A 126,515-nucleotide genomic window follows, 5' to 3' on the forward strand; every position below is an offset into this window, starting at 1 on the left:
CGTCACAAGAGAGACAGACCCGCCCACAAGCATTGGCTCCGGGGAAAGAGTGGAAAGAGGCAGGAAGAGGGTTCAGGCATTTCCCAGGTAGCCTCCCTGCTCAGGGCTTATCCCACCTGAGGCTAAAACCAGAATCGGAGAGAACAGCTGGGGACGCTTCACTCTCTCCGGCGTCAGACTTTGCTCTGGGACCCCTTCCGCAGACAAAGGCATGCAGCTGGCTGGGAGACGGGGAACCGTGCTGGCAGCCCCCCACATGGCCTGGGCCCCGGGCTCGCACTTCCACACCCTCAGTCTCACGTCCTCACGCAATCCCATGCAGCCCTCAGCGCCGCCCTGGGAGATGGAGCGAGAGGCGAGCCCTTCACAGGTGGGCGCTGAGGGTCCACGCCCCCAGGGTCTCAGAACCCACGGGGCAAAGGCAGGAGAGGAGGCCGGACACAACTGTCTGCAAAGCCAGGTTTTCCCTGAAAAACTCTCATCGAATTACATCGGAGATCCCCTTGGTCCTCAAAGCCAGAAGGTTTGGGCGCGAGGACATCTGACAGATGTGAACTTGAGGGCTCTGTTGAACTTGGAATCCCGCAGGAGCTCCCGGGGGGCTGGCTGGAGGGGCCCTGGCCCAGGGGGGCCCCATCCCAGGGGCGTCTCCAGCCCTGGCCCTCTGCCACCCTCCCGAGGACGCAGCGGGCTGTGCAGGCCTGGGGGCCGAGGCGTCCGGTGCCCAAACCCGCCTGCGAGAAGGAAAGGCAGCTCTGCCCTCCCCCCTTGGGCATGTCCTGTTTGACTCCCACCAGGACAGGGGAGGCTGGCGTCTTGTTTTTGTGGAGCCCTGAGCCAGGCCCTCTGGTGGGGACCTTACTTTGTCTGAGACGCAATTCAGGCTCCTAGTTCACGAGATTCGCCTCAGACGGGGGCGGGGGGGGGGGGTGGCGCGGTGACCATGCACCGCCCTCAGGAGTCAGCCTGGGACCGCCTCCTGGGGCCCACTGTCCCCTACGGTGCCTGCACATGGGGCTCCAGCCCTCCGCCAGCTCTCCGCTGTGACATGCAATGTCTACTCCACGTGTGTATTCTTCATTCTGCAAACACTTGGTGGCGCCCTGTCCATGGCAAGAAGGGTCTTGGATGAAGAGATGCCTGACCGCTGGTCCCTGTCCTAAGGAATCCATGGCCACCAGGCAGATCGGAGGGAGGTGGTGTCGGGCCCAGAAGCCACACACATGTGGTCCTGAGCAGGACTCATCTGTCCACCCCGACCAGGCAGGGTGGCTGCCACATCCCGGTCACCCAGCTGTCCCTTCCCAGCTGTGGGATCATGGATGCGTGTCTGAATCTTTCTCAGGCTCTGTTTCCTCGCCCACACAATGGTAACAACTGCACAGAAACAAGCAGGGCTGGGTGTCAGCACGGGACAGGCCAGCCTCGCATCTTTCTGGGAGGGCGGAGACTTCCAAGGACACTGGCTTTGGCAGACAGAGGTCATTGAAGGTGAATGAGTCCCCTGGAGAGAACCAATGTCTGTGGCTGGTTTATCGCTCATCCCCTTTTGCGAAAAAAAGAGGCCTCCTTCATGCCCCCTCCCCAGTTTGCCTTCCTAGAGAAGGGTTCAAAGCAGCGACCTGTTTCTTGGACATGCCGATTGGGGGCACAGAGCAGACCAGGGGTGGCTGGGGACAGGGCCTGCGGGCAGCAGGAGCCAGCAGGAGAGAGGACCCCACGCCCACGTCTCACGGACACAAGCCCTGTGGGTTCCGGGCCCCGTCCACCCACCTTTTCCTCCAGTTCCTTCAGGTGCCGCCTCTGGATCTCCAGCTTGTCCTCCAGCTCCCGGATTCTCTGGGAACACACGGCGCTGTGTGTCAGAAGGAACCTTCCGGGTTCTGAACCGCGCGCTTCCTTGTCTACCACGGGGCATGTGGGAGCCACAGGGCGCATGGCCGCCCAGTGGGCAGCCCCGCTGGCTGGCCTACACATACACGCCAATGTTGCCACCCCCCGGACCAAGATCAAGAGCCCCTCCAGCACCCAGGAGGCTCCCTGGGGCCCCCAAAGGAACGGGGTTCTGACCTCATTCACTGAGACTGATTTTGCCTGTTCTGGAAGTGCATGAAATAGAATCACGCGGTGTGTACCCTTAAGACAGAGTCTCTTTAAAACGTAAACATCAAGACTGGACCAAGACCTGGAGGTGCCCTGGGCAGGCTGGTCAATTTGAAGCAGCACCAGGTTCCGCACTTTTATTTGGCCAGACCCTGGGAGGGGGTGGGAATGGAGGGAGCAAAGGGGGGAGGCATGGCTGCAGCGTCCACCCCAGACTCCCCCGTGTGCCGGGATGGGCCTGGTCTTACCTGTACGTCCAGGGTCCTGGGAGCCCCCCAGTCCTGGGCACACCGGGACAGGTGGGCACCCTACCTGGCACTGTGCCTGCTGACTGACCCTCGGGGTGCCCACTGTCCCTTGGTGGTTTATTAATCTGTTCCCTCCAGTTCCACGCAGTGCACCTCCCAGGGGGACTGGCAAGTACAGCCTTTTCCCCTTTGTCATATGCCCAATAGTATTCCGTCACCCCTCAAGTGCTGGCACCCCCAGACAATGGCCAGGTGGCCATGACCTTGCGGGGCCTGACTGTAGGCGGAAGCCTCACTCACTGGGAGCCTGTCAGGCTGACGCGGTGGTCCAGGCCCGTGGAGCGAGTGCGTGGCCCTGCGGACCCCCACCAGGCCTGAGGAGCCCTCCATGCGTTCTGCAGGGCGGGGGTTCTCGTCCTCAGCTCAGCAGATCAGCATCCCCGGAGGGCTTGCTATGATGCTGATTGCTGGGCACCCCGCCGGAGTTTCTGACCAGCCATTCTGGGGGCAGGGAGCCTGAGAACCTTGCTCCCCACAAGTCCTGGTTGGCCCGGGGACCCCACTTTGAGAAGCAGCACCCCTGTGGGCCTATCCACCCACTCAGCAAGTAGGGTTCAGTGTGCCTGGGGCCTGTTTCTGCCCTGGGAGAGAGACAGAGTCCCCGCTTCCCCAAGTCTGTGCTCTAGTCAGGGTCGGACAATGACCGCATGCAGACACAGAACGGCGCACAGGTGAATGCAGGCGTCACGGAGAGACCCAGTGGGGGGGGGGGTGGCAGGGTAGTTTTATATGGCGCTCGGGGAAGGTCACGGTCGCGCAGGGAGCTGAGGCGGGTGAGGCACTGAGCCGCGGGCTGCGTAGCCCAGAGCAGGCTCAGAACCCAGCAGCGCCCTGAGGGGATGCAGTGAGCAGGGGGTGGGCTCAGGGGCTCCGGAACGTCCCGATGAGGCGCTCACAGACTTGGGGGCGTCCGGGGAGCCCGTGATGGGTTCTAAGCAAGGAAATGACACTTTGTTGTTAGAAGTACTTCAATGCCAGCAAAGCAGGATGGATTGTGAAGGAAGAGACCGGAAAAACACGTATGTCTCCGAGGTGGGGCATGCCTCATGCAGGTTATTCGACCTCTCGGGCTCTGTGTTCTTCGTCTGTACATTGGGGGTGACAGGCTGGCCACATCTGAGAATGCGGTGAGTGAATCTATGTGAAATGCTTAGGGCACAGTGGCTTGGCATACATACTCCGATCAGGAACCCGGCAATTTCTAATTCTTTCCCACCTGAGGGAACCGTGTGTGGCCGTGAGGGTCCCCCGGGGTCCCCGGGCAAGGCCGGGAGGCAGAGAACCTCAGAGGAGGAGCACGGAGCTCAGGCAGATGCTGGCTCAGATCCTGGGCCTCACACTTAACCCCTGGTGACCCCGGGTGTCTTGTACTCTCTCTGCCTGAACCCCGCTTCTATGCTATCTGCCCAGTGACCCCATGGCCCTGAGGGACAAATGAGGACCACATGGAGGGGGGACAAGGTCTTACAGCTTTCAAAGGATTTCCACAAAGCCCCCAGAAAAAACTTCTGGGCTTTCAAATTCACCTGAGATGCTGGCTCTCCTAGTCTTTCCTGACACCTGCTCTCAGATAATGACAAGGGTCAGTCTGCCATCGGGGTGCGGGAGGCCAGAAGGAGCAGTGGTTAGGAGCTTCCTGACCTGATGACCTGGTTCACATGCCGGCTCGGCCGCTTCCTGGCTGTGTGACCTCGGGCAAGTTGCCTGCCCTCTCTGAGCCTCACTGTCCTCCCCTGGGAAACGGCATCGCTGTTCCCACTCACAGTGTTGGTGTGAGCTTCACAGAACCAGTGTTTCGGAGCCTCTTCTATAATATATACCAGCGCCGGCCTGCCTGCCCGCCCTGGACCGCAAGCTTTATGAGGACAAGCGCCGGGCACAGAGATTAGAAAGTTACAGACAAACACAGTGTCACGGGAGAAGCAGACGGTGCGTTTGTAGAGGCCAGCACAGGCGAAGCCACCCCGGCTTATCCTCTGGGCGGCGGGAGCCAAGGAGTGTCTTTGGGGAGGGTGGTGCCCTGCTGCGTGTTAGGAAGTGGGTGTGGGGGGCGGGCTGGCCAGGACAGGGACAGGGAGGGTCCCAGGAGGTACTGCAATGGCCCGTGGCACCAGCAGCTGTCTCTGCAGGCCCGCTGGCGCTAGGACACGGGACACTAAGGAGCCCGCGGGCCGCCGGGCCGTGCGGGCGGAGGACTGGAGCGGAGCGGCCGCGGGCGCCCTCACCTGCTGGGCCTGCTGCAGCAGCTCCATGCGCTCCCGCAGCACCTGGCTGTCGAACTCCCGGCTCTGCCTCAGGATCTGCCGCCGCACCTTCTCCACGGAGGCCTGCAGGGCCTCGCGCTGGCCCGCGCTCAGCGCCCCGTCCGCCCTCTGGCCTGGCTCCGGCTCCTGCTGCAGCGCGTCATACAGCGTGGCCTCCAGCTCCTGGATTTTCTGAGCGGCCCAATCACACAGACAGTGAGCAGTCACAAAGGGGTGACGGGAACAGGCAGCTCCCTGGCCGGGACCCCGCCACCCAGCGAGCCGAGCCGCGCCGAGGGTGGGCACGGGGTGGGGACGCGCGGGGACGAGCAGAGCAGCCAGCAGTCACGGAGCTGGGCAGAGGGAGCCCCGTGCACATTTCTGGGCGTCCGTCTTCCTCGGTCCAAGGGCCCTAAGAACAAATCATCGCACGCCTCCCCCCTTAAAACGTGTGGCTCAGCTGGTCCTTATTTTACCCGTGGCTTCCGACTTACTCCCCGACCTTGGGAACACATCGCCCCTTAAATCACGGGGGCTGAGGGGGATCCGTCTCGACCCACTCACGGTCGGTCTTCAGCTGGCTACTAAGGAACGCAATTTTAACCCAAAGCCAGTGGTGACTGTGTTCTAACCGACACCTGCGCCCTGAAAAAGGAGACACCCTTTGTGAGCAGGTGTCAGAGGTCAACAGCCAGCCGGAGGCCCGGAGGGAGCTCCGAGTTCAATCATTAGAGGTTATTTCCATTCAACTTCACAGCAAGACGCAGGTACAGTTACCTTGGGGAGAGGGTTCTCTCCTCCGCCTCCCTAAGGCCCACCCGCACCCCTTCCTAAGGGACAGCTCCTGGCGGCACAGGGCAGCCGTCAGCTGGGATGGAAACAGACAAGAGGAGGCCAGAGGAGGTTGAGGTGGGGGCTCCGTGCAGGTGACCGTCTGCTGCTGTGTGGCCAGCCGCCGCCCCAGCCGGCCCTGGCTTCAGCAGGCTGTGCCAACTCCCTGCAGGGGCTCCGGGCCCACCAGGCCAGGGCCAAGCCCCACCCGCAGGCACCCCTACCTTCCCCTCGCTCTACCCCAGTGGTCACCCCGGGGATGCTAGCAGGTGGCATGCAGAGCGACCCCGAGTGGGTGCCGGACAGAGCGGGGGTTTGCCTCTGCCTGCTGGCCCAGCCGCTCTCTGTCAGTGTCCCAGAGGCTCGGGGAGCCCCATGTTGCCAGCTTCCAGCCAGGACCCCAGCACCCAGTTCCAGAAGCCCCACTGGGGGCCTGCCCCACTCCACTCACTCAGCTCAGCAACCAAGGAGGGCAGGCCCCCACCTGCCGGGCTCACTCCCGCCCGGCTCATGGCACTGACACCCTCTTGGGACACTTGTTGTCCTCAAGTTGAAGTCAGGCCAGCGCTGCCTCCGGACGCCGGTCCCATCCTGGGCCTGACACGCGCCTCGGGCCGCGGCATTGTCTGTGGGTGGGCACCAGGAGGGCCTCCTGGGCAGGACCAGCCCTCGGAGGCCCCGGGGCCTTTCTGCACATGGTGCTCGGAGGACAGAGGGGCCCGCCCAGGTTTCCTGACGTGAGCTGGGGACGCCCATCTCAGAAGAAGTCCCTTGGTCCAGCGAACTCTTCAGCATAATTGCTTGCTAATGCTCCTCTCCAGCTCCGCCCACTCCTCAGCGTATTAAGGACCCAATCTGTCCTTCCGGGTTTTCCAAACTTACTGTACAGCCACGCACCCCCTTTATTTTGGCCTGAGGTTCCTGTAATACCTCCTGAAATCACATGGAGTGCAGGGTACGGGGGGGAGGGCATTTGTAAAAGGATCGGACTGCCCAGAATCCAGTAACAACGAAAACCGTGGGAGAAGGCAAGAGAAGGAGGACATGCTTCCCTTTTAAACCGCCGTAAACACGGTCTAACGCTGTGCGCCCAGAAGTGGAGCTGAGAGGGAAGGCGCCCGTCTTGGGGAGGCTCCACCCGCTCTGGCCTCTGAATCTCCCGCTACCACTCAAGCATCAGAGCCCGGACACCAGGGCCAAGGGTCACGCCTGGCAGGCCAGCCTCATGGCCCGAAGCTCCCATCAGCGCTCAGCCCCGGCGACCCCCTCTCTGCCCCTGGAGATGCTCCCAGAAACGGGGGTTTGAATGTTTCCAGTTTATTGACTGCGTTTCTTAGGTAGAAACCCATATCGTGAATGATTTTAACTACAAGTGATCTGGGCAGACTTTGTAGACAACACTGCTTCTCCCTGCAAGGAGTGGCGTTGAGTTCAAAATTCTTGCTGCTGTGGGGACACCCTCCACCTCCACCCCAAGAAAGAATTTCCCTCAGAGCCAGGAGCGCTCGGCTCTCAGGGGCCTCAAAGCTGTATGACTCGTACACTGAGCCTGACCATTTATGTCGGCCACCAGAACCAATCTTGTGGCAAAAAAAACAGTATTGCAGAAGGCCTTACCACAAGTAATTTCTGTCCTGACGGTCAGCCGGCCCCCACCCTTGCTTTAGCTCTGTGTGCTTTTACGACTGTCTCTCTTTCCTACCTGTAGGAACACTTGCTCTGAGGTCTTAAACATAAATAAATATTTAAGTATAAACAGAGATACAAAAGACAGGTTTTTTTCCATTCGGCTGAAACGATTACTGGAATGGAACAGGCAATTCCAAAGAAACCGTCAGGCTAACTATTTTTGAAAATCAGGGTTGATTCGGAACAATTGACAATTCATCTGTGTGGTCACTCCTGTCACAAGGAGGGGTGGCATTTCTATGGCTCCCACACGGCGCGGGCGAGGGCCCAAGACGCGGGCTCAGCCCCGAAGGACAAAGCAGCCTCCGCTGTGGAGTCTAAGAGGCGCGCGTGCCCAGCCCCCCTGGGGTCCTACCAGGTGAGCCTGGTCCAGGGCCTGCTTCCTGTAGTCCAGCTCCTCCTCCAGGTAGCCCTTCTGCCGGCTGAACAGGTCCTGAAAAAGGGGAGGCGCCCAAGGTCAGGTCAAGAGCGGCGCGGAACCGTCACAGCGTGGGAACCGTCACAGCGTGGGAACCATCACAGCGTGGCTCTTCAGAGCCACCTACCTGCCCCCCCTGGCCACAGCGACAGTCTCCCCGAGTTCGGGATGCGAGTTGGGGACCTTGGGTGAGAAGGGGTGGGTGGTCTGCCCTGCTGGCCCCCTGCGCCAATCCCCTCGCAGACCCGCGCAGGCTCAGGAACCCGGATCAAGCCTGTCCCAGCTCCCGGGGCTTCCTTCCTGGGGGGCTCTGGCTGCAGGGAAGGGTCCCCCCTCCAAGCCCGGACGGCGGGAATCCTCCGTTCCTCTCGCCACCTCTGGGTGGCTCCTGAAGACCATCTCCGCAGTTCCCAGATGCAGCCGTTCCTGCCTCCCCCCTTAACAACGTCACCGTGTCCTGATGAGGGTCACTGCCCTCGGCTCCCTCCCCGCCCCCTCCCAGGTCACACTCTCAGGCCCACAGGCACTGCCTCTCCAGACGGCAAATCTCTGTCTGTTGCGAACACTGAGGGTTTCAGGGTTAGAGCTCATACACTGCAGCCTCTTGACTTCCTGGACGAGGAAACAGAGGGTCCCAGAGGGCCCGCGCCTTGCCCTGGATGCCTGGTTGCCTGGCGGCAGGTAGGGCTAAGCACCGAGGCCCCTGCGTCATCCCAGCCCAGGGCTCTTCCAACCATACACCGCTCCAGGCCTGTGCTGTTCCTTCCACTGCTCCCTACCTCCCGTTTCTACTAAGAAAACTCAAACTGGCCTTTGAAGCCTCAACACCCCCACCTGGGTCGGCCGGCTCCCTACCCCTGGGTGCCCGCCCACAGCCCCCCCGGGGAATAACCACCCTCAGGCACCGCGGGGGCCCAGCGCCCTGCAAAGCAGGCTGCGTACCTGGGATCTCCCTGCCCTACAGCCCAGTGCGGCAGAGACTAGAACCCCACTTGTCACTAAAGAAACTAAGGTCCAATGTGTCTTTCCTGGGTTCTCGCGGCCCGTCAGGGAGACAGTGCAGACGGGAGCCCTGTCTCTGTGTCTCTGGAGCCACCGGGCCGAGCATCTCCGAGTCTCTGGATCGTCAAAGTGCCTCTCCTGATGTCACACTGCACGTGCCTGTCACTCATGAGCACACGGCCCCACGGGCTAGCAGCAGAGGCCCTGCTTACTTGGTACTGAACCCCTGAACCAGGCATGGGTGGCAGAGACTCCCAAAATACACAGAGTGAATAAGGAACGGTTGGTAATTAGTTACCCAGAAAGACCGCAGGGCAGAAGCCACAGAAACGCTCGCACAGAAAGCACGTGAAAGCTCACGCCGGGCCTGCCGGGGAGCGGGTCCCCCCAGCGCCTGCAGCCTCCTCCCTCCCGGGGGGTGAGGCTTTTACCTTCTCCTTCTCCAGGTCCAGCATCTTCTGGGTCAGGGCCGCCTCGGTCCCCTCTATTTGCTTCAGCCACTGGAAAAGAGCAGGGACAGAGGAGCAGCCATGAGACCCGGGGCCCGCTGGGGCGTCCCCGAGGCTGGCGCGCGTGGGACGCGGCCCAGGTGGGGCTTCTGGCTCCGGGAGGGCGGTCCTCGCCCCGTCCCGGGGGTCCTCGGAAGGGGTTTTCAGTCCGTACAGATGTTTCAGCCGTGATGGACGTTTGCTCAGGGGTCGGCTGGGTCACGGACACACGCGTGTGCACGTGCCTGTGGGTGGGTGTGGGTGCGTGTGCCCAGGCGAGCGTGTAGGTAGAGGAGGCGGCCGGCACCCGCGGTGCGGGACCCCGACCGGAGCACGGCGGCCGCGAGCGCGGAAGGCAGGCTGTGCTGGTGGCTTCCTGCCTGGGCCTCCACGGCCCTCGCTCAGCCGCCCTGCGGGGCAGGCGGCACCACCCCATTTTGCAGGGCAGGACGTGTCTAAGGTCACACAGGCGGGGAGCAGGGGTTCTGACCCCAGCCCTCGGCCCCGCCCCTCTGCGGCCCCCCGGGGCGTGTCTCAGCGGCCGGTGCACCCTGGGATGCGGACAGAGCGGAGGTCTGGCCGGGCAGGGGTGCTGGCTGCGAGGGCCTGAGGACCCCGCACGTGCTGAGTACCAGGGTGCACCTGCCGAGGGGTGACGGGGTGCAGGTCTGCCGGTGCGTCCCTGTGAGGAGCCCACCTAAGAGATGGGAGGGAGCCCACGTGACCGGTGCCCTGGCCTGCGGGGGACGTGCAGGGGTCCGGGCTAGACAACGGGCAGGCACGTGTGGGCTTGGCCTCCCTGTCCCCGCTGCCCGGGGACCCTGCCCCTTTCCTGAGGCCCAGCCCCTCTCAGCCGCCAGCTGCTGCTCCTCCTCCTCTTCCCGGGACCCTTGGTTTCCTAGGAGCCCTGGCCGTGGGGGCCCCCCTCCTCTCTCTGCCCGCTCTGAAATGTGTGCCCGCCCACGTCCCCACTTCACCCAAACCCAGACGCTGGGGGCAGCCCTGCCCCCCCCCACACCCCCTCCCCATGGCCACCGCCCGGCTCAGGCCCCCACTCAGCCACAGGCTCAGGCGGCATCTCCCTGCCAGCCCTCCAGCCTGTAGGTTCTCTCCGAAACATGCGTCTAGTCCTGGAACGTCCTGTCCCATGTCCCCGTCCCTCCTGACAGCCTCCGGCTCACACACAAGTCAGGCTGTCCCTCGCCTCGGCCTTCACCTGGGCCTTTGCACACGCTGGCTGTCCCCGCCTGGGCCCGTCCCCGCCTGGGCCCGTCCCCACCCCTCCCAGCCCCGCTCTCAACCCCAGGCCTGCAGTGAGCCTCAGGACGAGCTAACTGCTGCCTCCTCTGGGGGCCAGGTGACCTTGTGAATGCTGCCACAGCACTCAGCTGACAGACTTCCGGGGCCTGTCTCCCTCCCACACCAGCCCTCGGGAAGTGGGGCCCACGTGGGGTGCGTTCCGTTACATTTCCTTACCCAGAAGGGGTGCCTGACCGGCATTCACTGGACGCAGGAAGATGTGAGGGTGTGGAGCCCCGGGAGTAGGGGTGGGGGTGGTGCCAGCCCCACAGAGGAAACAAGACTCGATAAAGCTACGATCCCAGAGGCTCCCCACAAACGTCCAAGTTCACGGTCCCCAGAGCGGCCCGGGAGCCAGGCGCAGAGCAGGCGCCCTGTCCCCGGCACCCTGTTAGACCTGGCTGAGGGCGGCGGTGTCTCAGAAAAGGTAAGCGTATCATTGCCAGGGAAGGTGTTTCCTTTTCTATATCCGAACGTAGCAGTCACAAAGGGAACAAAATTAAAGTGCGAAAACCCAGTTTTCAGTTCCCGTGACAAGCTACTCTCAGGGCGGGTTTTGTAAAACTCAATGTAAGGTCCCCCCCGTTGTTTAAAAACAGACTCGACACGCGTGTTACACATCTAGTGAGAAGCCTGGACGAGCCCTTTTCAGCACCTGGGAGAAGAAACGAGAACAGAAAGGTGCCCACCTTGGGCGGACGAGGTCATGGACTTCATAGCCAAGAGTCTCCCAGGGCTGCTGGGCCTCATCCCAGGGCTCAGAACTGAATGCTCACTCCCGGCACCCTCCGTCCAGCAGGGAAGGGCGGAGACAGGGACCCCCGCCACCCCCAAGCCCCCGGGGCAGAGGTGAGCCAGCCCCACTGGCCCGGCAGGTGTACCCCACCCCCGCCAGCCCTCACAAGCCCCCAGAGCTGAGGACTGGGGCTCCCTCCTCTGAACCCAACTTCCCCGCAGAGAAGGGCCCCGAGGCCCCGAGGCCAGGCCGACTGTTAGAAACTCCGGCCGTGGCGCACACCGAAGCCGCCTTCTCCGGCCCGCTGTTACCCGCGGGGACGTGCGACTCACCATCGCCAGTGCGCCCTGCAGCGTCCTATGCTCAGGCCTCTGTGCTGAGGGGGCGGGGCTCGCAAGCTCGCCCGGGAGCACCAGGAACATTGGAGCTGGCGTGGGCTCCACGCCTGCCCACGCTACGGGGCAGCTTCGTGCCTCTGACCAGAGCACCGAGGTGGGCCTGCCGCTCAGACGCCAGTGAGTGACAGTTTCTAAACTGCGGAATACCTGGTGGACGGGGCTGACCGAGGAGCCGCGGGCAGGGCCTCTGATCCCTCCGTGACCTTTTCTTCAGTGCTCCCAGCTCCAGGGTGACCAACTCGTCCCTGTTTGTGGGGACTGTCCCATTTCACACTGAAATGCCTCAGGAAGACCCTGGGTCCTGAGCCAGCAGAGCGGGTGTTCACCCCAGCTGCCCTGTCATCGCTGTCGGCCAGACCCTAGGACCCACTTTTCTTCGGGGGGCTCCCTCTCGGCGCCACCATTCTAAGGGGGCGACAGACACAACTCCCACACACTCGGCCTTTACTCACAGACACGGGGCAAGGCTAGGAAACACAGATCTGAGTCTGGTCCCCAAAAACCACCCCAAATGGGGAGCTGGGCCCTGCCCTCCTGGCAGTCGGGCCCCCCGACACCACCCCTGCTCCCACCCACCCATGTGGGATTTCGGGGGGAGGAGCCGGCAGATGAGGGAGGCTGGCACAGAGCGTGGCGTCAGGCTGAGCCGCCGGGCAGGACTCAGGGGTCCAGGAGAGATGGGCAGCAGCTGGGAGGAGCTAGAGAGAGGGGGCAGGGGGTGGCAGGCACAGAGCGGACAGCAGCCACGTGCCAGACAGGCCCCCTTTCCTCAGTGGTGTGGGGGGCATGTGCGGCTAACCTCACACAGTCACTGAGAGGGGGAGGAGCCCCAAGGATCTAAGTGGGGGGCTCGAGGCTGTGACCCTGGGACACCTGCCATTTGTTGGGGTGAAGGGAGGTGCCTATCGGGAAGGACCCCAGTGGGAGAACGCTCAGCGAGGCTGTGAACTTCCCAAGGGGCAGCGCTCCCGGAGACTCTGGGGGTTGGAGAGAGGAAGACCCCCCACCATGCCCACCCACTGCCCAGCCCACCCCAAAGCAGCCACCCCGCCTCACCGGCAGCTCCGCCCTTTGTTCCCCGCCCACAAGCGTCGCTCAGACACCCTGGGTCCTGGGCTTCTTCCGACGCCTGGCAGCAAGGACGCTCTGCTCCAAGGCCGGTCCCCACCCTGACACTAATCCTGCGAGGCTCACGGCGCGCAGCCGAGGCTCGGGGACGTCCGGAGGCTGCCCTGCAGAAGCCCTGCCGCTGGCAAGGGCTGGGCTGAGAGCCAGTCCCAGAGGATGGCCGCTGAGGAGGAGGAGGGCCCTGTGGCCTGACAGGGCCACCTTCCCCAGGTGTGCAGGGCCGGGGGGGCGGGGTGCTGGGGAGGTGCTTTGTTGGCGAGTGTTCGACCAAATGCCAAATAAACTGAGTCCTCGGTGTTTGCTCGGCACTTTACGTGACGCTGCCTGGAGCCCTGATGCAGGGGCCGGGAGTCCAAGCAGGTTTGCTGGTGAGAGGAAGAGTCACTGAATGCACACCACACGCTTGACACCGCGGGGTCCCCTGCATCTCGTGAGCCCCCAGCCAGCCAGCCAGGGGAAGCCCTCCTCCTCCCCTGCTCACTGGAGGGCACAGACCCAGCCCGGTGAGTGACCTGGGAGTCCCCACTTGACCACCTGCGTGACGTTGGGCAGGCAGGTCTCCGCCGTAGGTCTGCTAGCGACCTCCCGTGCCCTTTCTGTGATGCGTGTGTGTGTGTGTGTGTGTGTGTGTGTGTGTGTGAAACACTATCTGAAATGCCACCCAAAGACTCCAGAGGAACCCCGGCTACGATGGCAAACACCTCGTCGCTATGAAAGTGGCATTTTGAAGCTGAACGCATGCTTTGAAAGGGAAAGGCCCACACAGGTAGGACCAGGTAAGAAGCCGTGCACCTGCCCCGAAGACGCCTTCACGTAACAGGTGAACGACCCGGGGCTGTGTGTTCCGCAAATGGAGCATAAAGTGATTATCTCTGAACATGTCAAGCATGCAGAGAAGTCAGAAAGGAAAACCCTAACGATGACAAACACGCATCGAGTGACTCGATGGGTAACAAGCAAACCCGGTGGAAAACTGTCAAAAGAAACGGAATTCCCGTTCCCAGGGAAGAGGACAGCAGATCACACCCAACCAGCGCTCCACAGCACCAGCAAGCAAAGCAATGGGGACGAACTCCGTGACAGCATCACGGGGCCTCGCCGGTGCCCTCGGCCGCCTCTCGACTGGCGACCCCGCACCGTGCTGAACCAGAAACCCGCACCGCGGTTCCGCTCGGGGAGCACGTCCGGAAGCCGGTCTGCCCGTTCTGAAGCGTTTAAAACTGCCTGACCCATCAGCCCGGTGAGTCACTTCCAGAGTCTGTCCTGTGGGAGTGTTTTAGCTCGTAGACAGAAACGTATGGGACATGCTGTTCACCACTGTATGATGACAGGATAAAAGAGTGGGCGCACCTCAGGATCTCAGAGCGGGTGAAGATGGGGGAGCTCAGGGGGTGCCGCGCGCACGGCGGGGCAGTGGGGGCGGCCCGGGGACGGGGGCGCTTGTGAGGCAGGATAAACGCTGGAAGTCAAGTGTGGTGAGTGCAAGGACATTTAGAAAACAGACACGGGAAAACCCGGAAGGACACCTTCAGACCAAATGTTGGGGCCGGTTTCCTGGATGGGGGTGTGTTTCGTCCTGCGGCCTCTGTGTTTTCCACACTCGGCCTGAGTGACTCGCCACCAGGAGACGGAAAGGCGTGCACGTGCGCATGCAGACGCAGACGGACAGATGCGCATGCCACCACGCAAAGCGGGACACCGGGGTACGGTTCCGGGTGGGGGGCCGGGCAGCCGGACGGGGGGACGCACAGAAACGCCGCGGGCTCTACCTTTTCACACAGGGCAAGCACAGTTCCGGCCTGGATGATTGCAACCTGCTCTTCATTCCTCAAATTCTACAACACAGAAACGGGCAAGGGTGTGTGACAACGGGGTCCGCGGACAGTCAGCGCCAGACCACGGACGGGTCCCCACTGCACAGGGCCCCAGAGGCAGGCCCCGCTGTCTCAAGGGCCAGCCTTCAAGGCGGAGACATCCTGTCTGATCTGAGGACCGGCCCTCTACTTGGGAGCGCGTCACCGAGGGACACCAAGCCAATCTTCCAGGACAGTAGAAACATCACTCTGTGACTGGAAATCTCGAGGGACCCCACTTTCTTTCTGGGTGTTCCCTTGAATGCTTCCCCCTCATCACGCATGGGCTACGAGGGGTACCTCACTAGAGAACCCCACTTCGGACAAAGGTGGGCCCAGACACCCCCACCGGGACACGGCCCTACAAAAGCCTTTACATTGCATGGATAGGTCTCTTAAATGAGGGAGAAACGGAAACAGAACAAAACCACACAGAGCACACCCAAAGCCAAACAAGAACACAGAACCAGGACCCGAGCGCGCATAGTTACCCCGTTATCGCCAAGGATATCTAACTTCTTCATAAGTTCAGAAACATTCACATCCTGGAAAAGATTGCCAACGTTCACGTGTGAGTGAGCCACGAAGGAACTGCACAGCCAGCTCCAGAGCCGCGGCGCACCCTCCTGACGCACCGCGCCCCACACTCCCTGCACAGCGGCAGTGGGGCCGAGGGTATCTGAGCTGCTCCTTCGGGCTAAGGGTGCTGCTTTGGGGCTGAGCTTATGTCCCCGCTTTCTTGAAAGGCCATGGCATCCCATGGGCCAGAAGGACTGTCACTGCGTCCGCCAGGCCCCAGGCACAGGGCGACGCTCGCGGTCAGAACCCCAGCTCCCCAGCCCAAGGCACCCCTAGGTGGCAGGTACTACACTGAGCGCATCTCTAGGTTAACTGACCACCCACTTCACGGTGTGGGTGCTGCCATCAGGTCCCCTAGACGAAGAGACTGAGGTTCAGCGAGGTTACGGGCAAAGTCAGGACGCGGTGGAGCTGGGGTCTGCACTCTAGGCCACACCCCAAGTCTCCGTTCCCTCATCATGGGTACAAACAGAGTAACAACTGGTGAGTCCCTAAAACATGGGGGGGCAGAGGGTCTCATTAACCTGAATTCTGTCCCCGGCACGAGGACGCCCCCTCCACAGCTGAGCCTGGCGTGGGAGCGGCCCTGGCCGGCAGCAGCAGAGCCACCCCCCAGGCGGGCACGCTACCTTCACTCCTTCCTGGTGACAGAACAGCTGGAGGGCGCTGCGGTTGTTCTCGGGGAAGGCAGTGATGTGGAGGTTATAGGCTGGCGACCTCCGCTCTCTCTCCTGGGGAAAAGATTTGCTTTAAAAACAGAACTTCATGGAATGATTCACCGCTTGCCATTTTTTTCCCCACGCTACTCAGCAAAACCAACCGACTCCGAGTTGGCAAAGACATTACTAACAGCTCACATTCAGGCTACAGTATTCACGTCCGTGGAACGGTGTGACGTGGGGCCTTTGCGCCCGGCAGGCCTCCTGCGCGCACCTGCTCACCTCTCACCGATTCAGCTGGGGAGGAGTGGGTAACAGAGGGGGCACCAGGGGCGAGACGGGAGCCCGGGAATTCACACACCACCAGGAAGCATCCGGTAATAATAACAAGCGCCCAAGGCCACCAGCTACGGTGTGGCCGGTCCCCCGTGCCCTGGGCGCACAGCTCCCTCGGTAATCCTTGCACAGCCCCACAAGGCAGCAGTGCTGCGCCCATCTTGCAGACAGAGAGGTGGAGGCCGGCAGCAGGCCAGGGCCCTGGCTTCGCATATTTTTAAATACTATTGTTCACACATCTGTTTTTCATTTTCTTGGGACCACGCTAACACCAACGAGCGTTCCATCCCTGCCTCAGATGGACAGCCGAGTCTGAAAGGCTAAGGAAGGGAAAGCAGGCATCTTCCCCGAAGAGGTGCTCATTAGTCGTCATGAAGTGACATGTTTGCAGAAGGGACACAGAAGCCCGATTACGTGCAGGAAGGAAACACACGACAGCCAACAAGGGCCCTGCCCAGCGCCGCCCAGGCACCCGGAGCCACACACAGGTCCGCCAGCAGACAAGAACATCTTCTTGTCTCAGAACCACAGGGAGACAGGCAGGCAGGCTTCGGTCGCCCCCGCAGGACCGGGCCACAGAACAGATCAGCTTCCTCCGTCACTAACGTGACAAGTGTAACACGGACAAGCGCTGGCACTAGCTCAGGGGGCAGGTCCGAAGCAGACGACCTTGGATGAGGCCAAAGGAGAGAGGAGGCCATCAGCTCAATTCCATTTCCACGAAGCCCCCACCTGGCTAACCTGGGCTCGAAACAGTTTAGAGAGAAAACCTTATTCCCCTTCCGAGCCGAGAACAGAATTCACAATGGCTCGGTCCTAGGGGGGCCTCTCTACATACTTCGAAGGAACCTCCACAGAAGAGATCGTAAGAGAATGCTCGGATTTGCTGGGAAGGAAGTTAGAAAATGGGCTTCTAAGGGCTCTGAGGGGTGGTGGAGACACTTCAGAGAACTCCATGTAAATGGAGCAATGCTTCTAGAGTTCTCACGAGCAAGACCAACGACAGAGTCCTGTGCCAGCCCTTCTGTCGGCAGCGGCAGGATCCCCCACGCCATGACCTCACGTGACTTCCGATTTCGGCTGCAGGGAGGGACACTCCACACCCACGCCAGCCCCACGCAGGGCGAGGAGCGCCATACGCAACACCCGGTTCCGAGACGCTGGGCTGCGGGCCACGCCAGGCCAGCAAGTACACGGCCGTAAACTCTAGCCGCTGAAGCCAGGAAAAGAAAACAAAACCGGAAGCACCATTCCGAGGGCGCCGCACATGCAAAGGGGCAGCAGAACCGCATCACTGCGGGGGCCGAGGGCAGCCAGGCACAAACTCGGGCGATGTTCACGGCGTCGATGATGGTTAAACGGAAACAGACAGAAAACAAGGGTTAGGAAGGGACAGAATGACCGCCGGGCAGGGCAGTGGCCCAGCCGAGGAGGACTTCCCGCTGGCAGCAGGGACGCCATCCACGTTGCCACATGAGGCCTAGCTCTGCGTGCTGAGGAGTTGCTGAAAAGCTAGCACCGCTTCCATCCAGGAAGAACCCTCGATCGCCCTGCGGGCTGAGCACCAGCTAAGTGCAGTCTGAGCTGCAGGCAGCAGTTCGTGAGCCCTGCACTGCGATGCTTGGATCTGCGCTCACTGGGGAACGGAGGGAGGCAACGCGTTGAGTTTTCCTAACTGCCTCCGCCAGCACCCCCTTCCCCGAGTCACTTACCTGTGTGCGCCCTGGCAGACAGAAAACGGGTCAGACTAGCAGTAAGCACGCGACAGAGGCCGCAGCGACCAGGTCAGACCCTGCAGGGAGTCTGCCCCGAGCTACACAGCGCTGCGGTCCGTGCTGGCGGAGGGCGCCCCATGTGACCAGGCATGCAGGCAAGAAGTAGTTATGGAAATGAAACACAAATAAAAAAGGCAAAATATTGCAAAAACAAATTATTTTATTAAGTGCAAAACAAGCTGTAGGCAATAAATATATCAGCTCTGGTACACGTCCAAAGACTTCAGTGAGCATTCTCTCCAGAACATTTAAGGCAGTGAAATTATTCTGAACATACAGATTAAAAAAATGAGAGAGAGAGAGAGAGAGAAACGACGACCACACGCCCCCTTTACACATGCTCAGAAACGTCTGGGAGCTTCACACGAATTGCAGTTTGGGCTCAAAGAGAATGTCGGTGCCGTTTGAGAGCTTACAACAGAGGGGGTCTCTTACTTCGAGCTCCAGCACCCTGAACTCTAGCAGCTCGTTCTGGTCCTTGGCATCTTGCATTTCGTTCTTCAGCTGGTTCTCTTCCATCTCTAGCCTGTAAATCTAGAGCAAACGTATCTGCGGGTTAACGGGCAGGAGAACCGCTGTCCCTCACCGGGGCCCCAAGAGACGTGTCCCTGAGAGACGTGTCCACGATCCAGCGCCAGCTGAGGAAAGGGCCCGCCCCCAGGGAGGGCCCCCTGCTGAGGAGTGGGGTGGGGGACGGGGTGTATTGCACAGGGGCCGTGCCCGGTTCGTCCTGCGTAAGAGTTTTCTGTGGCTCCCGGAATCCAGCCAGCAGGACCAGGGACAGAAAGTTCTCCCGACGCACAGGCCTGCTCACCCAAGAGCGTCCAGTCCTGTCCCAATGCCCCAAATGCTGCGAAGTAACGCAGGGTGTGAGCAGCCCCACGGCTGGGGCTGGACCGCGGCCCCTCCCCTGGAAGCCAGGGCCCACCAGGACACCTGGCATCTGGGACACTTAAAAGCCAGGCCCACCCAGGCCTGACTCCTCCAGCGTGAGCAGAAAAGGCAAATCTGCAGGGGCAGCAGGCGACGGCGGCTGCCCAGGGCGGGGGATGGGAGACGGAGAAGGACTGTGGGTGGCATGGGGGCTCTTTACGGAGGGAGGGCGGGAATGTCCTAAACCTGCACTGGGGTTTGGTTGCCCAACTCAGTATATTTATGGGGAAAAAACACACTGACTTGTAGGCAAATAAGAAAAAATTAAGCCGAGGTCCCATCCCAAAGAATTACATCTAGTCCATAAGCCAACTCTCTAAGAGGGTTCTGGAAAGTTCCATGAATGGAGAGGGAACGACAGGCTCAGCTCTGCCAGCACCATGGCCTCCCGTCCACGAACTGGACAAGGACGGCCCAAGGGTGGCCCATCAGCCAGTGCCGCAGGCCCCGCCCTGGGGGAGGGGAGGGCCTGGGAGCCCTGCGAGGACAGGGGTCCTGACCATGTCCGCAGGGCCAGATCTCCAGGCCCCTCCCTGAGGACAGGACCGGGACCGGCGACCAGGAGCCCCCAGGAACCAGGCTCTGAGCAGCACGAGGAGGACACCCCCCTCTAAGAGCCGGCCCCAGGGCGCCAACAGGAGAGGGGCTGGAGAGACTGAGCAGTCAGAGGGGCCCGTGGGGGCCCCCGACCGTGCAGGGTCAGGGTGCCGGTGCCACCTACCTTCTCCAGCAGCTCCTGGTTGGTTCTCAGGAGCAGCTGCTTCTCTTCGACCCACGTGGAATCCTAGGGAGAAGCACTCAATAGGTCCACACGCACGGAAGCAAACTGACGCTCAACGACAGATAACATGTCAGGGGAAAGGCCACTTAATAAGAAACTTTTAAACACGGAAAAGAGAAACAACTGGTGTGTCGGGCATCCCCTCTCCACGGCTCATGTCCCCCAAAGCCCAGGAATGTGGCTCTGCACCAGGGACAAGGAAAGGGTGCAGTGTGGCCTCTCTCTCCTGGCTGCTTCCCGCAGCCTGTGGGCCAGCGTGCAGGCCGCACCCCGAGGGTCACCCCACGCCCGTGGGCCACATCCCTGCAGCGAAGCTTCCGTTCAGTCCAGTCCGTCTGCCCGGGCCGCCCTAGCCACACACCTCTGCCTGGTCACGTCCCCCCGCCCCCGGGGCAGCCCCGTGAGCCCTCAGCACAAAGTCCACGCTGTCACCGCAGCACCCCCAGCGCCCAGCGTGGTGCCTGCCACTCCATCGGTGCTCGAGAAAGACCGGAGGGCGGGGGCGGGAACAAAGACCCCCCTCTGTCCTGTCCCTCCGGCCCAGGCCCTCTGGGGCCTCTGTCTACCTAACAGTGGGGACGCTCCCCACCTCAGGGGACAGGTCTGGGCCCGGCTTCGCCTCTCCTGCGTCCTGCTGTCTGGGCCCAGCCAAATGCAGAGGATGCACCGGGGGAGGTGACTCTGATCTGAGTCGCACAAGGGGCTGGACCTCCCTGTGACAGTCACAGCTCAGAGTCCTGAGGCGGGGCCTCTGCAGTGACTGACAGCTGGTGGCAGGCCCCTCTTCATTTTCACAATTAAATCTTGATCATCCATGGCAGTGTTTCTTTAGATTCATGTCAAAAAAGATTGTTACTGCCACTTTGCCTCTGGAATCCTGTCCTATTTCTGTGCAAAGCACCAGCCAGGCTGGAATGTCATGGCTCGCTTTGAGCTTGTAAAGGTCCACAGCAGGCCTGTTAGCTGGGACTGGCTCGCCTGCGTCCTGCTAGTGCTTTGTCCTCTTACGTCTCTGGAGCAAATGATACCGTCCACAGAGCGTCCCCCTGGCACCGAGGCCCGGGGACACCGCCAAGGGGACAGAAGTGCAGACAGCCACTGCTCACCTGTCCCTTCTCAACCAGCAGCTTCTCCAAATCTTCGATTTTGGCCTGACACCTCAGCAAGTCGGCTTGCAGCTGCTCCCGAGTCTAGAACGGGAAGGACCGGAAAGTGAGCGGGTTACCTCAGCCGCTGCAGCCCAGGCCTTAGGGACAAGCCGTTTCAGGAGCACGTGTTCAAACGTGGCCTACCTGGTGGCCTACAGGTTCTACCACCTACAGATGCAGAGGCTTTAAGGACTGAAAGGCCTTGAGAAGTTGTCCCCTCTGACCCCCTCGATTTCATAGACAAGGATGCTGACGCCTGGGTCACAGGGAGTGGTGGGGACTGTGACACAGGTCCCGTCTCGGGGGAATGCCACTCAGCTGAGTTGCCAGACGTTCTGAGCCTCCAAGAGAAGCCAGGAATCTGGATATCTATGTGAAATCTCGATTTTAAAGGTTCGCGACTAGGTGCAGTTTTTAATAAGAACCATGCGGTTCACTCAAACCAAGCACAGCCACTAACCTTCTCTGCCCTACAGACTCCAGGCTGGGCTCTATAGCGGCTCAGAGGTGCCCTCCCTGCAGCCTCACGGCTGTCACGGAATGAAATGGGGACGCCCCGGGGTGTGCTCTCTGCAGTCCCCTCGCTCTCAGGAGGAGGGCAAGCAGCCCCGGGCCTGTGTGGCTCCGGAAGGTAGGGTCAGGGCCAGGAAGTGGGAGCCACTGGAAGGCAGGCCTCAGCCCAGCCCGAGTGCAGCGTGGCCCAGACCTGGGCAGCAAGCAGGGGCCAGGGGCCTCGTGGGCGGGGAGCACCCTGACAGCCCCTCTCAAGGATCCACAGGGATGCTCGTCGGGGCCTCTCAGCCCAGTCAGTGGGGGGTCTGAAATCTGTAAGAGTTTCACTACTGATCTTAACATTGGAAACTTCTTGCAAACACACAGCACGCATGCCCCGTGTTGGACAGCTGCCTCATTTCCTCTGGCATCTCCTGCTGTCCCCTGAAGATGCAAAGCCATTCCCGTCAGGCCCACCCAATGTGGGACATTGCCACAGTGAAGAGTTTGTTCTGGGTCCCCATCGCCTCTCAGACCCCAAGCCACCGCCCCCAACAGGGCGACGTGACCAAATCCCAGCGCCGGCCCGCGGGCCGGGCACTCACCCGGGCCTCCCTCTCGGCATCCAGCGTGCCCCCGACCTGCTCCTGCAGGAGGGCGTAGGCTCGCTGCAGCGCCTGGTATTCCCGGGTCAGCTGGCAGAACCTCAGCTCGGCCTCCTCTCTGCTGGTCGTCTGCGAGGCAAGGGAGCATGTGACCGGACGTGGATTCCAGCGCCAGCGCCCGGACTCACAACTGCCGCCAACCATAACTTAATAAAGCAGCCACAGCCCCGGGTGCTGGGGCACCAAGTGAAGGGCTGCCGGACACGCTGTCCCTGGCCAGCTGCTCACCAACCCCCCAGGAACTGCCTGAGCCACGTGCACGAGACAGGGCAAGGGCGCCCGAGCCAGCCCGCCACCCCCGGTGACTGTGTGCCTTGTACCCTCCCGCCCAGCACTTCCCACGCTGGGACTTCCCCCGGGGAGGCGGCCGCCTGCGTGTGCAAAGATGCACGTGCTGGGAGGGCCTCGGGGCGCTGTTTGCGGACACCGTCCTCAAGGCCATCAAGCTAAATGCACGGCGTGCTCCCCCGTGACGCAGTCCCACGTGCTCAAGAGGACAATGTGGAAACGGGGTTTTGGTGCTGAAAGGTGCCTGTTACATACTGTCCGCGAAAAAAGCAAATCGGAACGCACGTGTCTGGCACGGTCACATTTCCCTAAAACATTTCACCCGGGGTTGGGGCGGGGCGAGGGGAAGCCGTCTTCACACCTGGCGCTGACTCCAGGCCCCTCGGGCGAGTAAGAGCATGGTGCCCGGGCTGGGGGGCCGAGGGGTCGCATGCCCCTCTCCACACGCCTCACCACTGATTGCACCCCTCCTACGTCACGTGTCAGCTTCCTAATGGAAGCGGCCACCGCGCTGCTTCCACTGAGTGGTGTGTTGTGTCTGCATGTGCATGTGTGTGTGTATGCGCGTACATGCACATGCATCTGTGTGTGTGTCCCTGTGTGCACGTGTGTGTGCACGTGTGTGCAGGGGAATGAGGGACAGACCATATGCAGCAATTTCAGTCACAAAGGGTAAGTAGCCCAAGGTGACCTCGCATCTCTGCAAAGCCGGTGCTGGGTAAGGGAAAACGACCCCACACGCTGCCGGTGCCCACGGCCATTCACGGAGCCTGTGAAGGGGACCGCCCCCTTGACAGTAAGGGCTGTGACGTCACAGATCCGCTGGGGGTCAGAGCGTTCCGTGGGGGCGCAGGTGCCGGCAGCGCCACGACGGCATCCCAGGGCGGAGGGTCACTCACATCGTCCAAGTCTTCCTCGGGCGTGGCGGGGGCCCTGTCCGTCCTGTCCGTGTTGCAGGACGTTTCTGACAACGTTTCCGAGTCCACAGACTCCTCGTCAAATCCAAAAAATGTCTCCACAACATGCTTCTGTAAAAGGCAACACGCGTGACATCAGGAACAAACTCAGAACTGCCAGGTCCCCAAGCTACGAGCCACATCCAGGCCACAAGGACCCCCCGAGGGGTGGTGGGTGGAGTTCACAGGAGGGAATGGAGGTAGCCAAAGGTGGGGGAGAGGGGAGGGCTGCAGGACTGGGCGCTGGCCGGACCCTAGAGCTCTGGGCTTGGGAGCTGGTGGCCTTATGCAAGTCACTTAGCCCCTCTCGAAGGGACACAACCCTCACCTCATCTGGGAGCACAGAGCGAGGTCACGCATGTGCTGTGCCCGTGTGCTGACACTCGAGCAGCACACCTGTACTAAGGAGCGGGGCGTGGGCCAGGGGTTGTCTGGTTCTCATGCCACACAAGGGGCAGGGTCCACAGATGGGCCCTGGGGCTCTGACCGCCGGGCCAGCATGTGGCCCAGTCCTCACCAGACCTGTGCTAAGAGGCCATTTTTCTTTAATGTTTTATTACAGGAAACTTAGAAAACTCAGTTAGAAGGAAGAGTGCACCGGACCCTCATGCCCCCATCACTCAGAATCGGAGGCAATGTTAACGCCAGCCAGGTCACCCCCTACCCCCCACTCATTCATTCCTGTGTGTGTTCCTTCGTTCAGAAAACACGTGACAAAGCACCTTCCATGGGTCAGACCCTTGCGGGGAGTGGGGGCTGGGAGAGACGATGTGATCAGAACCAGATGTGGTCCCTGCCAGACACCTCCCTTCCCCTGGGGGCTGCAGATATCAGCCCTCAATCTCCAGATCACCTTGTTTCAGGAACACGGGCTTTTCTCCCCGGAACAATCCCTGGGGAAAACTTTTATTTGTTTTTACAATCAATGGATGCTTCTCACGGCCATGAGGAAAGAACTAGTAACTAAATCCAGAGCCAAGCCCCAGGCGCCCACTGGCGTGTCCAGAGCCTCCGCCCCATCCTGAACCAGGAGCGGGGTCAGGGCACACCCCACATGCAGGGCTCCTCCCACTTGGCTTGATTAAGCCAACACCTGTCTGCCACCTCATGCTCCAAACGGAAGAAAAATGTGTCTGGGACCACAGCTCACAAGGTGATTCAGGAATAACTCGGACATCAGCGGAGAGAGGAAGCGGGGGGACTTCTCTGTCATCTGCACAGTTAGTTTCTGCAGCGGCTTCGCTGAAGGGGACCAGCCACCACACGTCACTCAAACGTTCCGCGCTTGGCACCTCTCTTCCGGCTGCTGCTTCCGCCGTGTGCCCACCGCTGTTTTTAATACACGTGGGGCAGGTCCCACCTCCCGAACCCCTGGCTCGTGGTCAGCCGTCTCCCCAGCAGCTCCGTGGGCCTAGTGGACAGTGAGGCACCCCCAAAACCTGCCACTCCCACTGTAGAGCACGTGCTCGTCACGGAGCTCTGACCTTTTAGCTGCTCAGGCCAACCCCCTCGGTGCCCCCAACACTCGGTGCCCTCACGCCTCTAGAGAACTCCCGCGGGCTCCACCTCCGCCCAGAAGCCAGCCCTCCCGCCCCTCTCTGCTCCAGTCCCACCAGCTTGGTCCAGGCCACCGTTCTCTCACTGAAATTACTAAAACCCCCTCCCTACCCCTACCCTTGTCCTGCAGCCTGGCAGCCCACCACAGCCGAGGGAAAGCCAGCAGGCTCGCTGCGGTCCACGCCTGCGTGGGCCACCTCCCACCCCGCCCCGGCCACACACCGAAGCCTCCCACAGGCCTGCCACAGGGCCTTTGCACTGACTGGGTGCTCTCCCCCAGGACCGCATGGCTCTCTCCTGCACACCCCTCCAGCCTGCACAGAGGCCGCCTCAGCAGAAAAGGCTTCCCTGACCACCAGCGCCAAGCCCTTCCTGACCCGCCCCACCCCAGCCAGTCTAGCCTTTCTTTTCTCCCAGCACGCATCGCCGCCTGGTATGAGGCCGATTTTGCTTATACATGTACCACCTGTCTTCCTGCTGCGGGCACAGGGGGTTGGCTCCGAGGGCAGGGTCTGAGCCCTCCTGCTCCCGCTGCGGCCCAGGGCCTGGCGCACTCAGGAGCCACCAGCTGTTGCACGAGACTTCACGAGCACGCTGTGAGTGAGCGCAGTGCCCCGCGAGCCTGTCGACGGCAGACAGTGTCCGCACCCGAAGGACAGCCACCTGGCTGTGCACCCAGGGGCGTCGCACAGGCAGGAACGCGAGGGCCAAATAGGCTCCGTCGATTCCAAATGACTTCTCCCCGAGTGGAGGCTGCAGACGGCCATGCACCCAGCGCCCCTGCGGACCAGCAGCCCCTCCCGACGGCCCCCAGGGAGCAGCGGCCGTGGCACGGTGAGGGCGACACCTGCGCACACACGGTTCGCCTCCCTGCGCCCTGGGCTCCTCGTGCCTCTGGGCCGCCGCTCAGCCGACCTTGTTTCTTGTAAACGCTGCTAATTGCGAGGCCTCTGGGGGCAGGTCTGTGTGCAGCCTGCGCTCGCTGCTGCGCCGATGACATCATGCGGTGATGCGTCGGGGTGGGTGCTGCCTGGCACAGCGATGGAGCCCCAGGAGCCATCGAGCCACACACTCTCCAAAGGACCGAGCTGGGATGCCACACTGTGACCACCCATGGTCGGCGACCTGCACCCCCCGGGGCCAGTGACCCAGCGTACCACGCCGCAGGCCGGCCCGATGTCCGAAGCCTGAAGCCTGTGGGACTGCGGGTTAGACACTCAGTCCCAGAGCCCCGACGCAGGGCAGCGGCTGCAGACGTGCCTTTAAAGCAGAGCTGCCTGTCCCCAGGCCCCAGAGGAGCCCCCCCCCACAAGTATAGAGTGGTCCCAGAGACAAGACCCTGGGGCAGCAGCGGCCATGAGGGAAGAGGAAGCGGCTCTGAGGCCGGGGACCAAACACAGAAGAGCCTTCAGGTTAGAATCCTACAGCCACGAAGGGCGTGAGGCCACAGCTTCAAGGCAGGGCCACTGCCACAGCAGCCGTGAGTTGACAGTGACCCCCCCATGCCTTGTACAACAGGTGGGTCAGGCCAGTTTGTGTCCCCTAGGGGTCAGCTTTTTATAACTGATTGCATTGTATGGGAAGCAGAAACGTACTACATAAATGTACGCCTTTATTAATTAAAGAAAAAACAAAGCTAGGAAAGGGCATTTTAATGCTTCAAGTGAACACCTGGCACCGCCTTCTTTGGAGACCGCGGGCCTACGGCCTCACGCTGCACTTACAACACCTGTACGAAGGGACACCGCCTGCCGCCAAGGATGGAGACGGGAGCTGCCCAGGGAACACTGCTGCCTCCCGGCTCATCAGGACGGGCTTTAAACAGAGTCAGGCGGGAGAGACACTCGAGTTTTTCCATCTCCACCCTCCTCAGATTCCCTGGGCGCTTCCTAAGAAAACATACATTAGGGGGGTCAAGTTCCCTCTTTGCTCCTTCCGAGCACATCAGCTGCCTCACAGCGGTTCAGCCCTCCCGGCTGCCATGTTCTTTGTCTTGCTGGCTCCTTTTAAAAAATAATCCAAATTTTTTAAAAGCAGTTTGGGGGAAAATGACTGAAGGGTATACAAAGGCCTCCAATCAACTACACTTTGAATATACAGAGGGGCTCATCCTTAGCAGATCAAATGGGCCATGAGGAAAAGAGGGGCCTCCCAAAATAGCCAACCCTTAACCGACTCCAGCTCACTGCGCCGCCCCTCCGAGGCTCTCCCACGTCCGTCCGCGGGGTGTTGCCGGCGCAGGGCGGGCGCCCCGGCAGCCGCTCACCTTCGTGCCTGTAGGTCATCTCCTGGCAGCCCGAGAAGTACAGGCACACGAGGGCACACAGGCACAGGAAGAAGGAGAAGCAGAGCACGAAGAGCAGGTACTCCATGGCCGCGGCCGCCCGCGCGGGTCCCGTGCACCCCAGCCGCTCACTGGCGTCCCCGAGCCCGTCTGCGTCCTAGCGGAGAGCCCAGTTCTCTCCCAAAGTGAGCTCCTTCCTGCGGCGCGGCCCTGAGGGCGGGGCTCGGAGGCGTCCCTCCCGTGACAGGGACACCAGCTCTGGGCAGAGCGGGGCTGAGGCGCCTGTTTCCAGGCCTGGGCAGGCGCATGAGTCACAGGGGACAGCTTACGCACTGATTTATTCTCTGAGGCCCGCCCCATCGCCAGGGCCATTCCACAGGCCCCGGGTCCCTGGGTAGTCACAGGGGACCTGGGCACAGCACTAGCAACGGTGACTCGGAGGGAGCCTCCTCCAGGGTCCGCCAGACCCAGGAGGCACCACCCGCCTCGCATCTTCGGGTAACGCATCTGCTGCTCCTGACCGCCCCACGCACCCCGACTGTCTCTGGGCCCGCCCTCTCTCAGCAGGAGTCTTACAGGTTATTCAGAAGAAAACAAGCCCTTGTCCACAGACACCTGCACCTGGAGCAGATTTGCATCCCCACCCACCCATGTGGGGCACCTGGGAGAGGCTTGGAGAAGCTTCTCTAGGTGTAGCATCGAAAGCAAAAACCCTCCCAGTAGGGGGGGGAAATGGACATATTTTTACCATAAAAAAGCAAATACTTTGAAATCGAGTAAAGCGACATTAAAAGGCAAAGGACAATTCACCAAAGAAAAAATATTTGCAGGCAAGTTCACATATGCTTCAACTTCAACACTGCTTGAGAGTCTTTCCCTTTTAAAGGTTCCGTGATATGCGCTGTGTAACCCTATCATGCTGTGTAGGCAACCGGGTGCTAAGTCTTTAAGTCACACTTCCCAAAGGGGGCCACCCAGATGGAGCAGGGACTGGTTCGAGGATGGGCTTGTGACCAAGGTGAGCCAAGGAGCCCCAGCTTGGGACCTTTGCTGGGACCACCAAGGAGAGATGCGTTCTGCCACAGAGGTTGCTAGGCAGCCCCAGGGCCAGCTGCCACAGGGGTGTGGGCCACCACACGGGGGAGCCTCCCTGAGAAGCAGGCCAGCCCTGAGGAAAGCAGAGCTGAAACACAAAAAGAGGCAGGTTCCTGGCAATATGTGCACGTCTGGATCCAGCCATGCCTGAAGCCAGCCTCTCTAGGCTTCCCAGATACGTAAATTATTGTCTTTGCTTAAGCGACTGAGTTTTGGACCCTAGCAATAAAAAGAAACTTGGCTAATAAGGGAGGGGAAGATACTTCTAGAATCAAGCCACCTGCAAACTGTCGAGTTCTGGGACAACCGGAAGGCTGGTTTCTCTCCAAGCTACCCTGCACCAGGATCCTCAAGCAAAACCAGGGACAGCCCTGCCTGGCGAATGCTACCAGTTACAACAGCTGCCTGAGCTTTGGAAGAGTCCTGGCTTTGCAGAAAGCATGAGACGTGTCCAGTGGGCTGGCACCTGGGTCTACTTACATCACCACCCCCACCCCGCTTCTGCCAGAAGCGTCTCACGGGTGGAGAACCCTCTCTGTGCCTTGTCCCCTGACATTCTGCCACGGATGAAGGCTGGCGTGATGGGGGCAGGGGCTGAGGCACGCTGCCTCGGCCTTCACCTCTGCGCCCGCTGCGGGCGTGAGCGGCCACGGCCCTGGGCCAGTCCACACAGGGCGGCGCCTGACCCAGGGACCCAGACTCAGCGTAAACCCCAAGTGCGCGGGGCCTCAACCCCAGCTCTCCTACAGCCCCACGACCTCTCACAAGCAAAGGCATCCTGAGTCCTCCCCGGACGGAGCCCCAGAGGGAGCCAAGCAGACCGACAGTAAGATGCTGCGGCCCCTTCCAGCACAGAGCAGCGGGGAGGAGGAAGCCCAGAGAAGGGCACCTAACCCTGTGTGTGGGAGGGCGAGCCTTGGGGTCAGCTGAGTCGGACCTCCGGGGAGCGGAGGTGGGAGCAGAGGAGGAGGAGGGTGATGCCCAGCGGGAGTGGGGAGCTGAGGCAGCCGGCAGGCCCCAGGGGCTGAAGCCAGGGGCCGGACCCGGGAGGCCTTGAGGGCCTGACCAAGAAGCCCCACCTTTACCCCCCAGGGGTTTTAGGAAGCCAGTGGCAGGGTCAGACAGGTGCCTCAGAAAGACGGTCCCTGCAGCGTTGGAGGGGAGGGGACGCTGGCAGCAGCGGGGCAGCAGGAGCCACTGCAACGGGCAGACGAGGGCCCGAAGGAGGCGCTGGGGACAGGCGAGCTGGCAGAGGCCCCGAGGGGCGGGCGGGGCTGGAATCCGGGACCCTGTGCCCCGCTGCTCCCCGTCGGGTCTGGGGTCCCTCCTGGCACCAGGCAGAAGGCCCGGGAGCCTGCTCACCGGCCTCCCAGCCACTTCCCTCCGGAAACTGGGCCCACCCTGAGGCTCACAGCCGGTGTGGCGGTCCCCAGCCCTGTGTGAATCCATCGCCCGGGGTCAGCAGAGCAGCGTGTCTGTTCAGGTGTGGCCTGGATGCTCTGCCAGGCAAGGTGTCCCAGGCAAACTGTCCTAACTGCAGCCATTGGTCAGAGGCTCAGTCCTGTGCTACAACCCTGTGCTGCCAGATGGCACATTCAACGGCCAGCAGCAGGCAACTACTGCCCACCCCGCGGCAGGCCCCGACCCAATCTGACCGCTGGCCTTATAAGAAGACGGCCGTGGAAGACACGGGGACAAGCGAGAACAGCGTGGGACGACAGAGGCAGAGGCTGGAGGGACGCAGCTGCAACACCAGGACAGCCAGGGACAGTCAAAGACGACCAGCAAAGCCCCGGACGCCGGGAGAGGCAGGAAGGACCGCCCGCAGGTTTCAGAGAGAGCCCGGCCTGCGGACACCTGGGGTCAGGCTTCGGCCCCCAGAGTGGTGAGAGGAACCTTCGGGGACTCTGAGCCACCCAGTGCATGGCACTTGCTGTGGGCGCCCTGGGACACCAGCACATGAGGACTCCCACTTCTCTCGACCAACTAGGACGCCCGCCACCCCTGGCTCCTTTTCTTACGGCAACTGGGGCTCAGGGCCCAGGGTGCCTCAGCCCCCCAACTCCCTACTGCGCCCTGACATGGAAACCACACATCTGCGGCCACTCGGTGTCACATCTGCGCTGCCGCCTTCCTTAGAAGACAGAACTATTTCCACACGGCCACACGCGACCAGAAGATAAGCCAGGAGCAGAGCAGGCCCCGTTTCAGTGCACGTGAGAAAGGCGTTGGCAGGTGTAAATGCAACCCGTCTGACCCCACGGCCGCCCCGCGGCGCCCTCCCGTGCCGGCTCGGTGCTGTGCACCCTGGGTCTGGCCCGCCGCCCCCGCCAGGGCGCCCGGACACCGTGCCCACGAACCCGCACTTACAGAAAGAACACAGTTCTGCTCCACTCCAAACAAGCAAGCCCAAAGCTCCTGATTCCGCAGAACAGGCTGTAAGGTATCCTAAACCAAGCCTGTGTGTCCTTTAGATGCTTCAAAAGGTCTAAGTGTTGGTCTTTAATTTGGGGTGAGCAGCCCTGACGCCTAGACACAGAATCTGTCCACGAGGTTTCCATGAAGAAATTACACAAGCCGGGGCCGCGGCCGTCAGTGACGTGTCACCGAGAGACGGTGACGACAGGTTCCTCACCAGCGAACACGCAGGGACGTGGGAGTCCCCTCCCCCAGGCCACCCACCCCGCAGGCCCCGGCGTGACGTCAGGCAGGGCAGCCGAGCTGCCGCAGGCTCACCTTGGGTGGCTTCGGGCCTTTCCCGCGATGCCTCTTAGGGCGCAGGAGCCGTTCTCTCTCCTAGAAGGAAGCACAGCAGTCGGCATCTCCAGCCGGCCTCGCGTCACGCCAACCAGACCAGCTGGCCTTCGCTGACCCCCACGGGACGCTGCTTCTCGGCGCAGCACCCTCTCCCCCAGCCTTCACCGGGCTGCCCCTCAGAAACGCCCTGACCCAGAGCTCGGGCACAGCCGGGCCAGTCCCCAAGGGGCCTCCCCCTGCCGGGTGACACACTTTATTTCACGGACTCTCAGGCTCTCCCTGTGCCACATGAGGCTAGCCCCCGCCCCACAGCGTCACCCTGAGAAGGAAACTGGACTGCGGTGCCTGGTGACTGCTGTCACGAGAAGTGGCATCTGCAGAGTAGCAGCGGCAGCAGCACTCGGCCCCAGAGAAAACCCGTAAATGCTCCCCTTTCTAATCAATGCCGTGTTCCCTTGGGCTGCCAGGAGACCCACACATGATGGTGTGTGGCTTCCGCCCTCAAGGCCCGCCCTTCTGTCCCACCTGTCCCCACTGACTCTGTCCTCTTTACTTTCTCTGGTCTCGTGTCCTTCCTCTTTCAACTTGTCACCATCGCACCGACTGTTTTTCTGTCTCACATTGCAAGTCTTTTGTGCAGCAAAGATGGATGAATGGGTGGCTGGTGGATGGATAGATGGGTGAGAGATGGATAGAAGGAAGGATGGAAGATGGATGGACAACGGATGGATGGATAGACGGCAGGTGGATGAGTAGATGGATAAATGGACAGAAGGAAGGAAGGAAGTGGGGGAGGTGGAAAGGAGGGGTGGACAGAGAAACGGATGGAAAGAGGGACGGAAGGCAGCGGGAAGGACAGACGAACGGCCAGATGGGATGGTGAATGGAGAAACGGGCGGGTGGGAGGGAGGGAGCAGTTAAAAGAGCTAGAGAGACCGACAAGCAAAGGGAACGTGATGACTCCAGTCAAACCCTTTTCTGGAATTTTGATCACGGGCTTTTCTACCCTTTGAAGAGCCATGAATGAAACCGCCACACCCCTCCTGGGCAGCAGGGCGCCTTTGCTTCCAGATGCAACGAAAGCTCACTGCAAAGGCCCGCCCTGCCGGTGCCTGAGCCCCGCCCACACACAGCCGCGGAATTCTCCGACCCAGCGTTCCACCTACTTATGGGGGCTCGCCCGCCCCCTAAGTCCTATAGACACGCGCACACACGTGCGCACACGTGTGCACACACACACGCAGTCTGAGGAAGCTCTCCAATGGGTCACCTAATTGCTGGATGCAGGCCAGTCCAGGCTTGGGTTTCCAAGCTAAAGGTCTACAACCACGAAGCTAAAAGCAGAAAACCAGACTTCCCAGGGCCAGCGCATGCCCACTCCGCAAGGGCCAGAGGACTCGTTCCTGAACTGATGCTGCCTCTATGGCAGCAGAGCGGGGAGACGATGTCAGAAAGAGTAGCCATGGAAACGGCTCCCAGGCGCCAGCGAGCCACTGAAGCCCAGTGGGGGCGGCTTTCTGGCCGAGCAGGGCAGGGAGGTGCCGGCGGCCGGGGTGAGCTCAGGGGCGTCGCCCTGAAGCCCTGACGCCAGGCCTCACACCGTGTCACTCGGCGTCACGCCAAGCGCAGACGTACCAGAGAGAGGTCGTCGATGACGTGCTGCTGCTCCAGCACCTGCAGCCGCAGGAACTCAATCTCCTGCTCGTCCCTCGTCAGGCTGAGGTCGTTCAAGGACGTGTGCCGCTTCAGAGACGTCTGCGCGGACAGCTTTTCTTTCTGCAGCCAGAGCAGGAGAGAGCCCCGCAGGCCCGCTCAGCCACGACGTTCGCGAAGGACCCCGTGTGCATCTGTGCACGAAGTGTGGGCTCCGAGGTATGGGATGGGAGGACGGATGGAGGGGTGACAGCCACCTGGTCCCCAGCCGGGAGGAGGGCACGGCCACCTCGTCCCCTGGTGGGAAGTGGGGACAGCTGCACAAGAACAAGCCCAAGGCTGTGCTGCTGTGCCCACCGCCAGGAGCGGGCTGGGCAGGCACTGGGTGACCCAGCCTGCAGGCTGGACAGGAAGCTGGGACAGGGCAGGCCACACACCAGAATCACACACTCACACCTGGACCTGCTAGGGCCCAGGGAGCAGGACATTCACCTCTGAGCCTCAGTCTTCTCAGCTGGAAAAGGGGGGCGCCTGGCCCTGCATTGGACAATGAGCATCCCCTAAGCTGTCATGCCAGACACCGCCCCGCACGCAAGGCCACCCGTCTGTGCTGGAGGACATGAGCATCCCTACGCGGAGCACTCAGGGCAGGAGCCATCATGTCCACGCGCTGCATGAGCTCCGCAGTGAGGCCCGTCTCTGCTACCCTCCCATCCTCTCGGTGACCCCACGACATCAGTGTTTCCATTCCCATTTTATGGATGAAAAAACTGAGGTGCAGGGGGAATGAGAGCCATATCTAAGGGCACAGGGGTGGGAGGTCGCCGGGTACAGACCACGCGCTCTGCCCGCCTGGCGCGCTCCCTCAGGCACAGACACCACTCCACCGGGACTTCTAGACAAGTGACAGCAGGAGGCCGGCTTGGGCCGAGACTGCTCCAGAGGCTTCCCAGGGGAGACCGCGCACTGTGAGGCTCGGGGGCCGGCCCCCAGGGGCAGACGACTTACCATTTCCACGTTTTCCCTCGTGAGGTTCTTGATCTTCTCCTCCATCCTCTGGATGCTCTGCAGCAAGTCCTCATTCTTCTTGTTCATCCGTTTGTTCTTCTCCACAAGGGGCTTCAGCTGGACCTCAGTCTCCCGGGAGCGCTTCAGCTGCGTCAGAAAGAGACAGAGGCCAGGCGGCTTGAAGACGCAATGAATGGCTGATGTCACACCATCATGGAGGCCAGCGGAGAGCCCACGGGGCCTTCTCAGGACAGAGCTGCCCTCATCAGGACCCCAGCTCCTGAGCAGTGCACACACCAGAAAGGGCCCGCGGCCACGTGGCTTCCAAACCCAGGACCCCACCTGAGCTTCAGAGCACCTGGGTAAGGCAAGGGGAGGAGCCCAATGCGGGGGGGCCCACAGATATGCCCCAGGGCACCCTGCTGGCCAGTGGCCTGTGCTGTGTGCACTAGTCTTATACTCCTAGGGGTCATGGGTCACATGCACAAAGGTCAGTCCAGCTACCTAGTTCCGCCCGACGCTTCAAACAACAGACAACCCCTGGGTCCCTCCGTGCCAGGCTCAGCGCTGGGGGTACAGGGGTAAATGTGATGGCATCCAGCCCCGGCGGGCTCCCCGAGTCCTCTGAGCACAGTCCCTACTGGCAGGGTGTCCCTCCCGTTTCTCTCATCCGATCAGCACTAGGGTGGCCCCACCCATGCCCACGTCCTGTTGGGGGCGGGGACTGGGTCAAAGAGGTGACACGGCAGGGGTGCCTGTCCAACAGATGGGGAAGAGGACACAGAGCACGGGGAGACAGGTGGGGGCAGACATTCCAGGCTGGGGGACCACGCGTCCGGAGGCTCCAATCTGCAGGAACACAGCTCGTCCACGCAGCTGAATGTGGGCGATGGGCAGAGAAGGGGTGCGCTGGGGAGGCCTGATTTAGGGACCCGGAGAGCCCTGGCACCGGTTTCCATCCCGCCCGAGCAGGAGCTCTCTGTAGTCAGGTCTGCCTTCCAGAGCAGTCGGCCACCTAACTGCTGTGCGCAGGCCGGTGCACTGAGACAGACATGAGAAACAGCAGTGCTGGCGGGAACGGGGGGCAGGGACTGGGTGCCCCTCCTTTTCCTTCTGAGCCGTGTCCTCGCTAACACATTCATTTTCTTTTTTTAAATTATTTACTTGTTTGCTTGTCTGTTTATTTACTTATTTTTAAAGAGAGGGGAAAGGAGAAAGAGAGGGAGAGAAACATCACTGTGTGGTTGCCTCTCACTTGTGCCCCCAACTGGGGACCTGACGTGCAACCTCACATTCATTTTCTAGCTGCAGGGCCAGGGCCAAGTTCTCAGCCTCAGTTTCCTCACCTATAAAACAGGAAACTCGCCACGTTTCCAAGATAGTGGCAACCCTTCCAGGCTTTCTCCCTCATTCAATGCTCGCCACAAGCCTAGGAGGGGACTCCACCCCTGTCCCCATGTCATAGACAAATAACCTGACCCCAGAGAGCGTGCTCAAGGTCACACAGAAAGTGCTAGAACCAAGAGTCGAACACATGGACTGACTTCAGACCCCTGCTCTTAGTCACTAGGCCGTGGACGTTAAAACAATCCTCTGGTGTTCTTAAAGCATGAGATGCAGCTTTGACCCACACATTCTACTTCTAGAAAACTAAGGTTCAAGTGAGCAAATACAGAAATGTTATCTTCTACGTGGCGCTGTTTATAACAAAAACGAAGCCTGAAAGAGCCTGAATTTCCCCCGGCACAGGAATGGTTGAGCGAACGAGCCCTGGTACGTCCACGCAACAGAGTACGACGCAGCCGTTAAAAAGGCAGAAGCGGCTCTTGCTGCATTGGTGGCAGAGCTGTGACCAGTCAGTCACGTGAGGCCAGCAAGTTGCAGAACAAAAAGGTGGGGGGGGGTCCCATTTTCTAATCACAAGCAAAACAAACACTCTCGGTGGTGTTGACATGTTCCCAGAAGCATTAGAGACGTTCAAGAGCCACCTGAAACGGCTGACAGTAGCGGCCTTGTGACTTTAAGAGGAAAGCATTGGCAAGCTTACTGACGTCTACATTAAACACTTCGGGGTTGTCTGAATTGTTTCAAGCCGCCTGAATTTTCTCTAATCCACTGAAGTGAACTGTTATGCAAGCTCATGAGGAGTTACTTTAGCTCATGAACACGTAAGTGAAAAGCAGAGAGACGTGTACTACATATAAAAATATGCCTTTAAAAATACCAGAAGGAAATGAATTTATTTTGGTCCTGACACTTACTCACACTTTTTATCTTCCATGCTTTTCAAATGGTATAGATACTTGCTTTCATAATAAAAGTTAGAACAAACAGAAATATTATGAGGCATTTGTCGAGAAGTTTATGTGTTGATGACCACCATGAAAAAATTAGGTGAGCTGTTTATCCAGAAAATGCAAAGATATTTTTTTAATTTCTGTGTTGCCCTGGCTGGGCGGCTCCATTGCTTGGAGCATCATCCCCTACACCAAAAGGCTGCAGGTTCACTACCTGGTCAGGGCACGTACGGGAGGCAACCAATCGGTGTCTCTCTCTCTCTCTCTGTCTCTCTGTCCCTCTCTCTGTTTCTCTCCCCCTTTCTCTCTCTCAAATTAACAAAAACATTCCTTGGGTGAGAATTTTTTTAAAGTGCTATTTTACTAGAGATTTATTCTTTAATCAAAAACCCATGTTCACCATTTTTAAAATTAGAAATAGGTAAGCTTAGATTAAAAAAATAGATAAGCAAAAAATAAAAATTATCCATAATCACATCACCTAAAACAATCTCCAATATCCAGGATGACAATGTATTTTCGTTCTATGAACGGCTCTTATCATGTAATTTACTGGGAACCAATGTCCATGGCAATTGAATGGGACCTATGCCATCATCCTTCATGACCGCATACGGTCACGTGATAAATGCCCCAGGGGCGCTCAGACCAGCACTTGAGAAGTGAACAATGAGTGTTCTGCTTCATTTCTGATGCCATTATAAACAGCACCCCAACAAACACCCTCTCCACACCTGTCATTGAACTTCTCCAGCTGAGGCCGAGGATAAATTTCTGCAGAAGCAAAGGGCAGTAGCCGGCTTCCTCAATGAGCGCGCGTTGGGTTTTTAACCGGGAAGAAATGAGGAAGTAAAAAAAGCCACGGGCCTCTGCACTAACTTCCTGTTAAGCCAGTTTCGCGACCCCAGGGCGGCTACCTTGTTCCCACCCACCCAGGACAACCCGTCTCTGCAGCTGGTTACCAGCTCGTTCCTCTCATCCGCCAGGAGGGTGTTCCTGTCTTCCAGCTTCCGTATCACCGAGTTCAGCTCAGCGATTTTCAGCTGGAAGCGCCTCACATCTCGCTCATCCATGTGCTGGTCCTAAAAAGGAGTCAAGATTCGAATGTTCTCTGAAGAGGCCTCGGTGACTCAAAGCCCCCACTCAAAGCCTCCTTAGAGAGACGCAGCCATGCCTGGCGAGCTGGTGCCTCATTAAAACCAGGCACCACGCTGGGGGTCCCCGAAGCCCAGCAACATGGATGATACCCGCAGCTCTGCCAGCCACTTGCAGAAAAGACTTTGTTTCACAGGTAACGAGACTGCACACCCGCCCACGGCTCCTGACCCTGACCGTGGCGTCTGGGGGCCTTTGCGTCCAAGCCCTGGCCCAGGAACACCCACAGCCAATGAACGTGCCAGCACGCTCCTCAAGGGCAGATACTGTGTCCGTCCTGCTCCCCACAGGAATGCCACCACCTCCTGTGGCGTCTGCACATAACACAGTGAGACACAGGACTATTTGGTGAATGAATGGACGGACGGACGGACACTGCTCTGGCCTGCTCTGTGCCTGTTAAGCACCAGGCCACTGCCCCACACGCCCTGCCTACGGGCTGAGCACCCACTCCTCACATCCTGTCTTGACTGGGTCCCTTTCTGCGCTCTGTACTGACCCTGCACTGACATCCTCCTTCCTTTCTTTCCAACTGCAGGCAGCTGGAGACCCCCGGAGGCAGAAACCTCCGGCTGCCCACCTCTCCTCCCAGTGCCTAGCACAGGGAACGTCAGCGAGTTTGGAGAGGACTGCCTGAGAGAGGGAAGGACAGATGGACAGATGGACGGAAGGGCGGGCGACAGGCTGACTGGAAGGATGACCAGTGGAAAGACAGATGGTGGGGGGTCAGCTTGGAGGCCTCAAGGCTGGCCTGAGCCCTCACCTGGACACCCATGAGCTCCGTCATGTCCCCTATGCCAGGCGGGAGCTCCCTCTTAGGGCTACTGTGGTACCGCTCAGCCTCTTTGACCTGAACCAACTGCTCATCCAAAGCCTCCTTCTGCAGCAGCAGCCTCTGGGTCTGCCCCGTCTGCACCCCCAGCTCCTTCTCCAAGGCCAGAATCACACGATCCTTCCCTTTGATCTCATCCATCTGAAAGAGAGAAGAATGGGCCGTTAATGGTCAATCAGAGGGGCTCATGACTGGGGGGGGATCTCCCCTGCTGGCCTTGGGCCAGAGGCGGTGAAGCCATTCCATGGACCCCAGTCAGCTGAGCTCAGCACACTCAGGACCCAGAGAGACCGCAGTGCACGGCCTGGGCCCCGCTTCCCTGGGCTCAGAGGAGCAGGGAGACGTGGGTTCAAGGACCTATACAGTCAACCAGACACTTACCTTCGACATGTGTCTACGCCCCTGTCCCACTCACCCTAATGAAACAGAGCGCCGGCCTCCAGGCCCCTCCGCCGCCCCCACCCTCCGCAGCCAGGCTCTTCTCAGCGTGGGCCGCCCTCCTGGTCTCCGGCTCGCTCCTCCAGCCGCTTCTGCCGGGCACAGCCCCTCCCCGCCACCAAACAGCTCGCGCTGAGGTCTCCAAAGCTCTCCTGGCCCGAAGCCCCCTGGACAGTTCTCTGTGCCCCATCCCTCTCCTCAGCACGATGGTGTCAGCCGCTCCCACCTGTGCGATGACTTCTCAGTCTCTGTCCTCTTTACAGACCCACGTGCCCCGCCACCGCCTGCGGCCCCCAAGGCTGGCCCTCTTCCCGGCCCGTACCCTTTCCCCAGGCAGCCGTGTCCCCACCCCGACAGCATGGCCCTCAGAGGCCGCGGCTTCACTGCATCCCCCAGCCCTGACTCCCCTCGGAGCCACGCAACCACACAGCCGCTGGGTGCCCGGTCTTTCCGAGGACCTCACTCACCACGTCTACACCAGACCGTCGGCGCGAGTCCTCGGGGTCCGCCCCAGCCCCCCCAACGCAGCCTCGCCCAGCATCCCCGGGGAAACCACGCAACAGAAGCTCTGGCCCCGAGCCCTCAACTGCTGCCCTCCCGAGACACAGAGACCGCAGCTGGGACGCGCCCCCGTGAGGGGCTGTACAGGGTGCTGTCCTGTCCCTCCAACCAGGTCCCTCCTAGAACCTGAGATGTGGCTCATTCGCCAACAGGGTTGTTGCACACATAATTAGCTCGGATGTGGTCACACTGGATAGGGCGGGCCCTTATGACCGGTGTCCTCATAAAAGGAGAAAGGACACACAGGCACACAGCAGGAGGCCAGGTGAAGGTGGAGACAGACGCGCGAGTGACGCGGCCACAGCCCAGGAGCGTCCAGGTGGCCCGTGACCACCAGAAGCTGCAGGAGGCGGGCGGGATCCCCCCGAGGGCCTTCAGAGGCGCACAGCCCTGCCGCCACCTTCATTCTGGACTTCCGGCCCCCGGACTGCGAGTGGAGACGCTTCCGCTGTTCTATGCCACTGAGCTGGCGGCCACTGGCGAAGGCAGCCCGGCACACTGATACGAGTGCCCGCTCAGCACACCGAGGGCGAGAGAGTGACCTTGAGTGGAGTCTGAAACTGGCTTCGCACCCTACACCGTGAGTTCAGACACAGGCCGCCCGGGCACGGAGTCCTGGCTGGGTCTGCGCCCCGCGCACGGAAGCGAGCTCAAACCCGCCCCTGCTGCTGTGGAACCCTGGGCAGGCCGCCACCTCCCCATGGAGCCCCCACCTCTGTAACACCGGGACACTGAGAACAGTCCAGAACCGACTCTGTCCAGGTGTGGGGAGGCTTCACTCAGCCACGGAAGGAAGTGGGCACTGAGCCTGGCGTGTTATATGGCGACCGCGCTGGCGGCCAGGATCGCTCTGTTTTAGCCCCTGGTTAACAGAAGCCTCGCTCACTGAACCAGCAGACCATTAAAAACTGATAAAGCGTCATTGCGATTGCAGGGAAGTGGTACCCCCCAAATCCAGACTGGGAGCTTTTCAAGCAGTGTCCTGTTCTGGCAAGCTCTTTGGGATGTCCCCCTTCCCTCCGCGTCCCCACCCCCCTCCCGCACCCCCCAGGAGAGCTCCCTGGGCCACAGTCGAGGGGGTACCTGGTGCTATTGCGCAGCAGCAGCAGCAGCAGAACATGCGCCCCCTGGTGGCGGCGCGCAGGCCGCTCCCCTGGGCGGGCCCGGGAGCACCTTTAGGGAAAACCTTGACCCATGCCGGCAACGCGGCTGCCCTGCACACGCCAATGCAGAAGCAGCAGCGATGTGAAGGGAGGCCATTGTTTTAAACACTCGGACGTGCCTTCATGAATTCAACAAGTCCTGAGCTGGGAAACGTCTGCGCAGAACGGGTCAGAGTCCCTGCCCCCGGAGGGAGCCAAAAACCTAACGACACTGTACAGATCAGAGTGACTAGTGCAGGCAGAAAAGTCTAAAGCAAGGCGGACGGGCACTGCCAGCCGGGGGTGCGGCACGTTAACAGGCAGGGCTCCAGCCCGCCCCCCTCAGCATCCGGGTCGCACGCTCCTTGCTCTGCACCGGAGCCCAGACGTGCAGCCCCCACCACGGTCCCACGAGCTCCTCCCACACAAGGCAACCGTCTCGGAAGCAAGCCGTCCCCGGAGCCCAGGTTCTCAGCTAGGGGAGCACCAACCCCCCACTTCCCCCAGTGGGCAAGCAGAGGGCTCACACCTCCTCACACGGAAAAGCTTCCTGGAAAGTCTCCACGAGGAGGACAGCATCCAGGAATAGACAGACAATGAAGAGTATATTCTGGGGCCGACACTTTCTAGATCGTTCCATCTCCCCCGCCAGAGTCCGGATGTCGCAGGGACTCGCCAAGCTCACACGGCCAACCATCAACACTGCTGACTGTGGTCTGGCCCCAGGCTGGGCCCAGCGATCCTGCCCCCACCCTCAGCACCCCAGTGAAGTGAGTCTGATGCTGAGCTTCCTGGAACCACATCCACCTGAGCGTGCCGACATTCCCCGGTGGCCTGGCTGCAGGGACGTCAGGAGGTGACCTCATTTGGAAACAGGGTCTTGGCAGAGGTAATTAAAATGTAAGCTAAGGTCACCGCAGAGGAGTGCGGGCCCTAGATCCACCGACCGGCGTCCTTGTAAGAAGAGGGCAAGGCACAGACACAGGGAGGAGCAGCCACGTGGGGGCAGACACTGGGGCGCAGATGCTGGCGTCCCCGGCCACCCCAGCAGCTGCAAGAGGCAGGAAGGGCTCCTCCCACAGCCTGCAGGGGGAGCACGCCCTGCCCACACCTTGACGGTGGACTTCCAGCCCTCACGTGGCTTTTCCCCGGGACTGTGAGAACTAAGTGAACTGAAGCATACTGTAGTTTCTGGAACAGAAATATGTCCCTCTGTTCCAGGAAATGTTTACATTTAAGGTAAATAAAGAGGGGAAAACTGAGCATTTGCATAAGAGACTGAGCTTAATTTAAAAGGACCAAGGATTGGGGGTCTGTGTCCGTTTCAGCACGGAACAGAAGTGTCCCCAGTCCAGGTCTGCTCCCTGTGCGTGTGGTTTTCGCCTGCAAGGACCCACTTAGGAGAACAGAGTGGAGAGACCGACTGTCCGTGTCGCCTATTAACCCGCAGACAAATGTCCCTCCCAGGCAGGCCTGTTGCTCATGGCAACGTGCTGCAGAGGTACGCTGCGTTTCACTTCCTCTGCTGCAGGATTGGATCAGAAACGCAAGAAGGCTTGCAGACTCCCGCATCCACATTTAACATGCCTCTTAAGAAAAGTCAGGAAGAAAGGTCAACCTGCCTGGGGCAGTAACTCTGTGATTTCTGGACTCATTCCTTCGACCGTGAGGATTAGGTCTGGTTGCATGTAACGATGACTCCTGCAATACGCAGGGGCTTAGAACCTGGAACTTCTTTCTCCCTCACGTACAAAGTCTGGAAAGGGAAGCGGCAGGGCTCCCAGAGTAGGAAGGCCACAGGCGTCTCCCCGCTTTCCCCTCAGAAGGGGCCCCGGGATGTAGTCACGATCCTCGTGGCCCCTCATGCCCACAGAGCGCTAGCCATCGCGTCTTCGTCCTAGGTTGGCAATGGCAGATGAAGATGGTGGGGAAGGAAGGGCGTGGGGTCATTTAAGAACACTTTCTGTTCTGGAAGTTCCCTACACTCCCACTTCCACCTCTTTGCTGCCAGGGGCCGGGACACGCACTGCTCCTGAGCGCTCATGGCGGCGGACACATCCAGGCGTGGCGTCCACCAGCTTCCCAGGGCTGCCACAAATGCCCAGACTCGGTGGCTTGGAACAACAGGCCTTTATTCCTTCACAGACGACTGCTAGAAACACAATTTACTTTTGTGCATTTACCTTCTATTGCGAGACCTTGAAAAATTCACCAGTTCTAATGGTCTGCAGAGTCTCTGGCTTTTCTACATCATAATCCCAGCATCTGCAGATAAAGATAGTTTCCTTTTCTCTCTGTCCAATCTTTAAAACTTTTGTTTCTTTTTACTGTCCTGTGTCTGTGAGGTCCTAGCCAGGGTGCAATAACTGAATAGAAGTTGTGTCTTATTCTTGAATTCAGGGCAGATGTTCAATAATTCACCATTATGTAGATAGCCAGTATATTTTTGATAGGACCCTTTTTCAGATTAGGGAAATGCCAGCCTACTCCTAATTTACTGTGAGTTTATATCATGAACTTAAATTTTATTAAATGCTTTTTTGTGCCTAGTAAAATGATTGTATGGTTTCCTCCTTTTTCTATTAAAATTGAATTATATTCACTGATTGTAGAATATTAAACCACTCTTCATATTGCTAGAATTAAACCCTACTTGGTCATGACTTACTAGCCTTTCCATATATTGCTAGGCTTGACTTGTTCATAGCTTACTTGGTACCTCTTGCGTCTACGTCCACAAGAAATCATCTGAAGATTTTATTTCTTATAATATCACTCACTGGTTTGGGATCAAAACTATGCTGGCTTCATAAAATCAGTCAGAACGTACTCCTTATGTCTCAGTTTTCTGAAGGGGTTTGTGTAGAATTCATTTAACTTCTTCCTTACCTGTGAGGACAGCTGGGTCTGGGCTTTCCTTTGTGGGAAAGCTATTAATTGCAGACTTAATGTCTTTAATAGCTACAGGACTACTCCAACTTTCTATTTCTTATGGTGTCAGTTTTGGTAAGCTGTACGTACCAAATTCAAGGAATATGCCCATTTCATCCAAGTTTCCATTTTATTGGCGTATGCCATTCACAACGTGCTCTTATTATCTTCGTAATGTCTGCAGGAGGTGTGATGGTTCCCCTTTTACATTCTTTATATTTAGGACCTGGAGGGTCTTCCTCTTCAGCAGTATTGGTACGGGTGTGTCGCTTTATCGCCCCTCGTTAACTTCTGAATGCGCTGGTTTCCTTAACTGACTTCAGTGAGCCCCACTCTTCATAATTTCCTTCCTTCTCCTTTCTGAGAGTTTAATTTGCTCTTTTTCTTTCTTCTTGAGATAGAAGCTTAGATATTTGAGTCTCGGCATTTCTTCTTTTTCGTCTAAAACAAGGTCTGCTCGCAGGACTGATTTAATCACCACATGCTTTGACGTGTCCTCTGCCTTGAGGAGCGGCACGTCCCCTTGGAAAGAGCGCTGCTCTGCAGCTGCTGGGGCATCGCATTCTGTCCGTTTACTTCAAGTTGGCCGTGTCACTCGAATTTAGTGCATCTTTGTCCATTTGTTCTCGTACGTTCTTTCTCCTGCTAGTCCCCACTGCAGTGTGGATTTGTCTATTCCTCCTTTTAGTTCTGGTAAAGCTTTTCTTTTATACACTTTGAGGTTCTGCTAGGTGCATTCCCTGGGAATGGAACTTCCCCTACTTGGGTTTAGTTTACCTCTTGCCTTTAATTCTTGACACCAACACACCAGACCAGCTTCCCTCTGGCTGGCGTTCAGTGACATGTCTTTTCCCAGCCCTTTAGGTTCAGTCTTGTCCTCAGAGTTTAGATGCCGCTCTCGTAAATATCACTGCTGTCCGTGTTGGAGCTGGTCTGAGAATCTCAGCCTCCCTGGGTGCTTAGCCTCCTGCACCACACAAGCTCCAAGTCTGGACACAGGCCTGGGGGACAGACGGGAGGTTCTGGTGCAGGTCCCCTCCCTTCGGCCGGCTGTGTCTCCTGAGGACAGCGTGGCTGTGGGACACTTCGCCCTGCCTTCCCACCACCTGGTTCGCTGTCTCCCCTATCACCCAAGGACTTGGTGAAGAGCCTCGTGCTGGGAGCTCCTCCAGTTCCCGCCTTAACTTTCGCCAACCCGGAGAGCAGCCAGAGAGTCTCCTCCTCTCTGACTTCCAGGGGACGCTCACTGCCCAGCCCCCACCCAGGCTCAGCAAAGCCCCCTGGGAAGGGCTCCTTCCCCTTCCCTCTGAAACGTCAGTTCTCCTAGACCTCACAGCTCTCCAGTCTCTAAAAGGTAGGACTGATTGCAATTTATATTTCTAGTTGTTGCAACAGGACAGCCAGCCTGTGCTGACCTGTCACATCTTACCTCAAGGTGTCAATCTGCTTGCTCCGGGTTTGTTAATTAAATGAGTAAATAAACGCCCAGCACTTTGACACACGACCACAGCCCTTTCCTATAACCACCGCTCCCACTGTGTGTTAACTTCATGTCACAGGCGACAAACGTCCTTCCGAGCAGCTGGGCGATCTACCAGGGATGACACACCCACTGCAGAGGGACCTGCCACCCCGAGCCTCCTTAGCGCCCCTAAGCCGGCAGGGTGTTTGCTGAAGGCCCCGTACCCCGACCGATGCCTGGAGCGCAGGGGTCCCCAGAACCCCGAGTGTCTGCCCGCGTGCAGGGAGGAAGCGCGCAGTGTGGAGAGCACCGTGCGCGCGTGCCAGCGGGCGGGGGCTGGGGGGTGGGCGCGGGCGCGGGCGCGGGCGGGCAGCACCTACCAGCCGGCGGATGTCGCGCTCGCAGTCGCGCTTGATGCGGTGCACCTCGTCCTGGTGCTCCTGGTAGGCGGCACGCAGGTCGGCCGCCTTGGTCTTGTCGGCCTGCACGCAGTTGCTGAGCGCCTCCTCCGCCTGCTTGCGCGCCGCCTTGAGCTCCAGGATCTCCTGCTGCAGCCGCAGGCGCTCGCCGTCGAAGCTCTTGCGCGCCTCCTCGCGCGCCTCGGCCAGCAGCGCGGTCTTGACCTTGTCGGCGGCGCCGTCGCGCAGCACGTTCAGCGTGGCCTGCAGCCGCTGCAGCTCGCCCTCCTTGATCTTGGCCATGCGCGCCGCCTCCTGCTCGTGCTGGCGGATGAGCACCTCGCGCAGCGCCTGCAGCTCCTTGGTCTTCTCCTCGTGCAGCTTGGCCCGCAGCGCCGAGATGTAGGCCGTGTGCCGCCGCTGCTCCTGCTCCCGCTCCAGCTTGGCCTCCTGCAGCCGCTCCCGCAGCTTGCTCACCTGCAGCGGAGAGAGGGCGTCCGGCTCGGTCCAGGCTGGGGAGATGGCCGTGCCCAGAGGGTACCGCCCACACACCCTCGTGCCTGACGGCCCTGAGACCCTCCGGGGTCCCACACTCCAGTTCTCCCTTCTGGGACCCCCATGGTCTGACCCGCATCAACTCTCATCCCACTTCTTTCCTGGGATTTTCCCCAGAGGCCGAAAAACATGAGATGTTGGTGAGGGGCATCAGACCTCGGACTTCTTCCAACTCATAGATTTACAAAGAAGGACAACTGACCGGTCACCAAACGTGCCCGGCACAAATCGTCTCTCATTAGAGCTGAACGCATTTTAAGGCAGGAACGTATTTGCAGTGCCCACGCACTGGACTCGGGAGCTAGAGAAGACAGGGCAGGTGGAGGGAGAGAGGGCCACGGGGGAGAAGGGGGAGCGGCTGCTACCTGCTCCCTGCTACCCGCCTGGGCTGGGGCTCCAGCGCGTCCCCCACGCTGGCCTCTCACAGCCCCAGGAGAGAGGGGACATTCTGCCCACAACCGGCAGCTGAGGCTCAGAGATGCTTCCGTGACCCGCCTGGGTGAGGGGCTGCCAAGGGGCAGAGCCACACGTCCTCCCAGGCACCTGGCCCCGGAGCTGGTGTTCCGCAGACGCCAGGTTGCCAGCCCCACCTGAGCGCACCTGCGCAATCAGCAAACAGCTGGAAACGTGATTCATAAAATGTGCCAGGGAGTGTTTTCTTAATGCACGCCACAAAGCTTTGCCCTTCTCGTTTCTGCGTCGCACAACCCACACGCTCCCCGGGACACTTCATGAGCACAGAGAGGGCAGCATTTCCCCCGGACCCCCCTGCCTGCGGCGTTCCAGCACGCTGACACCCACTTCAGGGGAGGAGTTGTACAGAGCCCCCGGGGTGCTGGTAAACCTTCCTTATCGCAAACAGCAGAAAGAAGCAAACAGAACCAACCAGGCAAAGACAGGACCAATAGCCCCTCGCATCCAACAGTCTCAAAACAGAAACCAAACAAGGGGCCGCCGGTCCCAGGCCCACCCCGCCCGAGGGCTGGAACGAGGGTCCTTTTCCAAAGAGCTAAGCCCAGGAAACCAGGCCTTTTAAGTACTGAACACGATCTCTCACTGAATGCGGGTGCTCCTGGCTGGCATCCCCCTCCCAGGGGGCAACACCGCCCTGACTTTCGGGTCAACGTTGCCCATGATCTGCAGTCAGGAGGATGGGAGCTGGTCGCACCCTGAATCTGCACTGATGAGTGTGTTTCCCTCGGCCAGTTACTAAACCTCCAGATGGCTCACCCAACATGTCAACTTGGCAGGCCATGGTACCAGGTCATTTGGCCACACACCAGTGCAGATGTTGCTGTGGAGGTATTTCTTTAGATCCGATTAACATTTAAATGAGCAGACCTTGAGTAAAGCAGATTGCCCTCGATAGCATGGGAGGGCCTCCCCACATCAGTGGGATGTCCTGGTGAGGAAGGATCTCAGCCTCCGACAACCTCTGGACCCAAGACTGCAGCATCAGCTCTTGGTAGGATTGCCGGCTGCCTGCCCTGCAAATGCCAGACTTGTCAGCCTCCACAGTGGCGTGAGACAACTTCTGGGAACCCCCCCGCCCCACGTATACACAGGTGTGTGTGCGTTTACACATATAAAACCTCCTGTGCTTCTGTTTCTCTCTGAAGAGCCCTGACTGTACAACCTCCCACAGCTTCCTGTCCCTCCCCTGGGAGCAGGGACGTCCACACCTGCCCCGGTGAGGACTGAAGGACTGTCGGAAGGAGGAAAGTTCAAAGCTAAAGGGTAGATAAAGGGAAGCATGGTCACGGGCAGAGCAGGGGTGGGGATGTGCAGTGGGAGAGCAGAGGTGCGTGCAGGGCAGCCTGGGAGGGGCCGGCGGCACAGGGGTGGGGGGCGGGGATGCCAACAGCGGGTGGGGTGGGGAGAAAGCCCCTCCCACCTTGCTCTTCTCCTGCTGGAACTCGATCTGAATGCTGGTCAGCTTGGCCCGCAGCTCCTCGTTGGCCACCTGCACTGCGTCCGTCTCCATCTCGGGCTTCTCGCCCCTGCCCCGGCCTTTCTTAGACATGCTTCCCCTCCGTCAGACGCTGAGAGTCCGCGTTCACGCCCGCCAGCCAGCAGGCGCCGCCACCAGCTCCGCCAGACTCGCAGGGCTCAGCTCCCCGTCCGTGTAAACCACCATCACTTGGGATCCTGGGGAGAAGGAAGTGGGTTAGCCGAGAGAGACAGACAGACAGACAGACAGACACCGGCGTCCTCCTGCCTGGAGCACTTCAACGCAAAGGCAGCGACTCTGGCTGAGGCCTCTCTCCCTGGGCCAGCCCCTTGCTCACCATGTCGCTGCCAGTCACAGGCTGACCCGGCGCTTCTCAAACTAGGGCCGCACAGAACCACGGGCAGGCTTGTTATGCCGCAGAGTCCTGGGCCCACTCCCAGAGAAGCTGCGACGACAATATCTAGGTGCCCTGCAGGCTGTGGTCTGCACCTGTCAGCGAGACTCAGCCACTGGGGTGCTCACTTCAAAGGCAGGTCCCTGGAGGGGTGCAGAGCTCGAAGCTCGAGGGATGTGGTGGGGGGCCCTCCTGCACATCCAGTGATTCTGGCACAGGGTCTGAGGACCACACTCTGAAAAACTAATTCTTAGATTGCATAGATAGGGGTTTCCCCCCCACCCCCAAGACTAGCGTAGCACTGTTCACCCCAAACCACCTGCTCTGGGCCCAGCGGACGGGCCCCAGCCAGCCCAGGGGAGCAGTGAAGGCCACTGGAGAAGGTGACAGCCAAGCGCAGCAACCTGCAGTCCCCCCAGGCTCCTCTCCCTGCCTGGCGGGGCCCAAGCTGGCCACCTGATCACCGGGGAAGCCCTAAGAAGCCACCGGCCCTCCCAGCACTCCCAGTCCCCTGGGGGACCCAGACCGTCACTTCGGCAAGGCTGCCCTCAGAGCCCCCAGGGTGGCAGAGCCAGAGCCCTTAAGGATTTGAGGAGGAACAGCCCACAGCGCTGTGTACTGGGTGCGACACCCATGACACATCTCGTCCCGCAGCACGACCGCCCCGCGAGGCACCTGGCATCACAGCTGAGCACACTGAGGTGCACCGCGGCGAGGGCTCCTATGGCCCCACAGCCGGAGCGAGGAAGCAGCGTGAACCTGGCCGGGGCCTCAGCTGTGAGGAGTGGGCCAGGACGGAGCCCCAACTCGTGGCCCAAGCGCCGTGGGAGCCGGCCCTCCGCTCCCCGCCCCCTGCTCTGCCTTAGCATCGGCTTCCACGTGACAAACCACGCACTCACTTATCTCCTCTCTGTTACCCCTGCCCTGGGCTGTGAGTTCCCAGCCAGCAGGGCCGGGTCCATTTTGTTCCTTGCTGTGCCCCTGTGCCTAGAACAGAGGCCCGCACGCAGGAGGTGCTCCACAGCCACCCCCTGAAGGAGCGGCAATAGAACGTTATGAAGTGCCTGTGTATGCACCGAGACCTGAGATGGGGGCTGGGGGCGTATAGTCCTCGCAGCACCTGCAGACCTGGGTATAGTTATCAGGCCACTGTAGAGCGGAGAAAACCGAGGCCCAGAGGGGTTAGGTAAGCTACCTAAGGCCACACAGCCGGTGAGCGGCGGCTCTGGGATGAGATCGCCGTGGGAGAAAATGCACAGTGAGAAGAGAATGTTCCGGCGCGGAGGAATGCCAGCCTTCGGGGGTCGGGGCGCAGAGACAGAATCAGAAGATGACTAGAAACCAGAAGCCTGTAGGCGGGGAAAGAGGAGAAGTGGGAAGCTAAGAAAGTGCTCCTGGAAGGAGGAAGACGGCGGCAGCAGGCAGCTGCTAGGAGGTCAAAATGAGGATGAGGACTGGCCATCGAATTCAGGACTGGGGTCGGTGGCCTCGCAGAAGCGGCTCTGTGGGGTGGGAGTCAGGAGCCAGGGGCGCAGACTGGGGAGGTGCGTGGGGGCTGGAGTGGGGTCTGCTCAGTGCCAGCGGCCCAGCAAGCTAGACATCCTCAGTGGCTGTGAACTGAAGGTCCCCTGCCAGCCCTGGGGACAGCAGGCCGTCCGTCTACTCTGGAAGTTCAGGAAGGTGCGGATGAGAGCAGGACGCCACCTGGAACAGGAGAGGCCGCTGTTAACTGGGGCGGGCGGAATGGTCTCCCCCTAAAAGCATGTGTTCATACAGAATTCCTCGGAACCTGTGAAAAAGGGTCTTTGCAGGTGTAATTAAGGTAAAAGATCTCCTCGAGCTGAGCTCATCCTGGACTGGGGTAAACCCTAAATCCAGTGACAAGTGTCCTTGTAAGAAAGAGACACCCAGGGGAGACAGGCAGGAGAGACGAAGTGCTGGAGAGACGGGAGTGCTGCAGCCACGGCCGAAGAACCAAGATCACCGACAACCGCCGGGAGCCGGAAGAGGCAGGACGGCTCAGAGGGAGCACGGTGCTGCCCATGCCTTGATTTTAGATCTCCAGCCTCCAGAACCGAACCATGACCGTACATGCCCATTGTCTGAAGCCCCCCAGTCCGTGGGAATTCTTTACGGCGGCCGCAGACGAGCACGCCGGGCACACAGCCCCGGCGTCCACGGGACACACTCGGCACCTCGCGGGCCCGAGGTGAGCAGCTTCTCAGCGCCGGGCCTGAGCGGATGCTGCCTCGCTCTGCGCCGCACCTGCATCAGCGATCACCGTGACACCTCCCCTCGGGACACGGCACCTTCACAACCTGGGAGGTGACACGGGAGGGGACCTTCACCTCCCAGCCGCAGATGGACAGTGTGAGGCTGGAAAAGCTGGCAGGAGTCACCAGAGATCATTCGGTTATCAGGTGGGGAGAGCCTGCCTCGGCTCCCTGCCTCCACCCGCCCCCCCGACCCCCACCACCACCCCACCCCCGCCACAGCCTGGTATTTTTATAACAGGACTCACAAAATGCTGGTAAAAAGTCAAGTCAGCCCCCAGACCTCTGAAACCTAATGCCATCTGATGAGCCGAAGTCCCCGCCCTTCGTCCCAGGGCCTTCTGTGCAACACGCCCTGCTCATTCCGCCAACCCCTGCGCAGACAGGCCCCTTCACAAAGGGGCGGGCGCACGTTGGTAGTCAGATCCTTTCTGTGAGCACAAAACAGTTCATTCTAAAGAACGTGGCTGTTTTAATAACAGACCTTCGCAGTTAACTGGCCCTTAAAATACCCCTCTCTCAGTAAGTGTGGGCCTTTGGTTTATACACCGAAATCCAAACAGACCGTGCTGCCTGACAAAGCCCGGGCCCAGTACCACTTGGGAAGTCATCGTCAGGGAGGAATCCCCATAAGCAGAAAGGCAGGTGCCTGGAGTGTGGCGAGCGCTGTCACTGGAATGGCTGCGAGCCATGAAACACTGAAGGTCGCCGGAGCGCCCCTGGCTGGGGGTGGCTGCACATCAGCCAGCGGGGCTCCACCTGGGAAAGGCCTGGAGTGCGGGGGCCGTGGGGGGGCCGCAGCCTGCCGGCCTCTGACAGGAGCAGAAGAGACGGAGCCGGTGCTGTTCGCCAGCGCACATGGTGACTTCAAGCGTCACTCTGCATCCGGGACGGCTGTAGAGCTGTCTGTGCAATCTATGAAAGTCACGGAAGCCATGCTGCCGGGCCCCCCTTTGGGCACGAGTGAGCCCCTGCCCCAGGCCAGCACTGGTTCCTTCACTGAGTCTGCGCTGCACCTTTTGCATAAACTGTTTTATTGTGTCTAAGACTGGCAGGAGTCAAGGAAAGGCAGAGGCCTCGTCAAGGAAAACTGCACAGCGTGGTGCACACAAGGGCTGGGCAGAGCGGCCGCGGCCTGGCTTCGGGCCCTGCGCGAGCACGGGCTGTCCGCCGGCCCAGCCACGACCGCCACCTCACAGCCGCCACAGGAAGGAGCAAATGGGACAACGGTCATGACAAAGGCATGAAGTGTCCCAGAAACGGGGATCCGCGCTGTGTATGGAGCAGACACCACAAATGACAAGGTCAGCCGACACCGGGGGCACCTGGGAACCTGGGGCTCAGAGCCCCACAGGCCACCGCCTCCCTGTCCTCCCCGCGGGAACCCCCCTCAGTCCCCCACACGTGGCCACTGGCATCTCTTGAAAGTCCTTCCAACAACAGGACGCCCACTCCCCACCAGGCAGCCGCTACATTAGAAAATACTTCCTAGTTCAAGCCGAAAAGAAACACGTGAACAGGAAAGGGCTTCCTCACAGCTCCAGTGCTGCTGGCTCCTGCCGGCACCCCGAAGCCACCCCAGTGCGCCCACGCTCCCCACCGCACAGCTTCCAGGCGCTTCCCTGCCTGCCTTCCAGGGAACAAGGCGCCAGGACAGAGCACACGGCGCGGGCACCGCGGTCAGCCTTCTACAGGACGGTCTCCTTGAACCCTCCCAGCAAATCGAGGCCCAAAGACAGGAACTTGCCCAGGGTCACGTGTCTGGAAGAGCCAGGGAGAGGTGGCTTCAAACCCCAGGTCAGTCAGCCTGGTTCCCCCAACTGTGAATGAAGATCTTTCACTGCTGTGAGCACTGTCCATCAAGTGGCAGCTGTCCGTGCAGACAGGACACGCACTGGTGTCCGGTGGGTGCGTCTTCCCAGTGTACAGGCACGAGGCACCCTGCTTCCCGGAGCCAAGCACCCAGGCCATGTGGGAGACTGAGCTCGGAAGGACAAAGAAGGACGGGGCGGGGACGGGGGTGGGGGATGGGAATCTTAACTGACACCAGGTCTAAGTCCGCAGCCTGGGAATCTGTCCCCACAAAGGGACCCCCCGCTGGTGGTGAATGTGCTTCAAATAGAGACACAGGAGAATGGACGCATTGTCTGCCGGACAAAACCCCAGCTCGGGGGAGCGCACGTGGGGCCATGTGCCTGTCCTCCCACCGTTGGATTTGCTGCCCGTCCCCACAGGCAGGGCCACCATTCCCTCTGGAGCCCTTCCTGGTCCCCTGCCCTGCCACCTGCATCCTGACCAGAGTCTGCCCCCACTTCCTCCAAAACCCAGTGCCAGCTCTCCAGATGCTCACCCCCCGACTCGGCCCCCACCAACTCGCACGCCCGACCAGCTGTGATCCTGCGTCTGTACCTCCTCTGCCCAGAGGACCTGGGCTCTCTTCTTCCCACTCACGAGCCTCCTCCTCCTGAAACACCCACAGCAGCCACGCTGCCCTCCGACGGGGCTGCCCTGGCCACGCTGGGCTGGCACCACCTGCTGACCTGCCCTGCCCCATCGTTCATTCATCCCATCCAACCGTCCATGCCTTCCACAAATATTCACCGAGCCTCTGCTCTGCCGGACGCTGTTCTCAGCACCGGGAACCCCAAACAGAGCTCGCCTCCCACCCAGAGTTCCCACCCTCGGGGCAGGGGCTGGACTGGCCAGCTCTGCACTCCAGCACCCACCACCCTGCCTGGTGCTGAGGAGCTGCAAGGCCCAGGATCCGAGAGCCTCCCTTCCTCCTGGCTTCCTGGGAAGGTTCCCGGCTGTGGACCAGCACGTGGCACCACCCGCAACAGGCCTGGGGCCGGGGGCGCCACACTCGCTACCAGTGGGCACACGGCCAGTCTGCAAAGACCCGGCTGAGCAGACCGCTTTGTCAGGGCCTTCTTTATAAGTCATAGTCTTCTCTTTTTTTTTTTTTCTTAATTAAGATTTTATTGATTTTATTTATTTATTTTTAGAGAGAGGGAAAGTGAGAAAGGGAGAGGAACATTAATGTGTGGTTGCTTCTCTCCCACCCCCCATATCCCCAACCAGGGACCGGGCCCACAACCCAGGCCTGTGCCCTGACTGGGAATCGAACCAGCGACCCCCTGGTTCTCAGGCTGACATTCAATCCACTGAGCCACACCTGCTATAAGTCATACTCTCAGTGAGAAAAGTAAAACCATGCTACTCAGAGAAAACAACTGAAGGCTGCCTTCGCAGTCTTTCTTCCCAGAAGAGAAGGACGGGCGCTGGGTGGGCTCTCTGTCCAGGCCCAGCTCTCTGCAGACCATCACACTTGACCTTCTGGTGTTTGCAGAGTGACTCTCACACTTGACGGGGTTTCAGTGAAACCAAGCACTATGGTCCAGGGCCACCCAGGTAATAAATACAGAGTCCCAGATGTGAAACCAGGTCTGACCCTAAGTCACAGCTAGTTCCACACGTGCTCGAGGTAGACGGAATGCCATTTCATCTCTCCCAAAGGTTTTTTTTAATGGGGCAAAAAAACGACCTCACTTAAAATGCAGTGCTTGTAACCGTCCACGAAGTCCGAGTACCTCCGGTTCTCCCTGCGGCCTCAGGGCCCTCTTCTCCCGCCCAGGCTGCGAACTCCGCACCTCCACCTCCCACCGGCACGGAGTGGGCCCTGGTGCGCCGCCAGGCCGGGCCACGTGCTCCTCGTCCCAGCTCACAAGCCCGGGCCCCTCCCGGTCCCTCCCGGTCCCTCTCGGCAGAAACACAGCCCCCCTGCTCAAGTCTCCATGTGCCACATCCTCCAAGGACAAGTCACATTCATCCTGTCAGGACACGTGCCACCTAGCTGACGGCGCTGCTTCCTGCTGAGCTCCAGGGATAGCGGTGGATGAGCCAGGGGGTCCCCCTCTCCTGCTTCCCCACAGCACAGGACACACCCCCACGTTGGAGAGCTCCCTCGTCCTATCAGCCTCGGTGACCTTCATGCTCCCTGAAGCAGGTGCTGGTCTTCTCCCGCCCCACCCCCACTTTAGAGAAGGGGAAACCGTGACCCAGAGAAACTGAGTCGCCCGCCCAGGGCCATGGCCTGGGAAGTGGCACCACCCGCCAGAGCTGTATCTACCCGAGCCTTTCCTATTGTGCCGTGAACTTCAAGGGCAGCGTCTGCGGTTCATCCACTCGGCGTCCCCAAGGGCCTGACGTAGCAGGGACACAGCCCTGCTTGCTGACTCCAGTGGTTTCCGCCTCCGGGAATGGCCACATGCTTCCCCTCGGCTTCGCGACAGCACTCCCCGGCCCTCCACAGCCTGCCAAGCTCGAAGAACAGCCCACGGAGCCCGCAGCCTCGGCATCCGCGTCTGTCTGGCTTCCTCCCCAAAACCCGACGGACTCCGTCTGAGCCCCAGGAAATTGTCCTAATGCTGCTGGTAGGAAGCAAAGGCTTTTAAAAGCACCTTTGAAAATGTGGGTCTCTAAAACCACCCCCTCAACCGTGACAGGAAGAGAGATCAGCTATGATATACCTACACCCGAGTCTAAGTTCCTCCATTTCCGCGAGATGGCCGTAATGCCGCCAGACGGAAGCCACCCGCCCCACAGCTGCAGCAGGCCGTGCTCGGGCAAACGCAGGAAACACACGTCTCTCGGACGGGACGCGCACAGAACCGCCCCAACGCCCAGTCCTGCTGTGAGAAGGAGGCGAGATGACAAGGGTGAGAGCAGCACGTGACAGTGCTCCACGCGAGCCCGCGGAGTCGTGGTCCCTCCCCGTGGGGACCCCTGCAGTCCGCAGCGATGCCCCGGCACGCCATGAGCCACTCCCGGGGCGAGGGAGGCAGGGGGCGAGGGCGAGCGAGCGGAGACAGAGATAGAGCAGAGGGGGCGGGCAGGAGAGGGGGAGGGCAGGAGGGGAGGGGACAGGGAGAGGGAGGGAGGGAGGGAGCACAAGGACCTGGCATCAGAAAAGCCCGTGTCAGCCCCCAGGACACAGGCAGTCCCTAAAAGAGCAAATGGGTCGTCTGATATTGACCCCTGGGAGGGTTCAGGACACTTCCTACCACCTAAATTTAAACTCGGGTCCTCTGATGGTGATACTTGTGAGACTGCGCTCTTGCAGGGGGTCATCTTCAGAATCTTGTCACGGAAGGGGGCCAGGTCTAATAAACCCAGGCCACCTGCCTGCCCATCGGAGGACAGCCTGCTTTTCTGGAACAAGCCGCCCCCATGCCCACCCACCACACCCACCTTCCTAGACACTGAGCAGGCAAATCCAGCCGAAGCCACACACGGGAGCCCCGCCGGCCCCTCCTGCACCTGGCCCCAACACCTGGCCAACATCGCCAGGCGTCCCTCTCTGGGCCTCCTTCTGTCCTTTGAAAAACGAGCATGGGGCCAGACCGTGTTTGTCAACCGCCGCCCCCCAGCCGCTGCTGAGCTCTGCATCAGGGCGCACACGGCACGCACCTGCTTCCTTACGTCAGCCTTACTGGGTTTCCGTTCGCACGTAAGGGTGCAGCTCAGAGAGTTTGGCGACCAAGACAGAGAACATTTGGGGGGGACCCAAAAGGGGCCCTCATACCCCTTTGAAACTTAACTGGTACCTGCTTAGTATTTTCCTTCAAAGTTACTGATGTTTTAAAAATGTGTCCGCTCCTTCAGCCTTATTCTAAGCAATAACACCCACAAATCGGAGGCTTAACATGCTAGTCATACCTTCTCTATTGAAACATTTGCCCACATCCACCTCCAGCCTCGTCACTCTCCACGAGAGTCCTGTGTTCCCACGGACATGCACTGAACGAACGGAACAGTCACTCCCTGAGGCCCCTCCCACCTCGGAACGTCTGGGACCCACATCCCCCGTGTCACAGAGACGAGCGGCGCCTGTACACAGCAGGGGCCTACTAAACGCTCGCTGCTGAGCCAGAGTGACAGCTCCAGGCCCACCTTTCCCTGCCTGACCCCAAGTCCCGCGCCTGGAGTGGGCAGCCAGCTCGTGTCCCACAGGCCAAGGGGCACTGCAGAGGGTGGGAGGGTGGCAGGCGCAGAGCGGAACAGGAACCGGGACACGGAGGAGCTGGTCCATGAACGTGCAGAAGCTACGTCAGAATGGCAGCTCCAAGTTCTCGGTCCTCTTGGCCCACAGTTATTTTAATAACTCAGTGGCTTTCCCATCAAGCCATGTGCAGAGGCCTGGAAGACGGCGCATCTGGGTTCCCAGAAGGGACTCAGCATGAGAGCGTAAAGAAAGGCGGGTGCCGTTCCAAGTCCCAGCTCCACCGGCTAAATCACCAAGGGGAAGCCTTCTGCACCCTTAGCAATCAGGCAAGGAATGTGTCACGTGTCTACAGTCCTTTATAAAATGGGACGTGGAGAAGTTATGGGGGTGCATTTCAGCCTAGAAGGAGGTTCTACTGGGCAGGGAGACACGGGAACTCAGCGTGGCTCTCAGGAGCCCTGCGGTGCTGGGTCTGCCCCATGCAGGAACCACAGCCCAGCTCTGTAGCCTGGCAAACGCACCCCCCACTTTCAACCGAGCCACAGTCGCCCGCTTCTCAATTCACTTATGACCAGCCCTGCCCCACCGGCAGCCCCATGATCTGACACCACCCCGTCCTGCTGCTGCACCTCTGCGGGGGCCACCTCCCCAGCCAGGACAGCCCTTCTGGCTTCTACATCTGCAGGGCTCCTGCTCATGCCTCAAAGGCCAAGTTCAACTGTCACCTCCCATGATCGCCGGAGCAGCACAGAGTCCCGGGGCGCAGTGGTGCTATTGGCTGAGGCCTGAGCCAAGTTCTAAAGGGCCTTCCGTGCTTGTCCAGTGTGTGAAGGGATTTCCAGTTCACGCTCAGGCAGCAGGGAGTCAGGGAGGGGGTGTGAGCAGACCACCGTGGCAGGAAGGCATTTCTGGTGACCAGGTGGGATACAGGCTGAAGCTGGATCTGTGACGATGATGTCGCTCTCCAGCATCAGATCTGCCCGGTGGCCGCCATGCAGGGGCTCCGTGCGGAGACGGCGGCACCCCGCCCTCGCTGCCATGCAGCGTCAGCACCAGCAGCCAGCGGGGGGCTGCCTCGTTCTCCGCTCTGCCCCGGGTACGAACGTTAGACCCTACCACGGCCCTAAACAGCAGGCCCGATTGCCGTCCTGTTTTAGCGATGAGAAGACTGTGGCAACGTCAGGAACTTGCCCCAAAGTGCCTGGCGAGGAACCCGGGCAGCCAGGCTCCAGGGCCGGACACGGCGGGCAGGAGAACCAGGGGGCGCACCCGCTTGCCCTAAGGAACCCGGGGCTCCCCAAGGCCTGAGCCGCAGGGCCACCGCGCATGTGCTGTTGACGGCGGGGAGGGCAGGAAACTTGTCTTCCGTGCCTGCTCCCCGTGCGACCCTGGAGGGACTGCCCGGGACTGTGGAGCGTGTGCACAGCGGGAGGCCGCACAGTCACGGCACTGAGGCGCCCCTTCACGTTCCCCTTTGAACCCTCCTGCCCCCCATCTCCCGGTGCTGGAGAAATGCAGACTCCCGGGTCCCGCCATGTCCGAATGAAGGGTAATGCCCGGCAGTGGGGCCCGGCGATCGGCGTTTCCGCGCATAAAGGTTTCCACCCAGCGGCGTCTGAGAACTGCTGCCGGGAAGGCGCCGGTGGCCGCGGAGGGGTCCGCGGGGCCGGGCACACAGTGGGTGACCCACCCAGCAGCCAGCGGCCCCCTTAGCGTGTCTGCGTGCCTGACAGTCCGCGTGCTTGGGGAGCAGGAACTGCGACGGTCCTTTCTCCCTCCGTGCCCTCCGCAAAGCCGGCCCCCAAGGCGTCTGCCCAGACGTGAACAGGACCCTACGACCAAACTGATTCCAGGGCGCACGTTTTCTCCCTTTTTCACACTGCTGAAGTCACGGTGTGATTCTACAACCTAACCCTGTCATCGTTTAACTAGCGACGTTATTTTTTCCCTGTTTTTAGTGGTACAAAAATAATGACGCATCTCTCAATTGATGGCATATTACTGAAATTTAATAAAATACAGGAACTCACAGAGTCCATAATTCTGATAAAAAGTTGAAGCCGAATGCCAACACAGCAAACAGATGGCTGTGCGCTCTCTTTCCTATGATTTGCAAAAGTTAATCCAACGCCATCTGCTGCAAGCCTTTGGCTTCGGCCTCTGCTAGGCCTGGTCAGCCAACGCCTTGCCGCCGAGATGCAAATCTAAGAGCCGACGAAATGTCAGGCTTCCTCCTGGCTTCACGCGGGAAGCTCCCGACAGCATCAGCTGGGGGGCTGCTCCACACCTTCCTTGGAGGCCACAGGGTGGGCTAGGGGTCGCTTCTGGGCCAGACCCAGGTGACAGCCCGGCTGCAGGGCCCCTGGACGTGGTCTGTCCATGACAGCTGCTGGCTGAGTCTGCACCCCCTCCCCCTCCCTCTCCTCTCCCTCCCCCCCCCTCTCCTATTCTTTCTAAAAGCAATGAAAAAAAAATGTCCTTGGGTGAGGTTAAAAAAATTTTCTTGTTTAAATAAAGGATTGGGTTTGGAGCCATGGGTGGGATATGATTAGGCAGAAAGAAGGCGCTGGGATGGAGGGGCAGTTATCCCGCAGGGTCTTTGGGCATCGACCAGTTTTCTGGTCTGAAAACTTTGAGCTGGAAGTTCATGTCTCTCTCCTGAGGGATAAAAATTGGGCTGCTCCATAGATCGGCGAGATGGAGCAGGAAGTCCAAAAACAGAGGCCCCGACACAGGCACTCAGCACGGAAGTGGGGAGGGCGCGGACCAGCCACGCCGCTGTGTGCCCAGCGCTCGGACACCGCGGCGCCGGGTGCCCACCTAGACCCTCACAGCAGCACAGCCCTCAGGTGGGCTACAGACTGAAATACACGAGAAACCACAAGAGAAGGAAAACCCCAAAAACGAGTATTAAAGGACGCAGAAAGGCTGAGCACCCACAGAGGGCTCCCATGGCGACTCCGCAGCGGAAAAGCAAGGCGGGAAAACATACCTTAACCTATCACAGGTCAAAACCGCTTTCAGCGACACGCCAACCGAAAAGTTAGTATCAATAATGAAGAAGCGACCCCCCAAACAAGAAAAAGCCTCGGCCAGGCCACAGGCAAGATGCTCAGCCCCACTGGTAACCAAGGGAACACGGACCGGAACGGGAACTCGCACTTGTCACGGTGGCCAGGCTTCGCCGTGCACTGCAGGCAGGCCGCGGGACGGCGCCCTGCGACTCACCCTCGGTGAGGACTAGTCGGCACAGCCTTCCTGGAAGGCCATTTGTCAGCGTCTGTGAAATTCTTACGTAGGGACTGCCTTTCTGCAATAGCTGCACTTCCGGAGTCTACCCCAAGGGAACCGTCAGACAAGGGGACAACCCCTAGAGATGGGATGGCGAGGGGCCGAGTACGAGAATGAGGGGACAAACCGTGGAGGCCGTGGGAAGGTCTGTCACAGCCGCTGTGCGTGTAAGCGGGTCACCATGTGACCCCACAGCTCAGGGGAAGACCCCGCACGAGACGCTTGCTGGCGTCACAGCCCTAACGAAAGCGACGCCCGTTTTCAGGCAGGGGAGGGGGCTCCGTGAACAAGAGAATTCTTAGGAAGAGAAGGTGGAGCGTTGCTGCCAGGGCCGGGGAAAGGGCGCAGGTCCGAGCAGACGGAGGGTAGGTTTGGGCCGAGAGAACCGAGACGCAAAAGGACCTGGGCTGGGGAGAAACATCCACCCCAAGAAGGTGGAGTCAAAACGTCCAGTCTGAGGTGCGCTAACAGGGCTTTTAGAGTTCCCCAAAGTTGTAAGATATGGCTAAGTGCCAAAAAGCAGTCACTTTCTGTCCCAGAGACCAGCAATAGCCAATCTGCGGATAAAACTGGAAGGTGACCCCATTTATACCTGAATCCCAAGGAGCCTGGCATGGCCCGCGCAGACCACTCAGGAGGGAAGAGCGCGGTCTTTCTGCATCAAGGCCGCAGAAGAACAGCAACCGAAAACCTGGCAGGGTCAGCCCCCAGCCCGCACCGCCTTCCTCTCCCTGGCCCTGACCCTCTCACTCCCACCTGTCCCCAGACCTCCCTCCTCTGTCCCCGCTGCTGAAGCATCACTGCCCTCCAAGCGCTCCTCACACTCGGGGCGTTCCCACCACAACACGGCAGACCTGCCTCTGGCCCAAACCCCGCCCAGCCCGGCCTCTCTCCGTTGCTCCATGGAGTCTGTCCCCACCTGTCACCTGGACGGCTCTTCTCCAAGCCTCCACTGGCCCCACACACCTCCCCTGAACGCCACTGACCTCTTTCCACCTGAGACGGGCCCCCGCTCTCCTCTCCAGCCCCCAACTCACCTTCCCTGGCCTCCCCTGACCTCCACTCACCCCCCCACCCCCAGCCTGCCCATTGCCAAACGGGGCTGGAGCCCAGCCTTCCTGCCCAGACACTCCTCCCTGCTGAAGTTGGCCCTGTTCAGTCCATGGCATGGTACTCCAAGCTGCTCAGGGCCACTGAGTCCTCGCCATACGGAGGCGCCACGCTAGCGCGTCATTAGGGCCTATCATCTTGTTCAAGCCACACCCTTCGGGGACACCGACTCCATCCTCACTTACAAACAGGGAGCCAGAGCACTGAGAGGTCAGGAGTGTAAACTGCCCAGGCCTGCTGCCCCCGCACCACGGCAGGGTGCCGCTGTGGGGCTGGAAGCTCTACGGAAGCAAAAGTCATCACAGACCAGCCAAGTGCCCCCGGAGGCGGACACAGGGTCCCCAGGGCTGGGAGCCATCGGGGGGTGCCCTGCACCCTCTACAGAGACCACACACAGCTCTGTGACTGCCCACTGCGCAGATAAGGTCTCCTGTCCATTTGGAGCTCCTCCAGGCAGCAGGTGACGGTGGAAGCAGGGAGGCTGCTGAGGGGCCTGTCGTGCCGCCCAGGTGGGAGGACACCCCCCCGACAGGTGGCCGGCGGGGCTCAGTCGGGGAAGGAGAAGGCGTGGGCTCTGCGGAGCCAGCCTCGTCGCCGGCCACCTCCAGGGACGTCCTCCGTGACGCCCCGCCAGCCCAGGGAGCGCACCTGGGCGCAAAAAGGCTGGCGAGGCAGGACGCGGAGGAAGGCCGGGCCCGCCCCGCCATCCTGCTTTCCTCCCCTCAGCCATTACATCGCCCCTGAGCCAGCCAGATCTGGGCCCTGAGGACAGGTAGCGGGTGGCTGGGGGAGGCCCAGCTGGCCTCTGTGCCTCTGTGGCCCCATCACTGCCTCCCCCAGAGTGAAAGCCTCACCACCCGTGGAAGGGGCAAGGCTCTTGTCTCCCAGTCCTGCCTGTGCCCTTTGCCCGGGCTGTTCCAGTCTGGAATACACCTATTCGGCTAATGCTTGTCATTCCAGAATCCAGGCAAAATAAGATCCCATATGGATAACTGCCCAACTTCCAGCTCAGGTCAGGGGCCCCCTCAGCATCCCCATAACCCCAAAAACAAAAGAGTCACAGCCAAAGCACTCACAAGAGCACCTACTATGTATGCACTTGTAGTTTTAAACATTACTACCACCACCACCATCCTACCATCATCACCTCCCCCACAAAACCACTACGCCATCACAACCATCACCACCATCATCATCACCATGACCATCATCACAACCATCACCACCACCACCGCCACCATCACCACCATCATCATCACCATGACCATCATCACCATCACCATCACCATCATGACCATCATCACAACTATCACTACCACCGCCACCACCATCACCACAATCATCACCACCACCATCACCATCATCACCACCACCATCACCACCATGACCATCACCACAGCCATCACCACCACCACCGCCACCATAACCATCCTCTCTATCACCACCATCCTCACCACCACCACCATCACTACCACCATCCCCATCAGTCCCAGCCTGCCAGGAACCTCAGCTTAGGTGAACAAAGCAGGCAAAAGAATTAAAGAAAGAACAGGATACAGAACCCGCTGTCACATGAACCATCTCCATTTCTCCAGCATTTGTTCGGACCGACTGCCCAGGGCATGAGTACAAACAGTGATTGGTGTGGGAAGACGGACAAAGCACATTCACATGTCCGGGATGTCTATGATTCAACATCAAAGCCACCTCGCCCAGGTGTGCCTGGAGGGCAGAACTGTGCTTCTTTTATCTCCAAACTCCGGCTCCCCACACAGGGCCTGGCACAGAATCAGAAGGGAGCCAACAAGCCCTGGCTCTCCAAAGTCACTTTCCCGTTCAGTTGAAGCAACCACTAAGTGGGAAAAATGCCTGTCCTGAATCTGGTGAAATGCGTATCCTTGGAAAGCTATGTAAACATCTGATAGTAAAGCATTACGGATATTTAACATTAAAAACCAACAACTAACAGAAGAGCAGAATTTTTCGCTTCTCCATGAGTTCCCCAAATGACACTGACCAGTCTGCCAGGACCGGGCCACACCATGCCATGAGGAATTCCCAGCCCCAGTCTCTTCTTGCAACGGAAGTCCTTCTGAAATGTCAGCCCAGTGCTCCAATGTCTCCAGTGCCCCCATCAGAGCAGCCAGGACCCCTCCTGCCTAAACGGCGGGCACGCTGCTCAGGCAAAGATGCCTTCTCTGCACTGCCCGCGCACACCGGCTCAGAAGCCAGCCCCTGGGCTTTCCATCCTGCGGAACTTTCAGCTTCCCGGACCTGGTCCCCTGGCACTAATCAGAGCACCTGAGACAACATTAATCAATCCCAGCTGCAGAAAACAGTGCCTCTAGCAGGAAAGAGTCAGGATTTAGAATGATAAAGACCCAGGCCACGCCCAGGTCTAAACCCTGTGCGGCTCCAGCCCTGGCCTGAGCTTCCATCTATGACCCCCATGACCCCTGGCAGGCCAGGCCTTTCTGGGCCCTGGGGAGAAGAGAGGACACAGCCAGGCCCAGCCCCTTCGTAGCTCACGGCCACCCCATCAGCCCAGCACATATGGGGCATTAGCGCCAGAATAGAATCAGCCAGGGCATGAGGGCCCTGGGGTGGCAGTGACCCTCTGCCCCCAGTGCACCCAGAACTCTCCTCCCAGGGGCCAGGAGGGGTGTTTGAAAAAGGTTTCTCTTACCTGCAAGGCTCTGCTCATGTGGCTTCCTCACCCAGGACGCCTGCCCTGCCCATCCGTGCATGCCACAGACTCTGCATCTCCTGGGCTCCCAGCTTGAGTGCAGACGGTGAAACGGAAACAGCTGCTGCCCTCACATAACCCAAGATCTGGCCAGGGAGGCGGCTCATAATCAGATGACTGCGATGGAATGAGTTCAGCATTCAGAGCCTGGGGGGCTTCCTGGAGGAGGTGACCCCCCCAAGCTGTGTCTTCAAGGAGAAGTAGGACGTTAACCAGGTTGACAAAGGATAACACACCAAGCCCTACTATATAACTGTTTTAATGTGTTTACTTGAGCACGGGACAAAATTCAGGACGGTCCACCTACCACTGGTTACCTCCCAGAGGGTGGAGGAAAAGAGGGTCAATTAATTTCTTTATTCTCTTCTCTGTTTGAAGAATTACAACAACAAACACTACTTCAGCAATTTTAGAAGGCACGAAAACTTCAAGAAAAATGTAAGGAAAGGAAAGAAATGAAAATCTGAAGGAAAGTTGGTCTGACAGCAAAGAGTCTAAAAATGTAATGATGTCTCTACAGAGGGAGGAACAGATTTTGTCAAAAGCCTCTGCTCTGTTGCAGAGCTGGCCTCCAAGAGCCTGTTCAGAACTGAACTGTGGGGTGAACCGCTCTCTCCACCTCAAAGTGACTGAGACACAGGAAGGGCCAGAGCCCACAGGGCTGATAGGGGCACACGACCGAGCCGCAGGATGCCACCCCACCAGGAGCATCCTTCACGAACTTTCCATTCTGCAAAGCTTCAAAACCACACAAAGACCCAAAAACACCACAAGAAACTCCTCACACCTTTACCTGTCTCACAGCTGCCCACATTTCCCACATCTGCTTCATCTGCCTATAAAGATGTGCTCCTATGTGTCTGAAAGTCAACTAGACCTCATGACAGCTCCCCCTGAATGCTGTGACTTGCAGCTCTGAAGGCCAAGGGATCATGGAGAAAAGCCACAACACAATTATCAAAACCAGGAAGGGTGATCATTAATAGATTTCATAGTCAAACACCACCAATCACCACAATAACGTCTGTGTAGAAAAACGATCCTTTTGCTGGCCCGGGACCTCAGAGCACTTACAAAAGAGCAGGTGTGTGCAGGATGCAGCCGTACCTGTCAGAGGTGCTCTGCACCACAGCCTTTCCCAAAACAACCATTGGAAAAGTAAAACATAATAAGCATCATCAGAGAAAGAATGGCCTTTGGCAAGTCACAGGGCAGGCCAGCTGGAAGGGACTCTGGGCACAGCCATGAGGATTCCAAGTCCCCAGCTGATGCCAGCCCTGACCTTTGGCTTCATATCTAAAACACACAAGGCACACACCTGACAGTGGGGTCCCCTGTCCTTGGGAGCTGGCTGCATAGACCAAGCAGGCCATGAAGCAGAAAATCTGGGGACCTGGGCTCACACCTCTCCACCTGCTCGGTCATTCTGGAGACGTTGCACAGTCATAGTGGGCCTCAGTTTCCCCATCTGCAGAGTGACCAGAGGGGAGGGGGAAGGGAAAACAGTGGAAAGAAGGGTTAGAAACCAGTCAAAGAACATGTATGAATGGCCCACGGACGTGGACAATGGTGTGGGGACTGACGGTGGGAGGGGTCGTGGCAGGGCGGATGAGCGTCAAGGAAGAAAAATTGGGACAACAGTAACAGAATAACAATAAAAAAAGAAAGGAGGACTTCCGGCAGAGATGGAGGCGTAGACGGACACACTGCGTCTCCCTCCACAACTAAGAAGGAACACAACTACCGCAAAGCTAGAGACAACCAGAAGTTCCAGAAAATCAAGCTGCATGGAAGTCCAGCAGACAAAGATATAAAGAAGAAATACTCACCCAGACAGGTAGGAGGGGCGGAGCCAGGGAAGAGAGGACACGGTGGGGTGGTGGCAGGAGCGGCGGCAATGGCAGGCCAGTGGAAAGCCAGTTACACATTTAAAAAGTCAAGAGGACCCCTGGCTGCTGTGGCTCAGTGGATTGAGCGTCAGCCTGCAAGCCAAGTGTTGCTGGTTCAATTCCCAGTCAAGACACATTACTAGGTTGCACATCAGGTCCCCAGTTGGGGGCACGAGTGAGAGGCAACCACACAGTGATGTTTCTCTCCCACTCCTTCTCCTTTCCCCTCTCTTTAAAAATAAAGCAAACAAACAAATAAATTATTTTAAAAAAAAAAAGTCAGGAGGGACACCTGGGGAGTGCTCTCAGCCCCAGACCAAACCGCACAGCTCATGGTCCCAGCACCGGGGAAAATCAAGCCTCATTGCTTCTGACTGCAGACCAGTGGGGGTTGGGACAGAGGCAGAAACTGCCGTCTCTCAGCAGAGCCCACTTGTTTAAAGGGCCCCCACAGTCCTAGAACATCCACAGACCCACCCACTCTGGAATGACGGCCAGGGCAGCAGCTAGAGGAGCGCCAGTCCCATAAGGAAATGGGAGAGGTGCCTGGAAAAGGGGCGAGTGCTGAGCAGGCGGCATTGTTCCCTCTCAGACCCCTCCCCTGCATACAGCGCCACAACGAGGTGAAACGGGTCGCCCTGTACTGATGAATCCCTAAGGCTCTGCCCCTTACAACGTAACAGGAGCAACAGCTCTACCTAAGACACAGAGGCAAACACACACAGGAGCCTGTCAAGATGAGGAGACAGAGAAGTATGGCCCAAAAGGGGGAACGAATCAAGGTTCCAGTGGGAGAACTAAGGGATGACGAGATAGCCAACCTCACAGATGCAGAGTTCAAAACACTGGTGATAAAGATGCTCACAGGCCTGACAGATATGCTTGAGTACGGCAGATGCATAAGGGAAGAAGTGAAGGCTATGCTAAGTGAAATGAAGGAAAATCCACACAAAACCAATGGTGAAGGGAAGGAAACTGGGGTTCAAATCAATGATGTGGAACATAAGGAAGAAAAAAACAGTCAACCAGTACAGAATCAGGAAACAAGAATTGGAAAAAAATGAGGAAAGGCTTAGGAACCTCCGGGACAACTTTAAACATGCCAACATCCAAACCATAGGGGTGCCAGGAGGAGAAGAGGAAGAGCAAAAAATTGAGAAAATAATGAAGGAAAACTCCCCAAATTTGGCAAAGGAAATAGACATACAAGTTCAGGAAGCACGGAGAGTCCCAAACAAGCTAGACCCAAAAGGGATCACGCCAAGACACATCATAATTAAAATGCCAAAGGTGAAAGATAAAGAAACTTAAAAGCTGCAAGAGGAAAGCGAGAGTTATCTACAAAGGGGTGCCTATAAGACTATCAGCTGATTTCTCAAAAGAAACTTTGTAGACAAGAAGGGACTGGCAAGAAGTATTCAAGGTGATGAAAAGCAAGGACCTACAACAAAGATTACTCTGTCCAGCAAAGCTATCACTTAGAATGGAAGGGCAAATAAAGTGCTTCCCAGACAAGATAAAACTAAAGGAGTTCATCATCACCTAAGCCATTATTGTATGAAATGTTAAAGGGACTTATTTAAGAAAAAGATCAAAATTATGAACATTAAAATGACAACAAACTCAAACTATCAACAACAGAATCTAAAAAATAAAAACAACAAACTAAGCAAACAACCAGAACAGGAACAGAATCATAGGTATGGGGATCATTTGATGGGTTATCAGCTGGGAGGGGGAGGGGGAGAAATGGGGAAATGGTGCGGGGACTAAGAAGCACAATCGGTAAATACAAAATAGACAGGGGGATGTTAAGAATAATATAGGAAAGGGTGAAGCCAAAGAACTTCTGTGCATGACCCATGAGCATGAACTAAGGGGGGGGGGGGATTGCTGGAGGGAAGAGGGGTACTTGTAAGTGGGGAGCAAGGGAAAAGAAATTGGGACAACTGTAACAACATAATCAATAAAATATACTTTAAAAAGAGAGAGAGAGAAGTGGAAACTGTATCTACAGACCATCCTCAGCTCCCACTACCCTCAGGCTGAAACCCAAACTCCTCGGCCTGGGTAAGGCCCGTCCTCACCAGTTCCTTGCCTCCCCACTTACTACAGACCCCTCACCCTCACCTACAAACCAGTGCAGACAGCAGCAGCCCTGAGAGGCAGGTGGCATTCTCTAAGGGACTGCTGAGGCCATGAACATGAACATTTTAGGAGGCAAAACCAGCCCAAGTGAACGGGGACAGGGAAGGATTCCTAAAGCTTGAGTTAAGCTGTATTGTACATTTTAGTCGATGTTTGAATCGCTCCAAACATTTCCCAAGCACCTTATCGCTCCTACCCACAGGGCGGCTTTCCTGCACAAATGGGGAGCAGCCCTGTGCCCCGCCACGCTGAGCCACTCAGAACGGAGCAGGGTGGCCACGGAGGCCGGGGCTGGAGGTAATGCCTCCACGTTTATAGATGGGGCAATGGAGGCTCTCAGGGGCGAGCTGACTGGCCTAAGGTTCCGCCGAACATGCAGAAGGACCAGGGATTTGAACACAGATCTCTCAGGCCCCAGGCCTTGCTTCAGGACGCCCCCCCAGTGGGTGAACATCTTAGCCGCACTGACAGCCTGGGTGGCCAGAAAGGGTTGGGTGCTTTCAAAGTGGCAGGCATGTACGGTGTCACATACAGTGACGCCTGCCTGGGCACCCACCGGCATCCTGAAACCATAAAGGGACCTTGGGGAGGGACGGACAGGGTGTTGATAGTCAGACGTCAGGCTCCCCAAAGGGAAAAATATTTAGCAAACATTGATGCAGAGAAGTGAGCGCCAGACTCGGAACAGACGTTGAGAAGGGCCATCTGGTCCCATCTCTCCATTGTTACAGAGAGGAGCTGGAGCCCAGCGACGGGGTGTCCAACCCAAACATGCACCGGGAGGCAGGGTTTGGACCCAGCCTCTTCACTCCCAACCCCGCACTCCCCTCACCCTGGTTTCATACTTAGTATGAAACCGCCTGCTCCAGGAAGCCCTCCAGGATTACCAAGACTGCTGCCCCCAACGGCCTGGGCCTCCTCTAAAGGCCTGGACTCCACTCTCAGGCAGACCCAGGGGGGAGCCCTAGAGCCATCCCTGGCTGCCTGCGGGACCTACATCACGTGTGGCCCCTGAGCCAGAGATGCCGCTGCACAGCGTGACAACTGCGGGGCCGGGAGCCGAGCAGCCTCCTCCGCAGCCCGACCCAGGGACCAGCCATACTGTGATGCCTGTACCCCCTGAACGTGGACCAAGGCCCCAGCACGCCCCTCCAGTGCCGTCACCCACGTCAGAGCCGCCCCTCTCTGCGGCTGGGACGCCCCTGGCTCGTCACCCACCGCAGGCCACCCCTCCCTCCGCCCGCGACTCCTCTCCTCCCGCCCCATCAGCTTCCTCAACCGCCCGACGCAAGTTCGTGCGCGAGGGAGGTGAGGGTCACCCCACGCCCTCACACGCGGGCCCGACACATGGCTTCCGCTTCCGGTGCAGGTGTACAGCCCCGCCTGCCACCGACCTTTAAATAAGAGCCTGGCTCCTCCCCTTCCGCTTCCTGTCCCCACCCCTTCGCCCTGCCTCCTCGGCCACGCCCAGCACCTGCTTCCTGTCCCACCCCGGCCCCGCCCGGAAAGCCCTTGGCCAGGCTCCCGTGCTGAGGCCCCACGGCTCCCCGGCGCCACCCGTTAGCTTCCTGCGTCCCCCCCAGGCCCCCGATCTCCCCCTGCCTTCGTGCCCGGCAGCTGCGACGCCTCGAGAGGAAGCCAAAGCACCTGCCGGGGTTGGGAACGGCATGGCCGAGATCGGGCTGGATGGACAGGACCCTGTCCCCGCCACGCCACCTCCCTCCTTGGCCTTCCAGAAACGCCCACGGGACGCGGCCACAAAGCCACAGACCCACAGGACACCGGGTCTCTTGTCCGCAGACACGGGCGCCTCGGCCAGAGGTGCCCCTGCCCATTCTGCCAGGCACAGAGCGAGGGAGAGGCGGCGGCCCGGGGCGGCCCCGAGCCAGGACGCGCGGGTCTCTCAGGGCATCCTTCCTGCCCCGAGGCGCTCAGAGCAGCCCCTAAACCACGAACGGCCACGTATACCCGCCTGTCCCACGCCAGGCAGCGCGCGGGGCTTGCCCACCGCAATCCATCCTCAAGGCCTTCTTGTAAAGCAGGTGACAGTGTCCCGTGTGTCAGATAAGGAACCTGTGGCTCAGTGGACTGCGCATCGGCCTGCGAGCCAAGGGTCGCCGGTTCGATCCCCAGTCGGGGCACATGACCAGGTTGCCCGTCAGGTCCCCAGTTGGGGGTGCGAGTGAGAGGCAACCACACAGTGATGCTTCTCTCCGTCTCTCTTGTCCCCTCTCTCTAAAAATAAATAAACAAACATGTTTTTAAAAAGATGCGAAAGATGAAGTCAACTCAAAAAAAAAAAAGGGTGAAGTCACTTCCCAATGTTCAGAGCTTGTGACACAGTCTGTGATTCTACGGCCACATCCCAGCTGCCCAAAGAACTGTGTCAGTTTGAGTTTCTGTCCTCAGGCCCCAGCCTCACGCCTGACATGCTCTTAGAAGACACCCAAGAACGTTTTTAGGAATGAACAGCCGGGCTCCTTCCTTACACGCCCTGCTAGCACCCTCCAAGGACAAAGCATAATGTCAGCAAATTAAATGTCCCTCAATTAGCCACAACACTTCCATAAAACAGTAGTTTCAAAATTGTCCAGTTCATGAAAAGCTTCCAATATCATCAGAAACCACTTTAATTTCCCACCAAACACACAGACACAAACAACTTCTGATAAAACTGCTTCTCATATTCAGAACCCACATAACCCAATGCTCATCAGACAGAGGGGGGAGAGGTTTCTCTCTCAGCCTTCACAAGAGCGTGATGAAACTTCCTTTAGAGCACTCTGTGCGTGTGAAGTTTTCTTTTTTATGTGGCGTTTCACTTACGTGCTGAACTGGAGAGAAGCTTTGGGGCAGGATGAGTGATGGGAACCAGCCCCTGTGCCGCAAGGAAAACGCAGCATCATGGCAGCACACGCCCATCGGACGGACTCCAGTACAGCTCAGCGAGACGCACCAAGCAAAAGCAATAGTCCCTGCTCATACAGCCATCACTCTGTGCCCAAAATAGTTCCCCATTTTCAAATCACCTATTAATCCCTGGTTCTGTGACATGGGTATTGTTAATGGCCATTTTAGTGTCCCAGTAGGAAGGGGTGAAGCACCCTGGCCAAGGTGACCCAGCTAGCAAATAGGGGTGGCAGGCTGTTTCCAGGTGGTCGGGCTCTACTGTCCATGTTCTTATCTGCTGTGCAGGTGCCAGGACCCAAGGACAGAGCCACAAGAGTGACCCAAGCACTGCCTCATCCGAGGAAAGGCCAAGTGACCACATTTACTGGGCAACTCGGCCCCAGGCACTCTCCATACCTGGGGGGAGGTGGCTGCCACCGTCCAGACAGCCAGAAGACGCCAGGTCTTCACACACATAATCTTGGTGCTCCCGAGGCCCCGGAGAGACATGTATCATTTTCCTTATTTCATAGAGACAAATTTTCAGTTGAGAGCAGGTAAGGGACTTGCTCAAGTCCCCACCTAAATGCTCTTTCAGCTGCTACTTGCTGGCCCTTTATTGATGTGCAAGGGCCCCTTACGTCTGAGAAAAGGCCCCAGCCATCGGGTCATTTCTGCCCCACCTCTGCTGAAATGTGTCACATACTCACACCACCGAGACTAAGCAGTTATGACTGGTGACTTTCGAGCAAAGAGCAACTTCTCTTGTGGTTTCCACATCCGTTCGGCGCCAGCCCAGGGCACTCCGCGACAGGTACCCACTGAGCGCCCGCGGCATGCACACAGCCCGGGGGACGGGGACACGGAGCTCGTGTGTCCTGGCTCCTCTCAACAAAGTGACTCCAGAACCGGGAGGACAGGGGCGGGGGTGGCACGAGGCTGAGACTAGCAGGGAGAGACCAGGGGCTCGAAGAGGAACACTAATTACAGGGCTGGGGTGCTCGGACCAAGATGGACTTCCTACCGGGTTACCCACGGTCAGGTTACTAGCTGCTTGGTAGGGAAGAGAGATGGTCATGGCTGACTCTCAGGTGCAGACATTTGCTGAGTCCTTAAATATCCTGGCCCAGGACCAGTGTCCCAATGGCTCCTCCACACCCTTAGAGAGTTCTAGGCACGTCAGGGAGACAGGCCAGGAAACAGACTGTAACAAGCCCAGGTGATGACTAGGAGACCGGGGACATGGGGCCCAGCAGAGTGAGGGAAGGGACATCCGCAGGGGCCCTGGCAGTGGTGAGATGTGGCCAGGCGAGTGGCATCTAGGCCGGCGGAGCAGCTGCAGGAGCTCAAGCCCCATTCATTCATTCCCTCCCTCATTCATTCCACGACACCCCAGGGCCTGGCACGACGGGCCCTGAGCTCTGGCCAGGGAGAGAGACTCTGAACAACACGAGCCTCACAGGGGCCAAGGCTGTGACCAAAGGATGTGGGGGCCCCGGGGGGAAGGGAAGTGACCGAGGAAGTGGGCCTGAGTTGCCTCTCTGCAGAGGTGCAAAGACAGGAGGAACAGAAGGGTCCTGGCAAGTTTGAGGAAGGCAGCCCATTCCATAAGGTGGGCGCCAGGGTTACGGACTGAGCGTCTACGTCCTCCCCAAACACATAGGTTGAAACCCTAGTCCCCAGTGTATGGTATTTGGAAATGAGGCTTCAGGGAATTGATTAGATCATCCAGGTGGAACCCTGCTGATGGGATTAGTCCTTCCAAGAAGAGACAAGAGAGCTGGCTTTCTGAGTCCCCCCCACCTGCTGAGCACACGGTGAGAGGACGGCTGTCTGCAAGCCAGGAAGACAGCTCTCACCAGGAGCTGAGCTGGCAGCGCTTGGTCTTGCTCTCACTTCCAGCAGATAAGGACGCACGGACACAGGGCGTCTGCGCACTTACTTCCAGCAGACGACAGCGCATGGACACAGGTGTCTGCGCGCCCACTTCCAGGAGACAACGACGCATAGACACAGGTGTCTGCGCGCCCACTTCCAGCAGATGACGGCACACGAACTCAAGTGTCTGCGCGCCCACTTCCAGCAGACGACGGCGCATGCACTCGGGTGCCGGGCAGTCGCTTCCAGCAAACGACGGCGCATGGACTCGGGCGTCTGCGCCTCGACTTCCAGCAGACGATGGCGCACAGACACGGGCGTCTGTGAAGGGATGGTGGTCGATGTATAAGCTGGAGCAGAACCACCAGCACCGCAGGGCACCAGAGACACTGACCGAGCCTGGATTTCACACCACACGCCATGGAGCCCTGGGTGGGGGCGGGCGGGAGTCAGGGTCTGGCGCAAGAAATGCTTGATTCTGGCCTTGTTAGGTGTAGTTATCTTAAACTACACAAATAGCATACAAATTCAAATAAACGGCACACCAAATGCTAACCCTCTGGTGACCCCCCCCCCCCAAGCAGGGACCTGGGCTGCTAGGTGGAACACTCAGCTTCGCGCATGTCTTGGGGTACAGCCTCTCCTGTCATCTCCAGTGAAATGTGCCCTGAGACTTCAAGACAGTTGTTGACAAGAACCTTCCCAACTGCAAATGTGGTTTGTAAGGTTCTCAAACACAGAATCGCTCCACAGCCACCACAAAAGCCTGGCAACGCTCAGGACGCCACTGCTGTTAAGACCACCGCTGTGACCCCAAACTTTTCATTTGGAAAGTTATAGTCACCAAAGCAACCTCACTGTTCTTGCTGATTGACCTTGTAAGTAGTAAGTGCCATGAGTTTAAACTCATAAAATAGATGTGATAACACACCCTCCCCCCGTCTCGTATGTTGGGGTGGGCTGGCTCACTTTGTTTCTTAGGCAGGGAAACAGACCCCGACAGGCCAGGGTGCTGCGTGCTTCTGCGGTTACCTGTGATTGCCGTCCCTGCTCGGGGGCTCCCAGGGGGCAGGAGCCAGGCGCGCGGCACACACGGGCTCTCCACCAACGCCGCGTGAAGGCAGGGGCCTGGCAGGCACCACGGGCTGTAGCTGGGCAGGACTCGAACCCAGGCCTTGCGGCTCCTGGGTCAGAGCTAGTTTTCCTCCTCTGCCACCTTCCCTCCTTCCTGAAAATGATGATGCAGCCCCCACCCACCATCACAAGGAGAGAGAGCAAAGGACGACAGGGCTAGGACTCTTCTTTCTCCTGCAGGAAACCACTGGGAGCCGCGCAAGTCTGTCCCTCTGAGAACCACGTTGGACGGGAAAAGCTGCTCTTTACACCCCACAAGTAAGGTCCCCTGTCTCACCGACAGGTCCAGCGAGATGGTAGGGGTGTAATTCGTGTCTGCTGGAGGCAACCAGCCAGCTGTCAACTATTTCAGAAACAAACAGACTAGAACTGCAGGACAGGTGGGGACCCACCCTGCCTGCCCTGGCTCTCAGCTAGAGAGGCATCAAAATTTCCCAGAGGGCTTTAGTGAAGTGCCGGATTGCTGGACCCCAACCCCGTGTTTCCAATCCAGGAGCCCGGAGGCCTGGGGATGTGCATTTATAAAACGCTCCCAGGTGGTGCCCGTGCTGGTGGCCCAGGGCCCCACTGGAGAGCCACTGCTCTGATCTGGTCGTGACAAACCGTCCTTATCACAGCTCATCAAGGTGGGCGTGCATGGAAGGCAGGACGCAGGATGGGAGGGGTGGGGAAGGCAGAGGAGTGGGCATTCCAGGAAGTGGGGCAGCGGGAGCAAATGCGCAGGAGCCAGGAACGGTGGGTACGGAAGCCAGCGGTCCGGTTCGACCGGAACATGAAGGCGTGACTGGGAGTGACAGAGCATGGGACGCATGGAAAGGAAGCGCGAGGCCTTGGAGGTCGGGCTGGGCCCTGCGTATGATGGCATTGATTTCTGATTTCATTGCACTGTAGCCAGAGAATGGACTTCGTATTCTTTCCGTCCTTTCAAATTTATTGAGGTTGTTTTGTGGCCGCGCATATGGTCTATCCTGGAGGACGATCCACGTGCACTTGAGAAGAATCCATATTCTTGGCGAGGCTGTAGAGAAAAGGGAACCTCACGCACTGTTGAGGGGAATGCAGACTGGCGTGGCCACTGTGGGGCTTACTCAGGAAAGAAAACAATAGAGGCAGCAATTCCACTTCGGGTGTTTATCCAAAGAAAATGAAAACACTAACGCAGAGAGATATTCGCAGCCCCACATTCACTGCCGCATTATTCCCCGTAGCCAAGACATGGAAACAACCCGAGCGTCTGCCGTGGGTGACGGATAAAGAAGTGGTGAGTACATGCAATGGGACAGGGTTCAGCCGTGAGGAGAATGAGACCCTGCCGTTTGCAACAGCGTGGATGGCACTTAGGGGCATTGCGCCAAGTTAATAAGTCAGAAAGACAGAGAAAGACAAAAGACTATATGATCTCACCTATGCATGAAATAAAAAATGTTTGTAAAACAAGCTTATAGATACAGAGAAAAGATTGGTGGCTGCCAGAGGGGTGGCAAGGGGGTGGGGTGGGCAAAACGGGTGAAGGGGTCAAAGGCACAAACACCCAGTTATAAAATACATCAGTCCTGGGGATGTTACGTACAGCGTGGAGACGATAGTTAATAATACTGTGCTGCATATTTGAAAGTTGCTAAGACAGTAGATCTTAAAAATTCTCATCACAAGAAAAAAAATGTTGCCACTATATATGGTGATGGTTAACTGGACTTTTTATCTAGTGATCATTTCACAATATATACAAATATCAAATCATTATGTGTTATACCTGTAGCTAAAATAATGTTATGTTAATTATACCTCAAAATTTTTTTTAAAAAAATGCATTCTGACGTTCTTGGTGGAGTATTCTACAGATATCTATTAGGTCTAGTTGGTTTATAGTGTTGTTCAAGTTTTATATTTCCTTGTTGACCTTCTGTCTAGTTATTCTATCCATTATTAAAAGTGGAGTGGCCCTGGCAAAGTAGTTCAGTCGGTTAGAATGTCGACCCAGTACGCCAAGATTATGGGTTTGATCCCCAGTCAGTACACATACAAGAATCGACCTCTGAATGCGTAAATAAGTGAAACAACAAATCGATATTTCTTTCTTTCTCTTTTTCTCTCTCTCTCAAAAAAAAAAAATCAATTAAAAACAAGGAAGTGGGGTACTGAAGTATCCAACTACTGTTGTTGAATTATCTATTTCCCCCTTCATTTTGGTCACTTTTTACTTCCTGTATTTTGGTGCTGGGTTGTTAGATGCATATATGTTTATAATTGTTACACTTTCCTAATGGATTGACCCTTTTATCATTATAAGCTATTGTAAAACATCTCCCTTCATCTCTATTTTTATTTTAAATCTATCCTGTATGATATCAGCAGAGTCGCACCAGCTTTCTTGTGGTTACGCTTTGCATGATGTAACTTCTTCCACCCTTTTATCTTCAGTCGACTTGTATCTTTAAATCTAAAGATGTGTGTCTCCTGTAGATGGCATATGGTTAGATCATTTTTAATATATCCTGGCAAAGTCAGCCTTTTGGTTGGATTGTTTAATCCATTCACATTTCATGCTATTGTTGAGAGAGTTGAGTTCACGCCAGCCATTTTACTTGATGTTTTCCATACAGTTCATGTCTTTTTGTCCCTCTGTTCCTCCTCACTGTGTTCTTTTGAAGTAAGTAAATCAGGCACTGTGTTTGGCATATAAGTCAGAGCAAGAACTTCAAAAGCATATTTCTTTTTGATTCAGAGAGCAAAATTACCTCTGACAATTTTCAGTTCCTAAATGGCTCATGTTCGAATCAATCATAATTTTTTTCTCTCTGGCCCCAGTAAATGGAAGCAAATCGATTACTCATCCAATAGTCAGAGAACACCATCCACAAAAATGTCCATTAGCAGCTTCCTGTGCGGGAAGATTACAGGCTACAGGTTGACCTCCCCACAAGCAGGGGGTATGGGGCCATCTGCCATGTTTTGGGGTCACCTTCATGACATGCAGTGAGTGACTGGACGTGTGGTGACCAAGTGGGAAGGGATGGTTGGGATGCATAGCCAAGTCCGCAGCGTGGGTGCTTTCCAGCGCGTGGCCTCCCTCTCACAGACACCTGGCACAGATGCTGAGGAAGCTCTGGTGAGCAGAGATCCTTTCTGCACCTGCTGCAGCGGACAGATGAGACGCCACCCTAAACTCATCAGCCCCGATCTCTGCCTGAGAGTGATTTCACACACTCCCAAACCTCACTCATTAACCTGCCATTCATCAACACGCGTGAAGGGAAGCTACAGCCCAGAAGCTTGTGAACTGTGAAATCCTAAACCGTAATCTATGTTGTGAACCCCTGAGGCTGGGGCACCCAGCATGCCGCCCCCTGGCGCCAACTTCTGGCTTGAGCACGCCCGATGTCTGATACCGCATCCAGGACCAGGACTCGTCTGTGCATTCGGTCCAGAGCATCCCGCACTCGTTTGGCCACCCCCATAGGAAGTCCAGGGGATCCAGAACGCCAGGTCCTGATAACCTGGGCTCATCCGGGTGACCGGCACACTTCCAGGGAAAGAGAGACACGTCAGCAAAGTGTCCCTTTGCCTGGTGGTGTAAACAGATTAGGCACAACTTGAGTCATCCAGGCCCTTGTTCAAAATAAGATTCCTGGTTGGCAGAAAGAACCTTGTCCAGCCCTGAACCAGGAAGGCTCCGGGACGTGCTACAGAAGCCCACGTACCATCCAGCTTGATAAGCCCACTCACCCAGCTGCTCTGGCCCAAGGACCCAGCCCTGCGGTCTTCCAAAGCCTATTCTGAGGGTCAGCCTGGGAGAAAGGGGGAAATCGGGCCCATTTAACAAAGAAATATGACTTTCTGTGAACAGGGCCGGGGGTCGTACAAGCATAACACCAGGTGCTTGCAAGCAGGTGTGGGTGTGGAAATAGGAGGACCATGTCAGCGGATCCCTGCAGAAACGGCAAGGGCCCTCCTGAGCATCTCTCCACACGGAGCACAGGCACCCTGGGACCCGGACAGGACATCAGGGCGCGGGGTGTAGTGGCTGGTCTCCCCCGTGGCTCCCGGCTGGATCCGGGACTCAAGCCAGACTCCCTCCCGGGCCTAACAGAAAGCAGTGGAGATGGGGTCCAGAGAAGAGGACAGGCACAAAACCACAGGATGGCCTTCCCACGCTGAGAATTAGCTGCCCTCGTCCAATCAGAAGTGGCAGAATCGGCTGCACCAGTCCAATCAGAGATGGAGGGGAGGGTGAGCCCCGCCCACTGTGGGAAGATACTCAGAGAGGTCGTCTGCATTCAGGGACCCTGAAGGCACATGCGATTGCAAGTCCTTCAGAGAATAGCACAAACCCGGCGCAGTCGCTGTGTGCAGGGGCATTTATAAGGCTGGAACTGTTGAGTGGAGGTGACTTAAGAGAGTGGCCCGACACCCTTGAGCCATACCGAAGCCATCACCTCGACGACCAGCTAGAAAAGGCCTACTATGCGCCAGCACAGACTAGGGCCGTCCCTGTCCTCACGAGGCCTGTGCTGATGGCTCCTAACTAGGGACTGGAGATGAATAAACAGCAACCTCACTTCCGTGAAAGCCGGGGGCGCACTCACGCCCTACCCGGCACCTTCCACGTCCCCAAACAGGAAAAGACTACCGTCCACCTTCCGGGAACAGGAAGATGTTCTGCTCCACCACTCCAGCCGGAGGCAGGAGGATCTTCTCCCTGCCCGGCAACCACTCAGCCCATGAAAAGCCACCTCACTGCCAGGTTCCTCCAGTGAACTCTTTGTTTACAACGGTCCCCTTTCCTCTATAAAAGAACACGCCTGCCATTCTTCTCAGCGCTGGGGCGCGGCTTGCCATTACACTGTATGTTCAGAATTGCAATTCGTTGTTCCTACAGAACTCATTGTGCTGGGGAAATAGCTATTCGTTTGAAGTCAACGAGACTCAGTTCTCGTCGGCAGTATGGTTCTCCATCACGCCTCCTTACCTGAATCTCGGTGGCTGGGCGGGCGTTTTATCAAACTTGCGTAGATTGTGGGTCTCCCGTCCCCGCGCCAGCCCCCCCCCCCCCCCCGATGAAAGCTGCCGTGGGCAGGAACTCGCCATGCCTGGTCTCCGTGGGGCCCTCGTTCCCTCCGGGGGCGCACAGGAAGCCCGCAAATGTGCACGGGCCCTGTGGGCGTCAGACTGAGCTTCTTGTTTAGAGAGGAGGAAATTGAAGCACAAAAAAAGAAAAAATAGTAACTCATTTGCCTAGAGTCACATGCTTCACAGAAGGCGGCCCCGACCTGAGCCTGGTCCCCGCCCTCGGGGAGCTTACAGTCCGCAGCAGCGCTCCCCAAAGGAACGCAATGGGAGCCCCACGGCGATGTTACGTATTCTAGGAGCCACATAAAAAAATGAAAAGAAACAGGTGAAACTAATTTTAAGAAAACATTTGACTTAGCCTAATAAATCGAATGGTATCGTTTCTACTTGTAATCAATGCTAAAATTATTACTGAGCGCTTTTACTCTCTTCTCAAAGTCTCTGAGATCCGGTGTGTACTTTTTACTCACCAGCTCAGGCCAACCCAGACAAGCCCCATGTCAGCGCTCAACAGCCCCACGTGGCTGCTGTTTCTGAAACTCGGCTCCAGGAGGTCCCTTTGCTGCTTCAAGACAAACAAGTGTGTGACGTACAGAACTCAGTCTGAACCATTTCTAAAACGACCGGCGGCAGTAGCACCACCAGGTGGCAAACACCTACTGCCCCCCAACACGGGTCTGGACAGTCTGCATAGGTTATGTCTGACCTTCCTGGCAGCCCCCAGACACAGGGCATTCTGAACAGAAGGAGCTCAGGAAGATTAAGTGATGTGCTCTAAGTCACAGAGCTACTAGCATGGCGGAGTCAGGGAATTGCTTTTCCTAGCTTATGAGGACGGGGCACTGATCGTAAACAAGGAAAAAAAAACAACCCATTTCAGATCGTGATGATTTCAGAAGAAAACACTGCCCAAAAGGAGAACGGCAGTGGAGGGGGAGGCGGGAATCTACCCAGGATAGGCAGGGAAGACCTCTCCAAGGAGCGAAATTTAGGCTGAGTCGTGAAGGATGAGAAGCAGCCAGTTTTGGCCAGGCCAGGGCAAGAGCATGCCAGACAGCAAGCAGCAAACACAAATGCCCCAAGCAGGGGAGCCCATCCTGTTCCAGGAACCAAGAGCAAGGCAGCCAGGCTCCCAGCACTGGGCCAGCTGCCTCTCTAGGCCACGCAGTTGGCCCCTATGCCATCCCTCCTGCCTCCAGGCGCGCCCACGCTCTTGGTTGCAAAATGAGAAGCCAAGAAACCGTTCTCCAGATGTCAAGAACAAGTAAGGCTGGAAGCTCCAGTGCAGGGCCTGGCATGGAGCGTACTTCCACGCCTATCGGACAAATGGCTGAACTGATGAAGGAGTTGGGGGGCCACCAGAAGAACAAAACCCGGGCATCCAAGGTCCCAGGAAGAAGGTGTTAACACCTGGAAGTCTTGCTTCAAACACTACTCACACCAGCCAAACGGCAGAAACAAACCAAACAGCCACCAAAAGACCATAACATGTAGTACGTCCATACACTAGGATAGTATCCGGCCACCAAAAGGACTAAAGTACTAACACGCTACAACATGGATGAACCATGAGGACATTACGCTGAGTGCAAGAAGCCAGTTGCATATAACTGCCTTTATATGAAATGTCCTGAATGGAGAAATCCAGAAAGAGAACGCAGATCGCAATGGCCAGGGCTGAGGGGGAAGGGCTAGGGGTGCAGAGGGACTGCTGAAAGGGTGCGAGGCTTCCTCTGAGGGTGGTAAAAAGAACCAGACGGAAGCGACGGCTGCACGAGGACGGAGGTACTAAACGCCACCAAATGGTACACTTCCCAGTGGTTAGCTTACATTGTGTGAATTTCACCTCCATTTTTTTTTAAAGGAAGTGGAAGAAAAAAAGAATCATTTCAACAGAAGAGGAGGTCATAATTCTGTTAAATAAACCCCACATCCCAGCAAGCCAATAGGAGACCTGCCTCCAGAAGCAGCAGGGTACCTGGGAGAAGAGGACAGACAGAAGTCCCAAGTTTCAAAGAGGCAGAAAGCTACTTTACCAGGCCTCTTGGCGCCTCCACTCCCGATGCCCGTCCTCCCCGCGGTCTGCCCGTCCTCCAGAGGAAGCAGGACACCCTGTGTGGTGTGCCCCACCCCCAACCCAGGGGCCAGTCTGGGACTCCTGAATCCAAACGCAGCCAAGGTGGAGGCGCGGGGCCAGCGGGCTAAGCCAGCACGTCCCCTGACCAGGCACACACAAGGCCATTACTGCCACAATGGGCAGCCCTTGGCAGTCCTGGGAAGGCCGCACACAGAACCTTCTTTCATTCCTGAACGTGGCCCGTCAGCCAAGTCCAGGCCACGGGGTAGAGGACAGCAGGACGCCTGCGTCCACACAGCATGCGGGTTCCCCCAGGTCCAGTCGGGGTTATAGGAAGCTTCCAGGCCCCGGAAAGCATAAGGGGCACCAGTGGCCACAGGGAGAGAACAGATGAACCTAACACCCGATTAAAGTATGGCTGCTGGAGGGAACGGCAAGGTAGCCCCTGTCCCCTGCACGAGGCTGGGCCTTCATCGCTGTCTTTTATTTCAACCTCACGCCACATGATCTGCAGGCGGGGGACTGGGGTTAACCCCATTTTACAAAGAGGACCCTGGATTGTGGAGGGTTCAGAGGGGTATTAACGCCTCAGCCATGATCAGAGTTGGTAAGTGGCAGAGCCAACATTCGCACCCAAGGCTGCCATCAAAGCCTCCTGTGCTGCATTATCCATCGTCCACCAGCAGCACGGGGTCATGGGCACCAACGGGAGCTGCCTATCCGGGTGACAAAGTGACAGAAAAGCTCCAGAAACGGAGGTGGTGATGGTTGTGCAACATGCAAACATACTCAACGCCACTGGACTGGCACTTAAGTGTGGATAATATGTTAACCATAATTAAATATTAAATATATTTAACACAATAATATTTTAAGAAATGGTCATGGTCCAGGCCATTAAGAAACTGTCAACAAATTTTTAGAATAGGTATCACACGGCCCTGGCTGGTGTGGCTCAGTGGATTGAGTGCCAGCCTGCAAACCAAAAGGTTGCCGGTTCAATTCCCAGTCAGGGCACAGGCCTGGGTTGCGGGTCAGGTCCCCAGGGAAGGGCATGCGAGAGGAAACCAATCAATGTATCTCTCATACATTGCTGTTTCTCTCCCTCTCGTTCCCTCTCTCTAAAAGTAAATAAATAAAAGTTTTGAAAAATATATTTTAAAAAAAGAGTAGATATTATATAGACCACATTCTCTGAATATGGTAAGATTTAATTAGAAGCTAATAAGAAATATAAATCCCTCCTCCCCAGAAAATAATAATAATAATGTGGGCTGCTTGGGTTCAAATCCCTGCTCCCCACTTTCCAGCTCTGTGGCCCCGGACAGGCTTGAGAGCTTCTCTGTGTCCGTCTATAAAATGGGAAGCACAGCCGTCTCCTCTGGCTTGTGTCCGGGATGGAATGGACTCATCAGGGACAGACAGGTGAGGGGGCGGCGACTTCACACTGCCAATGTTTCCGCCTGTACAGGTGCCCGCCACGAGCGCCCCACGCTGCCAATACAACGCGAAAGCAGCCACGGGCAATCGGTGCACAAATGGGCGTGGCTACGTGGCAATGAAACTTCATTTACCAACAGGCGGCGGGCTGATGGGTCAGACCTTGCCAACCCCCGACACTTGGTAAGTGCTTGGCAGATGTTAACTGCTATAATTAAGAAAAACGGCACGTATCTCACTTCAAGACCAATGAAAGGTACAAGGCTTCTGGTTACGGGCCCGAAAATAAACACTAACACCAAAGGCAAGCACCGAGTCCCTGTCCCTGCGGGAGAGCGGGCCCCGCCCTCACCCTGAGCACCCCAGGGCCCTCTGCTGCTTTTTCAGGGTGATGCTAGTGATCTCTTTGCCTATGCACCCCCGGCAAGTACTTCTGCCCTTCGCACCTCCTCCAGGAGGGGCTCCTATGCCCTGCCCCTCACAGAGTGAGCCCCCCCAAAACCCACCTCTGGCCCATACATAGTCCCTGGGCTAGACACCTGGCCTTGGAAAGGCAAGAGCAAAGAAAACGTTGAGCGCATTCAGGGCTCCAGGGGCAATGCCGGGGTCCCGCTGCTGGCCGGCCCCGAGCTCCTTTTCTGAGCGTGGGGTCCCAGCCACACCAGCGGCTGCCAGCACTGGCTCAGAGGCACCAGCCTTCTCTCGCGAGCACTGACGGGCCCCTCTCACTGACTCCTCACACGCGCCCACGGAAGGTCAGCTTCCATTGCTTCGTGGAGCAGCACCTCAGCCCTGGAGCAAGGCTCGGTGACTGGTGAGTCCCAGGCCCCCCTCCACGGCCACACACAGCCCTGGCTTGTCAGGTGCCCCCATAAGCCTTACCCCAGAGTGGTGCTGTGCAGCGTAAACGAGACAACTCACAGCAAAAGTGGGAGTTTAAGCAACGACAGCTATTTTCCTCATGTGAACGTGACCGAGAAAAGAACTGGGCACAGAGAAGTGCAGTGACTTGCTCCAGGTCACACAGCCAGTAGCGTCTGAGCTGGTCCTCAGTGCAGCTCCTCCGACCCAGCCCTGTTTGTTCCTTCATGGCTCCGTGGCCGCTGCTTATGAGGATGAGTCCCATTAAGTTTTCCTAGGAACTGGGTGGAATTGACTGGCACCACCTTACCCCAAACACTGGGCAGGGAAGAAGTCCAGATGAAGGAGGCACCAAAGGATCAGCTCCGGGATCAGGGAGCAGCCTTCCCTAAGTGGATTCTGAGTTCAGGCTTCTGCCAGGCAGCTCAGCACCTTCTCACACAAGTCTGCACAGCCCACGCGAGCCCACGGGCCCCCCCACCCACACCCTTCCTCTTCATCCCCACTGCTTGAAGACTTCAGTCGTTGTTAGCTAGGAAAAGAGAAAGAGGGCCTCTAACTGGGGCGTTTGCTCTGAAAAAGCTAAAGGAGTCATTTTAAGTCACTTGCCACACGCTCCCTCATCATCATCACCACTTACTACTAAATGCCTCCTGTGGCCAGAGATCACACCTCTGATCCCCACACCAACCCAGCCAAAGACAAACCACCATCCTCACTTATACAGGAAAAGGAGGCTCAGAGAGGTTAACCCTCTTGCCCAAGATCACACAGCCATGAGGAACAGGACACAGCTGAGTCCAGCTTCTGAAGCCCTACAGGTTGACCCAACCACCACAGGGGGAGGGGGACTGAGACCCAGGATACACTGCAGTCACCCCCAACCTTCCCCAGGGAGGCACCCCATTTCAGGTTGAAGGTCCAGGAGGGAGGTGCCTACCCAGTCACAGCTGAGGGAGGGACAGGGCCTGAATGGGAACCCTGGCAGTCTGGCTCCAGAGCTGACAGAGGTAGGTTCCCGGCCTGGGGAGTTACACAAACAGCCACAGCACACGGTGCTGATCACTGCTGGCTCACATCTTCCTGAGAAGTCAGTTCTTCTGCCGTCCCTCCCCTGGTCCAGAGTTGGGAATGGGGGCCTCCAGCGCACCTCATCCTCCTGAAGACTTTTCAGCAGATGTAGGGCAGCCCCTCAGGCTCTCTCCCCCTCTGTACCTGTCTCTATGGCGCTGGCAGAATGGGTGCCCATGTGGTGCCTCCCGGGAGGATGGAGCCCCCAGCAAAGCCAGCCACCCTCAGATCTCACTGTGCCCCCAGCCTCCAGGGGGCAAGGTCTGCTTATGGACAAAGGACACAAATATTATCCTCTGCATGGGAATCAAGTCCTGAGAAATCAGATCAGAGAGCCACACAACCTGTGTGGCAGAGCCCGGGAACACCACAAAGAAGTAACAGGAGAGCCTGGCTGTATCGTAGGAATAGGGGTTCTGAAGACAGGCAAGGGAAGGGAACGTTTCCAGATAAAACAAATAGGATGTGGGGAGAACCTAAGTGTAAAGAGGTGTCTAGGGAACGCAGAGGCGGCAAGGTGGCTGAGACAGCGCAGGGGGAAGGGGAGAAGTGGGCCAGGACGTGAGGAACCTGTGAGGTCGTGGGGGCGGGGGGTCCATGGATGGCTGCGAAGGAGACATTGGCAACGATCTCATCCGCTGGGCCCACATGAGGGGCTTCTGGATGTGAGCGGGCACAAGGTGAGAGCGGCTCCCGGCTTGGAGCAGAGATGTCAGCATCACAGACCCCAAGTCCCAGCAGCAACAAGAACTTGCCGATCGTCCATAAGCCCCCACTGAGTTGTAGCAGGCAGAGAGTTTCCTCAGAGCAGCGCGTCTCCACGGACCAGACAACGCCCACCCGGGCAAGCCCCCTAATGGGGCCCCCTACCCACCCACGCCACCCCAAATCTGCCCCACCTCCTCATCCATCCCGGCTCACAGAAACACCACACGCCCACCCAAGGTTCCCGAGGAGAGGCCCGCTCCTCCCACAGCCTCGCCACACACCAGTGGGTCACAATGAGGTAGGGGTGAGGGCCCCCCCTTAGGCCCTGTATTTACTGGGGGTGGAGGGAGCCCTGTGTGAGGGGCTAAGGTTGTCCCTGCCCTCCCAGACTTCCTAATCTGGTCAGGGACACAGAAGCCATCAGAGGGGACAGTAGTGTGTCCAGCTCTGCCACACAGGGGCGCGCAGAGGGGCAAGGGGCTCTCCCTGACCTTGGTCCGGGAGGAGTTGGCCAGCTGAAGGAAGGCCGTTCCCAGAGAGGGAATAGCAGGAGCAAAGGCCCAAGGACAGAGCGCCTGGGAGTGTGCACGGAAGGGCTGGGGTTGGCGGAGAAGGCCCGGTGGTTCGATACAGTATCTCTAGCGCTTAAGGAGCCGGACAGCGGCTGGCGGAGAGCCTAGGCCGGCCAAGCAAGCAGGCAGGAGGAGGGCAGGGCACGTGGGGGGGGGGGGGGGGGGGAGGTGCTTCTATGGCGAAAGACTAAGCCTGCCAATCGGCCTCTATCAGAGATGAGCAGGCCGGGTCCTCAGGAGCCCAGAGCAAAGGGAGTGCCCGAAAGATGGAGATTTGGAGACAGGGAGCTGGAGTCGAGGGTGTGGCGCACTAACGCAGGCCTCAGAGGCCGGTCGCGTGAACGCAGGGTGTCCAGCAAGGTGCCCAGCTCCACTGAAGCCAATTCCCGTGCGCCATCTCCGGAGGCCTCGTGCGCCCAGGGCGCGCCGGCCGGGCAGGAGGGTGGGTGCCAGCCTTTCTTCCCATCTCTCCAGCCTCCTCCGCTGCGCCCACATGGGCGGAGCAGCGCAGGGGTCTGCGTGGCAGGGGCTGCGGCAGCGTGTGCTGTGCGTGGGGTGGGGGTGCAGGCAGGGCGGCCTCACCCTCCCGGCCCCCAGCTGCCGCGGCGCGGCCCCAGGCTCCATCCTCCGTGACTCCTTGGCGGGGAACCGGGGACCCTGACCTACTCGGCCGTAGGACACTGAGGGTACCGGCCGGCCACGCCCCCCTAGCCACTCCCTGCAGGCACTTGGTGGATCCCCTCCCCCCCTTAGTTCGGGGGAGGAACGGGAGAGGTATGGAAATGGGAGTGGCGAGAGAAAGAGGGGGGCTGGGGCAGGACAGGGAGGGGGCGTAGGTAGAGAGGCTACGCAGAAGCCTCCGGCCGCAAGATGCTGCAGAGAGATTTGGAGAGGAGTGGGGGATGGGAACGAAACAGTGGGGGCCCACCGGAGTGAGAGGCGAGAGTGGCAGGGGGCTCAGAGGAAGGTGGGCCGTGGGGCGGGGCGGCACCGGCCACTGCGTCCTTTGCCACCGGACCCGCCCATCGGCCTGGAGGTCCGCGGGTCCCCTGTGGACAGCGCGCGCCTCCCTTCCCCGGGCGTACCTGTACCTACCTGCTCGGCGCTCAGGCCCGAGCCGGGCAGCAGCAGCGGGCGTAGCGAGCGCAGCCCCGCGCCGCATCCTCCGGCCGCCACCTCCCGCCCGAGCTTACGCTGCCGCCGCCCCGGGAAAAGAAAAAGGATGCGTGCAAAAAAAAAAAAAAAAAAAAAAAAAAGACCGTAAGAAGCGAATGATGAAGACAGGCTGATGCGCGCGCGGCTCGGCGGGGGTCCAGCGGCAGCGGCGGCGGTGACAGTGCTCCCAGCAGCCGGCCGGCGTGTGCCGCACACTCCCGGCCGCAGCTCCCGCGGCCACCAGGCGCCTGGCTCCCAGCGCAGCCCCGCCCCTCCCCCCGAGGCGCCCCAACGATTGGCCCGCCCTCCTGTCAGTCAGAAGGGAGGGCGTGGTGCTCGCCCCGCCCCCGCCCAGGGCCGAAACCGGGAGCAGTTCTGCGGCTAGACAGGAGAAGGTCTGAGCGTGCGCATTGGGCCCAGCGCCCCGCGTCCGGGCAGGGCTGGGGTCCCTCGGATTAGTGACCCACGCCCTCCGGGTCTGGGTGCAGGGTGGGTAGAAGGTGTCGCTGGGAGGGGCTTTCGGGTGCCAGTTAGAGCTAACGGCTCCGGGAAGTTTGTCCCTATCCTCAGAAGGTGCACATCCAATTTTGTTTTGTTTTGTTTTTTGGGTGGTGGGGGTGATACGTAAAACATGAGACTCAGGTCATCCTGGGCAGTTGGTGCCGGGGAAGACACGACTACAGGTACGATGTTTCCCCCTTTGTACAGAAATCTGAGGATCACAGATTAAAGGAAAATGTTGAAGGTGCCACAGCTAACAAGTGATGGAGAGGGAAAGTCTTACTCCTGAGCCCGTGACCGTCACCACTGGGCAAAGCCATACCACCAAACCATAGTGGAATGAACGGTGTGATGTCCACCTGAAGCTTAGAGGAAGAGTAGCTTTAGCTAGGCAAAGGTTCATTCGTTCAGTTGCGTTCCACAATATTCATTGAGCACCTGCTAGGACCCAGGTAGCCATGAAGATTTTAGGGATCCCACAGGGAACAACAGAGAGAAGCCGCTGCCCTCCTGGGACTTACACTCCAGCGAAGAGAAGGGAGGGAAGAGCATCCACATAAAGCCTTCTCATAGGCATGGGTAAACACCCTGACCGAGGAAAATGTAGCATATCTGAGATTCTTAAAAAGAGCAGAGACGGGAAGGGGAGAGTGGCCAAAGACGAGGGTGGGGAGGTGGGCAGGCTCGTGCATCTCGTAGACTATGGGAAAGTTGTTTAGCCTGAGACTGTTTCACCAAGTAAGGTGGTCCTCAGGACCGCTGTCGGACTTACATATTTAAAATGTACTGGTCAGGATAAGCTATGAGAAGCCACAGTAACAAACAAACTCAAATCTCACTGTCTTTTTTGAACATGCAACACATCCCATCGGCTCAGCAGAAGGCTCTGCTTATTCTGGTCTGTCTCAACTCTCTCTGTGGTCGTTTGGTAGTAGAAAGGAAAGGTGGCAAATTGTACTGGCTTTTAAAGCTTCCTGTTGAAAGTAACACATCACTCCCCTAGGGATTCATTGGCCAAAGCGGGTCACATGGACACCCCTGGCTTCACAGACATTTCTTTTTTTAAATTAAGGATGGCACATTGTTGCCTGAAACAAAATTACAGTTCTGTTAGTGAGGAAGAGGTGAGGATGGATACTGAGCAGGCAACTAGCAGTGGTGGATAAGGTTTCATAGGACCTGAAGCTTCTACACTTTGGAAGCCCTCTTTAAGAAAAATAATTTAAGGAAAATTTTACAAATACAAAATTAGGTATAAAAGTAAATATTTATAATAGTAAACACAAATGTTTAATGTTTCAAGTTGACAGATATCACTAACTTTACAAAATCCAGAAAAATAATAATAATTTTTAAAATTATCTGCCTGACATCCACCTTTATATCTTTCTCTCCTTTTGTTGTTGTTGCTTTTTTATCCTTTTGGATGGTCTCTTCATAGGACAATGATTTTGCAATATTTTTTCCTGTGGAGAAAATAGAAAGTTCGGGGTACCGCTCCAAATGGGATTTTTTCCATGTTGGTTAGAACACTTCCTTTCAGCCTCATAATTCACTATTGGTAGTCAGGTTCATTTGTTGTCAAATTTGGGGAGCCCTCTCTCATTTTTTCATAAATGAACCCTAAGACTTAGAAGAATTACTTTTTTCAGTTCCCTTATTGTACTCGTACTAATTTTCACAATGGAAGGCAACTTCACACCTGGGGATGACTCACCAGTGCTTCCTACCCCCTGGTACCCCTCGCAGGCACGTGGGGAAGCACCTGAAAAAGGCAGATGCCTGGGCTCCTCTGCACCCCACTGAAGTGGGGCCTCTGCGTAGCAGGGCCCTGGAATTGGGATTTTATGCCCCAATGACTCTGACATGAGCCGAAAGGTCCTGGTTTGGGTGATTCCTGGCTTGCCTTGTGACTCTGAAGGTCCGCAAGCCCAGATCTCCCTGTTGGGAGGATACCTTCTAAGCCTTGTGTCCCCTCCTCCACCCATATACTCCGGTGCCAGGCACCCTAACACAAGTGCTTACCTGGTGACCCTGGGTTGGCATACCGTGAGGGAGGACAATCCTGGAAGCCATTATACCTGCCCAGAGAGTAATAGCTTGACCTTCACAGATTGGCTGAGAACCACATAAACACATCCCATTAAACTCAGATGAAGACACCGTTGGCTCAACTTCCTTTCAGCTACTTCCCCATAATGCCCTTGGCCCCCTCGACACCTCCGGGCATGAGAAGTGTGGTAATGGGAAGTCAGAGGGAAAGAGGCAGTGAGTGTTATGGGCTAATTATGTCCCCTCAAAATTCATATGTCGAAGTCCTAACCCCCAGAACCTCAGAATGTGACTGTATTTGGAAATTGAGTCTTTAAGTAAGTGATTAAAGTAAATGAGGTCACTGGGGTGGGTCCTGATCCAATCTGAGTGGCGTCCCTATAAAAAAAAGTGATTAGGACACAGAGGGACAACCATGTGAGGACACAGGGAAAGACGGTCATCTACACACCAAGGAGAAAGGCCTCGGAAGGAACCAACCCTCCCCACACTCTAATCCTGGACTTCCAGCCTCCAGAAGTGGAAAAAATGAGTTTCTGTGCCACCCAGTCTGCGGTGCTGTTATGGCAGCGCAAGCAAACTGATACAACTTAATACAGTTAGACGTGGCTAGGCCTCTACTGTGTGCCGGTGCTCTGCCGAGGCACCAGGGCCATGGCGTGGGAACAGCTAGTGTCTGTCCTCAAGCGTTCATGAGCAGTGGGAGAGACAGAAGAGTGTGTGGATCATTGTGATGGGGTAGCCCAGGGCAATCCGAGTGCAGGGGAAGGAGCTCCTAGAGCTGCCTAAATGAGTCAGGGGGGCTTCCTGGAGGAGGAAACACTTGAGCTGAGCTTGAACAAGGAGAGGGTAAACAGAGGGAACCTCATGGAAGTGCGAAGACCACGAGAGGGGTTTCCAGCCTGCTGCCCCCTAGAGGACATACACAGTTATGAGGGGACTTCTGGTGATGGAGGAATTTGGAAGAGGGCAGGGCACCAGGGCCGTGGATGGTGGACTCTGGCAGGTGCGTGGAGGCTGGAGGGGAAGTGGAGGAAAGCTGCTGAATGGTGGAGATGAGGCAAGTTGAGAGCCAGATTCGGGGCAGTCTGAGCATGATCCCAGAAGGACAGGTCAGGACCCTCTAAGTGGCAACCCCCCACACCCTTGACTGGGTGGTTGAAAATGATCCAACTGATCAGATTTGCTTTCTGGGTGGTGAGCTGTCCTGAGCCAGGGGGTTGGGGGGTGGGGTTGAGGAGTAATAATAACAAGAGCAAACATGGGTCAGGCTTGCCCTGAGCAGGCCCCAAGGTCAGCACCCTGTGAGTGTCAGCTATTTAGTCTGCACAACAGCCCTCGGTACAGCGAGGCTGGGTCACTGGCCCAAGAGCACACAGCCAGGAGAACCAGAGTTCAAACCCAGCAGCCCGGCTCTGGAGTAAGTGAGTCATTACATCATTAATCACAGCATTTATTGAGCACTTACTGGGTGCCAGGTGCTATGCCGAGCCTCACATATATTAACTCATTTCAACCCCCTCCATATCCTTAGAAACTGAGGAATGGAAAGGTTCGATAATTTTCCTAAGGTCACCAGTGGGTAAGTGGGAGAGCCCTCATTGAAACCAGCAGCCCAGCTCCCACAGTGGCAGGGGACAACTCTGCCCTGCTGCAAAGACGCAAAGGGAAAGCCCCAGGTGTCCCCCTGAGGCAGAGGGGCACAGGAAACCAGTGCTGGGCAAGGAATGGGGAGTACCAGGCTCTGTCATTGGCTCAGCCACAAGTTAGCTTTGTCCTCGTGCCAAGTCTCTGTCACCTCCCCATCAAGTAGAAATGATGCCACACTCACCCCTGCCAGACAGCCTGGAATGTGAATCCTGTCCCACCATTTGCCCCCTATGTCACTTGGAGCCTCAGTTCCCTCATCTGAGTAATGGGAAGAACAGCACCTACCCCACAGGCCGGTAAGGATATTGAAATAAAACGAGGTCTGTCCAGAAGGCACCCAGCCATGCCATATGAAAAATAGAGGCATTTATTGAAGAAGATACAAAATACAAGAAACACTACACAGGACAATGACCTCTCAGTCCCCTTCAAAGTAGGCACCTTGGGACCTCACCCAGCTCTCCCAGTCGCCATCAGCTGCCCTGTCGTATTTTCCTGAGTCTCATCAATGGTCTGAAATCTCTTCCCTTTCAAAGGTGATTTTAGTTTGGGGAAAAGCCAGAAGTCACAGGGCGCCAAGTCTGGGCTGTAGCGAGGCTGAATCGCCTAGGTAATTTGACATTTTGCCAAAAAACTCTGCAGGAGACGTGATGCATGAACAGGTGCGTTATCATGATGAAGCTGTGCATCATCAGGTGCCCAGAGCTGCAGCCTCTGAGTCATCTGAATAGTTTCCATGGAGGAATGTTCAAGCTTCATGAAAACTTGATGCAGATTTGTTGCTCTGCTCGCTCAGTCATTTTGAATGCGACAGCCACACAGTACCCACGCTCACTCAGCAGCATCTACTGCCCCCACTGACCAGTACAGTGAAGTCATCATTGTTCACGCATGTGCATTCCAGTCCTCTCTCCTTGGCCGCCAGGTTACATCGATGTCACACAAACAGTTCTGGTTATATTAACAATGGCCGGACTTTTCCAGACAGACCTCGTAGATGATGATCGTGGTGCACCTCAGACAGAGTGTGCTCAGGCAGTGAACGCCCCTGCTATTCACAGCAGAAAAGCTTACCTCTTTCCATCGGGCAGGGGAGGCTTTGTGATGCTTATTTTCCAGATGAGACAACAGAGACTCAAGACTGGGGAGTCCCAGTGACTCTGATGGAAAGGATCTGAAAACTCCAGCCGGGTCTCTGTGACCCCAAGTCCACGCCTTTCATCAACTCTCTTCCAAATCCAGGAGGACGAAGATGAGAAGTGGACTAAGTGAGAAGGAGCTGCCTGAGCCCATTTGCTTAACTTTATTACAATGGCAAATCGTAGAAACAGAGGCCTGATTGGTTAGTGGTTGCCAGGAGGTGGGGAGGGCGCTGCAGGAGGTGGCCGTGGCTATAAAGGGTTAGCAGGAGGGATCCTTGCATGGAACTGTCCTGTGTCTTGACCGCGGTGGTGGGCACAAGAATCTACAAGTGATACAATCACACGGAGCTAAACACACACACAAGTTCCCATGAAGGCAGGGAAATCTGAGTAAGATGAATGGACTGTATCGATGCTGATCACCGGCCTTGGCCTAACATGCCACAGTCTTGTGAGCTGTCACCACTGTGGAGACTGGGTGAAGGTGTAGTGGCTTGGTCTCTCTGTATTGCTTCTTAGAACTGCATGGGACCACAGGTTGTGTCAAAATGCAAGGTTTCCAAATGGACACTGGGGGACGTTAAGGCAGCGGACCGAGGCCCTTGCACTGGGCACAGGGGCCTCTGGGCTTCTTCTCCGGACGCAGGTGGAGCCACCAGGAGGGGTGCGAGGCAGGCAGAGCACCCACGTTCTCCATCACCATCAGTACAGGGCATGTCTGGCCTTCTCAGTGTGAAGGTCCCTGGGCCAGAACATGCTTTTCTCTTCTCCTCCCTACCTTTCAAATGAAAACGGCTTTCTGAGGGCTATTTCTGGTCCTATGAATGGTACATGCTCGTTGTAAACAATTCAAACAATACAGGAAGCCAAAAAAAAACAAAAAACAAAAAAGGTCACCTTGGACCTCGCTGGGCCTGCTAACCTCCATGGGCCATCAGGAACTGCTGGTTTGAAGGTTTAAACTAACAGGTGACATGTCGCCCTTCCGCCTCAATGTACAGACTTTACATCAACAGCCAGTGCTACCGCGTGCAGCGAAGGCTGTCCCTCTGCTGGGCGTGAAATGCCAAGTCCTTGTGATTTTGCATTGCTCTGCCTGCTGGAGAATTGGAGGAATTCAAATATATATATATATATATATATATATATATATATATATATATATATATATATGTATGTATGTATGTATATGAAAATATATGCCTTCAGCCCTGGCTGGTGGGGCTCAGTGGACTGAGTGCCAGCCTGAGAACCCAAAAGTCGCTGGTTCAGTTCCCGGTCAGGGCACACGCCTGGGCTGTGGGCCAGGTTCCCAGTTAGGGGCGTGGGAGAGGCGGCCGGTCCATGTGTCTCCCGCACATACATGTTTCTCTCCCTCTCCTTCTCCCTTCGTTCCCTTCTCTCTCAAACTAAATTAATAAAATCTTTAAAAGAATAATATACATGCCTTCAGATTTAGTTCTTTGAGAATTGCCTAGGCAGGCCCTTGGCCCGTTCTGTCAGGCTTTCTGTCCCTTTTTAAGCGCTTCCAGCACAGCGGTCACCCTTCTGCCCGTTCCCAGACCTGGCACTCAGCTCCTGACTTTGCTTGTGGCACCTCTTACCACGAAACGACAAACTGTTTATGTCGTCGGCTGTGCAAACATGTCTCTCACTTTCTTTTTTCATACAGCTTCGAAGTTCCACTCTTGGTCGGAAAGTCGCCAAGGCACCTAGACTTTACATGCGGCCTCCAAGACTTTCTGGCAAGTACCAGAAAAGTTGGTTTCCCTGGACAGTCGTTAGGGAGTGTTTATTCACAGTCAAAAACATTAAAACATGGTCTGGATGGCAAATGTGAGCCTATAAGAGACTTTTAAGGAGAGAAGTTTCCAATTATTGTAAAATACCCTTTTTAGTTTGAAATATTGCAAGAATCTCAAATAAGATATATAACATAAATATATTCCAAAGCTCCTTAAGGGGGTTTCCAAAAACGCCAGCTCCATTTCTGTACCGCGTCAACAAAACCCACGGCGAACTTGCACTGTGCCCAAGTAGCCCCACGGGGACCCCGGAGCGTCCCAGCGCACCGCAGCCCTTCCACACAGTAAGAAATGTTTATTGCCCTTTTTGAGAACAGAGGCTGGACAGTCAGCCAGTAATGGTTAACTAGGCCTTGTTACTTCAAGATTTAACTTTCTTCGAGGAGTAAAAAATAATAAGATACGCGTCGCTGTACCCCCCATTGAACTTCAGAATCAGAGTATGAACCCCTCCGCAAGCCTCTCCCCACCGGGTGACCGTTTTCTCGGTGTGTGTCCGTCTCTCTCCTGATGTCACAGGTGTACAGGTGTGGTATCATGCCTGTACATATTCCTCCGCGTTTTACCTTTCACTCAACGTTCAGTTTTTAACATTTGTCCATTTTGATACATGTGGCTGAACTCTGAATGAACAGTCTGCTGATCTGCTTCTATGTAAACAGTGTGACTATGGACATTCATATCTTCAGATGCACATAGGTAAGAGGTTTCTAGAACAGGGTCTCTCAACAGCAGAACTATTGACATTCTGGGTACGGAAATCCCCTAGATGCCAGTAGCAGCCTCCTGCATAGATGTGACAACTGAAAGTGTCTCCGGATAGTGCCAGATATCACCCCCAGCCCCTGCCAGAAGGCAAAGTCGCCCCTGGTTGAGGGCCACTGTCCTAGAGCTCACATGATAGAAACGGAGCTGCCCAGTTCCGAGCACCCGCTTTACTGGACACCACCCTCAGCTGTCCCAGTGTTTATGCCTGTCGACTAGCCCACCTGCAGACTACGGGAGATCCAGTCACCTGGCATCTTAGCCGGCCTATAGCCTTGGCTGGATGTTAAGTTACTGCCAAGCTGGTGAGCAGAGAATGGCATCTGAGTGACATAACAGTGGATTCTCCGACAGAAGCTCTTTCATGTCTGGGAACATGCCTGTTTCTCTATGGGGGTGTCTTTTTCTTATTGCTTTTTCTTATTGCTATTAAGGGTTACTTTCTGTTTTGTGGGTACTAATGTGTTGTTGGGCACATGTTATGGGCCCGTCACTTCATGTTATTCTGGTTTCCACTGGTGAATAGAAATAATTGATTTTAAAATGCTAGATGTTTTCCATATCTTTCTTTATGATGTGTGCTTTTTGTGGTCTAAGGAAGTCTTCCCTATCGGGAGTTATTAAAAATATTCTCCCATATCGCCTTATAAATGTTTTAAAGTCTTACTTTTTAGTTTTAAGAATTAATGTCTCAGACAACATGGACTTCCGGCCAAGATGGAGGCCTAGACAGACATGCTGCATCTCCCTCCACAACTAAGAAGGAACATAACTACCTCAAAACCAGAAACAACCAGAAGTTCCAGAAAATCAAGCTGCATGGAAGTCCAGCAAACAAAGATATAAAGGAGAAATACTCATCCAGACAGGTAGGAGGGGCGGAGCCCAGGTGGAGAGGATGTGGTGTGGTGGTGGCAGGAGTGGCGGCAGCGACAGACGAGCAGAAAGCGCCGTCACACATTTGAAAAAGTCAGGAGGGACACCTGGGAGCTCTCCCAGCCCCAGACCAAACCACGCAACTCACGGTCCCAGAGCCGGGGAAAATAAAGCCTCATTGCTTCTGACTGTGCAGACCAGTGGGGGATGGGGCAGAGGCAGAAACTGCCGGTCTCTCAGCAGAGCCTGCTTGTTTAAAGGGCCCCCATGGTCCTAGAATGTCCGCAGAGCCACCCACTCTGGGAACAATGGCCAGGGCAACAGCTAGAGGGCGCCAGTCCCACATGGAAGTGGGAGAGATGCCTGGAAAGGGGCAAGTGCTGGGCAGGCGGCACTGTTCCCTCTCAGACCCTCCCCCACATACAGAGCCACAACGTGCTGAAACAGGTCACCCTGTACTGATGAATCCCTAAGGCTCCACCCTTCACAATGTAACAGGAGCGACAGCTCTACCTAAGACACAGAGGCAAACAAACACAGGAGCCTGTCAAGATGAGGAGACAGAGAAGTATGGCCCAAAACGGGAAACGGATCAAGGTTCCAATGGGAGAACTAAGCGACGAGGAGACAGCCAGCCTAACAGATGTGGAGATAGCCAACCTAACAGATGCAGAATTCAAAACACTGGTGATAAAGATGCTCACAGGCCTGACAGATATGCTTGAGTATGGCAAACGCATAAGGTAAGAAGTGAAGGCTATTCTAAGTGAAACTAAGGAAAATTCATGCAAAACCAATGGTGATGGGAAGGACACCGGGGTTCAAGTCAATGATTTGGAACATAAGGAAGATAAAAACACTCAACTAGTCCAGAATGAGGCAACAAGAATTGAAAAAAATGAGGGGCTTAGGAACCTCTGGGACAACGTTAAACGTGCCAACATCTGAATCATAGGGGAGCCAGAAGGAGAAGAGGAAGAGCAAAAAATTGAAAACTTAAGTGAAAAATAATGAAGGAAAACTCCCCAAATTTGGCAAAGGAAATAGACATACAAGTCCAGGAAGCACAGAGAATCCCAAACATGCCAGACCCAAAGAGGACCACACCAAGACACATCATAATTAAAATGCCAAAGCTTCAAGATTAAGGGAGAATTTTAAAAGCAGCAAGAGAAAAGCAGAGCGTTACCTACAAAGGGGTGCCTATAAGACTGTCAGCTGATTTCTGAAAAGAAACTTTGCAGGCAAGAAGGGACTGGCAAGAAGTATTCAATGTGATGACAAGCAAGGACCTACAACCAAGTTTACAAACAAACTAAGCAAACAACCAGAACAGCTATAAAATTATAGATATGAAGATCACTTGAAGTGTTATCAGCTGGGAGGGGGAAGGGGGAGAAATGGGGAAATGGTGCAGGGATTAAGGAGCATAATTGGTTGGTACAAAATAGACAGGAGGATGTAAGAATAATACATGAAAGGGTGAAGCCAAAGAACTTACATGCATGACCCATGGACATAAACTAAGTGGGGAGGGGTTGCTAGAGGGCAGGGGGTTAATGGGCAGAGGGGAGCAAAGGGGAAAAAATTGGGACAACTGTAACAACATAATCAATAAAATATATTTTTAAAAAAGAATTAATGTCCCTGGAATTGACTTTATGTGCAGTGTGAGCTAGGGGTCCCATGTCATCTCTTCCCCTGGTGGGAATAGCCACTTGTCCCAGCATCACTTATTTAAAGCTCCCCCCTTCTTCATGGCGAACTGCAATGCAACCTGTGATGAATATCAAGTTCCCGTGCATTCATGGCCTGCTTATTTGACCCCACTCATTTATTTGTCTGTCTCTGCCTCAGTATCACACTGCTGGAATTACGTCAGCTTTACAGTGAGTCTTAGCCATCAAAGCAAGTGCCCCCACGTGTTCATCTTCTTCAGGAGCACTTAAAGCTTCTTACTCCTTTGCTCTTAAAAAAAATAAAATGGAATTTTTTTGGCAAATTGTGAAAAATAAACAAACAACAAACAAACAAACCTTGTTAAGATTTTAATTGGAACTGTACTAACTCTGTCACACAACTTGGATAAATATGATTATCTTCTATTAAGTCCTCCCATTGATGAATCCCTCTATTTATGTAGGTTTTCTTAACCCTCTTTCAATACGGCACTACCGTTTTCTGTGTAAGGTCTCATATATCTGTCAAAAGGTCTATTTTTTGTTTTGATATCATAAATTATATCTTAAAATTTTAAGGGTTCTTTATATGACAGAGGAACCTATATATGTTCATTAAATAAAGCTGATTATATGTGTTGTTCAAATCTTCTCTATCCTTTCCAGCTCTTTTTGCTCTTTTGCCTATAAATTACTAAGAGATATGTTGACACTTCACACTCATTTTGATGGCTATTATGAAAATAAAAATAAAAATAAACAGAAAATAACATCTGTTGGTGAAGATGTAGAGAAATTGAAATCCTTGCACACTGCGGGTGGGAATGCAAAATAGTGCCACCACTATGGAAAGTGGTATGGTGATGTCTCAGAAATTAAGCATACAATTCACATATGATCCAGGAATCCCACGTCTGGTTTATGCCCCTTCAAAGAAGTGGAAGCAGAGACTGGAACAGAAATCTGTCCGGTCGTGTTCATAGCATCATTAATCACAAGAGCCAAATGGTTGCAGGTAGAAGCAACCCAAGTGGCCATCAACAAATGAATGGATAAATGACATGGAACCCTTAAGGTAGGACCCTAATGCTCCGTCACAGCACCTGCGTCATTCACCTACCTTCCCCTCATCACGCAGGCCGGTCTCCTCTCACACCGTCACAACAGAAAGGGCCAGGGAGGCATAATGACCCATTGGGTTGGCAAAGAGTTCAGTTCGGTTTTTCCATAAAATGGAAGACACATTTTTTATTTTCACCAATGACTTTATTGATTCGGATATTTTGAGTATGTCAGCTATCTCCTGCGTGGTATAACGTTGGTTATTCTCAATTAACATCTCTATTTAATTACTGTTGACTTCAACTGGTCTACCGGAGCGTGGAGCAGCAGCGTCCAGCGAGAAATCTCCAGCACGAGACTTTGCAAACCGCTTCTGACACGTTCCATCAGTCACAGCACCTTCTCCCTACACTGCACAGACCTTTTTTGCATTTCAGTTGTGTTCTTACCTTTCTTGAAATAATAAAGCATAATATGCCAAAAATGTTGCTCATTTTCTTCCATCTTCAATATTAAAGTAGCGACACAAAAATTCACCAGTTTCGATAATGTTTTGGCATAAATGCACACTATTGAAACAGTTGTCACAATACAACCTAACAAAATTGTTTCGAATGAAGTTAAAGTGCTACTAGAGCCATCGTATGGGAAAAAAAGCAAATAATTTGAGAGATAGAGACCACATTCACATAACTTTTATTGCAGTGTTTTGTTACAATGGTTCTATTTCATTATGCTATTTTCCCCTCTTACTGTGCCTAATTTATAAATTAAACTTTATCAGAGATGTAAAGAAAAAAATATAATCTATGAAGGCACATCTCAGAGGTATTTCAGGTTCAGTGTCAGACCACCGCAATTAAGTGACAGCGAGTCTTAATCTTTCTGTGGTAGAGGGTCTTGCCTTCAAATGTAAAAAACAGAGCATCTGTGAAGCACAATAAAATGGGGTGTGCCTGTTAGGGTTCCATACGTTACCCAGCAAAGGGGGGCTCGTTCACGTGGTGCCTGGGTGTAAGACCCAACAGTCAGTGTTGAGAAAAACAGGTCTTTATTTATAATATTCCAACCGGGGTGGGGAGGGGGACTGGGAGCACTCCTGCTCAGGGCCCTGTACTCCCCCGAGACCCAGGACTTCCCTTCCTCCCCAACAGTTCCCCACCCCTTATCTGTCAGCTCTCTCCTTCAGAATCTGGGGTGCGATGTCCTCAGCCTCCGTATAACAGTCCAGGAAAGCATGTGTCATGTTGCGCTGGATCATGCTGAAGTCCAGGGAAGGCACAAGTCTTGAGAGAGTGTCCTCTCCGCATGTCCCAAGTCCCAAGAGTCCAGATAGAGTCCGGGTCTGCAAGGCACAGTCCTTGGCGGCCTCCGAGTCCGCTGGAGCGGACATGATCAAAGCAGCAGCCTGCCTGCTTCCTTACCAGCCCAGGTTGCAGCTCCCTCTCCCCCCGTGGGCCAGCCCACCTACAAAGCTGCCTCGCTGTTCCGTCATGCCCCTCTCACACGCTTCTTCCATTGTGCATCTTCTCATGGAGGACTGGTGCCCTCTTTCACCTCAAACCTCACGGTGGACTGGTGGGGGTCCCTCTACATCCTTTCAAAACCGTGTGGCTCCCCCCCCACCCCAAATGGCCGTCACCTTGTTTTAAAACCCTGACCGCGGCCTGTGACAAAGTCAGTGTCGTGACCGGTCCTGGCCACACGCAGAATCTCGCACGGGCCCTATAAGCTGTTTCGTCACCATTCTATAGTCAAAGCCCCTCCCATCTCCTTGGCACCGCAGAGCGGCCATAGCTATTTGCATAACTAAGACACTAGCTACCAGCCGTAGATGCGCAGAGGCATCTCTCAGGAACATGGCTGTGCTCCACGGAGTCCTAGCCCCCAAATTCTGAGGTTTCTGTCCACTCTCTTATAATACTATTCTGTTTCAGGTGCCCTCTGAGGGTCTTGTAAGTATCCTCCATGGCTAAGAGGGGACTGCTATAGCCAGCCCAAGGTCATCCAGCAGAGGGAAGCTGGTGACCCAGACGTCTGGTCCCAGTGCCTGGGCCATCCCACACGCAACCTCCAAATCACCCACAGCTCGTGAAGCCTGTATCTCCACGTCGCCTGCCACAGACCAGAAGCAAACATGCAACATGGAAGTGTTGCCATTGAAAGGAGGGGTGGAGCTCCTAGCCATTTCTAAATGTTCAGAATTATTGTTGAAATTACATTTTGAATTTTTTTTAACGTAAGGAGGGTACACCAATAAGCTACCAGGTGGTTGGCTTTGAAGTGCCAGATTCCTGAGAGGGACTGCTCTGAATTTTCTAATTTCTCCACAATGTATTGTGTATTCTTGTCTGATGTGAAAATATTAAAATATGCATAACTAATGTAAAGATGAGCCTTCGCCAGTTAGCTATTTTCTAGCTAACTGGTCACTCTTACGTAAGCGCGGGGTCGGCTATGGGAGAGCGCTGCCAGAGGGGGCGTGGCTGCTCGCCTCCGCCCCGCCCACTCACCCGCCCATGGCCCCGCCCACCCCGGGCTGCTCCGAAACCCGGGAGCAAGGAGCATCCCACGTGGCTGGGACTCTCGCCCCGCCAGCTCTCGCAGGCCCCCCCGCGGCGCAGCTGATCCGGTGTGTCCCCTAACCCCACCACGGAGCGCAGGGTGAGGGGGAAGCAGAGGGCACGGGGCGGAGCAAAGCAGGAGCAGAGAGCGAGGGGCGGCGACATGCAGCGGGACAGCGGCCAGTCTGCGGGTCAGTGGCTGGACTTGCAGTTCCCCACCGCGTCGTGCGCGCGCGCCGCTTCCTGGCAGTATGGGGTTCGTCCCTGGGCCGGGGTCGAGGGGGCCCCGGTGTTGCCGAGCCGGGCAACATGGGTGTGGACTCCCGGGGTGATGCCCAGGCCCTGGCACGTGACTCCGGTCTGCGCCCCGTCCTGGTCGGCTTCCTGCGTCTCCCTCTGCGCAGGTGCCCAGCCAGTCCCCGTGCCGCGGTGACCTCACCCGGGCCTGCGCCACCCTTGATTGGTTCCGGCTTCCTCCGCAGGCCCCAGTGCTGAAGGAGGTGCACCCCGGGCTCAGAAGCCGGCCTGCAATCCCGGTGCCACCGCTTCTTGGGGCACGCTGGAGGCGCGGCCAGCTGGCAACTTAGGTCATGAGTGCAGTTGCGTTGATAGGGCGCTCTGGGCTCCTGGCTCTGGGCTCAGCGCACCTGGAGTCATCTGTCGCGTCTACTGCCCACAGTGACCTGGGGGTGGGCGTGGCCTCATCTCCGCATGGGGAAACCTAAGGCCTTCAGTGGTAAATGGGGCCTCAGGTGCAGTCACTGGCATATCCAGGATTCAAACCCGGGCGCGGGATGCCGAGTGTCACACCACGTGCACAAATGGTGACACTGATGCTGGAAAGGTTCAGGTCTCTGCCCAGAGTCTTTCCTTATGCAGAAAATCCTGTTTCCCAACCCTTAGGATAACTAAGTGAAAATAGTATAATTTGCTCCTGGCTAATGTGCTTCTGTCCCCAGAGGGCAAGTGACATTCAGGCCTAAAGCTGAACTTGCAGACAGTATTCTTGGGTTCCAACACAGACTTGGAAATAAGAATAACAGCAGTTCTTGGCTATAGCCTGCTTCCTGGGTGCCCAGCGCTATAACCATAAGTCCTCGGTGGTGCCTTCTTGGCAGCCTGTCTTAGAGGTGGAGAGACGGAGACCGTGAGAGCTGTAGCTGGGAGGCGGCAGCTGGTGCTGAAGCCAGGGGTTCTAGCTGAGTCATGGGTGTGACCACTGTACTATCCAGCCAGCGGGGAGGCCAGGGCTCCAGGGCAGGTGCCGCCTGTCTCTGGATTGGAGAGATGTTGAGCAAGTCACAGAACATTCCTGAGGCTTAGTTTACTCGTCATTAAAATGAGGGTCCTAGCCAAAGCGATCACCACGGCTTTGCCCTCCGGGGAACTAAGACTCGGTGTTCACTGAGAGCTCCCGAGTGGGCTTCTCCCTGCTGTCCAGCTGTGCCTGGACCCCTGGAAAGGGGGCCAAGGCAGAGGAGATCTGGGGCTGGGCCCAGCCAGACGAGGACATCTGAAGTCACTGTACTGGACGGGAGAGGATTTCTGCTTGTCCGTGAGGTATCTGGGGAAGCAAAAAGTATAGGCAGCTCAAGGTGTAAGGTCTCATCTGTCCTCACCCCACTGTAGACACGTCAGAAGGTCACTGAGCTCTCCGAAAGTCTCTCTCCACCTGTGGGTATCACCACGGTAACAAGAGCCAAGCTGAAGATGAAACGGGGTAATATGCATAAAGGGTTTGATAATCATCCGTTTGATCATCACCTGTTGGAGTCAGTTAACCCAGTCAGATGAGTTATGGGGCTGAAGGAGCCAGGAGGGCCCAGACTCCTGGAGCCTCAAACACCAGGCTGGAGGACCTGGACTTCATGCCGGAGTCAGGGGGAGCCATGGAGGGATGTGGGCAGGGAGGGAGGTGGTGGGACTGTCACCCATGGGTCCAGAGGCAGGGCCCATGGGAGGAAGACGAGTCCTATACTGCTGGTGGGCCTGAAATGCATCCAGTCCCGTGGAATGTGTCAGCCAGGATCTACCTAGATTATAAACACATGCCCTTTGACCCAGCAACCCAATCCTAGAGAACCCACCGTGTACATGAAGTGCCACCTATACCTTCATTACTAGGGGCTGCTAAATGCACCGTGGCCTGTATGTACAGTGGAACATGATGCCACCTTCACCAAAAAAATGCAGTGGCTCTAAATGGGCAGAAAGAGCTCCAAGACGGCCAACAGAAAAAGCACGTTAATGCCATGCAACTGGTTTGCCCCTGTGCAGAGCGCCAGACTGTTCCTAAATGCACAGGCTGGCTCTGGGAGGGCATTGCAGGGCCCCCTAACAATGGTTGCCTCCAGGGGGGGGACTGGGTGCTAGAGTACCAGGGAGGGGCAAGAACTATATTTTCCTATCACCCCAGGGATACCCTTGGGTTCTGAGCCGCACCCATGAGTTGAACCCGAAACAAAAATACTATCCCGAATGGGAAACTGATGGGGCCACGCTGGAGGCTGTGGGCAGCCGCCCCTCGTGGTTTAGGGAACTGTAGCCCCGGCCTGAGCATGACCTGCCGCCGGCATTCCGGCCGTGCTTGTCTTTGTCTCACCATAGGGCTGTGTGAGACATAACCAAAAGCCACTCAGAGGGGTGCTGTGGGAATTGGATTTAAAGAATGCTTATTATGCTCATTATGCTTTAGAACTTGCTCTGCTTTCTCTCTCATTAATGGAACATAAACAATCTCTAGCAAGGAGTGTATGAAACCTTGCACCTGGTGCAGGTGTGGCATCCAGATGTTTTTTAGATCTTGACACAGACTGGTCATTGTGCCCCCTGTACTGATACATGTAATCTGTTACTGTCAAATGCCTAAAAGCTGTTGATGATTTATGAATTCTGAGCTTGTATCTTCCGTGTGTATCCTCCTCAATAAAAAGCATGAGGGACGAAGGCTTGGCTGCTGTTCTCCACTAGAGAGAGCAGCCACCTTCCTTCCCCCAGACATAATAAAATGTCCTGGGTAAATTTGTTCCTCCGTGGTCACAAAGCCTCTGCTGGACAGAGCAGTTTCCAACCGAGCCTAGGGGGTGTGAGGCACCTCTGCCTTAGAGAACGGTGCCTTGAGAATTGTTACCTGCCACTCAGGTAACAACTCAGATCCCTGGGCTGGCAGCCAGAGACCTGGGTGCAAAAACTCACCTGGTCTTTCCCACCTGCATGATTCTGGGCCATTGTTCTACTTCCCTGTGAGCTTCAGTTTCCCTCTGTGTACACAGCCCATGTGTGTGTGTGTGTGTGTGTGTGTGTGTGTGTGTGTGTGTGTGTAGGTAGGTAGGAGAAAGCACGGTCCGACATGTGTGCCCCCATAGATCTGAGCTCCGCAGTGTGTGGTCCCACCTCCCGCCTGTCTGCAGAAAGGGCTCATAGTTACTATCTTGTCTCCTGCATGGAGAGCAGGGCGTAACTTGACTGTAGTCAACATTCTCGAGGGATAGATTTCTGCAAAGGCACCCATTTAAAATGCCACTAAAATAACAGGACAATTGCTGAGAGCCTACTAAGTGCCATGTGCTGTGCTGAGGAATTTATAATTTTTAGTTTAACCCCTGACCCCAGAATATGAGCTCCAGGGCACTGAATTCCCATCTGCTCTGTGTGCTGACATCCGCCGTGCCAGCTCACAGCGGGCACCCTGTACGTACCTGCTGTGTCCCCCACAGTGAAGCGTTCTGCTAATGACATGAAGCTGATCCGTGGGAGCTGGGGTTGAACTGGATGGTCTGTGTCCAGAGCCCACACTTCTAACCATGACGCCTCACTGGACACGGGCCGTAAGTCAAGTCCCACACAGCAGGGCTTGAGGGACAGGCCCTGGGCCGTCCGCTGTGCCCGCCCACCGGAAGCCGCTTGTTTCTGTGCCCCTCCTCCCCTGTGTAGTTAGCATTTGTGCCCGGGAAAGTGACCACCAACTCGGGTGTCAGGCGTTGCTGTCTCTTGTGAACATTGGAAAATGCAAATATCACATTGCAGAGTGCCTGTGCTGGACAGACTCTAGGCATGGCTGTGGCGTCACTCTCTCTGACCTTAACGGGCCATCTCTTACTGTTGTAGTGCCTGCAGGGTTCCCCCTCCCACCTCCAAAGGGGACAGGAGGCCTGCCGCCCAGGAGCTCTGTGATCCAGACCCACCAGCAGGACCTGGCCTCTCTGCTCATGCAGCACATCATGCTGGCTGACCGGGGTGACCCAAAGGGGCAGGACACGGAGGAACCAAAGGCAAGGGCGGTGCCCAGACCAGGAGCAGAGGGCAGCACATGCGGAGCCGGCGCCGTAGCTGAGTGATGGCAGCTGCACGTTCTGCTGTTTCTGTTCTCCGAGCTCTGGGCCAGGCGCTCCTGCGCACTGTCTCTTTGAACCCTCTCAGCCCTGTGAGATTGGTGTTTTTATCCCCATCTTCCAACGTGGATAAAACTGAGGCACAGAGAAGTCAAGGAACTTGTCCAGGGTCACACAGCAAATGGCAGAGCAGGATTTGAGCTCAGAGAGTCTGGCTCCCAACCCTAACCACCCCAGAAACTTGGAGTTGCCGGGGAAGGTGCTAGGGTGAGGGGAGCAGTTCCCATCTGGGGGCAGCCCCAGTCCATGCTCTGTGTTTGAAAAGAAACTGGTGAGGAGTAGAGGGCGCCGTGGGGGCTAACCAGGAAGAGGGTGGGCTTCAGAGGCAGACCGGCGGATACTGGAACCGAAGTTCACCACCTCCGAGCCGCGGCACTTTGCACAAGGCACGTGAACTGTTCAAGCCTCCATTCCTCCCTGGTAAAATGGGGATCACAGTGCCTACTTTCAAGGAACTTCTGAAAACTAAATGATAAGTCACCTGCCCGAGGGTCTGGTCCATTACAGGTGCCCAGCAATGTTTTTTTTCCGCCTTTTTATCTTATTATTGTAATAGCTCAGGTGAGAGATGACCAGGTCTGCTGAGAAAGTCTAAAGAGAAGCAGTGATCCTTTATATCGGTTAGGACTGGGGTCAGCAGCACATGAGAAACACTTTGCAAACAGGAGCAGTTTAAACAAGACAGAGTTTGCTTCTGTCCCTCCCAGGCGAGGGCGTGTAGAGGTAGGTGGCTCAGGACTGGAATGGGGCATCACAGTCCCTGACTGCTGCAGTTTGAACATGGAAGGTCTGGGCTTGTCGAGAATCCTATTGGAATGGATTTTTCTCCCTGAAATTTTGCCAATTGGGTGATTTTTCTGCTCTGCTCCTGGCTGCACCTTTTTTTTTTTTTAATCAACCTTGCTGGGCTCAATCCTCTTCCACGTCCCCTTTTCCTGTTTGGCTGACGGACTTGGGCCCGTGGGAAACGTTCTCACGTGGTGACGCCCTGTGCCCATGATCAGCTCCCTGTGTACGTGGCTCTGTGTCGGGCCGGCCAATTTGGTACAAATCTTGGGTGAGAAATGCAGCGAGAACAGAACGCTTCAGAGGAAAACACGCCTGCAGCCTTGCCAAGCGCCTTTGTCTCGTCGCTATGGTTTCGGTGCGAACGGAGAAAACACGCAGGAAGGCCCTTCTTTTAATAAAGGAGCCGAAACAAAAAGCCAAGGATGGCAGTAAAATGACAAACACATTTATTGTGGATTTTAACTTAGAGTAACAATATAGAGAAGCGCAATAAAATGTATTGAAATATTTCATCCAATTAACAAAAAAAAATTTTTTTTTAACAGCCTCCCCTCTGCGCTACAGCAGAGGGGCTGAGCAGGCCAGGACAGAGGGTGGGTGCTGTGATGTGGGCACAGGTGACCTGGCCCACGTCCCACTCGACCCCAGGCAGCTGTGGGGTCACCCTCGGGAGGCATCACTCTCACAGAAGCCGGCTGTGCTCCTGGCTCTCGGCTTGGCACCGCCACTCGGCCAGCTGAAGCCATCTTTCTGAGTGTCTTCCTGTGACACGGAGTGGGGACACGTGCTTGAGCTGGGGAATGAGACCCACATTCGGAGCGTTATGGGAAAGCCCCAGCCAAGTCTAGAAAGAGGGGTTGTTTTCCGCGGTTGTTACAGAAAGTGGGGCGGCAGGCCCTGGGAGCTCTCCATGGTGCTGAAAGGCCCGCCTCCTTCGGGTTCCGATCCAGGGACCGGCGCCATCCACACGCACGGGAGTGCGGGAGGACGCATGTCGCTCACTGCGCACCCGCCGCATGCCTGGCACCTCCTGGGGGTCTGCATCACTGTCGCCCTAGCCGCACGCGGGGGGGGGGGGGGGTCACCACGTGGCCTGTGCTGTGTGCTGGGCATGGCCACGGCCCCATCTCAGCCACCCTTTGTTTCCCAGGGCCCCTGGTCACTAGGGGCTTCGCACCAGAGCGAGCGAGGGCAGGTTGTTTAGCTCTTGAACCTGGAATGAGGTTTGTATGCTCAAAGGAGAGGCCAGAAGCGCTGGGTTTGGGTCACGGTCAGGAAGGGGGTGGCTGTGGGGTCGGCGTCTGGCCTCCCTCCCAGCTTGCCGACGCAGGAAGTTAACCCTTATCAAGGCTCGAAAGCCCCTCCCAGCACCCTGAGACCTTGTCCCTGTCCCTTGGCATCTTGGGCTGCAGAAGAGAAGTCCCCTGACACTCACTTCTCCTTGCTCTCAGGGTCACCTTTGCACCTCTGGAAGCCCGTGTGATGTTCTCTTCACCCTCAGGGTCCACACATTTCAAGAGTGAGGGTCTTTTCTGTTTTCTTGTTGGTCCCAAGACTGGTGTGCCTCACTCCAAGGCCCTCAGCCTTCCCCCCCCCCACCCTGACGCAGATCCTTTCGGTCAGGGGGGTGTAGGGCCCGTGCCCGGAGCACGCAGGCTGCACTATAACCCTGTCAGCAGGGACACCGTACCATTATACACCGGGGAACTGAGGCTCCGGTGGGTACGTGACCTGCCCCCCGTCTTCACGCGCCTCACACCCCTCCCACGGGACCCCTCCTGACGCCGCGTCTCCCATCGGTCTCCCTGCACACATTGGGCTGACTGCTTGCCGGGAAGAAGCTTTCTGGTTTGATGGAGTCTCACTTGTTCACACTCGCCTTGGTCGACTCTGCTGTGGATGCCACATCCGCAAAGGTGGGTGCCGAGCCCCGTGGTTGGGTGCTTTTTCCCCAAGTTTTCTTCTAGGAGTTTCATGGCTTCGGGTGTTACAGGTAAGTCTTGAATCTGTTTCAAGCTCAGTTTTGTGCAGGATGTAAGGTTAGGGTCCAACATCATTCCTTTGCGTGGGAGTGTCCACCTGTCCTTCCCCGTGTGGGCTGAAGTTTGCTGAGAGTAGACCGTAAGTGTTCTTATCACACACTCAAGAAAAAACAAACAACAAACGGAAAGGTAGCCGTGAGAAGTGACGGATTGTGTTAATCATTTCACAATGCACACGTATGTCCAATAACCATCTTGTGCATGTTGAATGTATACTTTTTTCACTTATCCGTAAAGCGGGCTGGGAGTCAGGGAGGGCCACGGCCTCCCTGCACCAAGCAGCTGGCATTACGGTCCTCCATGCTGGTGCCGTGGCCTCTGTTCAGACTCATCCTGAAGCTGCTGAACCGTAAGAGTATCTCCCTCCCTCCCTCCCACCCAGAGGCTCACGGAGCCCACAGGTACTGCGGGGGCCAGCGATTATTTTCAGTCCTTTGAAAAGGGGGAAAGGAGCCACAGTTATGGAACTCACCGCTTCCCAAACTCGAAAGTGCCCCTCAGATCATCGGGATTCTTGTTAAAATGCAGGTTCTGATCCCACAGGTCTGGGGCTGCATTCCTAGCATGCCCCTGGTGCTGCCGAGGCCGGGGGTCCGCGTCCCTGCGACAGTCACAGTCCCCACGTGCCAGGGGGCGTCCTCCTGCGGGCCCTGGCACGGCCTGGCCGGAGGCACAGCAGGTCTGCCGCGAGCTCACACACTGAGCATCCGTAAACCAGAGCACAGGAGAAGGGGCAGATTCCAGTCCCCCCCCCCCACTCCCCACAGGGGGACAGCTCTGGTGTGTGCCACGCGCCCCCTAGAGGCTCCTGGTGAGACTGCGCCCCATGGCCGGTGCTGGCCCCCCATACTGGCTTTCCCCCCTTCCCCGACTCCCTCCCCCACACCCCTCCCAGTGCTTCCTGGGATCACCACCCAGAAAACCCACTGGCACCAAAATCATGGCCCCAGGGTCGGCCTCTGGGGGTCCCAGCCCAAGGAAGGAAGGGGACTCCGTGTTCCGAGTGTCTGCTCTGGTCCGTGGTGTTGATGGGTGGCCCCTTCACGTTTGTCTTCAGTCACGCACCTGCGGTTAAAAATACTCAGCTGGAGAACCACGGGGCTCGCGTGGAAGTATTGGCAGTTACATTCAACCCACGGAGCCTAGGGGGTTCTCTGCTGGTCCTGAGGGGGATGCAAGGCCCGTGGTCTCTTCGTAAATATCAGAACTGTGCCCTGAAATCCCCGAGAGCAGCTGTTACTCCCTGTTCATACTCTTCCTAAAAATGCCACTTGTCAAGACTTAGCAGAGCACATGTCACCTTGCTTCTTCCTTCATCCTGCTGGGTCCTGTGGCGTCTCCTGATTCTTGTGGTTGTTCGCAGACTGCCCACTGTAAAGCTGCCACATTGCAAAGAAAGGCCACTCCAACAGAGCTTGTTTATTTTTTAAAAAACAAACAAATAAGATGTGTTACTGCCTTATTTATACAGAGAAATTTTAAAGTTTACTCTGTACAAAAATAATAATTACAATGAGCAAGTGTTAAAATACCACCTAGAATCTGCCATGCTAATAAAAAATGAACTGTTCCATTTTTCCTTCTGGCCCTCTCTCCTTTGTTCGGTACCTGGCCTGGTGGTTATGAACTGCAGTCAGAGGGCCTGGGGTTTCTCTCCTTGGTTTACAGGATTTTCAGACCTCAGTGGAGACGAGCAGCTGAGTCCAGGGCAGCTCCCCCAGCAGGAAGCGTGGTGGCCTACAGATAAAATGTCTTGGCCTCGAAGGGCACTTCGGACCCTCGCCTGGGTCCCCACCCCCCTTCCCAAAACAGAGCTGAGCCCTTCTCTGAGGCAAATGCTTTTTTCAGTGATGCCATTTGTTTCTTTGTCTGGAACAGGTACCCCAGGAACTGAATTTGATAGCAAGGGCCTTGGCTTCTTGGCAATTGATGTATTTTTGGAGAGGAAATGGGGCTTTAAGATCCTCACCCTCACTGGATATGGCAGGCTGCCAAATGTTCCCTGCCCAGAGCTATGCAGGTCCTAGTCCCTGGAGCCTGTGAATGTCACCTTCTGTGGAGACTGGGGGGTGGCCTTTGAGGATGTGATAAGGATCTTTTAAAGATTTTGTTTATTTATTTCTAGAGAGAGGGGAAGGGAGGGAGGAAGAGAGGGGGAGAAACCTCAGTGTGCGGTTGCCTCTCGCACGCCGCCAACCAGGGATCTGGCCGCAACCCAGGCCTGTGCCCGGATCGGGCTCAAGCCACTGAGCCACACCAGCCAGGGCTGATTAGGATCTTAAGATAAGGGGCGTATACAGTCACAGTGATACGAGGGGCGCGTCCCTAGTGGGGACTCGAGCCCCGAGCCAAGAGGGTTCTTGGCTTCCTGCAGGAAAGAATTCAAGATGTGCACCAGATAAGAGGTCCGAGCAGAGAAGCAGGTTTTGTTGGGCAGAGAGAACAAGCGGGAAGAGCCTGACAGAGTTCTCAGACAGAGTAGCGGGCTCCCCTCATAAGAGAAGGAAGAGACCCCAAATGGTGTCCAGGGATTGGGCTCATCTCGGCTTGCAGTTTGTATGGAAAACAGCTGGTTTGGGGAACAGAGTGGAAAATGCTGGGGTTGGCGTTAACCTTCGGGAGGAACCTTCTGTGGCCTTGCGTTTCCCCTTTACGTTGTGGGTAGGCGGGAAGGCCCAGGAAGCAGCTACTAATCCACCTGCTTTGTCCAGAGGCTCTGGGGTCGCCTTGCAGCTCAGGTCAGCCAGGCTCCGTATCAGGCAGCACGCGGCAGGCCCCCGACCTCACCTTGACTTGAGTTAGTTTGTATAGTTCTCATGCCCCTCCCCTATACTAACAGTGTCCTTACGGGAAGGAGCCACAGATAATGATATGTTTCTCTAAGCAAAAGTGCAGGTATGGACCTTTTGTTGATCCATATGTGCAGCTTCGTGGGCGCTTAGGGGCCCTTTCTTGGTGGCCGTGACACCTCAGACCTCTCTCCCCTCCCTGAAGGCCCTTGCACACAGCCCCCCTCCACTCCTCTCTGGAGGCCCCAGAGCCGCTGCTCCTTCGTCCTCATCAGGGTGGGGGGCATTCCACCCACTCAGGAGAGCCAGAGCCACGCCTCACAGAGCGGGTGGGAGAAACGGCACCTGACTCCTTCCAGGTCAGGGCACACCCTGGGGCTGAAGGAGCCCTTCACTGATAAAGGAAGGAATTCCTGAGCAGCAGGGAGCAGCAGCGCGCCCTCTGCGCGGTCACTTCCTGGCTGGCTGTCCGGAGAGCCAGAAATCAAATCTTTGCCAGGAACCATCTCTGGTCAGAGCCTAGGGAGTGTTTACATCTCTCAACTCATAAACCTCCGCAAGTCCATACAGCTATATATGAGGCTTTCACTTTAAAAATGACGTGTGCTTGGACTTCCAGCCACAATGGAGGCCGAGACAGACACGCTGTGTCTCCCTCCACAACTAAGGAGAAATACAACTGCCTCAAAGCTAGAGACAACCAGAAGTTCCAGAAAATTGAGCTGCATGGAAGTCCAGCGAACAAAGATGTAAAGAAGAAATATTCACCCAGACAGGTAGGAGGGGCGGAGCCGGGGCAGAGAGGACATGGTGTGGTGGCAGCAGCAGCAGCAGCAGCAGGCAGGCGGAAAGTACAGTCACACGTTTTAAAAAGTCAGGAGGGACACCTGGGGAGCGTTCCCAGCTCCTCACTGGACCTCAAAGCTCACGGTCCCAACACCAGGTAAAATCAAGCCTCATTGCTTCTGACTGTGCAGACCAGTGGGGGTTGGGGTGGAGGCAGAAACTGCCGGTCTCTCAGCAAAGTCCGCTTGTTTAAAGGGCCCCCATGGTCCTAGAATGTCCACAGACCCACCTACTCTGGGAACGATGGCCAGGGCAGCAGCTAGAGGGGCGCCAGTCCCATACGGAGGTGGGAAAAGTGCCTGGAAAAGGGGTGAGTGCTGAGCAGGTGGCATTGTTCCCTCTCAGACCCCTCCCCCACACACAGCACCACAGCGTGGGGAAACGGGTCACCCTGTACTGATGAATCCCTAAGGCTCTGCCCCTTACAACGTAACAGGTGCGACAGCTCTACCTGGGACACAGAGGCAAACACACACAGGAGCCTGTCAAGATGAGGAGACAGAGAAGTATGGCCCAAAAGGGGGAACGGATCAAGGTTCCAGCAGGAGAACTAAGTGACAAGGAGACAGCCAACCTAACAAATGAGGAGATAGCCAACCTAACAGATGAAGAGTTCAAAACACTGCTGATAAAGATCCTCACAGGCTTGACAGATATGAGTACGGCAAACGCATAAGAGAAGAATTGAAGGCTATGCTAAGTGAAATGAAGGAAAATCCACACAAAACCAATGGTGAAGGGAAGGAAACCGGGGTTCAAATCAATAATTTGGAACATAAGGAAGAAAAAAGCAGTCAACCAGTGCAGAATGAGAAAACAAGAATTGAAAAAAATGAGGAGAGGCTTAGGAACTTCTGGGACAACTTTAAGCATGCCAACATCCAAACCATAGGGGAGCCAGAAGGAGAAGAGGAGGAGCAAGAAATTGAAAGATTATGTGAAAAAATAATGGAGGAAAACTTCCCAAATTTTGTGAAGGAAATAGACATACAAGTCCAGGAAGCACAGAGAGTCCCAGGCAAGCTGGATCCAGAGGGGACCAAACCAAGACACCTCATGATTAAAATGCCAAAGGTGAAAGATAAAGAATCCTAAAAGCAGCAAGAGAGAAGCAGAGAGTTGCCTACAAAGGGGTGCCTATAAGACTATCAGCTGGTTTCTCAAAAGACACTTCACAGACAAGAAGGGACTGGCAAGCAGTATTCAATGTGATGAAAAGCAAGGACCTATAACCCAGATTACTCTATCCAGCAAAGCTATCATTTAGAATGGAAGGGCAGATAAAGTGCTTCCCAGACAAGGTGAAGCTAAAAGAGTTCATCATCACCAAGCCATTATTATATGAAATGTCAAAGGGACTTATTTAAGAAAAAGAAGATCAAAACTATGAACACTAAAATAAGAACAAACTCACAACTATCAACAACTGAATCTAAAAAATAAAAACAAAATCCAACTAAGCAAGCCAGAATAGGAACAGAATCATAGGTATGGGGATCATCTGGAGGGTTATCAGCTGGGAGTGGGGAGGGGGAGAAATGGGGAAATGGTTCGGGGACTAAGGAGCATAATTGGTTGGTACAAAATAGACAGGGGGGAGTTAAGAATAACATAGGAAAGGGTGAAGCCAAAGAACCTGTATGCACGACCCATGGACATGAACTAAGGGGGGTGGGGTTGCTGGAGGCAAGGGGGTCCTGGGCAGAGGGGAGCAAAGGGGGAAAAATTGGAACTACTGTAACAACATAATCAATGAAATATACTTTTTTTTAAAAAAGGCATGTGCTCCATACAGAACAAGGCAGAAACAGTGCCCAGAGGCTCACGGTGACGGGAGGGTCCTGCCCACAGGCCGGCGCTGTCCCTGGCATCCCGGCATCCTCCACCCCATGCAGACTGGTTTCTAGTGCAGCTTCCAGAAACAATGTGCAAATACACAGGCACCTACGGACGGGTCAGCACCGCTGTATTTTGAGGAAAGGACGCGTCCTTGTCACTTAGTCATAGCGTTCGTTTTGGCTCAGGATTTCAAAGCAAATCTGAAAATAAGCAAAACCCGGAACTGGTTGGTGGGCTCCCCCGACGGCACCGCCTGTTCTCAGGAACCCGTTGGTGTCCCCTCTGCCCATGCCCAGCCTTTCTTGCCCATCGGTGACAGGGCACTAGGGAGGACTTGGAAGTCTCTCTGCACTAGGAAGAGCCTCCACCCGCAGGTGATTTCCCAGTGGAGAAGGAAGGGCCTCGCGGCCCGCTCGGCCTCCCTCCACCCTGGGCCTCCTGCCCGCCCTGGGCCCGCTCCGTCCACACGGGGAGGAAAGCAGAGACCCGCGCTGTGGGGCCTGCAGCAGCGCTTCGGCTCTCTGCATAACAGGGAGGACGCCTGCTGGGCCAGCGGCACCTGCAGACCCCACGGTGAGCAGCCGGCTGCTGCTCTGCTCGGTGTGGCCCGTGTGACGCTCCCTGTGCTGGGAGCTCAGCAGCCCACAGGCCGCAGACACCGCGTTAACCTTCACTTTGAGACCGGCTCTAATCCAACACTCTTAGTGCCAGGCGGGTGTTTGGGAGGAGGTGCCTATGCCAGGGACCTGTGGATCAATTTGCTTCTTAACAGACAAGGCTCACCTGCTCTGACTTGCCCCCCAGGGACCTCGGTGCCACCTTGAGTCCTGGAGTCCTGGCTCCCTTTGCTCCAGCGCCCTGGCCCCTTGACGTCGGCAATGCCCACCTGCGGGCCTGGCTCCCTCCTCACCTCTGCCTGTGGCATGCTGTGCCTGTCGCTGTGGGCATGGCTCCCGCTCTTCATCCAGGTCTTAGCTGTCACCTTCCCTGGGAGGTCACCCGGTCACTCTGTGCACAATCGCATACCTGCCCATCTTTCTGTCCCTGATGTCTTTCTTTCCATCACTCCATCCTCTTCTCTTGTCCTCTGTCATTTGCTCATTTATCTTGTTTATCTCCCACCAGAATAGAAGCCCCCACATTGGAAGTTTTGCCTGTTTTAGTCACGGCAGTATCCCCTGGGCCTAGAGCCACACCTGGCACTCATAGTAGGCACTCAACATGCGTGAATGAATGAAAATGTTCAACCACTAACTCCTGAGAAATTATTCCATTCTGGGCACTGAGTCAAGTGCTAAAAAGGAGACAGAGCTCTGTCCCAAAGAAACTGAATATACGGATTAAAGTGTCTTGCCTCCAAGTGAGCCGAGACCCAGAGATCACAGAGAGGCCCTACAGTGACTGTGATCACGTAACACCCAGGGTGCTCTGGGACTAGAAAAGCTCCTCTAGGGATGTAAGCAGTTCTGTCAGGGGCTGGACTAAAGGCTGGCATCTTCCTTTCTTTGTTTTCCCTTATTCTTTAGTTATTAAAACAAGTCACTTCAGTCCCTACTTTGCACCACGCTTGCTGAGTGGCATGGGGCCAGTTGCTTAACCTCTCTGTGCTTCCACTACCCCACCTTTAAGGTACAGAGGGAAGTGCCCACCTCTCAGGCTCTTCCGGGACGTACGTCAGTGCCTTGTGCTGGCCTGGCACAGCTGGGACGTCACCTCCCCCCAGGAAGTCTTTCCTGATCCCAAACTTGGGGAGGGGGCTCCCTGGGGCTCCTGAGCCTCTCTTTCCTTTGTAATTATTGCCCCCCGTTATTGTCACTGCCACCCCACAACACACATATGTGTGCGCGCGCACACAGACACATACCCACAGGAGATGCTCAATGAACATCTGATGTACAGGTGTGCAGGAGGCTCGTGCTAAGGCTGGTGCTTGAAAGGAAATGAACCGTTTTCAGGGATGTCTTGTTTCAGGTGACTAATGGTGGTGAAGATAAAAGCGCACCTCATTCATCACCTGCAGCTGAGAAGCATGTGCGCGCCGATGCGGAGAGTTACGCTGTGCAGATGGCCCACCGGAGAGGGCTGGGCTCATTTCAGAGCCTGTAAACCCATGGTGGGGGGGCAGGGGACAGGGGACAGGGGACCACGGTGTGCGCTGCGCCGGGCGATTCTCTGAGGCCTCTGTGGTTACTTAAAAGGAAACGGATGTGGACAACCCTCACTCCGTCCTCCCTCCAACCACCCGCAGGTTTTACAAGAGCGGCCAGGCTCCTGAGCGCCTCTGCTCGCCTGCTTTGATTGCTGCGCTGTTGCCGGGGAGCAGGCTCGGGCAGCTGGGGTCTCCGAGGCCGGTCCTGGCTGGAGCAGCGTCTCCCACCCTCAGGGCTCCCGTGGATACCCCAGGCCACGGTGAGCCTGGGAGTTGCCTCCCCCACACCTGAGCTGTCCTGTCCCCCAGGTCTCTGCTTTCCTGCAGCAAAGCTGGGGTGCAGAGCAGATGGGGGCGGGGAGGTCCTAGAGCTTGGCGTTTTAAGAGCATTGTTGAGATCTAACTTGCGGGCCATGAAACTCACCCGCGGAGAGCGGTTTTTAGTGTGTTCGGAGGTACGTGCCGCCAGGACTGCACGTACGTTTGCAAGGAACGTTTTCATCACCCAGAAAGAAACCTGGTACCAAAGCTCCCCATCCCTGGGCACCACCCATGGGTCTCCATGGCAGGTCCCAGTGTTATAAGACTCAACGTCTCCTTTCCTCGGAGAGGCCCCCAGGCACATCCACCTTGGTGACGCCTTAGGTGGGCTGTTCCCTGTCACTGTGAAGGGCCAGTTTGAACCCCTGCTCTGCCACTTACTACCTTCAATACACTGGGCAAATTCCCCACCCATCTCCTTTGTTTCCTGAAGGGCAAAAGTGGGGGTAGTCAGCGTACTGACCTCATAGCGCCATTGTGAGGATGAAGAGCTGATCATGTGACAGCCTGTAACGATGCCAACGTGACCTGGGTGGGTGTCCACGGTGGGTGTTAGGAGCTTGGGGAGTGGCATATCAGCTACTCACTGCTTCCCGCGTTACTTTGAAGGACCCTCAAATGGCCACCGCCCCCCGCTCTGGGACCCCTTCGTGCCCCGCAAGCTGGCCTTCACACCTCTGTGTGCCAGACGCACTCCTGTTCATCCTTCAAAACCCTATGAAAAACCCTATGAAAAGATAGCAGGTGTCGGGGAGGAAGTGGAGGAGTCGTAGCCCTGGGTCACTGCCGGTGGGAATGTCAGATGGTGCGGCCGCCGTGGGAAGCAGTCCGGCAGTCCCTCCAAAGGCTCAACCTAGCGTTGCCCTCTGACCCAGCAACCCCACTGCCAGGTGTAGATACAAGAGAACCGAACATGTGTGTTCACACGATGTTATAAATGTGCGTAGCGGCACACAGTCCCAATGCGGGAACAGCCCAGACGTCCGTCAACTGATGAAAGATAAGCAAAATGGAGAAAATAAGATAAAATAAAACAAAATAAAATAATGGAACAACTATAAAAAAAGAAATTTTAAAAAATGGAGCCATCCAGTCAGTGGAATAGTATGCAGCCATGAAAAAGAATGAAGTATTAACACATGCTACAACACGGGTGAGCCTTGAAAACGTGGTAAGTTACAAAACCAGCCTCAAAGGAGCCCGTACTATATGACTGCATGTGTAGAAAATGTCCAGAACAGCGGAAGCTACAGACAGAAAGCAGAACTGTGGTTGCCTAGGGCTGGGGAGAGGATGGCGGGTCAGGAGGGTGATGGCTAAAGGGTGCAGGTTTCCTTTGAGAAAGATGAAAACGGTCTAAAATGAACTGTGGTGATGCTTGCACATGTCTGAATGTCCTGCAAACCACTGAATTGTCTAAATGGGCAAATCATATGGTATTTGAATTAAATATTAATTAAGCTGTTAGGAAAAAAAGTTACTCATCTCTGCCAAGGACCCCCTTCTCCAGGAAGCCTGGAAAAAATGAGGAAAACTTCCCAAATTTTGTGAAGGAGATGGACATACAGGTCTGGGAAGCACCGAGGGTCCCGGGCGAGCTGGACCCAGAGGGGACCACACCAGGACGCATCATGACTGAGATGCCAAAGGTGAAAGATAAAGACAGAGTCCTGGGGGCAGCAAGAGAGAGGCAGAAAGTTGCCTACAGGGGGTTGCCTATAGGACTGTCAGCTGATTTCTCAGAGGACACTTTGCAGGCAGGAAGGGACTGGCAAGCAGTATTCAATGTGAGGAAAAGCAAGGACCTACAACAAAGATTACTCTATCCGGCAAAGCTATCATTTGGAATGGGAGGGCAGATGAAGTGCTTCCCAGACAAGGTAAAGCTAAAGGAGCTCATCATCACCAAGTCATTATATGAAATGTCAAAGGGACTCACTTAAGGAAAAGATCAAAACTATGAACACTAAAATAACAACAAGCTCACAATTATCAACGCTGAATCTAAAAAATAAAAACAAAATCCAACTAAGCAAACCAGAACAGGAACAGAATCATAGGTATAGAGATCATTCAGAGGGTTATCAGCTGGGAGGGGGAAGGGGGAGAAATGGGGAAATGGTGCAGGGACTAAGGAGCATAATCGGTTGGTACAAAACAGACAGGGGGAAGTTAAGAATAATATAGGAAAGGGTGAAGCCCAAGAACTTACATGCACGACCCATGGACATGAACTAAGGGGGTGGGACTGCTGGAGGGAAGGGGGTACTGGGCAGGGGGGAGCAAAGGGGGAAAAATTGGAACTACTGTAACCACATAATCAATAAAATATACTTTAAAAATATAGTTAACATGTATTTTTATTTTCCCTGTCTCTCTTTTTTTTAAGGGGCTCGATATTTTCTTCTGCGCCCGGGGCCTCAACCAACCTTAATCCGCCTCTGCAGCAGAATCTTATAACCAAGTCACTACATTAACAAGGTGTTATTTCTTGTGTGATGCAAATTATGGCAGAAAAATATTATTTTTACAATTTGTAAGTTTACATAGCTACTCACATGCTGCTATTGTTTCTGTTTCTGTGCCTAAGTGATTAATATTCTGGAAAGAAAAGCTTTATATTGAATACTTTTAACTGGAATTTACCCTGCTTTCAGGGGTCCCCCATTCTTATTTTCCATTGGGCCCCGTAAATTATGTAGCCACATGACGCTAATGCAGATAAAATCTCCGTATGATTGTAGCATGCTGCCCCTGGTATTTTCTACCACGTCACTGTGTATGTGGGGGTGCTGGCTCTTCCAGGTCCTCGGTGAAAACCCCATCTCGCCAGCAGAGGGCCCTGGACCTGTCTCTGATGTCAGGGAGGTAACCTAGCGTGGGAAGCACCTGCCACAGCCACCTGCTCAGAGGCAGGTGAACTGAAGTTCTCATGTCCTCCCTCCTCAAGGGCACCGGCGGCAGCATGGACGTCACCTGGGAGCGTGTCACACATGCAGGGTCTCGAGCTCACTCCAGAGCGACTGAGGCAGACTCTGCGCCTTCGTAGCATTCCCAGGTGACTTGTAGGCAGGTGAGGGTCTAAGAGCACAGCCCTCCATACACTTCCTGGGGGAACTTGTCCTGGTCCTTGCTGTGGAGCAAGTGCGAGAACCAGACGGTCGGGGACAACCAAATTAGAATTTTAAGAGCCTTTATTAGCTGGCCAGCGACTGCCCACCTGTCCACAAGCCGCACTTAGGTGGACAGCCCCAACCTTAGGGATTGGGGGGTTTATAAAGCATTTCAGGTGCAGGAACTGGGACAGAAGTACAGCTTGTATAGGCCGAAATTTTCCACTATTCCCAGGTCATTGCTCAAGGGAATAGGTCACTGCTCAAAGGAATAACAGTTAGGTCAAGTTCCTTGCTCTGCTTGGTTGAAGCATGCAACCGCGGGGGTCCTGAGTCCGAGACCCACGTTCAGCTGATTACCCTACTGGCTGGACATCTAAGAAACCCTTTAACAGTCCTCTGTCCCTTTTATTGTCCTCAATATTGCTATTAAAAGTCTGTCCACTAGAGGTCGTTAGAGCCAAGTGATTATTTATTTGGTTTGCTACCCAGAGCTTGGAAACAGAAGAAACGTCAGCAACAGGGCTGGGAGTGATTCAAAAAGTCATCCCCCAGCTCCAAGCGCACACACACACATTCCACCCCACGGTGCCTCCCCCAATCCAAGAACTTCCCGCCCACCTCCTCAAAGGCCTGCGTAATCGGAAATCTGCATTTGCAAGGGAGGTGCCCTCTGCCGCAAGCCCAGGCTTGCACAGGAAGACCCTGCAGCAGGGCCAGCCTGGTGGGACAGGGAGCCAAGGCCTGGGGTCTGGGTGTTCACACTGCTCCTGCTGCCGCGGGGTGATGGCAGGCAGGTCGCTTCTCTCTCAGCCTCAGTGTCTCCAACCATGAAGTGTAGGCAGTTGGGCCACAAGATTCCTAGGGTCCCTTTCAGTCCCAAAGCCTAAGCGTGGATGACACGGGTCTTTTCTGTTGCAGCTTTATGTCCTATGCCCCCAAATTTGCCAAGGAAATTGCCCTGGCCAGGACGTAGCTCACTTGGTTAGAGCATCACCCCAGTGCAACAAGGTTGTGGGTTCAATCCCTGGTCAGGACACATACAGGAACCACACACCGGGTGTATAACTAAGCGGAACAACAAACTGATCGATCTCTCTCTGTCTCTCAAATCAATAAATAAAAATTTAGAAAAAAGAAAAAAAGAAAGAAACAGAACCAACCCCCACGCTCCTGTCTCCACAGAGAAGACGTCCCCGTCTTCCTGGCCCTCGAGTATGTGGGAGACCAGGGGCTGGGCCTGGAGCTCAGGGTGTCAGGCCGGCCTGAAATATTCAGGGGCCCAGCATTCTAGAGGCAGGGGCGCATTGTCTCCGTGCCACGCAGAGCGGGTTCTAGCGTGGGTGGAGAGGCAGAGCTGGACCAACCCCACCATTTCACAGGTGGGGAAACTGAGGCCCAGGCAAGGATGTGGTGGCATCCCGGGTCCCTCTAGGCTGGAGTCAGTGTGGAGCTGGGACTGGGTCTCAAGCATCCAAGGGCCGAGGGCAGCAGCCTGTGCTGAGTCTGCCTTCCAGCCGAGTCGGACGGCTTCTCATTGCCCGGGGCACTCAGCACTCACTGGCCACTGTCCTCATGGGACCTGCTGTCCAGAACGGAGCCCAGAGCCTTGGCCAGCGATGCAGGACCAGGTCAGCGGGGTCAGGTTTCTGCCAGGATGACAGGGGCAGGGGGTGTCTCTGCCCACAGCGGGGGCTCAGCAAGTTCTCTACTGGGCCCCGGAAATATTAACCGGAGACCCTCAAGCCATGTGGGCCACAGTGGTAGGCCGCCATCTCAGAGCCCAGCCCTCACCAGGCCACCCCTACTCAAAAGGCCCGGTGGCTCGTCACTGCAGAAAACGTCACGCTCCTCAGCCTGGCGTCCCCGTGCCTTGGAACTGGGACTCGCCCGCTTTGGTAAAGCACATCCCCGGCCATGCTGCCAAACGGGCCCACTTGCTGGGTGGGCCCTCATCACCTCAAACTTCTGCCGGACCCCACCTGCTGTCACCCTGCTTCCTCCACAGCCACCCGCCCTCTACGAGGAAGGCGCTTCCCCTCCTCCTGTTTCGGACCGAATCCGGTGTTAGCCTTTCCGCAGCTGCCCCCGGCGCCTCTGGCCCCCGCAGGCCTTCGTGGGCAAGTCTGAACCTCACGCTGGCAATAGCTCTGTGCTGCCCCACTGCAGCACGCCCCAGGCCCCGCGCGTCCCCACGGGGCACCTGGTTGCGGTCCCCAGGCCAGACCAAGGGCGGATGTGCTCTGAGGACGGCAGCTCCGGGCCCCGGGGCCGCCAAGGTGAGAACAGCCGCCGCTACTCTATTATTTCGGGGAAAATTTTCCAATTCAATGAATTCACGCAGCCCACCACGTCCCACGCAGGAACAGTCCCAAAGCACGACCCAGATCACCCCTCACCCCAGCCTCCTTCTCCTTTCTCATCCGCAAAGTCACCGGCATGTCACAAAGCGAGTCGCAGCCAGAGTCTGACAGCTTCCATTGTGCCGAAGCGTAAGGAAAACAATGATCTCTGATCACAGTCCCTTTCTGGGTAATTTACATTTCTAATGAATGTCAGAAATGAATTGCTCCCACAAATCCCAGAAGTGCTTGGCCCCCCCAGCCTTCTCTGCCAGCCTGCACGTCGGCACACGTCTGCTGAGCCAGGCGGGTGTCTACGAAGTTTGGGGGCGGTTTGGAACTCGGTGGGTTTCGGCTCCTCCTGACTCGTCCAAAGTGCCGCACGCCTGAGTTTCCTGCTACTGTTTTCTGCCCTCTCCCACCACCTCTGGGTTTTGCCAAGGTGACAGGAGGAACTCAGGACTGAAAGCTTGTCACTTCAGAGGGGAGGGAGGGAAGGCCACACCGCCACCCACCCACCCAGTGAAAGCACAGGGAGTTGGGAGCCCCCACCCCGGGGGTGTCTGTGTAAAAGTGGCCTTCAGTGGCACAAGTTTCCTCTCCTCGGAGCCACCGGAACCACCATCCCCCCGCCCCGTGACCCTGTTGGGTTTCAGACATTGGGGCTGAGGGAGGCGTGGCCCAGCAGCAGGGACAAGGGACAATCAGACAGAAGAGGTGCCACAGCGTGACCTTGGGCACCTCCTTCATCTCTCTGAGCCCCCGACTCCCCACCTGTAACCTGGGGACAGCCCGCCTCCCGGAGTCTCGTGGATCGAAGGAGCCGCCAAAGGTGGGAACCATTCAGGAGCAGAGGCGTGATAGCCTGTGCGAGGCGGAGGGAACCTGCGTCCAGTCGTCCCACTGTGCGCTGGCGCTGGGCAGGCCACCTCCCCGACAACCCGCAGGGTCCAGGCTGTGCTGAGGCGACCCACAGAGAGGTCCCAGAGTCACCTAACTAAGCCAGACCTACCTAACGCCTTCCAGGCGCGTTCCCGGCAGTGAGGGCAGCTCCTCCTAGGAGCCTGTTGACGCATACGACTGAGTGACAGGAGCCAGTCCGAGAAGGCTCCGTACTCTGTGGTTCCAACACAGGACACTGGAGACGGCAAAGCTCTGCAGACGGTGAAAAACCGGTCGTCAGGGGTGAGGGAGGGTGCGGGGTGAACAGGTGGAGCTGGGCGCGTGTTTAGGGCAGCGGGCCTACCCTGTATGAAACTGTAATGGTGGGGACATGGCATTTTACATTTGTCCAAACCCACAGAATGCACAACTCCAAGAGTGACCCCTATTGTAAACTGTGGACTCTGGGTGACAATGACATGTCCATGGGGGTTCATTGATTATAACCATTGTATCACCTGGTAAAGCATGCAGATGGCAGGGAGCGGGGAGGCGGGGCCTGTGCTTGTTGCAGAACAGGGGCTATATGGGAACTCTGTACTTTCTGCGCAGTTTTGCTGTGAACCTAAAACTACCCTAGGAAATAAAGATGAAGGAGGAAGACGAAGAGGAGAGGGGGGAAAGTAAGGCAGCACCTCCTCCAGGGAGCCTTCCCTGACCACCACAGCCAGCAGCAATTTCTCCTCCTGCTGGGAACCTGCAGGCAGGCATGGCTTCCCCGTGGTTACCCCAGCCCTCCTCTCAGTCAGATGGCCAGGGTTTCCAGCTTCTGAACCAAAACAGCCAGAAGCCCCTTCAGGGCAGGGACGACGCATTTCCATCTCTGCTGTGGCATCCAGGGTAGCTTGTGAGGGAGCCCGTGGTAGGTGTTCAGTGGACACTTCCTCCTGCACCGTGACATTTATAAGATAGACTCGGTGTCATAGGAGAAACATGGGATGCCGGGTATATGGACGTGCTCAGCAAATGCCACGGCTGCCTCTGCGTCCAGCCCTGGTGACGGAGCCCTGTGGCCTGTTGGCCAGGCCATCAATGGCTCCTCTTGCAGTGTGGCTGGGCTAAGGGTGCCCAGATGGCTAGCAAAGCCTTATTCCTCGGTGTGTGAGGGTGTCTCCAAGAGAGATTAGCATTTGAGCATGGCCCTCCCCAAGGTGGGCAGACTGCATTCCTTTACGGCTCAAAGAACCAAAAGGCCAGAGGAAGGCGCGCCACCTTCTCCGGCCCACAGACGACGGTGCCCCTGGGTCTGGGGCCTTCGGACCGGACTGGGCTCCACCACCACTGTCCTGGGCTCCAGCTTGCAGATGGCAGATCGTGGGACTTCTCCGCCCCCATAATCATGTGCACTGATTCCTCATAATAAATCTCATTCTGTGTCTATATGTCCTGTGGGTTCTGTTTCTCAGGAGAACCCCCACAAATGACTAATGACTAGTGACAGTGGGATGACAGGGACACGGAGGAGGTGGCTCTCCTCTGTGCAGGCATTGGTCCTTCTTCTGCCTCAAAGTCGCCTTCACAGCCTCCATGTTCCCTTTTCCATATGGAACTTCTAAATGCACTTGATGACTCACTGTAAGGCCCTTCAGTGGCATGGCTTCTGTGCCCTCAGAGATGAGTAAGTGACCGCTCAGACTCATGTAGGAGCTCCAAGGTACGCAGCGACGAGACAGCGTGTGGGTGGGTGCATGTGGGGACTGTCGCGGTGCAGGAGGGTGTGGGAGGGTGGGACAGAGGAGTCCCCCCCCCCCAATATAGCACCCAGCCCTGGTGACACAGAGTCGTGGGACCAGCACCAAGCCCTTTGTCAGAACTCTGGTCACTTCTGTTGCAGTTCCGAGAATACTGAAGCGTGGACTGTGAGCTCAGGTTTATAAAAGAATATAGGGAAGGAGGGCCCCGGGGGGAGGGGGCTCGAGGAGGAGGAAGAAGCAAGAGGGAGCATAATTAAACTGCTATTTCCCTGTTAATACATTAAAAGTAAATGGTAATGATGCCCCCTCCCATAAAGTTTTCCTTCCCCACTCCCCCCACCCCATGCACCAAAGCAGACCCTTGTACTTCCTCCCTCTCCTCCCACCCAGATGTGATCTTAGAATGTTCTGACTTCACTCCATTCTTGCTCCCTCAACTCCTGGGTTTGCTGAAGTAGACTTTCTTTTTTTAATGTCCAGGGTAATACAGGTTTCCCTGACCCGCAGCAATCACCGCACAAAACCCCAGGCATATTCAGATTAAAAGCATGCGCTTTGCAAGGGTCACTGCTCCTCACCATTCCCTGTGTTCCACGTCTGCTCTGTCTTGAGATCTGGGCTGTGATTGAACTGTCTCGGTGAGAGAGGAACTTCCACGGGTAAAAGGGTCGGAGGCTGGGGCCCCCTCTGTCTCATCATGTCCCTATGTGCTTTCCTTTGCCCTGACCATGAAGTCCATCACAGCAGGGGGACCTCCCTAATCAGATCCCCAGAGTCCCTGGACATTGTTCCAGTATCCCCTAGGCATCTGGCACCACTCTGACTCCTGCCTTTGGGCATGACCAGTTCTCTCTGGGACGTGCAAGCCTTCCTCCTTACCTTTGGAGTTGGAGCTGCCTCAGGACAGCGTCAGCCCGGAGACATTTTCTTCCAGTTTTTCTTCCATTTCTGTTTCTCCTTTAGGAGCTCCTGTTCCTGGAGTTCTGCAAGCCTCACATTTTCTTCCTGATGGTTTCCACGTGCTTTGCCTCCACATTGTAAGGCACTTATTTACTCCACGTTACCCTCCAGTTTGCTAAGTTTCCTCACCCCGACAGCTCTGTCTGCACCTGCCTATGACTTTTAGTGTTTAGGTCTGTGGAGGACGCCAAAGGTTCCTGTGCTCTGACTGAGGCTCCCTGAGCAGTCCTGCACATTTTCAGTGACGTTCTTTTTCTCTCTGTTCTTAGCCCTCTCCAGGAGGAACTGTGCAGTCCGTCCTCTTCCCTCTGCTTATCGAGTCCGCTCAAAAGGCCAGCCGCGGAGCAGAGCAGCCCGGGGACCCCCCAGGCCAGGGCCAGGGCCTCACAGTCCCAAGGTCCCCACGGCCTAATGGATAGACAGACCTTTGCCCTCATCCTCAAAGCGCACCTCCCAGACGCGGGACAGGACCAGCGAGGAGGGTGTCGGAACTGCCCAGCCCCGCGCCATTCCCTGGGCTAATTAATAATGTGCGTGCGTAGACGCACCGCACAACTGCCGTGTGAAACGTGTGCTGCGTGCACGTGCTTTTGTGCATTTCAAGCAACACTCGGCTCTCTGTAGCGGGGCTGGAACTAAGTAAGGCGTCCGGCGCGCACCGGGCGCTCCACCCGTTAACGCTGCAGCGGCAAGTATGATGAATCTGAAGTTGGGGGCCCGGGGGGGGGGGAGGCGGCGCGAGCTTTGTCCAACGGCCCCGCCACCCGTCACACCAGGAGATGGAGCTCCCCGGGGGCGTGGCCAGCGCGGGGCGGGCCGAGGCCCGAGTCCGCCGGGAAACTTTAGCGGTAGGGCCCGCCCCCGCGGCGGGGAGCACGGTTGCGCCGAGGTGTAGCCGGCAGCCGCCAGGCGAGGCGCGCCGTGATTGGCGGGGGCGCGCCGTGATTGGCACGCGCGGCGGCCGCTCAGTGGGCCGAGCCAGCGCCGCGTCCTCCGTGCCGAGTCAGGAGTGGAGCGGGGTCTGGGGCCCCGCCCCCGGTCCCGCCCCTCTCTGTGCTCCGGGCCGCACTCGCGGTCTCCGGCCGCAGCTGGCGCCGCCTGCCTTTCGCGGCCGCCTCCACCGAGCCCCGGGGAGTCCCGCTCCTCCCGAGCAACTTTGCACCGATCCCAGAGGCCCGAGGGCGCCGCGGCGCCGCGTGCGGCCCACTCGCGGGCCCGTGAGTACTTCGGGGCAGGGGGCTGCCGCGCGGGGGGCTGGAAAGAGACTTGGGATAGCCGGGAGGCGCCGCCCCTCCAGGGCCTCAGTTTCCCCGAATGAGCGGCTGGGCGGCTGGTCCCAGCGTCCCCCGCCCCTTGCAAGCTCCCCAGATATTGAAGGGCCGGGGTCCCGCCGCCCCGCGACGCCACGGCGACCCCTACCCAGGTGGGGTCTTTCTAGGGCGTGAGCGCCCCCTGAGCCCCGGCGCCGCGGGAATCGTGGGGCACCGCGCGCTCCAAGCCCTTCACGCCCGCGAGCCCCTTGCCGGGCGACAACGGGCCCGAAAGGCAGGCGGCCCGTGGCGCGGGGTCCCGGCGGGTGGCGAGGGCCCCCCGTGCCCACTGCCCTGGTCCGAGTTGCTCCGTCATGGCCCTTCCCCCGCGGCCATCGGCGGGACTCGGGGCCGCTCTCAGGGCCAGCCGGGCCGCTGGAAGGCGCCTGGGCCTCCGCGTGGGGGCTCGAGGGGGGCGGGTGATGGGGTTTCGGTCCCCCAGTGGGGACCTGCCCGCCCGAGTGGCAGCCTCTGGGTCAGGCCAAAGCGCCGGCAGCCCCCTTAGAAACTGTGAGTTGCCTTCCCCCCGGGGTGGGGAGGGGTGGGGGAGGGGCGGGGCGGCAGTGGCAGCCCCGTGCTCCGGCCGGTGGGAACCCGGCCCTCGGAACGGGATCAGGAATTTCTGTTTTGAAAAATGGACGCTTTCTGCGGGACGTGGCCCAGCCCCTTCGGGCTGGACGGAGCCGTGTCCTTAGCGCAGCTCTGGTTGCCGCTGTTAGGCAGTTGTAGAGAACTAACACTGGTTAACTCCCTGGGTCATCTCAGGAGCAGGGATCCTAGCTCCATGTCACGGGGGGAAGCTGAGGCTGGCCGGGGCCAAGTGACCCGCCCCGGCACGTGCGGCCCGCCTCGCCTCACCTTGGACAGTGACCCCTGGAACGCAGCCCTGCGTCCGGGGCTTTCCCTCTGCCGATTACCCTCAGTGCTGGCCGCCCGGCCTCCCAGCAGCCCTGGGCGGGGCGCTGTCCTGGAAGCCCAGAGCCCCGGCTGCCCGGGGC

The 126,515-nt window shown here is 56.7% G+C and overlaps 2 protein-coding genes across 3 annotated transcripts in view; one reads left to right on the forward strand and one right to left on the reverse strand.

Moving 5' to 3' along the window:
• Window positions 1-17,985: 17,985 nt before the first annotated feature.
• JAKMIP1 (janus kinase and microtubule interacting protein 1) lies at window positions 17,986-85,986 on the reverse strand. Its single transcript, XM_090267096.1, has 13 exons — window positions 85,835-85,986; window positions 47,128-47,381; window positions 44,661-45,155; window positions 37,678-37,887; window positions 36,722-36,841; window positions 33,463-33,609; window positions 32,437-32,577; window positions 30,781-30,840; window positions 23,052-23,180; window positions 21,805-21,933; window positions 20,666-20,749; window positions 19,500-19,562; window positions 17,986-18,379 (listed from the first exon to the last, which is right to left on the reverse strand). The coding sequence occupies exons 2-13, from the start codon at window positions 47,254-47,256 to the stop codon at window positions 18,206-18,208; spliced, it is 1,881 nt and encodes a 626-aa protein (XP_090123222.1). The 5' UTR covers window positions 47,257-47,381; window positions 85,835-85,986; the 3' UTR covers window positions 17,986-18,205.
• Window positions 85,987-125,255: 39,269 nt separating this feature from the next.
• The window catches only part of WFS1 (wolframin ER transmembrane glycoprotein), a 16,635-nt gene continuing 15,375 nt past the window's right edge, over window positions 125,256-126,515 (forward strand). For both annotated transcript variants that reach the window (XM_090267097.1, XM_090267098.1), the window contains exon 1: window positions 125,256-125,424. The gene's annotated coding sequence lies outside the window, so the exon portion shown is untranslated. The remainder of the gene's footprint in view (window positions 125,425-126,515) is intronic.

The sequence above is a fragment of the Furipterus horrens genome, unplaced genomic scaffold, assembly GCF_987537825.1.
Source record: "Furipterus horrens unplaced genomic scaffold, mFurHor1.1.pri manual_scaffold_2, whole genome shotgun sequence".
Taxonomy (NCBI): Eukaryota; Metazoa; Chordata; class Mammalia; order Chiroptera; family Furipteridae; genus Furipterus; species Furipterus horrens.

Bases quoted from the DNA above. Each gene is read 5' to 3' on its own strand.
- JAKMIP1 (XM_090267096.1), bottom strand. From the start codon at position 47,256: ATGTCTAAGAAAGGCCGGGGCAGGGGCGAGAAGCCCGAGATGGAGACG. The intron at 33,610-36,721 runs GTAACCAGCTGC...TTTCTGACGCAG, and splicing joins CGGATGAGAGGAACGAGCTG to CTGAAGCGCTCCCGGGAGAC. The intron at 20,750-21,804 runs GTGAGTGCCCGG...TTCCCGTTCTAG, and splicing joins ATGCCGAGAGGGAGGCCCGG to ACTCGGGAGCAGCTGCAAGC.